This window comes from Ovis canadensis, chromosome 1 (assembly GCF_042477335.2).
Source record: "Ovis canadensis isolate MfBH-ARS-UI-01 breed Bighorn chromosome 1, ARS-UI_OviCan_v2, whole genome shotgun sequence".
Classification (NCBI taxonomy): domain Eukaryota; kingdom Metazoa; phylum Chordata; class Mammalia; order Artiodactyla; family Bovidae; genus Ovis; species Ovis canadensis.
In genome coordinates, this window is record NC_091245.1 from 196,068,202 (window position 1) to 196,211,220 (window position 143,019).

The window sequence follows — 143,019 nt, forward strand, 5'->3', positions numbered from 1 at the left end:
CTGAAAAAGTGTTCAGAATGCTCAGCTGGCCTGCCTTCACCCATGGTAACTGTGAGAGTCTGTTCCACTGGGGCTCAGAAGTGGAAGGAAAGAGAGTCTTTAAGTGCTAGCGTGCCCAGCCACAGACTGTCAGGTTGGTGGAGTAGAATGTTTGGCGTCCTTCCAAGCAGTATGTGCTAAGCTGCTTTCTTTCTATGAGAACTAACAAGGCAGCAAAATGGATGAATCATACCATGGGAAAGTCAAACTCCAGAACCAGGTCTCATGTAGAGTAGACACTTGAAGTAGGCCACTGGGACAGGAGAAGATGTATTATTTAAATTTCCATAGGTTGAAAGCAACAACAATAAAAAGACTCTGGCTAATTTAAGTAAAACAGAAAAGGGATTTGTTGGAAGGATACTGGGATCAAAGGGCTGTGTCAACTGCTGGGCTTGTTGCGCAATGTATAACTCAGGCAGGGTGGAATCATTCACATTGCCATCTATACAAAAGGTCCTTCCTAGAGTTGTGCAGTGTACTACCTACACAACTGTATGTGGCAGTCCTGCTGGAATACCTTATAGGACAGAGTTTCCCAAACCATCTGAGCTGAAGAGTTAGGTTTTTTACAATTGCTATTAAAATCCATTATAGATCAACACTTTAGTAACTAAGGAAATAAAATGCCACTTGCTATCTCAGCAATGTCAATTACTATAAAAGTTACTAACCACTCAGTTTCTGAATTTACCTCACCATGGACTGGTAACGCACGGTTTGGGAACCAGCACTGGTCCACAACCACACCTTGAGTGGAACTGACAGATGATCCAAACCACACACAAGTGGGAATGGAATGAGCAGTTCAGAACCAGAACCAAGGAATCAAATGCATCTGGACTCTCCATCTCCCATGCTTTTCTCTCTTCCTTTAGTACGATTAAACCCCACCACAGAATAGCTTTCTATATTTCTATAATTGAAAACACAACTAATAGCTCTTTACAGTTTATGTCTTATAGCCTCAGTCACCTGGGAAAGGATTATTGGTCCCAAATCCAAAGATTTCAGAAAAGGGGATGAGTGGCCCAGCCCAGGTCTAGTGCTCACTCCTACGGCTAGATGTGTTGCTTCTGGCCAAGAAAACACCCATCCCCGGGGACCATACGAATGGGACTGCAAGCAGTTCTTAAGAGAGGGGCATGATGTTACCAGAAACAATCCAGTATGGATGTACCGCACACAAAATAGTAGTAGGCTTGCAATTGTTAGGTCTATGTTTTCCTGTATCTATACTTCACTTAATACTTTTTCTGAAATATATCCTCCCCAAAAGGGTTTATGATCAAACAAATATGGGGAAATCTTATGATTGTATCACTCTCATAAAGCCTCATAAGGCATCTTAGTTATTAATGGCTCTGAGAAGAACTGTAAAAAGGAAACATTCAACTATGTTTACTGACCTCATCTTATCATTGTAACCTTTCCTAATGTAACATCCAGTAACACCCTATGGGATTACTATTCCAAGAACATATTTTGGGAAAACCTTCCAGGTGATAGATGTTCTCCAAAAAGATCCTCAAATCCTTTAAAACAGAAAATGAACAAAAAAAAATATTTTAAACAAACCAAACAGCTGGGTATTTACAGAAACTGGTAAATTATTTGCAGAGTCATTTTATAACATAAGCTTTATCACCATCAAAACTACCAGTTTCTAGGCTCAGAATTTTGTAAGTTCAATCGTGCTAAGATGGGATACATCTCTGGAACTCTAAACTTGCCCACTGTAGACCATTCCTTCCCCAGGAGACATTCACAGGTTGTCTGGAACTCCTTTCATTTGATGTCTGGTACCCTGCCCTCTTTGAAGTAAGGTGTATCTTTACACCATTTTGTGGTGGCCCACTGCAGTTTGCAAAACCAGCTTAATAGCACAGGGTATCTTGCTCTGTCCTGTGTTCATAGAAGGATGAGGCCCACTAGGGTGAGCAACACACTGGAGAGCAGTGTTAACAGAGCCCCACATCTGGGGAAGCTTAGAGGTGGGGCCGACATTAATAAGCAAAATGATAGCGTTCTCCCCTCTAATGAGAGATTAGAATCTTAAACCAGATCTGCCAACTGGATCACAGGCACAACTAAAGGACAGAGTATACTGCCTGGACAATCAGGATTAGAGGGCATAATATAGGTTGGCCACTAAGTTGGGCAACACAGGCACATATATAATAAATGGTTTATGGATATCACATTATAATGCATAATAAAATAATAGCTACGTTGCCAGACTTTGTGGCCATGCTGGAGCTAAAGCTAGGTTTACATCAAGCAGTCACTAAATTGTCAGGGGGCATTGTTCTAAATGTTTCACCTGAATTAGCTAATTTAACTACCACAATGTTCCTTTGAAGCTGGTACTGTCATCATTTCCACAGAAATAGGTATGGAGGCTGTGGCACAAAGGAATTGAGTATCTGGCTCCCGGTCACACTGTTGGTGAGAGGAGGAGTTGAGCTGTGAGCCCAGGAAGCCTCACCCCATCCTTGTACCCACCACACTGCAGCTCCCTCCCCTGGAGGCCTGAACCCCTCGGCTTTGTTGAAGAGCCAGCATGGATGCCAGCAAGGACTGATCCATAGCAAGGATGTAAGTTTCTCTTCTCTTACTTTTTGTTTTTAAACAAACATAGTTTAGGAATAAGCACCAGAACTAACATCTGTACTGTTCTTTGCAGCTTGGTCCTCATCACAGCCCATTAGAGCAAGCAAAGAAGGACCAATAGTCCCTCTTTTTAGATAAAGGAGGTTGAGTCTTTAATGGGATCCCTACCTTTCAGATGGCGGAACCGTGTCCTCTGACTTCGAGAGACTCCTGGCTTTAACTCATTTCCTGTGTTGGCTTCTCTGGTAACCAGCATCCAAGCTGGTCCCTGATGAGTCCTGCCTCTTGTGTCAGCCCCTCCCACGCTGAAGAAGACTCACTTACGAGGATACGATGGGCATGATGACGATGACTTCTGAAGCTAAGTCATAAAAGACGTTGGAGTTTCTGCCTCGATCTCCCTGGATTACTCACTCGGGAAGAATCAGCTCCTGTGTTGCGTGGATGCCCCAGCTGACCCACACAGAGGCCCGGGTGAGGAACTGCAGCTTCCTGCCCACACCAGCATGAAAGGGCCAGCTGTGTGAACTGCCATGCCAGCAGATCCTCCAGCCCCATCAGCAACTGCAGCCCCAGCCGACATCTCTAGGGTAATTTAATGAGAGACTCCCATGAGGCTTACAGCTTCCCAGGTGTTAAAGAATCCACCTGGCAATGCAGGAGACGCAGGAGACGTGGGTTCGATCCCTGGGTAGGGATGATCTCCTGGAGAAGGAAATGGCAACCCACTCCAGTATGCTTGCCTGGGAAAGCCCATGGACAGAGGAGCCTAGTGGACTGCAGTCCATGGGGCTGCAAAAGTCAGACATGACAGAACACACATGCACGCCCACACTGGTTAATTCCCTGTGGCAATTTGACGGGCCATGGGGCATCCAGATGAAACATGGTTTCTGGGTGTGTCTGTGTAGGCATTTCTGGAGGAGATTAGCATCTGGATCTGTAGACTCGGTATGGGTGATGGCTGTCCCCAGTGTGGGTGGGCATCATCCAGTCCCCTGAGGGCCTGAATAGAATGAATGTAGAGAAGGGGGAATTCATTCCTCTTCTTCCTGCCTCTCTGCTTGAGCTGTAATATCTTATCTCAGATTCTCCCGTTCTCAAACTTGGATTCACACCGTTGGCTCCCCTGACTCTCAGGCCTTTGAACTCAGACTGAATTACATCACCAGCTTCCCTAGACGCCAGGCTGTAGACAGAGCTTGGGGCTTCTTAGCACCTTTAGCATGTGAGCTAATTTCTGATAATAAAATTATGCATATTAACATATATTTTATGTATATGTTATATATATACTTATATAATTTATATATATTATACTAGTTTATATAATGTATAGTATATAAACTATTATATACTATACATTAATATAGTATGTAATATATAAATTATATAATATATATGATACATACTATCTAATATATATATAATGTATATAAAATTATCCTTTCTATTTCTCAGAAAGACCTTGACTAACACAGACCCCAAGCCAAATCCCCACAGCGAAATCACTCTTGAATTCCTGACTCAAAAAAACTTTGCAATAATAAATATTTATTGTTGTTTTGAGCCAGTTTTTTAACTGCTTTTTTAAAAGATGGGAGTGCTCTGCATCTATAGGTAACTAACACAACTTCCGTGTCTAAAGGGCTGATCCTGGTGAAGGTCATTAACTAGCTATGATCTTGAGAAAGTCTTTAGAACACTCTCTAGTGTTCCCCTGATAAAAATAATGCAGGAAAATTTCTGGGCCATTCTTAAGGTAATTCAAGAACCATTACCGCAGGATTTAGGGAGTGCTCTGTGTGTAGAGAAACTCCTGGCATAGATAGGCCAGTTCATGGAAAGCGTGCATCATGGACATGTAAGTATTTAAGAAACATTTTAGTGGTGCCTTTTCTCTACCGTTTCATAAAAATCTCCTTGAAGACTCTGCTAGCAGTTGCCCGCAGAAGGCCACCAAGCATTTCTTAAGCTCCCAGCTCTGTGCCGAGACACTCCAGAGGAAGAGGGGGAGGGGCTTTGTTCACACTGATTGTTCACAGAAAGTATCTTCCCTCACACCCTACCGACCAGAAAAAGCCCCTGCCCAAGGCTTATCTCAAATGCCCCTGAAACCTCCCTAGGCCACTTCTCCGACCCCGCCCTCCACATCACCCACAGCAGGAGAAACTCCTCAGCGGTGCAAATGTTCCTAAACATCTGGCTCTCTGAGGAGAAAGGTCTTGGTTCACAGACTTTTTTGATTTCTGTGGCCTTAATGCTTCTCTGGCCGTTGACTTAAATCTCCCAATAGGATGTTCCTGAGGTAGAGTTGGGAAAGGATGTACACAGCTGGTCCCCTGAGCCAGTGCCAGTGCCAGCCAGCTCCCCTGCACCTCACTCTCCCTCATTCTTATCCTCCTGATTATTCTGAAGTGTTCCTGCAAGCTGTTCCCCTCCCCCATACTCAGCATCTCCCCCTCAGCCCAGGTCTTCATCATCTCCTGCCAGGACTATTTTGAGAGCTTCTTCCTTGTTCCTGATGTGAAGAGCCAACTCATTGGGGAAAAAAAAAAAAAAACACTCTGATGCTGGGAAAGATTGAGGGCAGGAGGAGAAGGGGATGACAGAGGATGAGATGGTTGGATAGCATCACCAACTCAGTGGATATGAATCTGAGCAAACTCCAGGAGATAATGAAGGACAGGGAAGCCTAGTGTGCTGCAGTCCATGGGGGTCACAAAGGGCTGGACACGACTTAGTGACTAAACAACAACTTCCCTGTCCCCTCCCTCCTCACGCCTGCCCCTCCTCCCTCCCACCTCCTGCGCATCTTCTCTCAGCACCATGCTTCCCATCCTTCCCATCCTTCACACTCACAGTCTTCCATGGAAAGGTCAGAGTTGCTGGGTGTACAGGCTGCCTGTGACCAGTGATCCATCTTCTCACACACACACACACACACACACACACTGAATCCCAAGGCACTTCTCTGATGAATAACCATACTCTTCATGTCTCCCCTTGATATTCTTACACCCTACAACGCCCTGCTCCCAGTCACAGGCCCACTCCTCCTTCTGGGCACATCAGCATTGTCCTCTTCCTCCAGCTGCCCCCCTTGTATCCACATGGTATTTTAGGGAGAGCTCAGTGGGGGAACTTTGGGGAGTCATGGCTAGTTCTGTGTACCTCTGCTTTTCCTCCCCTCACCAAATCCACAAGCTCCTTGAGGGCAGGATCCTAGAGTGAGTCTCCTTGTCTTCAGCGCCCGGCGCTATGTCCTGTGTGATGGGAGAGTCTGGGTCTGGAGGAGGGAAGATGGTGCTGGGAGGTCAGCGGGGTGAGGCAGTGGGAATGTGCTGAGCTAAGGATTTCTCTGACCCCAGAGCTTAGCAAGGCTCCTGGCATACAGGGGTACAGGTTGCTTAGGGAGGTGGGGGATGTAGAGGGAGGGGAGTGAGGACCAAGAGCCCTTCCAGAACTTTCTATAGTGGCTGAAGCTCCCAAGACTCTGCCTCCATCTGTTTTCTCTATCCTTCTTCAAGGACCAAATAGGCCACTTGCATAATTAAAACCCCATCTCTTAGGTTCTGTGTCTGTTATGTGTTTTAAATTGAACAGTTATAGGCTCAAAACAACTAGTGGGCCACATGTTAGTGGCTCTGGTCCAGGCCCTGGCCCCAAGGCTGGAGGGCAGCCACTCCCCTTTCCCCAGTCACATTCAAGCTTAAGCCCCAAATCAATGGACAATGACTTGGATTTCAGGTAGTTTTCTTAAAATAATTGTCAGAAAACAACTTTGGCAAATTAGCTCTGCTTCTGTTACTAAGAGATTCAGCAAGTCTCTTCCCTCCAGCTGGCTTTTCCATCTGAAAAAAGAAAATCAGTGACCAGCTGATCACTAATATGTCTGACACTATGATTCTAAGCCAGTTCCCTCTCTGTGTACTTTAATCTCCTCCTGTGTGTGTGTGTGTGTGTGTGTGTGTGTGTATACACGCTTCGTTGTATCCAACTCTTTGTGACCCCATGGACTGTAGCTGCCATGCTCCTCTGTCCATGGAATTTTCCAGGCAAGAATACTGGAGTGAGTTGCCTACTCCAGGGCATCTTCCCAACCCAGGGGTCGAACCCACGTCTCCTGCATTGACAGGTGGATTCTTTACCACTGAGCCACCTGGGAAGACCCCATCTATAAAAAGGTCATAATATCTACCCATCTCAGAGGCCTAGTGAAGATCAAATGAGATAATGGATATAAAAATATTTCCGTATGCTATAGCTATAAAATATTAGTTATTATTTGTGAAATTTAATGTGTGCCAAATGTCTTTTATAAACATTACTGAATGACTTAAATAAAATTTTAACATGATGGTAGTCATCCTGTGACTATGAATTTAGTAGAACATGGAGAGTACATTCAAGGCAAGATCTCCTAAACGGAGACTCAGCATGTAGTCGGGCAAACTCATAAGTCAGACATCCCCTAGGTGAGCCATGGACAGTCAGAGGCCAGGCCTGTAGTCATCATTTTCATTATGGCTTTTTTATTCTGCAAGATCTACACAAAGGACTGGCCATTACAATCTGGGCAAGCTTGCTCATTCTAAGGCTTGCCCTGAATGTTCAATCAGTCTTTTAACAGATGTGCTGAAGAGAATTAAAGTAACTCATGCTTGTTTGCCTTTCCCAGATGGAACATAACTAGGTCACTATAGTATTTCAAAACATCTTCCATCTTTTTTTATTGTCATTATTGTTATTATTCAGCCCTTGAAAACCAAGGTCAAGTTTCAGAAGTAAGCCACGTCTTACTTTGATCTTCCAGATCATGGGCATACTCTGCCTAGCAGCCTACATCCCTATGTCTCTAAGCACAGTAAAAGTCTAATTAGGAAATCTTTGTAGTATCCTTTAGAATTGGGACTCCTGGAGGGATTGAAGCCAGGGTCGGCAAAAGAGGTCCATGCTGCTCCACAGTTTTTGCCTGAAAATGATGGCTGACCGCTTTTCTGAGCCACAAACCAAAGAATGTTCCTCTTCTTTTGCTCGATAGATTAGCCAAGAAGTGCTTGTTGATAAATACCTGTGGGTGTGAATAGCGACTAACCCAGCTTTCCTGCTGTCTTCCTGCTTGTGTCTCCCTCTCCCCCGGCCCTTCATCTGTAACCCCCACCTCACATGTGATGTTGGGAGTGCAGTTCCTGTTCAGTGGTTCCAAATGATGCTCAGAAAAAAAGGTTGACTCTAAGCAACTCACTTTTTCATCAATAAGCAGTTACCAGGTCTGCAAAGATGGATAGACACAAGTAGCCCATCCACAGATGACTGTCTGTCTTGCAACAATGTTAAAACTCTGTTGATGGAAGACACTGAGGAAGAAAGAAAAACTTGCTCTCCCCAATATCCAAAAAGCAAGTGTTAGGAAGGTTCCCTGTCCACTGACCAGCCAAACATAAACATCCTCTTGGTATCTGGAAAGCAGCCCATTAGAAAACAGGCATGAAAGCAAAGTCCAGGGACTTTGCTGGTGGTCTAGTGGCCGGGACTCCGTGCTCCTGGTGTGGGGGGTCCAGGTTCACTAGAACAGCTAGATCCCACGTGCCACAGCTGGGAGACCCCACACACCCCAGCAAGGATCAAAGATCCCACATGCCTCAACTGAGACCCGGCACAGCCAATAAATAAACAAATACAATGATTTTTTTTAAAAAAGAAAGAAAGCAAAGCCCAATGGTGTTATTGTGAAAGGATTAAATATTATTATTTGTAGTAAAATATTCTTATTACAAAACCTTTGATACTTGTTAATTTATAGATTTAAAAAAGTGCATAGGTGCTCGGTCACTAACTCATGTCTAACTCTTTGCAACCCCATGGACTGTAGCCCACTAGGCTCCTCTGTCCATGGGATTCTCTAGGCAAGAATACAGGGTGGATAGCCATTCCCTTCTCCAGGGGATCTTCCTGACCCAAGGACAGAACCCACATCTCCTGCCCTGGCAGGCAGATTCTTCACCACTGCACTACCTGATAAAAAAAAAGAACGTTTCTCATAATTGATATTCTGCTGGCTACAGACGTATGAGCAGTAAAACACTGAATTATTTCTCTTTAAGTAGAAAACCATTGACCCAAGCCTCTTTGTAGTAGCACTTCTTGAGTCACCCTGACCCTGGGCCCTTTCTCTGAACCCGCTCCCCCTCCACACACAGAAACCTGTCTAAGACCCAGCTCTCAAAGAGTTAGCACCTGGCCAAACAGAAACCTCTAAGACCCACACCAGGCCAATGCTACAGCCAGTGTCTGTTCAGAAGGGTGGGTGAACATGGTGAGCCCGTTGTTGGCTATTTTAATAACCTCTCTGCCTATCTGCACTGAGGACTTCACGCTGTTCCAGCCTGAAGTTTCCACCACTCTGCACCCCATGCTCTGCTCTCTGGCTCTGTGGCAGCCCCATTGTGGGAACACAAGTCAGGTGACTTCAGAAAGCCACAGGGTAAATGCCGTGTGCCTGGGCAGGCCCTTCCTGAACTGTGAGGGAGGAGCGGGAAACATCCTCAGTGACTAGTACGTAAATGTGGCTTCTTCCCTTCGGCTGCACCCCAGAACCCCAGGTTGAGTGCCTCTTAAAATCCAGAAATAATAACATATAACAGCCACATGAGCAAGTCCCCAACCTGCCATCTGCATCAATTTCCCTCTGTTCAATCCAATGGAGAGAGATAATAACCTATCTCAGGCTTAATTAACATCTGGGCCCTGCTGCTGGGAGAGTCCCAAACCCCTGTCTCCTTGTAATTGCAAACCTTTATTTATTGGGCACTTTGATGACAGCCACATAATGGAAACTATGGCCCAGACCCCACCCATAGCTTCATGCTCGCCAGTTGCCAACCTCCCCTCTTTACCCCCTCTGGCCCCTCCCTATTACTCTCCCTCCTGTCTACCCAGCCAGCCTCCAGTATCCTTTGCTCATAATCCCCCTGCCCCACATCAGTCTGTGCACGTAGAGTACTTAGAATCTGGAGACCTGGACCATAGTCTCAGATCTACCTGTTACTCACTCCACTACGATGAGAGGCACGCACTTGGTTTGCCCAGTCCTTTGCCTTGCATACAGTAGGTGCTAATCACTTGTGGTGGCCTTCCTTTCTGCTCCATTCCACTCTTTAGTCCCTCCCTAGGTCTCTGAGTGACTAAGCACACAGCTATTACATGTTTTCGTTTCTTCCACTGGATTACAATCTCCATGGGAGAAGGGATACCTTCTTGTCTCCCTAGGTCCACCCCAATCTCCTCCTCAGACTCACCCACCTCACGCCCACAACCAGAAGAGTGCTTGGCACACAGTAGGTGCATTATATAAATTTTTTTCAGTGAAGGAGAGAATGGGAATGAATGGATGAAGACACGCACAGGTTAAGGTCAAAATTATCTAGGTAATAGGTAGGGAAACGTATAATTTATCATCCAAACTAGGTCACTTTTGAAAGTGAAAGATGGCTCTACTATAATTACATGAAGACACTGGTGTCAATGGGAACTGTCTGAAGTGAACCAGTTCTCATGCCACAGTGAAGATCCCGCCAGCCGCAGCTAAGCCGTCCCAGTAGAGGCCTCCGTGGATCATGGGCCCCCAAGACACAGAGGCTTCCTCAAGGAAACTGGTGATTCCTCTTCACTTAAGGACCCTTTAAGATTAAAAGCAAACAAAAAAGAAGACTCAGAGTACAATGGAAAGGAAAGGGAGATGCGACTTGAAGTTTTTCTTGGCCAAACTCTGGGAGGATCAGCATAGCTCTCGCATTGTGCTATGAGTTTTCACTGATCATTCCCCATGACGCCAAGCACAACAGTTTGAGTTTACAGTACAGCTCGGCTATGCCCTAGAGCACGGTCCCAGGCATACCCACAGGAACATGCATGCATGCATGCACACACACACACACACACACCAGCTGCATTAGGGCAAGAGATCCTAAGCACCCCTGTGTATACTCTATTTATATAGCATGTCTCCCAAGAAACAACCTAGAGCTTCCACATTTCTAGAAAAGAGGACTCTGTCCATTTCAGGGCCATCTGTTAGAGAGGTCAATGACTGCAAATATTTTGGGGCGGTAGTGTGTATGCCTGTTGATCTGAGTATAGAACAGTAATCACACGAGAAATACTGATCTGGGCTGATGACCACATGAGACAAAACGACTCTCTTTACAGAGAACAAACAAAACTCCAGCCCGAGAACACAGACAGTTGCCATCTTTTCTGCCATAGCTGGTGGAAGAGTTTGGGCTGGAGATGGAGCCACTTGCTTAGGTGAGTATCTAGAACTTCAGATGGAAAATTAGCCCATAATATTTCCACAGAAAGCATGCCATTCAAACCCCCACCTACTGTTTCCTCTTCCTAACAGATTACTTCCTCATTTGCCTGTTTTCCCTCCTTGGGTTCTGGAACATGTTTCATGGAAAATGTCCCTGCCCAGGTACACATTTGTTCTTTGGGGGAGCCCCATGAATGCTCACTCATCCCAACTGCGTTATTTCAATCCAAATACTCCAGCAGACACCACTCCTTTCCTGCACTGCTCTTTATCAAGAGCACCAACTTGTTCAACATTTAGATTTGGAGCCTCAAAGCAACCTGAGAGATGGTTTGGTTAGCTGTCACTATCTCCATTGCACAAAAAGAACTGGCCCCCCAAAGGAAATTGCCCAAGGTCAAAGAGCTGATGTACGGGAAAATCAAGGCTAGAACCAAGCCTCAAGTCCACTTCTCTTTCAGCTATACCCACAGTCTCACTCACAGGAATACTGTGGCCACTCCATCTTAGCCCCCAGTCTCACACTTGTCAGTTAACACTGGACATCTTCTAAGACCTGGGTCAAAGGAAGGAAGTAGCAGAGATACGTAATACAAAAAACTAAAGTCTCTTTGGACTTCATCAACGTGAACACTTCCAAAAGGGTCTGACCAGCCATGGGCTCTGCGAACTTCCTTAATCAGCATTACTGATGTGAGAAGAGCCCCACACACCTTGGTGTGGCTCCATATCTCATTCGAACAAGCAGCATAAATAGGAGCACCTGATCGCATAGTGCTCCTTTAAAGAGATGAGCTCCTCTATTGGAAGCCAGGCAGTGTGAGCATTTTCCCTGGGAGTCAAGGACGCGGAGGATGAAATGTATTGGCCTGCAAGGACTAAGACAGGTTTACCTGCCAAGGAAACCTTGGGAGAGGACAGACAGCAGCTGTGGGCGAGGAACTGCAGTTCTTGGTCTTGTAGATCTTTAAATGGTGCCTGGGAATCATTTGCCAGCCCTGACTGAGTACACAGAACTGAGAGTAGGACCCAGGGGCCCTACTCACCCTCCCTCCTTGAACTCAGGTGATCTTGGAAACCTCGCTTTCTCTGTGTATGAGTTCAGCTTCAAAAGTGCAACCTTTAGGAACATGGCTTATTACCGCAGAACATCTGTGATGTTAGGAGAGTGCATCTGTGATGCACTAAAATATTTCTTCCTGCTCACTGTGGCCTCCTCCAACACAGTGCCTGAAATTCTATTATTCAGCCTTTTACATCTTAAAAGCTTTAAAATCCAAGAGACCCCTATTAAAATGTCAGTTTCCTGAAAAAGTGGCTTAGGAAAGAATTTGGGACTCACTGTTGGCTTTAGGAACAATAGCTTGAAAAGGTGAAGCATGAATGTGGGCACTTCTGGAAGGGAGGCGGGCCCTGCACTTCACACACACATCTTCAGCCCACGTCACTGAGGCAGAGAAGCCCCCTGTGTTCCTGTTGAGGACTTCTAAGAGGCAGTAGTATGGCATCTTGGAAAGAGATTGAGAGACATTAGAAGCCTGAGTTCTAATCATGGCTCTGCGATAAGCTACCCACGTCACTTGAACAAGTCCTTACCCCTCTCTGAGCTCAGTGTTCTCATCCATAAAAGGAAGGAACTGACTAGCTCGGTCTGGCCCTCAGACTCTCAGAAAGAGTAGATGATCTTGGGAGTGAGCTGGTGACCTCCTGAACCATTCATTGGTGGCTAATCCTGGGACAGAAGGGATGGGGAGTCCCCGACAGGCAGCAAAGAACAAATTCTCCTAGGACAGGGATCTGTGATTGGGATGGGTCCTGGAGCAGGGAAGAGCAAGGTGGTGAGGAAGATGCCCCAGGATGCCAATTCCCTCCTACTCCCAGACTTCCTCCAGTGCTTCGAGGTTCCCTCATGATCAGAGATCGAGGCTCTTTCCTCGAAGAGTAGCTGGGTTGCTTGCAAACTAACTTATCCCAATACAAAAAGATACAGGGGTATAGGGAGGGAGGTGGGAGAGGGGTTCAGGATTGGGAACTTATGTACACCTGTGGCGGATTCATGTTGATGTATGGCAAAACCAATACAGTAGTATAATAAAATTTAAAAAAAAAAAGATACAGGAGATGAGAGTGTAGGACTCTGAGTCAGGAGATCTGACTTCTGGCCCAGCTTGCTGAGTGATCTTGGACACATTGTTTTATGTCCCCTAACCTGGCTAGGTGGAGCAGTGGTAAAGAATTTGCTTGCCAATGCAGGAGACGCAAGAGACACGGGTTCAATCCCTGGGTTGGGAAGATCCCTTGGAGAAGGAAATGGGAAATCTGTCCAGTATTCTTGCCAGGAAAATTCCATGGACAGAGAAGCCTGGCAGATTACAGTCCTTCGGGGTCCCAAGGAGTCAGATAAGACTTAGCAACCAAGCACACACAACCTGGCCCTTAGGTAGAATATCAGTCTGCATTTTAGGACACAGCATGGCCTCCAAGTTTGGAGGTAATGAACGGGATGTCTGTCAGGCAACTCCTGCTCTGCCTTGGCCAAGAGGAACATCACTTCCAAATTAAACTGTGGTGATGGCCGAGGCCACAGTGAGACCTAAAGGTGTTCCCAAAGCTCCAAACAGTTTCTAGCCCACAGGCAGATGTTTCTTCTATTCTTACCTACTAGGAGATAGAGGAAAGCAGAAACACATTTAACTTTAACCTTTTCTCCTTTTTAACTCAGAACATTAGTTTTGCAATTATCAAACTGCAAGATCAAATCAGTCAATCCTAAAGGAAATCAACCCTGAATATTCACTGGAAGGACTGATGCTGAAGCTGAAGTTCTAATACTTTGGCCACCTGATGCAAAGAGTTAGCTCATCGGAAAAGACCCTGATACTGGCAAAGCTTGAAGGAAAAAGAAGGAGCAGCAGAGGATGAGAGGTTAGAAAGCATCACAGACTCAATGGACATGAATTTGAGCAAACTCCAGCAGAGAGTGAAAGACAGAGGAGCCTGGCATGCTGCAGTCCATGGGGTTACAAAGAGTTAGACATGACGTCGTGACTGAACAGCAGTGACACCCATCTATTTTATCTACAAGGATCCTGAGACTAGAGAGAGAAAATGACTTGACTGGCTCAGTGCAGCCAGAGTCCAGGTCACTTCAAGGCCTGGATTCAAGACTCTCCCTACAGACGTCTGCCATACCACATTATGTGAACCTTTACTTGGCTCAAGTTACAGGGAAAGATTTGGTCCATGATTCCATTCAAAGACAATTACAAGTAAACCACCCTTCTTTAACCAGAACCATCCTTCCCTTAGAAGATTAGGGAAGTTTCAAGGAAAAAGTTGAGAACTGAATCTAACTTATATAGAGTGAAGTCAACTGAATCCCAATCCTTCCCTCCTTTACTTAAAATATATATAAAATATAAATATAAAATATATAAATCCATATATCCTTAAAATCTTGACTCCTCCATCTGGGTGATGACCTTGAACTTTATCAGCCCTATTCTCCTATCCTGAAGTGGAATCACCCCTTTATTCCTTCCTTAGCATTTCCTGAGCACCTACTAAGTGTTGGGCTCTATGTTAAATCTGGTGGATCAGACAGGCCTAAAGTTACATGCCTGTCCTTGGAGAACTCAGCCAACCAGGAATGATACAGATGATCAATAAACATGGTACCATCGAAAGAGCGCCCCCACCCTCAGACTACACCTGCTCTTCTAGGGCAAGACCTTGCCAGACCAGATCTCAAAGGTAAAGCAAGTAGAGACCAGGTTCCTCTGGGGGCTGCCACTCTACCCCTGCAGCAGGGTCCTTGCCAGGAAGAGACACCTGGCCCCTCTCCCTCCAGCATCATGTGGCCAGTAGACACACATGCACACTTGGGGGGGAGAGTGGCCTGTTGATGAAGGGCACACATGTTATCCAGCATCTACCATGTGTAAAATGTAGGGACACATTAGAGAGAAACAGCCAGTTTCTGGATCCCAAAGCCAAAAACCTAGTTATGAGCCATTAAAACTGGAGGAATGTGAAAAGAGGAGTTTAGGAGTTTGGACCCCGTGGTCATGGTGTTTCCTTGTATGACCCTGGGCAGGACATCACCCCTGTGTGCCTCATTTCTTCATTTCTAAGTGGGGGCAGGGCCAGAGCATGCCCTGGGATTGCAGGACTGGTGCTGATGAATGACTGCTTGGCTTATTTTTCTTTTAAAGTTTGGGCTTTCCTTTCGTTTATGTGACTCAAGTCTGAACTAGGTTTGTGGAAAGGAAGAGAAATGAAGCCAGGGTCAGGTAGAAAGCTGGGTAATAGGTGACGCCTGAGGGGAATGATGTGTTACAGGAGGAACTGGGATTGGAGAGATGAAGAGGAGAAACCAGAAAGGAAGCAGTCACAAGGGCTCCTCTCCTTGGGGGTAGGAAACAGGGGCCTTTGCTGGTGTCACTGAACAGTCCTAGAAAAGTGATGGAATTAGTGCTAAGCTCCAGGGCCACCTAACCATTCAAACCACCAAAATGATGATTACTTAAGGCTGTTCAAATTAGGTCACTCCAGAGCTGGGGGCATGGGTGGCATATTGGGGTGGTCCCAGGCATTTTGTGAACATGGATAAGCCAACAGAAGCAGGAAAGGCTCCAGCTAACCATAAAGCCAGATCCAGATGTGCTGAGCACATGGAACATTCTCCCAAATAGATTGTGTGCTGGGTCACAAAGCCAGCCTTGGTAGATTTAAGAAAACTGAAATCACATCACGTGTCTTTTTTGACCACAACATTATGAGACTAGATATCAACTATAAGGGAAAAAAAAAAAACTGCAAAAAACACAAACATGTGGAGGCTAAACAATATGGTACTAAACAACCAACGGAAGAAATCAAAGAGGAAATCAAAAACTACCTCGAGACAGATGTGGCCAAGTATAGAAAAACTTGGTGCAGGGAATACAGAGTACCATGGCCCCAGGGGCCTGCCTGCATGCCTGAAGCCCTGAATAGTTTCCCACGTGTCAGATGGGGCTCCTAGCCCCAGCTGTCCGTGCACATTTCTAGCTCTGTTGTGCATCACTGACCAGCAAATATTCAGGCTACTGATGCATACTACACAGAGCAAAGTTCTGCTTATTCCATTACTAAATCCTGGTAGAAATGAGGGCAATGAGCTCGTAATAGAATTATGTTTCTCATGGTCCTTGGCAACTCCCATGAGGTTTTCTAATCTCCAGTGTGGTGCCAGGGGTGGATTCTATCAGCCAGATCTTTCTCCTTTCACAAGCTGAACTCTTAAAAGGAGCTCTGTCCCTGGGAGGGCATCACGCTTGCTTAGTATAACAGGACCTTTCTAATTTGTTTAAAATCTACTCTTCTGCTGACTATGAGGCAGTGTGAGAGAAGGTTTTCTTTAGCGGGGAGCATGTGTGTGTGTAGAGTGGGTGTTTTGTCTGACACTGTAATAGTGGAAAGGGTACATAAAACTATTGTTTCTTTTACACCATCCTGCTCCTCCCTCCTTCTGCCTCAACACACACAACAAACTGTGCAAATATGGGATGCTTGTGCTGAGGGAGGTGGAGGAACACCTCCTCTGTGGATGTACACGGCCACCCCTGCAGCCATCTCTCTTGCCACCAGAAGTCACTCATCTCATGCAGTCAATGCCTCCTTGTGGGACATGGAGGATTACTCACGCTGGCGAAGAATGCAGCAAGTGTCTCACTGCATTTAAAGTACCATCAGCTTGTAAAGGAGAAAGAGGAGCCTCACCTTGCAAGATAGAAAAGCTGTTTGACGAATAAACCAGACCTCAGGTGCGTTCCATAACGTGTAACTTGTATCTCCTCTGCCTCACTGTACTTATGCCACACCACTCTTTTCCCTCTGAGTGTTATGAGTAAATTGGTTTTCGGGTTTTTTTTTTTTTTTTCATTCAAAACATCTCTCCTTACGCTAGTGATATCATCCCTGGAAGACTGAGATGTAAGAAGAGGTGAATCATGTATCACCTTCCTATCGCATCTAGAATTACAACAGCCAGAGCCCTGGGGTGCAGTGGGGATAAAAGCCAAAAAGTAGAGGGGAGGAAAGAGGGGAGGGGAGGGCGCAGTGGGGTGGGTAGGGGAAGCTGACTCTTCTGCAGTCTGCTTATTTTCTTCTTCCTCCTTCCTCACCCTCTAAACACCCCTTCCCTATTTATAAATCAGAGAATAGGAAAAATCAGACTTTAAAGACATAGTTGCCTTATATTTATTGATGGTATTGGTGTTGAATGTCATTCGTCTGAATCTTCTGACCCATCATTGTAACCCCATTAATCACAGACAAAAGCCACCATGGCATTCTCTCTGGACTCAATTGGATTAAGAAGGATGACATGTAGACTCTGCCCCACCTCCAAGTATTTGTCAAATGATCTTCACCCTGATTAAGGCTCTCATCCGTTTCAAACAGCAGAGGAACCTGGCCGTGTATGGCAATAATTTGAAATGTGAGATTAAGCATGCAAACTAGTGATGGACCACACAGCTGACTTTCCTGACCTCTCTCTACCTGGGGGTTTGAAAACATCATTCAATAATGTGTATCTGAGGTATTCATGAAAAAGGATAGGGACTCTCAACCAAGTCAAAATATAATAAAAGATAAAGATGGACCTTGTTCTAAGGCCCTCAAGAAGTGACTCTGAATATTTTTCAAATTCCCACCCACCCACACTTGCTTTTCTAATAAGGATCACCTATTAACTTCTGTTAATTAGGAAAAAAAATCTCTTCTCCCCACCCCCTCCCCCAACCCCTCCTTCCTCTATGGTTTCAGTGAATTCTAGACTCCTTAAGGATCACTGGGTGTATCTGCTCCGAACACATTTACAATGAAAACAAAACCAAGGGCCTCAGGACAGCAGGGAAGGCCAAGAGAGCAATCAATTTCTACAACATAGGAAAAAAGGGCCCACAGGGGCAAAGGGAAAAAAACAATTTGCAGAAGGCACAGTTTTGGCAGCATCTTATTACAGCTTCCAGCTGATCGGGTGCAGCCAAACTCGAGACATCTGTTTGGAGTTTACAACAGAAACAAACACAGAGCAAGCATGAAAACGCTAAGACACACACACAGACTGAGCAGTCCTCCGCCTTGACCTCCAAACCACTCTCCCACTGGGTCAGGCTGGGTTGTAGAAGGAAAGAAAATGGGCTTTTCCACCTGCTCCCCACCCCACTCCACCTGCACTGTGACTCATTCAAGCCATGACTAGAACTTAACTTTCCTTTCTCCTTGCTTTTCCTTTCAGGAAAAACAGAGATGCTCCCACTCCTTAAGAGAACCTCATAGGGACTCCCATCCATTCTCTAATTCTCATCTTTACAGCTCCTTGAGCTGTTTGGGAAGGAAAAGGTGAACCACAGGAGGTGGTAAAACCCTAGAAGACCTTGAAAGTTACCCCTCCCTAAATCATCTCACAGGTCTGGCAGTGAGGACCCGGCATCTCCAAGAATTGCCTCAAAGAGGTCAAAACAGCTGATGCTTATAGAACTGAATAAGCGAAGAATCCGGACCTAGCTGCGGTACCCAGAGTTTCAGAGGACAAGAAAGGCCCCAGACTACGCAAAAAGCAGGTTCCCCCTTCTCAATCACCTCCAAGCCCTTCGAAGGACAAAGATGAGCCTCCCAACCCTATCCTAGTCATCGTCACACCCTCTCCCGCCCACCCCCATGGCCAAGCATGTTCTGAAGCAGCTTTGGATGCTCACCTGTTCTGTTCAATTTTCCTCTTTATTCTCTTCCCCACTGGCGTGCAAACAGAACCAGAGCACGGCTACTCTTAAAAAATAACAAAATGTTTTATACACATTTCTGTATATACAACTGAACAAAATTTTACATGTCCCTTTTGCACAGCAAAAGATATAAACATTGGACTCTGAGAACAGTTATGTACAAGGAAACCAAAAAGATGTCAAAAATACTTCACAACAGTGCAAAAATATTTTACACAGTATCACGGAGTGAGATCTTTTGAGCAGGAGCAAGGTGTGTGTGTTTCTTAAGGAAAACTTTTTCTAGGTATTGGATGTCAATAACTGTAAACAAAATGCGACTTTCTTTCACCCCTCTCCCTTCCCCACTAGTTATTTGAGGAATTTGGCAGAATTTCAAGGGTCTGAGTCTGAGGTAAACAACCCAGGCTCTCGCACCAAAAAGACTGGGTCCAAGGAGGTGGCATTAAAGCCTTAAACACTGTGAAAGCAATTAAAAAAAAAACACACACACACACACAAAAACTGCCATGTCAATGACAACGCTAGGCCCTCCCAGATGGCCGGTGGGGGAGGAAGTTAACCCCTCCTCCTCAGGCCCCAGCTGCCCCACAAACAGGAAACTTGCTAACACCAGCGGCCTTTCCCTTCCCCAGACCCCAGATGGCGACCTCTTTCCCCTTCCTTGTAGGGTTCCCCTCCCCCGTATCTCCACTTGCAATCTGAGCCCCGCTTCAAACACAGCCATTTGTATGGGTGTAGAGAGGGAGGGTCTGGGCCTCAAGTGTCCCATTTCCCCTTTCCTGGGCCAGGTCGGGAGGTAAGGAAGTGGTGGAGAGACGCGTCGGGGTCACGATCGGGCGCCAGGGGCGCGCACAGGACATTGCTGGGAGCTCAGCCCGAGTGGGGCTCGTCTGGGCTGGCGCAGTCCGCAGGGCCGGATGGGTCCCCGGCGGGGGCAGTGTTGGCATCCGGGCCCCCTCCTTCAATGGAGCTCTCGCTACCCGTGCTCTCGCCCGACAGCAGGCGCGTCACCCGCAAGTCCGCCTGCAGGCTGCGCACGTCGTTGCCAAAGCTGAGCTCGCCCAGGTCGTTAATAAGCTGCGAAAGCTCGGCCCTCATGTCGGAGGTGCTGCCCAGCAGCAGAGGCGACCCAGCCTCAAGGCCCGGCGAGACCCCGCCGCCCCCTAGCGCCTCCTCGTGGCCACTCTCCAGCGTGTCCAGCAAGTCCCCGCATTCGAAGTGCATGGCCACCACCAGCGCCCGCTTCGCTTCGGCCTCTGGCTCTGCCGGCTCTCCCTCCCCAGCTCGGTCCTCCTCCTCGGGGCAACCCTCCGCGTGCTCCTCTTCCTCTTCCTCCTGCAGCTCCTGCTCCTGCTGTTCGCCGAGCAGGTCCTCGGTGATGGAGCCGAGCTTGGGCGCACTTCGGCTGCGCTCCACCGGCGGTTTGTAGCAGCAGGGTCCGTGCAGGAGCAGCTTGCGCAGCGGCACTAGCGGGATGGTGTGAGCGCCAACCAGCTCCTGCTGCTGGTGACGCGCATCGTCCCGCCGCTTGAGCCGTTTAAATTCCGCCAGAGCATTGGCCGACGTCTGGTAGAGCAGCAGGGCCATGGCCTGCGCCTTCTCGGGCTTCGACACGAGTACCGCGTGACAGCGCAGCATGACCGCCTTGTGCTTGAGCTCGTGCCGGTACACCCAGGCGAAGACCTTGGGCAGTCGCGCGTCCGCCACACAGTAGGTAACGCGGTGCAGCAGGTACAGGTGGCCAGGACGCCGCAGCGCGCGCTCCTCGGCGTGCACCATGCGGATACCCTGCGCACTCACAGTCAGCTTCATCTTGGTGCCCTGACGGCCCGCCTCGCTCTTGCTCCAGATCTTGCCCACCGCTAGGTCGGTGCAGCCGTCGCCGCGCGCCTGGATGGTGGTGGCATTGCCCAGGTAGAGCACAGTATAAGTGGGGTCCTCGCTGGTGATGTGCAGTTTCTTGCGCTTGGAGCGGAACATGCTGCCCACCCGGCTGAGAGCGCCTTCGGGGCACGCCCTCGCTAGCGAGCTGAGCGCCGAGTAGTGCAGGCTCACCGCGTAGCCCTTGGGCTTGGACGCCTGCCGTGGCGGCGCCTCGGCCAGCAGCTCGAACTTGTGCTTCTTCCACGGCAGCATCTCCGGAGGGTGCCCCCGCGCAGCTGGGCGGCGGCGGCGGAGCGCCGGTTGAGAGCCCGGCTGAGCCACCCGCCCCGGCCGGGCTCGGCCCGGGCAAGACCGAAAAATAAAACTGCTGGGAGTGGCCCAATCAGGAGTGGGGGCGGGGGAATGGGGGTGTATAAGGCTCGAAAACCCAGCAAAAGAGGTAGGGGTCGAATTTCTTTCTTTTTTTTTTTAAGATTTAACTGCAAGGGGTAGGAGGGAAGGAGCACACAGATTTACCCCAGCCTGAGCAGGATCAGGGCAGAGTCTTAAGCAGGCAAAATGAGAGAAAGACAGCACAAGAGTGGGGCGGAAAACGTCTTTAGAAAAAAAGAGATGTGCGCGTGCAAATAAATGAGAAAGCCCCCAGAAAAAGCAGCCGGGGTGGTGCGAGAATACGCAGGAACTCCTCGGCGAAGGTGAATATGGGCCCCCCTCTCACACACACACACAGTCGCTAGGGCCAGAAACCGCGGAAACTCAACCGCGAGTGTACCCAGGGGTCGCTACTCCCCACCTCCAAGGGGTGCTGGAGGCAGAGAGCCCCTTGGTTGAGCGGGTCCCAGAAGCAGTTGCTTGCTCCAAGTGCGCTCGGATGGTGGGTCCGGATGGCCGCGGCGGGCCCCGCGCAGCAATCCCCCCGTGGCTCACTGCATCTTCCCACAGGCAGGACGCCGAGGACTTGGGCTCCGCGGCTCACTGTTAGGGCTGGCTCGGCGGGGGCAGCGCGGGGCTCCGAGGGCCAGGCGTGCGCATGGTCGGCTCCCGGGACGGTCGCTACCTCATTTCTTTTCTCCGGAGGGTGTCTGACTCGGCTCCCGGGATACCCTGGCTCGGCTGCCAGCCTTTGCAGCGCGCCCTCTCCGGTGCTACGAGCGGTAGCTGCCTCGCCAGCCTCACATCCTTGCCGTCCGAGAGGAAGATCTCGGGTAAATATAGGCCGGCACAAACCATTCGCCGCGCGGGGACAGGGGAGGAGCAGAGACAAGGATCTGTTTCAGGCTTGGACGCCTCGCGGTTTGCCAATCTCTTAAAGGGATCTGGTTGCAGCCATTGGTTGGGGGAAAGGGGAGACCGCTCCAGTCTGGCAATTTCATCCCAAATTTACCAATATCCCCTATATCTACAGAAATCTCCAAGACCTGGGGTTACCCCGCAGGAAAAGCAACTTGAATTCTGACACTCCACCCCCAGGCTGAATTGCAACTCACTAAATAAATGTATGTCTCCATCGAAACTTCTGGGGGAGGCGGTGGAAGGTGGGATTTACACTCTAATATGCAAAAAAGGTTGGGGAAATAGTAATTCTTTCTGTGTGTGAGAGCTTTCTGAGAATGACTGGGTGCTATTTTCTTCCGCAGAATTTTATTCTTTCAAAGAAAATAAAGAAGGGCAAAGAAAACATCTTTCACTTTCTTGGAGCCCTTTCTCCACAGGTGAAGAGCAGATAGTGAAAAGAGAGATGAGTGGTAATAAGATGGTTGGAGTGAACACTAAAGTATGTATTTGATAAATAAGCTCCTAACTCCCAGCAGTGGCCCTGCCTTCTGTCAGGGCCTAAGCGGGAGAGCACTTTTCTGAGATATATACAGTTTCTAAATAAACCTGGTGTGGGGTGAAGAACTCAGTTTACTTTGGCTTGCCAGTCATTTAGTTTTATTACATCACTATCACATTATGGATGAAAATTCCTAGTAAAAATTCAAATGACTTTTATTTGTTTCAAATAATGCCCACCCACCCTCCATGAGAATGATTAACATTAATCATTCTCTTGTGCCAGCTTGACACTGTCGCTTTAATCATCTGGCTGGCTTGACCCTTGGTTAGTAACTCATTTCTGGGCCCAGCTTTCCTCTACGGTCTACTCACTCAAAGCAAAACCCCTTGTAGCGGGAATGTGTAATAATTGTCCTGATAACCCTGCATGGAACACCCAAATTCATCCCACAGGAGAACAATAGACCCTCCCACTCTCCAGGCCCAGGCTTCTGGGGATCTGGATGTTTCTGGCTTCCGTGCCAGGTCCTGATCTCAGTACAACCATAATCCCTCCTGGGGATTCTCTGGCCCTCTATTTTTGCTAACTTTTAAGCTTTCTTTGAAAGTAAGTGAAATTCACTCAGTTGTGTCCAACTCTTTGCGACCTCATGCACTCACTGTATGTCCATGGAATTCTCCAGGCCAGAATACTGGAGTCGGTAGCCTTTTCCTTCTCCAGGGATCTTCCCAACCCAGGGATCGAACCCAGGTCTCCCGCATTGCAGGCAGATTCTTTACCAGCTGAGCCACGACTCAATTTGCTAGAGTCATGGGTACTGAATTTCAGTTTAACTAACTTTCCTGAGTACCTTTTGGTACCAGGCCCTGAACTGGGATCTTACAGACCTAATTCCTGTCTTCAAGAAACTCCCAGTCCAGTGAAGGATATAAACTTCACCCAACTCTGGGCTTCTGCTGGAACGTAAATTCTATGAGAGCACCCTGTCTGCCTCAGTGCCTGGCACCACTTAATTGTTGAATGAATGAATGGAACATGCATGTAAACAAGAAGACGGAGTGGATCAAATGCCCTGCGAAGATCCCAGAGTACTCTGAGAAGCTGGAGAAGAAAAGAGTCTTTGTGACTAGGAAAATCAAAGAAGGTTCCACAGAGGTGGTTATGTTTAGAATGAATGAGACATCCCCAAGCCGGAAAGAGTTAAAGGGCTTTCCAGATATAGCAAACATAGAACATAAAAATGCACATGTGCAGTTGAGGCTGGCATTTAATAACAATGAAACGGGAGAACTCTCCTGGTGGTTCAGTGGTTAAGAGTCCACCTGCCAATGCAGGGGACGTGGGTTCCACCCCTTGCCTAGGAAGATTCTACACGCCATGGGACAACTAAGCCCATGTACCACAACTAACGAGGCCCACGTGCCCTTCAGCCTGTGCTCTGCAACAAGAGAAGCCCTGGCAACGAGAAGATCACACTGCAACCACAGAACAGCCCCTGCTCTCCGCAACTAGAGAAAGCCTGCATCCAGCAGCAAAGACCCAGGGCAGCCAAAACAAAATAAATTAAATAGTTTCTTTGAGTGAAAGAGGAAAATTTCCTGATCAAACAAGGAATTCTCCTGATCATGCTTTCTGGGCTCTCCTAGTCTCTAAGAGAAGGAATGGCCTTTTCATGGCTGGCTGGGCCCAGAATGTCATTAGATCAGAGCTATAATGACTTAACCCTCAACTGCACTGATAGGTTAATGGAGGCAAGATGTTGGAAGGAGCTGGTTAGGACTGTAATAAGCCACTTAAACCAAGGTTAATTCCTCTTCTGCTTGCATTTCAGGAATATCTTATAGTGGCAATGAAGTAGAGAGAGTAAGTGGTCCAAACAAAAAAAATCCTAGAAAAAACACCAAATTAACTTGTGCTTCCCTGGTGGCTCAGAGGTTAAAGCGTCTGCCTCTAACGGGAGACCTGGGTTCGATCCCTGGGTCGGGAAGATCCACTGGAGAAGGAAATGGCAACCCACTCCAGTATCCTTGCCTGGAGAATCCCATGGACGAAGGAGCCTGGTGGGCTACAGTCCATGGGGTCGCAAAGAGTCAGACATGACTGAGTGACTTAAGTGACCTTTAGCTAGTCCATATCTCAAAGTCTAGACTCTACAAAAGCAGACATCATGTCCAAGCAGTTAACATTTCCAAATTACTCAGAGGTCCAAGGATTACGACAAGGCTGTATATTGTCACCCCGCTTATTTAACTTCTATGCAGAGTACATCATGAGAAACATTGGGCTGGAAGAAGCACAAGCTGCAATCAAGATTGCCAGGAGAAATATCATCTTCAGATATACAGATGATACCACATTGATGGCAGAAAGCAGAGAGGAACTAAAGAGCCTCTTGATGAGGACGAAAGAGGAGAGTGAAAAAACTGCCTTAAAACTCAACATTTGAAAACTAAGATCATGGCATCCAGTCCCATCACTTTATGGCAAATAGAACGGGAAAAAGTAGAAGCAGTGACAGATTTTATTTTCTTGGGCTCCAAAATCACTGTGGACGGTGACTGCAATCGTGAAAATTAAAAGACACTTGCTCATTGGAAGGAAAGCTATGGCAAACCTAGACAGCACATTAAAAAGCAGAGACGTCACTTTGCCGACAAAGGTCCATATAGTCAAAGCTATGGTTTTTCCAGTAGTCATGTACTGATGTGAGAATTGGACCATAAAGAAAGCTGAGTGCTGAAGAATTGATACTTTCAAATTGTGGTGCTGGAGAAGACTCTTGAAAGTCCCTTGGATTGCAAGGAGATCAAACCAGTCAATCCTAAAGGAAATCAACCCTGAATATTCTAATGAAGGATTGATGCTGAAGCTGATAGGCTCCAATACTTTGGCCATCTGATGCGAAAAGCCAACTCATTGGAAAACACCCTGATGCTGGGAAAGATGGAAGGCAAAAGGAGAAGGGGGCGGCAAGAGGATGAGATGATTAGATAGCATCACCGACCGACTGAATGGAAGTGAATTTGAGCAAACTCTGGGAGACAGTGAAGGACAGAGGAGCCTGGTATGCTATAGTCCGTGGAGTTCCAGAGTTGGACACGACTTCGTGACTGAACAAAAATGAACAACAACCAAGGATCAGAAGGGTTTAGGGAGGAAGTGGAGGCGCTGGTGATGGGAGCTAGGGCTTGTCTCAGCCTCCACAAGAGGCACCTCCTGGGCTTCCTGCAGTGGCAGAGAAACCAGTGGTACACAGCAACAGGGAGGACTCCACTGGCGGGCCAGGCTTTCCAGCAGACCCAATGTCCCAGACGCACAGGCTCACAGAGCTGCTCCTGGGCTATCTTCTTAGTAAGCTTATTTTCAACCTGGGAGGACAGAGAAGGTTTAGGCAAATATGAGCACTCCGATGTGTAAGACACACAGCGTGTAGACCTGAGATGTGGAACAGTTCCAGAATAGGCCTCAGCAAAGTCAGCTGGCAAGGGCTGACTGAAGCTGCATGGACCATAGGCTGCTTTTTATGACACTGCCCCATCTACTGGTGCCAGGCAAAAGTGACACTTGGTGAAACATTTTCTCACAGAACCAGATAAGACAGCAGTTGAATCAACACACAGCCAAGTAACAGCTGGAAAGAAACCCAGCCTCTAACATAACATCTAAGAGTAAGCCTTTTAGCTTGCACGAAGCTTTGGGGCTGGCTTTCTCCCACCTTATTTCTCGCATAATGCTCTTCCTGCTTGGTCCCCCTCCCCCTGTATCCCACTGAATGAACATTGGCTTCAGCCATGACAAATGACATACCTGGGATCTTCAAAGTCATTCAACAAATATTTGTTGAGAGTCCACTGTGGATGTGATGTCATTGCTGGGGATACTGCACCAAAGCAGACAGACAGGTCTTTGCCCTCATGGGATTTATATCCTGTGGCGAGGCAGATAACAAGCAAACGAACAACTGAGAAAATATCAGTTAGTGAAGAGTCTCTGAAGAAAAGAAAGCAATGTTAGGAGTAGGAAGTAGCTGGTTTAGACTGCATAGCCAGGGAAGGCCTCCCTGGGCAGAGACCTGGATGGGATGAAGCCAGCCAGACAAAGAAATGGAGAGAGAACATTCCAACCTGTGATGGCCAAAATGGTAGTAGTCATGGGCCAAATGCTGCTAATAAGCACCTGAAAAGTACTGGGTCCAAATTGAAATGTGATGCTAACATGAAATACACTCAATATTTTAAAGACCAGATGTATAGAACAGTCTTTTGGACTCTGTGGGAGAGGGAGAGGGTGGGATGATTTGGGAGAATGGCATTGAAACATGTATAATATCATATAAGAAACGAATCGCCAGTCTAGGTTTGATGCAGGATACAGGATGCTTGGGGCTGGTGCACTGGGATGACCCGGAGAGATAGTATGGGGAGGGAGGTGGGAAGGGGGTTCAGGATGGAGAACACGTGTACACCCGTGGCGGATTCATGTTGATGTATGGCAAAACCAATACAGTATTATAAAATAAAGTAAAATTTTAAAAAAATAATAGAGACCTAGATAGGAATGTAAAATATTCAATAATTTTATAGTAATTATATATTAAATGATAATATTTTGGCTTGTAGAGTTAGTAGAATATGCTATTAAAATTAATTTTTCCCATTTCCCTTTACTTCTTGAATGTGGCTGCTGGAACATTTAAAACCATGCATTTGGACAGCTCTGTGCTAGGCAGAGGGCACAGCCAGTGTGAAGACCCCAAGGTGGGAATGACTGCAGTGGGTCCAAGGACTCCCCAACTTCAAAATTTTACTGTGAGATTACAGCCTCTTACCCTTCCAGCCCTCTTCATTCCTGACTCCTATCACATCAGCATTCTTCACAGAGCAGACTCACCCCCTGGCTGTATCAGAATTCCGTGGAAAAATTCCTGGATCCCACCCATAAACCAGAATATCTGGAGTTAGAGGTTGGGAATATGTGTGCTTCAACTTCTCATGATCGAACAGATACTAAAGTGCAGGGAGCTCTGCTTTAGCCCTCTTCATTTTTCCCACCATCAGCCTATTCCTAACCTGTTATCCTTGCCCTCCTCCTCATCCAGGACCTTCTGGATGAGCATCAGGTTCACAATTTCTGTGCACTGTAACCACTCCTTCCCTGGATTACTACCACCGTCTCTGTGCCCTGCTCCTGGAGTCAGAACACTGAGTAGAATCCTCCAGTTGTTCAGACAGGGCCTCGACACATTCTGACCATCCTAACTAGACAGAGTGATCACCACCACCAACATAAAGAAGGCTGAGCACAAAGAATTGATGCTTTTCAACTGTGGTGTTGGAGAAGATTCTTGAGAGTCCCTTGGACTGCAAAGAGATCAAACAAGTCAGTCCTAAAGGAAATCAGTGTTGACTATTCATTGGAAGGACTGATGCTGAAGCTCCAATACTTTGGCCACCTGATTTTCAAAGAGTGAACTCATTAGAAAAGACCCTGATGCTGGAAAAGATTGAAGGCAGGAGGAGAAGGGGACGAAAGAGGATGAGATGGCTGGATGGCATCGCTGACTCCATGGACATGAGTTTGAACAAGTTCTAGGAGATGGCAAAGGACACCAGGGAAGCCTGGTGTGCTGCAGTCCATGGGGTTGCAAAGAGTCAGACACGACTGAGCGACTGAACATCAACCACAACCACCAACAGCAACCTCACCCCCACCACAGATGCCTATGTCCTAACCCCCAGAATCTGTGAATAAGTTACAGTACAAGGCAAAGGGAAAGGAAGATTGTAAATGGAATTAAGGTTGCCAACCAACTGGAAATAACCGGGGAAAATAGCTTGAGTTATCCAGATGGGCTCATTCTAATCACCATGGTCTGTGAAAGCGGAGATCTACAAGAGCATTGTGCTGAAGTGAAACCCTAATGACAGAACACAGGCTGGGGATTGCCAGGGGCTGGAGGGATGGAGGAACAGGAGCAAGTGCTTAATGTATGCAGGCTTTCCTTTGGGGTGATGAAAATGTCGTGAAGCTTGACAGAGGTGGTGGTTGCATAACATTTTGAATATACTAAATACCACTTAATTATTCCCTTTAACAGGGATAATTTTATGTTACATCAATTTTTAAAAATGAAAGCAGGATGTAAGAGAGTTAGAGTGGTGTCATATTTTAGATTCCACCTGTAAGGGATATCATATGGTATTTGTCCTTTTCTGACTTCAGTATGATAATCTATAGGTCCATCCATGTTGCTAGAAATGACTTTATTTCATTCTTTTTAAGGCTGTTCCATTGGATATGTGTACCACGTCTTCTTTATCCATTCATCTGTTAATAGTTTCCATGTCTTGGCTACTATGAATAGTGCTGCAAGGAACATAGAATTGCATGTATCTTTTTGAATTATAGTTTTGTCTGGACATAAGTGGAATTGTAGATCATATGCCAATTCTATTTTTAGTTTTTTGGAGGCAACTCCATACTGTTTTCCATAGTGGCTGCACCAATTCACATTCCCACCAACAATGTAGGAGTGTTCTTTTTTCTCCACACCATTTATTATTTGTAGGCTTCTTTGAAGATGGCCATTCTAATCAATGTGAGGTGGTATCTCATGGTAGTTTTGATCTGCATTTCTCTAATAATTGACAGTGTTGAGCATCTTCTCATGTGCCTGTTGGCCATCTGTATGTCTTCTTTGGAGAAATGTCTACTTAGATCTTCTTCCCATTTTTTCAATTGGATTTTGTTATTGTTGTCACTGAGTTGTATGAGCTGTTTGTATGAGCTATTTTGGAAATGAAGCCCTTGTAGGTCACATCATTTGCAAATATTTTTTCCCAGGCTATGCTCTTTGCATTGAGTCAGGTCAGGGACTGAGTCTGGAGGACCTTGAATAGCAGGTAGAGGCATCTTGCAAGCTGGGTGAGTCACTGGAGGCCTTTGAGTAGGGATATGCTGTGATCAGAGTCAGAGCTCAGACACCCATGTCCCAGCTCTGACTCATTGAGGGTCCCAGAGCAAGATGCTGCCTCTTCCTGGGCCCTCTCCTTCCTGCTTGTGAGCTGAGCAAATTCCCCTCTGGTTCTAAGATCATAAGAAGCTATGTTGGCTTTCGAATGCTGCCATAACAAATTACCATAAACAGAATGGCTGAAAATAATAGAGTTTTTTTTCTCTCATAGCTCCTGAGGCTAGTAGAAGATAGCATCCTTCCTTGCCTCTTCCTAGCTTCTGCAATCCCTGGCATTCCTTGGCTTGTAGACACATCACCCGTATCCCTGCCTTCCTCCTCTGATGATGTTCTCCCCTGATTTTGTATCTTTTCTGTGTGTGCCCAAATTTGTGTTTTCTTATAGAGACATCTGTCATTGCAGTAGGCCCCACTCTAGTCACATGTAACCCTGTCTTCACTTTAGTACATCTGCAAAGATCCTATTTTCAAATAATATCTTATCAGGTTAAGACTGGAATCTCTATTTTTGAAAGACAGCATTCAACTCAAAGCAAAGGCCATAGTAGGAAACTGCAAGGGTAAGAGAAGAAAATAGGCAGACTAGATGTCTATAAACTCTGGAGGTCATCCGGTGTCCTAAGGCCCCAAAAATGTTCTCACATTTTTTTGACTTTGCTTGCCTTGAAGCCCTGCGTTTCATGCACTGCTTGCTTGGAATGTTTACCACCTGGAGAAGGGCCTGGCAGAAATGCAAAGGCATAAGAAGGCAGTCAAGAGAAGTGAAACTATGAGTATTGCAAGTGAGCCTTCCTCATCAGCACCACCAGAGGCAAGGAATGAATGCCAGGTTTGTTCCCTCAAAAGGCAGAGAGAGGACAGAGAAACTGCTAGGCCTGCATGGTTATCTTTAAAACTGGAGCCTTCAATCTTCGCATTTTCATTTGTGCTAGTCAGTTCAGTTCAGTCGCTCAGTCACGTCTGACTCTTTGCAATCCCACGGACAGCAGCATGCCAGGCCTCCCTATCACCAACTTCCAGAGCTTGCTCAAACTCATGTCCATTGAGTTGGTGATACCATCCAACCATTTTCCTTCTGTCGCCCCCTTCTTGTCCCGCCTGCAATCTTTCCCAGCACCAGGGTCTTTTCTAATGAGTCAGCTGTTTGCATCAGGTGGCCAAAATATTGGAGCTTCGGCTTCATCATCAGTCCTTCCAATGAATAAGTGCTGGCAGTACTTGTAAATAATAATGACCACATTTGCTAGATTGTTGGCTCATGATGCCCTTGACCCTTACATGGCAAAGAGGGCAGGAGGTACTCTTCTTCCTGGGTTATATAGTGAAGGTACCATGCTGATATTGCCAGCCTAGGCACCTTCTCTGAGATCATCATTGTGCCAGTAGTATTTCAGATATTGGAGTGAAACAAAGGGTGGCATAAGCAGGAGGGGCAAGGAGTCTATTAGCTAAGAACCTTACCTAATCGAGCACCTTAGTGATTATCTATTCCAACACCCACTTTGAAGCATGAGCCTACTTGAGAACATCCTGATGCTTGATTATTTAGCATTTGCTTAAACACCTCCAGCGACAGAGAGCTCACTCCCTTTCAAAGCTGTCATTCCATCTTTGAACCACTTCAATTGTAAGAAGGCTTACACAGGTTGACATGGCAACTCTGTAGTTTCTCCCTATTTGTTCTAGTTCCACTTGCCTTGTCAGAACAATCCTCTCCTGTCCCTATGACAGTCCTTCAGATAAACAGAAACAGCCCTATGTATTTTCTCCTGACTCTATTCACACTTCCTCCAACTTTTTCTCATTTCCCTGCCATCCAAGTGTACCTGCTAACATTATCGATGTATCTATTAAAATGATTTAGGGGAGGGGCCACAGTTAGAGACAAACGGTGAAATCTCAGTGGTCAGAAGCCCCTCCCAGTGGATTAGGGTCTTACTTATAGTTCATCACTCCACCACTGACTTGAGCTATTTAACCTTGGATGAGTCCCTCTGTTGGACTGATGACCGCTAAAATATAAGCTCATGGGAGCAGGGAATTTGTCCATTGCTGAACCCCAAAGACTAGTAATGAATGAATGAATGAACAAATGAAAGAAACCTGGCACTTTCCATCTGACGATTTTAGAGTTGCTGATTATTCATTCTACTAGGAGCCTTCTTTATTTTGTATTACTTCACTGAACTTTACTGGATCTCAATTTCTACTGCCAAAAGTTCAGAAAACTGACAGTGCCCTTTCTTACTTGCTGTTGTGAGGGAAAAAATAATATTCATCTGTGAATAAAAAAAAACAACAGAAATTCCACATCTAACTCCAAGAGTTGGGAAAAATTCATGGGTTCAAATACAGTACACATAGGATCTTGTAGCCTGCCCACCAAAACGAGAGGTCTTTTACATGTTCCATTGAACACACAGTGACTCGCACAAGCGGGAAAGCAATGTTTGAAGTGACTCAAACTTTCCATTTGTAGTCACTGCTGAACTACTGAAACTTGTTTATGTGTAGGAATCCACCCATTTTCGACAGGGATAAATTGAGAATCGTAGATAATCGAAAGGCGTTTCCTACTGATTCAGTGACTCTGTAGAGACTGCCAGACTTCTATTTTCACAACTCTCAGGCTTATGCAAACTGCTTTAATGTCTTTGTGGAAGAAGTTGGTGTAGAGAATGGGAAAGAGGGAGGGCAAGGTTGCAAGCTTGCCTTGGGATCATTTTTCTGCCACTGACACATTGTTGGCCAAGGGGTGAAAACCAAAACAGAAACCCACCCACTCATCCCACTCCATCTCCAGAGAGAGGTGGAGCTCAGAAGCACAAGAGTGTGAAGCTGGAGAGCAGAAAGCTGCTCCAAGGTTTATTCCTGCATGTGGGTTTGGGGGACTTGGAATTGCATTTGTTGAATCACAGTAAATCAAGAATGAGGAACACCCCATATTGCTATTTGGAAACTGAACAGGAGGCTCCAAATCTCCAAATCAATGCAACATTCCCCAAGAGTCAGCTATTTAGGGAGTCTTGGCCTCAACAGGTCTCAGCTATATGGGGTATTAGAAAGATCTGACTAGTCTTCAAGACACAAACATTTCCACTGTCGTGACAAAGTGATGAAGGGAGTTTGGCTGGGTTGTGTTGTTCCCTGAAATGTGTGGGTGGAATGGCTTTTGTAGTTAGAGGGTAGGGACTGGGCTGATTCATCTTTGCAACTTCCTCACTCAGGAGCAGCAACCAACACCTTCTCCACCCTTGACCATCACCATCATCACTCCCTGTGTCCCCATTTCACTTTGTTCCTCTGAATCTAGATCCCACAATCGTGTCTCATCAGCATCCTCAATTCCCCTTCCTCCTTGCCCTCTCACTGAACTAGCCTCATAATCCTTCAGTATGAACCAATTATACATCTGGAATCTCACCGGCATTGTCCAGTTGTTGGGGGAAAAAAATTGTTCAGTTGTGAAAATGAACACAAAATACTAGGCAATGATCTTGCAGCATTATCTCATTTACTACCTCTGCAGGACAGAAATTATTATTATCTTCATTAACCAGATAAGAAAGCTGAGATTTAGTTCTTCGTCAGTGGTAGATTTGAGGAGTATCTCAGGGGGGGAGTAGACTTTTTTTAATGCCTTACTTGTCAGCTAAGAGTAGTTGTTGACATTTTACGATGCCAGTGTCTTTTTGATGCCCTATCTTGATTAAATTATCACTTTATTTGATCCAGATTTTTTGAAGCCTAGGAGAAGAATGACAATAGAGACCAAAAGTGTTTGTTTTCCTTAAATTGCTGAAGGTGACAAAATCTGGAAGAGGAAATGAAGGTGAAGTCCCAAGTTTCTAACTGAGCTCTAGGTGGCAGGTTTGTTTACATCCTCTCATTTTTATTGTCACTAGAATATAAAGTTCATTGAATCTTGCTTTATGAGTTAGTTTTGTCCCCTGAGCCCTGGTGGCTCAGAGGGTAAAGCGCCTGCCTGAAACGCAGTAAACCTGGGTTCAATCCCTGGGTCAGAAAGATCCCCTGGAGAAGGAAGTGGCAGCCCACCCCAGTACTCTTGCCCGGTAAATCCTATGGACGGAGGGGCCTGGTAGGCTACAATCCATGGGGTCGCAAAGAGTCGGACATGACTGAGCAAATTCATTTTCTTTCTTTCTTTCTTTATCCACTCAGCTCTAAGAGAATGCCAGAAACTCTCTCTTCCATCTTAGTTCTGGAGATGATGTTCAGGTTTGGCGGTTTTTTGTTTGTTTGTTTTAGTAATCCAATTTTATTGTATGTTATTGTGGCCATGCCTCAATGCATGTACGATCTTAGTTCCTGACCAGGGATCCAACCCATGCCCCCTGCAGTGGAAGGGTGGAGTCTTAATCAGTAGACTGCCACAGAAATTCCTCAGGTTTTTTTTAAAGATATGCTGTCTCTAAGTTGAGAGATGGGAGAAAGCACATTCTAATGCTTTCCTTCACTGATCTGTGAGCACCACCTTCCCGAAGCCATGCCGACTGCTACATGGTTTGTCAGCAATCCTTTGCGTGTTTCCCAAAGTGAAGTGAAGTTGCTCAGTCCTGTCCGACTCTTTGCGACCCCATGGACTGTAGCCTACCAGGCTTTTCAGTCCCTGAGATTTTCCAGGCAAGAATACTGGAGCGGGCTGCCATTACCGAAGTGAAGTGAAGTTGCTTAGTCGTGTCCGACTCTTTGTAACCCCATGGACTGTAGCCCACCAAACTCCTCTGTCCATGGAATTCTCCAGGCAAGAATACTGAAGTGGGTTGCCATTTCCTTCTCCAGGAGATCTTCCCGACCCAGGAATCGAACCCAGGTCTCCTGCATTGTAGGCAGATTCTTTACCAACTGAGCTATCTGGTGAAAGTGCACTCCAATTCAGTTAGAGTCAGCAGTGAGATACAGCCCACAGCAGGGCTTAGCAGGGAATGCAGACATGGGTGGGGGATATGGTTCCAGCTCTTCCTGACCCAAACTTGCTGTGACTGACTTCTAGCCAGTGCTCTTCAGGGTCTTCATCTGTACCAGCAGGAAATGGACTTCTCTTGCTCTTCAGAGTGGCCTGTGGGCCAGACCAACATCATCATCATCTCCTGGAAGGACCCAGTGCCGCCAGACCCTAGACCTTATCAGTCAGAATCAGCACGTTAGTAAGATTCCTAGAGGGTTCACATGCACATCAAAGTTGGGGAAGAACTAGGTTCTAAAATACACAATAACAACCGACATTTTCCCCTCTCATCCCCCCCAGGAACGGATAAAATATTGAGGAGACTTGGGTTTGATGCCTGACCGAATATATTTCAGCTATGATTTGGGCACGCTGCTTGCTCTCAGAGCATCACAACAATGAGGTGTTCTGATTAATGAGAATAGTTAAAACCCCCAACACCCTCATAACTCTAATCCAACTTCTCTAAAGATAAAGTGAGGAGCAAAAGGCCACAAAGAGTGGAGCGGGGTCACTGCTTTCACTTTATTTTAATTTATCGGAAAATTTAAATACAATTCTAGCTAGGAGTTTTAAATGCTTTTTAAAAAGCTATTTGGAAAAATAACCAAAAACGTTTAAGTCAGATTCCTTTGGCTTTCCTTGCAACCTTGTCAAGCTCTTTCCATTCCAAACTGCCATCCACGCAGGAACTCTTCTCACCAATTCACAGCTTAGGAAGACCAAGTAAACACAAAGCTGTTTAGTTGCCAGGCGTGACCGCGATGAAGCCACACCTTAAAACACTAGGCCGAAAATTAGCGCCAGGAAGCAACGCCACCTAGCGCTGCAGGAACACCCTTCACGCAGGTCTCCACCTCCTCCTGACGAAATTAAAAGGAGGCGTGGCTGCTACCGCAACTATGCCCGGCCACTTTTTTCCGAGTCTCCTAGTTGTACCCCGAACACTAAAAATCGACGCACAAATTTAGACGGTACCATTCGTTTAATCTAATCGCCTTATCCAACTTTGAGATATTCTTAGGAAAATATATTGAAAATTAAGCTCTAAAACCACCTTTTGCATTTACTTTCTATCGTAGTGGCAAATGTGAGATATATAAGTGGCGATTTGAGGCAAATTATTGTTTCCCTGCTACTTCGGGCCTTAACCACTTGGGCTCGCCTATACGTCACTTCCGGAGATCGCGCTCTTGAATACCCAGAAAACTGGTGTGACTCTTGCCTGCCGCTTTTCGTTCGTCTTCTGGACAAGCATGGGTCGGAGGAGAGCTCCAGAGGGTGGAACCCTTGGCCGGGCTCTTATCCGCCAGCAAGTTCAACGGAGCCGTAGCCACCGCCACCCTGACTCCTGGGTAAAAACCTTGTCTTTCTGCCTAGTTGTGAGTCTGAACGCTGCGAAATTTACGGTCAGAGTTCTCAGGAAAATATTCCAAAGCAAATGATGCCAAAGTAGGGTTTCTAGGGATGAATACAGTTGCCCCCGGTAACGGCGGGGATCCGTTCTAGACCCACCCCCAGACCCTCTCGGATACTGAAATGCGCAAATGCTCAAGACCGTTAGAATCGACCAGGCGGATAAACAGGCCCTCCTAGCAAGACACGGCCCAGAGGTGGAGGCTAATGTGATGAGGTCGGAGTGAGATCTTGAAAACCAGGGCAAAAGTTTGATATTTATCCTGTAGGCCGTGGAAGCATTTGGAAGTTTCTGCACAGGAATTACGCAAAAACGACTTCTTCTTGTATTCATTTTTCTAAAGAATTGATCCTCCAAGAGCCGCTGGTTGGTAGCAAAAGTACAAAATAATTCAGATTCGTGCTGCACTTTTTTTTATTCCCTAGTGGTGTTACTCAGAACTGGACAGCATTTCTCCAAAGTTTGGCGGGCCTAGTAGCTTCCTGGGCCTGGAAACGGCCATAGTTTTAGGATCCTTGAAGAGCGGATGAAGTGGTTTGATTGATTTGTAATTGTCATTTTGACATTTATTCCTCGAAGTGTTTGAGAATTCACGAAGTTCTCAGTAAAGAACTAGATTCTAATCCTTACCCTGACTTTTGCTGATTCTGTGGCCTTTGGGCAAACCACCTAGCCTTTTAGCCTTCAATTTTTTTATTTATTTGTACCTGTACAGAACATGTAGGTTAGGATGATGTTTATCTTATGAAACTGAGGTGTGTCTGGAATCAGATCAGTAAGTGGCAACTAGCCAAGCTTTTCACCCCACAGAATAAAACTCAAGAAAATACCACATTGTGTGTAATGTAATAAAGGTAACTTTCAGGATTCTTTTGTTTTCACTTTACTGAATGGTACACAGCATCTCACAGTATCTCACAGCATTTAAGTCACTACGTGAAGTGTATTTCTTACTGTGGGTGTCTGTCTAAAAAAGTTGACCGACAGTGGCTGCCAGAACCAGAGTATATGGTTTATGGGTTTAGATTCAAATACCTCTGCAACTTATTAGCTTATGACTGTAGGCAATTTATTCTATCCAGTTTAATCCTGATCGAGATATGAAGTTTATTTCAAAAGATTTTGAAAATTAAATAAGAAAGTAAACGGAAAATAATTATCACGAGGTAAGAAAGTGCTCATTTAAATGTTAACTGTTACTAGTGTTGACTAAAAGAGCTAACACCACCCTCAAGGCCATAGAATGTTTTTTTGGGAATCGCAGGGACAGGGGAGCCTGGTGGGCTGCCGTCTATGGGGTCACACAGAGTCGGACACGACTGAAGTGACTTAGCAGCAGCAGCAGCAGTGTTTATTTGGATGTGAAGAGCAGAAGAAAGCAGCTCTCTTACCCTCCTGTGTTTTACTCATAGCTGCACACAAGTGAGCTCAACGATGGCTATGATTGGGGTCGACTTAATCTTCAGTCCGTGACAGAACAGAGTTCCCTGGATGACTTCCTTGCCACTGCGGAACTTGCAGGAACAGAGTTTGTAGCTGGTGAGTTGTTGCTGAGTGCCTCCGGCACATTTCTGTCTTTGCTGACTAGATACAAGCAAGTCTACTGGGGGGTGTTTTGCCAGTCTTCCTAAACTCATAAGGGAGCTGCTTTTAACCCAAAGGCAGATATCTCAGGAGCAGTGCGGAAGGTTCAGTTGAATTCAACAGGGAAGTACAAAATGTGCCACAGTTGTAAAATTCAGCTCGAAAAAGCATCTGTGGTTACCTATCATTTCAAATTCGAGAAACTCAGTCTCTCATCAGGGAAGAGACCAGTTAACATTATGGTGAACAGTAACCAGCTTTTACCAGAAAATGTTTCCTGCTACCATTGTTAGAAGCAAAATCCTGAATTAAATTTAAGTACTTGTCACACGCTGGAGTGCATTTTTCCACGCATATAATTGTATTTTAGTCACTGCTTGCCCTTTTTTGTTGTTTTTGTTTGTGGTTTTTTGTATGTGTGTGTTTATGTGTGTTTTCTAAGCACTTAGCGAGCTACCTGGCACAGAGATACCCTCACAAACTACTGTTTCTATTGCCCTTCTGTTACTATAACTGCTGTTTAGCAGATTTGTTCAAAATGCTTTTATTGAACCCCAGTTACTTTCAGGTATTGTGTGCCTACTAAAAGTATAGTATTGAGTAAGAGAAATTTTTATTTCTACAGAATTTTATCTTAGGTGCTATAAAAGAAGTCTGTAGCAGAGTAATAAGAGATGGATAAAAGGTGTCCGTTTCTATCTGAAGGAAAACTGGGGCTGGTCAGGGAACTCTTTACCCAGGGTCTGAGCCTTAAAAGATGAGTTGATGTTAGCGGGACAGGTGAGATGATGCAGGAGGTTACATCATCATACATCATAATGGAGGAGCTAAGATCTGAGCAGCAGCCTGCTTTGTTCAGAAAATGGTTAGAAAAAATCTCATGGTTCTTAAAGTACATGGGTACAAGAGGCGATGAACAAACACTTAGGGAGGAAGGAAGGGCCAGGTCCAGGAATGAGGTCTTTAAAGGTGTTGGTTGTAAGCAAGTATATTTTTTGAAAGATCACCGATGGCTTTTGAACAAGAAAGACCAGTTAGGAGACTGTTGCTTTAGTCCAGCAAGCGAATCAGGCCAGGGCTGAAAGAGTAGTAAAGAGAAGAATGGAGAAAAGAACAGAAACAAAACTGTTCGTGGTTAGACTAAACCAGACTTTGTAGAGAGGCTGGAGTAAGTGAAAAGAGTGTCTTTTTTGCATGTTAATGAGTACTCCTAAATAGTTTCGGTATACGGGTTGGTCTTCTGAGCAATGTAATCGTAATTAGAAGGTTGGAATTTTCAGTCCCACTCAGGAGAAGGGGGGCAGGGGGGTGCTTCCTTGGGGGCTCAGTGGTAAAGAATTCACCTGCAATGCAGGAGATGTGGGTTCGATCACTGGCTTGGGAAGATCCCCTGGAGGAGGGCATGGCAACCCACTCCAGTATTCTTGCATAGAGAATCCCATGGACAAAGGAGCCTGGACAGAGGCTGCAGTCCATGGGGTCCCAAAGAGCTGGACACAACGGAAGACACTGAGCCTGAGCGTGAGGGAAAGAGGAATTGGAGACTAAGTAAATCACTAATGACCAATGACATACCTCCATAACGAGATTTCCATAAGCCTTTCAAAAAATCCATAAAAATCCCTCCTGGAAATTAATTCCCTTTCGCTTAGTAATGGAGAATTATTTAATGATAGGATTTTCCTCAATTCTCTGTGTCTTTCAGACAGCACTTGTCTTGTGGACACAAGGGGACAGGGATTCTTAACCTGAAGACTACAAGTTTCAGCTGTCCATGAACCCCTGAGATTGCAGGCAGAATCGTACGTGTGTGTGTCGTGTGTGTGTATACATGTACATAGTGCACTTTTGAATAGGGTGATGGTCCATGGTTTCTAAACTGGTTCTCGTGGATCCCTGACCTTAACAAAGGAGTGCAGAACAATGGAAAATGCTAAGTGTTCACTGGGAACTCTTCACTTTTAAAAGATGGCAAAGGCCACACTCAGCAAATAAGCAGAAGGTATGATATTGTGACATAAAAAGAAGTACGTTTATATTTGGTCTTCATTTCTGGTTCCTTGATACAAGCGTTTCTAAAACCCTGGTGATTTCTTGAGTGGTAGGGGCGAGAGGAGTGTCTTTTATTATTCATAATAAGCCCCTTTCAACATTACTAGGTTGGACTTCCCTGATACCTCAGTTGGTAAAGAATCCACCTGCAATGCAGGAGACCCTGGTTAGATTTCTGATCAGGAAGATCTGCTGGAGAAGGGTTAAGGCTACCCACTCGAGTATTCTTGGACTTCCCTTGTGGCTCAGCTGGTAAAGAATCCACCTGCAATGTGGGAGACCTGGGTTCAATCCTTAGGATGGGAAGATCCCCTGGAGAAGGGGATAGGCTACCCACTCCAGTATTCTGGCCTGGAGAATTCCATGGGATCGCAAAGAGTTGGACACAACTGAGCGACTTTCACTTTTCAACCTTACTAGAGTTTATGCTAATGAGGTGACCTGAGGTTGCTGTGAGAAGGATGGACAGTGCTTCTGCCTGGGAGCTGATTGCCACAGGAACCTACCCTGTGATTTGAGGGTTGGGACTTTTTGAAACTCCTCCCCGAACCCCTGGGGATGGGAGATGTCCTGGAGATTGAGTTAGTCATCGGTGCCCAACTATGTAACAGTGGCGCCCGTGTAATGAGGCCTCCATAAAAACCCATTCGCAGATTAGGCATCTGAAGTGGGGGCAGTCTCTTGATAGTGTCAGAACAGAACTGTAGGACACCCAGTTGGTGTCTGGAAAGTTGGAAAACTGGTTGTTGGCGTGAGAAAACCCATATATTTGGTGTCAGAAGTGTTGGTAGTGAAAGCAGTTCAGAGACAGGTGGCTGCATCATCCATCGTGTGCTTCCTGCTTATGGCTACTGAGATGAGAATAGGAATGGGTAGTTGACTCTCCCTAAGATTTGAGATTTGGGAGCAGCTGCAGTACACTAAGGAATTTGATGTTCAGTCAGAGTGTGGAATGGGTATACTCTGCGGTTTCAGCTAAATAGGGAAAAAAGTGAAGCTATAAGCTGGATGGCGGACTGGGAAAAGAGGAAAGAATCAAGGGGCTAGAGGGATTTACAGAGCTTGGACCAAGCAAAGTGGGAACATTGGAAGGAGAAATTAATGTCAGAAATGATCAGGTATGGGGTTGGAGGGGTGTGTGTTCTGGCTGGTGGTTAAGGATGACATGATGAGAATGGTGACTGAATTGGCTGTTTGTACACTGGGTGACTGGACCGTTCAGTATTGGTGGTCACATGAGGGTAGTGGATTGCCGTCTTTGCCTAAAGATCAAGAGAACCATTGCTGAAGATGACCTGTTATCCTTGAATAGGACCTCCTCTTGGCATTTTGGTAAGAAGCGTAGCTGGCTCCCAAGTGCTTATCTCACTGGAGTCATCTGCCCCGGAGACTAGGTGGCTGTGTGGAGAGGTGCAGTGGAGAGGCCTGGAGCAGCCTGGGGGGATAGAGCCTAGAGCAGAGGCCTCTGGTTATACATACACTGGGTGCTTTTTTATTCCTTTAAATTCTTGTACAGCTTAATTGTGAGTGTTTATAAATGTTCTCTGTAAATTCTAGCTTTGTAGTACCAGTTCTGACCGGAGTGCGTCTCCTTGCTGAACTTTGCTTTTCCCCTCAGTCCCTTTGGCTTACAATTATTCTCCATAGGTAAAATGAGGAGATTGGTTGTAATGAATATTCACTATCGCTTCCCACTCCTATTGTTTCTGGTTCCAAGAAATGCATTTAGTATATGGAGTTTTATAAAAATCAGCACTTGAAAAAAGTGGTTGACCTTTTGAAACATTTAGTAAAGATCTTTCCTTTTTTTTTAGGTTAGGGGAATCTATGTAAATCAAGAAAGCTTAAATTCTGTTTTAGGTGCTCATATTTTTAATATTCTAAGTAATGAATTCACTCTCTATACTGCCTCTTAAATAGCAGTACTTTTTTTTTCCCCCTATGGACAGAGAAGCTTAATATTAAATTTGTGCCTCCTGAGGCTAGAACTGGACTGCTATCTTTTGAGGAGAACCAGAGAATTAAGAAACTCCATGAAGAAAACAAACAGTTCCTGTGTATCCCAAGGAGGTGAGTTGAGTAAAAATGTAGGATATTAAAAGGCATAAATGAAGCCACTGAATGTAAAATTTTTTATTTGGTGTTCACTTTTTTCTGCTTTCTTTTCTCAACTGCCGTTATTAAATCCAGTTATCCTGTTCTATTTTGGTAACTCATGTGGGTTTTTTTTTTTTAATGATTGTTTCAGACCAAAGTGGAACCAAAAAACTAGCCCAGAAGAACTCAAACAGGCAGAGAAAGATAACTTTCTAGAATGGAGACGTCAGCTTGTCCGGTGAGTGTTCACCTCCATGAAGAATTTTCTTGAAATTTTGAGTTAGGCATGTTGGTGTGCTTGCATTGCTGTTTGTATTTTTAAGGCTTTGTTCTTTTAAAGAGGAATGGTAGATTTCATCATATAAGTGCAAATAGGTGTGTGTGCAAGCCACATTGCTTTGTGCATGTGTTTCCTTGCACAAAGGTTGTGAGTTCATTGCTGCATTCCTGGCCTTTTCTCCTTTCCATGTCCTTCTCCCGCCGTTTGTCACTCTGGAGTTGATCACTGCTCCCTGGAGTCTTCTTCCAACGTGATGTATAAACCTCTAGGACTTAAAAACTTAAGTAGAAAATTTAAATTATACAAACTCAACAGAAAGGATATAAAAATCATTTGACAATTAATATTTGTGTGCTTATTTTTTAATGCAATGAATTTGAGTATTTATATTACTTGAAACCTAACTATCAAAATCTAGCAGAAATATAAACTTCTCATTCTAAAACCAGGTTGGAAGAGGAACAAAACCTGATATTGACACCATTTGAAAGAAATTTGGACTTTTGGCGCCAACTCTGGAGGGTGATTGAGAGAAGGTAGATTACCATTTTCTTCTGGTGTAAGGAGGATGTGGTGGTGGTGGTGGTACATTAGATTTGCATGTTATATATGTTTGTGAGCCCAGGGAGGGGTTAAGGAAACAGGATCAAGCTATACAAAGGGCTACTGAGAATTATTATAAAAATTGGAACTGTGATCCTACATTTCTTTTAAAATATAAGGAGGGGGGTTGTTATTAATAAACACATTGATAAACTTAAAATAATGTTTATTGTTTTCTGTAAGATGAGTTGTGAAGCACCTATAGTTATTTCAGCAAATGTATACAAATTCATACTAGTAACATGGAAAATATAGGTGTGAAAAAGGATTGGTGTCTGCTTGCAGAGAGCAAATGTGTTTTGGGGAGAGGTCAAACACCAGGGACACACAGATAGATGAAATGCAATCCTTGCACTAAGTTGACGAAATACTAGTAAAATACAAGGTGGAGTGTGAGTCCTGCTGTGTTACAGATGGAAGGATCACGGGCCAAGTCAGAGCAGAAGGAACAGTTAGTAGTAATGGGGGAATTTAGGAGTGATTTGTTTCAGCTGGGATTTGAAAAGAAGAGAATGACTTTGATAAGTTGAGAATGGGAGATTTTTGATCATTGCCATGTCCTGATTGTTAGAAACTGATGAATCAACTTTCTTCAATCTCATTCTTTGTTATTGCTAAAGGGTTTTTATTTTTGTCAAAAGAGTGTATGAATTATTTATAAGGACCCCTTAAATTAACCTTATATTTGAAATGATGTTTTTAACAATAAGCCTTAAGGGGGCAGGGGTGTGTGTGTTTAATCTATAATATACACTCAGTAAGAATGTTAGGAAACAGGATGCTTTCACTGGGATTCTTGGGAAAGAATATTAGCACATTTAGCATTATTACCAAGAAAAAGGACTTGTATTAAATTTGTAAAAGTCACTTACATTTCTTTTTAGGGTGATGAAAATGCTCTGGAATTAGTGGTGATAGTTATACAATTTTGTGGCTTATTAAAAACCACTAAATTGTATACTTTTAAAAGGATGAATTTTATGATAACATGAATTATCTCTTTTTCTTTAAAGTCACTTACATGCCTCTAACCCGTCTTGCTCCCTTGGGTAGAGAGGGTCATTGGGCTGGGATGTGAGGAGGTGAGAATATTATGGCAAATCTCTAAGCCTGAAGGAAGGGGAAGGTTGCTGCTAATTGCCAGGCTCCATGCAGACCTCTTAGATTGACCTAGGTTTGAATGGGGCTTAGGAAGACCCATTATGGTTCTTTTGGGGACTGGCGTGGACTGATCTCTTCTTCCTGCAGTTAGGATGTATATTGCTGAAAATGCCCTTATTTCCAAAGAGAATTGGTAACAATGTGGAATATTGAAACTTCTACCTTGAAGGAATGCCCCTATCTGCACACTCTTAGTTTATTTTTTAATTCTAGATTTTCTCCTATTTCCTATTTTGTCTGTCTTTTTCCACATTTCTTTTTTTCCCTATTTATTCTGGTTTCTGACTTTTGTGTAAGAGGCTCTCCACAGGTATCAAGTGATGTTTGCCATCTGTTTGTATTTAAGAAAACAAAGTGTTACAAAGCTGATTGACAGGACTTCTGTTTGGGTGATTTTGCCACCAGGTGAACTTCTCTGTATGGTGACTGAGCAGAGATCAATTTTATTTTGTTGGGATACCCTAAGATGTTAGTATCTATGGGTGTTTTCCCTAGGATCAGTGAGTTTCTTAAAGAGAAGCACGATCGTCTGCCAGGAACGGGGTAAAGGTGATCATATACTACACGGCAGCTGGGCCTTTCCACCATTTGGGGTATATGTAGACTTACGTTAATCCTCCTCTCTTCAGTGTGACATCTCTTTCCCACCTTCTCCTATGCTTGATGTCTTAGCTCTGGAGCCTCTCAGGTTCGTCTTCTCCACAATAAAGCCTGGCCTCTGCCATTGGGATAGGGGGCTGAGGGGCTGTGGGGTGAGGTGTGGCTGCCTGGCTGAATGGAACAAGGGAATGGACCTAATCACTCTCTGTTCAGAGTGGTTTTAGCCCCACACCTTGCCCTTGTCTCAAAAGCTGCGTCTCATGCTTCTGATCCTGAGCTTTCTCGGAACTCTGGAGTGTGAACAGGCCTGCTTCTCATTGACTAACTTTCTGAGTTGCTCTTTTTGTCCTAATGAGTTCCAGCCTTTACTTTCATTTTTGTAGGTTTTAAGAGGGAACAAAGGTAACCATATGAATTCTTCCGTGTTTAACAGGAAGGCCCTTATTTTTTATGCCCCTAAATAAGCTGTTTGTTTCCCCAGAGTAAGCTTGGACCTGTTGAAACTTGTAGCTTCAACTGGATTACAGCATCACTTGTTCCGTTGCTGTATCACATGGAAGTGGATCTGAATTACATAAAAACACCAATAAAGTGACTCCTGCCCTGTCTCTTAACAGGAAACATTTATTGATATGTTCTGTAAAACAGCAGATGTCTCCTGTTTGATAACAGGCTAGCTATGTCATCTGCCTCTTTAAGTTCAAGAATAGTTATCAGAAAGGATTTGGTGTATGACATGTCAGTGAAATGCAGGAAACTGCTGAGGCACGGAGGGAAGCAGAATGCTGCTTCCAGTCAGACAGGGCGTTTCCATTGCGTTGCATCAACCCTTCCCAGCACATAACCGGCACTTTGCCCTGCATCTTAATTCAGTACACGAAGCAAGCCATCTTACACTTTGTCTTCTTACTGGTGTGTCTAAGCTGGTTATTCTTTCTGCCTGTTTGGCAGGTAGACATAATGTTTATGGACTTTGGTTCATTAGACTTTGTCCGTTTTTTGCAGTCATTTTTGCATTTACTGTTAAATCCTTACAGTTGGAAAGCAGTGGATATTACCTTAAAGAAGGAAATATTAGGACCCACTTAACTAGAGAACTTTTTAAGCATCTTGTCAGAAATTAGCAAGTCTATGAGTTCCTTTACTCACAAGATTATGCTGGAAATTTATTCTGAAGGAAAATGCAAACCCAGATTTGTCAAAAGCTCTGCCCTGATTGGTAGCCTTGATTTAACACATTTCCTTGGTGTTCAGCATGGTTTCATAGGAGTTACTTGAGGAAGAGCGAACCAGACATGGATTGGGAAGACTACTAGAAGGTGCTGGCACATGGCAGCTTGTTCCCTCCCAGCGGTGGTCACAGTGTCCTAGCCGCAGAGGCTGAGGGCAGGGAGGATCCTACCGGAGAAGGGCAGTATTTATTCATACAGTGCTGGCCTGCTGGTCCCCGCTACCTTTGTGAGGAATTTGAGGGACTTGCTGTCTGTGCAGAAAGTTTTTACATTGCTCCATCATCTTCTGTGTGATGAAGGGGGTTGGATTCATCATTTCCTGCTTCACTGTGGCAACTTAAGTTGATACTTCACTGTTTTGAATTTTTGGATTTAAGCACATTCTTGAAACTGGTGGATGATGATTTGCTAGACGTCAGAAGGGTTTCAGTGAGGTTTATAGTGGCAGCTGTGATCAGGTGATGTATTAGGGCTTTTTGAGGCCTTGCTTAACACAAGTGTAGACTGGGTGCTGAGTATACAGTAGACCTCACCTTGGGTTGAAGTCTTTGGAATAACTCTAATCTTTCCAGGAGAGATGACTAGAAGGTATAGTTTAAAATTACAGCATTTTGAGAGCAGGAAAATGTTACTATTACAGCATGATCTCTGGTCCAGAGTGCTTGAGTTCCCCTTCAAGCTCCATCACTTAGTACCTTGTGACTTTGAATGGACCACTTAGCTGTTCCAAGCTTGTTTCTTCACATATAAACTGGGGATAATTGTGCCCATTGAAAGTTAACTATATCAGTGCCTAACATATGGAGAATGTTTGCTCTCAATACTATTTCCTTTCACTTCACAATGATTGGCGTGTCTCACATTTGTTTTTCAGTGATATCGTGGTCCAGATAGTAGATGCTCGAAATCCGCTCCTGTTTAGGTGTGAGGATTTGGTAAGTAAAACGTGACAAGATTCAAACTTAAGAGGTCTTGGAGCAGCAGTGGGAGAGCAGTGTCACTGACAGCAGTGACTCTGGGCCAGCCTTTGCACCCTGTCAGGTCCCCGACTCCTTCCAAGGCCAGGAGCTTGCATAGTGGTACCCTTTAGACAGATGTTTTCTTCAGACAATTGTTTCCATCTGCAGGAACACACAAACACTCGAACTTTCTAGATTTTAGTTTAGAAGCCACTTTGTTCAGAGGCATTCGCCAATGTTTCTCATTTTTGAAGAGACAGTAAATGAAGTAGCATTTTGCTGATTTTGGCATATGCCTAGTCCCTTCATCCCACTAAGCTTTCTCTTCTCACACCATAGTTGCTACCTTCTGTGGTATTCAACAAATGATCTAAGTTTGTAAAATACTGCAGGGGTCATCATTAAGGTGTGAGGATCACTAGAAATGAGGCGATACAGGCTTTGAATTAATAAGACTGAACACACGTGAAGTATTCCAGCTTCCGTTTGAGGACCATAGTAGAACCATTGTTTTAAAATTTACTGGTGAATAGCAAAATTCAAAATAGGGAAACTCTTATTAATTCAGCTTTCAATATTTTTAGGGTATTTCCTAATGGAAAGCTATGCTTGGGAGTTAATTTAATCACTGAGTCTTATTTTCCTTTTAGACTTCAAAAATATTTTTTGTAATAAACGGTAAGATTATTATTGGCTGTCATCATTTGGCTTGAAAATAGTTCTTGCTGACTGACAAATCAGCAGTTCTTTATTTTTGCTTAAAAGAAACTGTATAAAGAAATGAGAACAGGGCAGGAAAGCATTTCTTTTTTACCCTTTAGTTTTTTATCTGAAGAGTTTGTAAGTATATGTGACCTAACTTCTTTTCAAAGCCTGCTGAAAGGATCCATAGAATGTACCATGATTAAAAATCTTTTATATTAGGACTGTTTTAAAACTGGGACAGTAAGACCTTTTAGTAATAGCTACTGGGGGAAGGGGGTCTTCAGTATAATTAGCCAAATTTTGCCCATTTGGAGAAATATCTGAGTATCTTTGTCTTTCCTAGGAATGTTATGTGAAAACCATTGATGACAATAAGGAGAATGTTATTCTAATAAATAAGGCAGACTTGTTGACTACGGAGCAGCGGAGTGCCTGGGCTGAATTCTTCGAAAAAGAAAATGTGAAGGTCATTTTCTGGTCAGCTTTGGCTGAAGCCATTCAACTGATGGATAACTCTAAGGTAACTGGGGATTTCTTCAGGTTGGGCTTCAGGGAGCAAGATTTCGGTTTATTAAGTGCACTTTGTTTTTTCTTATTGTTGATTTGTGGGGCTTTATTTATAGTAGGGTAGTCGGACACGACTGAGCGACTTCACTTTCACTTTCCTGCATTGGAGAAGGAAATGGCAACCCACTCCAGTGTTCTTGCCTGGAGAATCCCAGGGATGGAGAGGCCTGGTGGGCTGCCATCTATGGGGTTGCACAGAGTCAGACACGACTGAAGCGACTTAGCAGCAGCAGTAGGGTAGTATGATGACTTACAGACAAGTGAGTTGCAAAGTTGCTTTCTCTGAAGACACATAATTTTTTTAAATGTTAGGCAGAAAGTTGTATAGGACGTTTCCTAATGACTTTAACAGTTGCTTTTAAGAGAAGTCAAAACCAAAATTCAGATACAACTGAATGTAATAATTTCTCTGGACTCAACTAGAATCTCTTTTGACTTTGTTTTGAAAACAAAGAAATGAGGTAATAACTAAATTAAGATACACCATGTGTTTTAACCCAGTTTTGATAGAAACAGTTTAAGAGTTATTTTCTAATAAAAATTAATGATAACCAGCTATGGAAAGAACTTAGCAATAGCATCTTAGAGCTGAAAGAGACTTAAAGTCGTATCTTTTCCTGTCCACCTCCTTTTGTCTCACCTCTGTTTATCAGCCATTGCTGACTAGTTAGTGGTCTGAGCTGGGTGCTGTGAATACAGCCCCTTCTTGTTGGTGAGCTCACAAGTTAGTGAGCTCTATCTCTGTGAAGGACTTCTTCCCTCTACCCCGCTGGCAGACAGTCACATACTCTCTGGGGCCATACATACCAGATGTCTCATTCTTTTTCTCTCCAGGGTGAAAGTTCTTCATTCAGTCCAGTGAGGCTCAGCTCTCCTAACCTTGATCTAAGGCCTCTTACTTTCTCCCTGTGTTCTGTCTTCTGCAGAAGACACATTTTTCCGCTCTGCTGCTCCTTACAGACCTGTCCTCCAGTGCACTCCTCACCCTAGGGCCTCTCTGCCTCAGTCAGGAGAGCACCTAAAATGGGTGGCCACTGATCCAGTGTGGTCTTTCAGGTGTGGTTTGCCCAGGACATGTGTTCTTATTTCTTGTGGTCAGGATACTCCCAGGAATTGAGAGTTTTTGTTAATTCACCTCCTTTGAAAGGAGCTTATGCTTTTGGCTCGTTAAACCTATGTACAACCATATCCCTCAAATATTGGGTTGGCCAAAAGGTTTGTTCTGATTTTCCTGTACTACCTTAAAGGAAAAACCCATATGAACTTTTTGGCCAACTCAGTATTTAAAAGATAAGATTTTACCAAGCAGAGCTCATCTATCTTTACATGTGGGGGGGAAGTTTCTCACTTTATTTTTAGCTCAGCTTAGGACATGTTCCTTTTAAATATTAGTGGTTTGCGGACAAGGTAGAATTCATTTCGGATGTGTCATTTGCTTTTCTCTTCTTCCAGCGTTGAATCATCTGCAGATTTTGTGTTGGTCCTTCTGTTTATTCTTAATGTTCATGGATAACGCTGTTGAGTAGTCTGGGGCCGAGGACAGAGTTCGGCGACCTTTCGTGGACTTAATAAGCACAGGTGTACCAAGCATTTAAGATGTATTTGAAAGGCTATAAAAGTGGTTATTGTGCTATTACTGTTGTTAATAAAAGCTAATCCACAGAAAACCTGTTCTTAGCAGGCGCTGCTGTTCTGAGTGCTTGCTGTGTTTTATTTCATCTTCTCCAGAAAGAGTGTAACTGCTTGTAATCCTTGGGCAATCTGGCTTCATAGTCTGTCCCCTTCACCATGGCTTCTCTTGTTTCAAATCCTTCCTGGAAGTTGGTGTCTAGTTGTGGTGCTGAATAATTATTTATCAATATATCACTCAGCCCTGATGCACCAACCCAGTGGCCCTGTTGAAAGTGGGAAAAGGATCAGTTTTTACATCTGTGGTATTCCCTGAACTGACAATCAAGGAGTAGATTCCCAAGGGAAATGGGATTTGTTTGCAAGATCTGTTCTCAGGTAATCTTTGCTGCCTCCTGTTGCTGACTGTCAGCTAACTTGGGGAATTGTTTCCCTGTCAGACTGGATTACCAGTGCTTGGTTTATGGAAGATATTCTTTTTTCCTTTTTAAAAATTGAACCATATATATTTGGGCTCCAAAATCACTGCAGATGGTGACTGCAGCCATGAAATTAAAAGACGCTGGAGGAGAAGGGGACGACCCAGGATGGGATGGCTGGATGGCATCACTGACTCGATGGACGTGAGTCTGAGTGAACTCTGGGAGTTGGTGATGGACAGGGAGGCCTGGCGTGCTGCGATTCATGGGGGCGCAAAGAGTGGGACACAACTGAGCAACTGAAGTCTTCTGAAATCTCTGTTCGTGATCTTCCACGTTGTTACCAGCTGCTGTTGTGATATCGTATCTAATCACATCTGTCATTTGAATATCAAGCATGAACTTATTAAAAATAGATATTCACTATTTTTTAACCTACCTGAAGTTTAGTTCTTTCTCCATGGTTGTTTGGAGAAGGAAATGGCAACCCACTCCAGTATTCTTGCCTGGAGAATCCCAGGGACAGAGGAGCCCGGTGGGCTGCCGTCTATGGGGTCGCACAGAGTCAGACACGACTGAAGCGACTTAGCAGCAGCAGCAGCCGCCATGGTTGTTTAACCATTCTTCTTTTTTTTTTAATGGGACTTTTTTTTTAATTGAGTACTTTTGTTTTCTCTTGGCCATTTGTTAAATTGCACTGTGTTTCCCAAAAGATGGACTTTTCCCTTCTTTCTTTTTTTTTTTTTTTTTTTTGGTATGTGTGTAGCAGAGTTTTATTAAAGTGGAAAAGGGACAGATAAAGCTTCTGACATAGACATCAGAAGGGGGTGGAGAGTGCCTCACTCTAGTCTTAGCAAGGGAGCTATATATACTTTTTCAGTTGGTCCCTTCTTTCTTTTAATTTTTGATGTAACTACCGCAAAGTCCTTTTGTTGCCTGTATCATTTTTCCTGAACCTGAACTGCTTCAAGCCTTAGTTTTCCTAGTACATACCCACGTTCAGTTCACATTCTTGTGTTCTGCCTCTTTCATACTCTTAAGTGATTCGGAATAGCACATACTGACTTCTTGACATTCATTATAGAAATTGCTTCCAACTCCAAGTTTCTTTTTGAGTCGCCTGAAATGACAGTGAAATCATGCCTCTTCTCACTGACTGTTTCTCTTCCCTACAATGTAGGGTACCTTTTTAACTGAGTCCATCATGCCCTCTCCTGCAGATTATTTGGAAATGACAGGTTTGCATCATTTCTAAATCTAAATCAATTCACCCTTATTGATAAGAATTGGTAATACTGTAAATTGTTGTATTTCTGCTTTAGTGTCCATAAGAATTCAGAATGATTGTTGTTAAGTTGCCAAGTCATGTCCAATTCTTTGTGGTCCCATGGACTGCAGCACACCAGCCTTCTGTGTCCTTTAATATCTCCCGGACTTTGCTCAAATTCATGTCCATTGAGTCGATAATGCCATCTAACCGTCTCATCCTCTGTCGTCCCCTTCTCCTGCCTTCTATCTTTCCCAGCATCAAGGTCTTTTCCACTGTGTCAGTTCTTCATATCAGGTGGCCAAGGGGAGTTTTAGCTTCAGCATCAGTCCTTCCAATGAATATTTAGGACTGATTTCCTTGAGGATTGACTGGTTTGATCTTGCTGTCCAGCGGACTCTTAAGAGTCTTCTCCAACACCACAATTCGAAAGCGTCAGTTCTTTGATGCTCAGCCTTCTTTATGGTTTAACTCTCACATCCATACATGACTACTGGAAAAAAAACATAGCTTTGACTGTACAGACTTTTGTCGGCAAAGTAATGTCTCTGCTTTTTAATATGCTGTCTAGGTTGGTCATAGCTTTTCTCTCAAGGAGCAAGTATCTTTGAATTTTATGGCTGCAGTCACCGTCCACAGTTATTTTGGAACCCAGGAAAATAAAGTCTGTCGCTGTTTACATTTTTCCCTATCTATTTGCCATGAAGTGATGGGACGAGATCACATGATCTTAGTTTTTGAATGTTGAGTTTTAAGCCAGTTTTTTCACTCTTCTCTTTTACCCTCATCAAGAAGCTCTTCAGTTCCTCTTCACTTTCTGTGATTGAAGCGGTATGATGTGCATATTTGAGGTTGTTACTTCTCTTGGCAATCTTGACTCCAACTTGTAATTCATCCAGGAGTAATATACCCATGAATTGTAAATGATTTTTACCATTCTCTTTCCAAAAAAAAAAAATCATTGCTCGGTGAATAATTTCCATGCACGGTGTTGTTTTGTCGCTCTCATATTTCACACACAGGGACCTGTGCTCCATGGTGCTCTGATTTATTAAAGGCAGTTATAAAAGAATAGTTTTCTTAACTGTGAGAATCACTGTCTTTGAAAATGCAAATATATATTAATTATAAATTATACCCGTCTTGCTTTGTGCAGAGAAGAGAATGTTAACTGTTTTACTGTTAATGAGAATGTTTTTATTTTATTCTACAGCCCATTGCAAAAGTACTGCCAAGGAATTCAGCTTGACACAGGCTTTTCTAAATTCTTACTCTTTTTTTAATAGATAAAAGAGTTATCTATTAGACAAGATCAAGGTGTTCAGGGTAGTATGGCCTTAGACAAGAGTTATCTGTTAGAAAAAGAATAGATGTTATTTGTTCAAAGTTCAAGTAATATAAAAATGTGTGATGTGAAGGTCCACCTCTAGAGGGCACCACTGTTGATAGTTCAGTTATAGTCTCATGTTATCTCCTCCATCTATCACCTTTTCTCTTCTTCATGTTTTTTGTCCTCTGTTCATCTTAGATAACCACCTCTGAGTGTTTTCACCAGAGTGAAAAGTGCAGTTGTTACACGCTTCTGAACTTATGTGGTTTCTGTTATTTCATCAGGAAGAAGTAAACGGAGACCCTGGGGAAGCTATCACAGCCGAGTTTGAAAACTCCAGTTGTGACGAAGCTGAAATTCTACACAAAGAGACTGAACATCTTTCACTTGGTGAAGTTGCCAGTAGTGAAGAAGATGAGAGTGAGTATGAGGACTGTCAGGAGGAGGAGGAGGACTGGCAGACGTGTTTGGAAGACAGCAGCGGCCCTGATGAGGAAGCCTGTGGCCAGGACTGCAAGGAGGGCCATACTGTGGATTCTGAGGCTCAAGGAAGGAACGCCCCACAAAAGAGGCAAATACACAATTTTAGTCACTTGGTATCAAAGCAGGAATTGCTCAAGGTCTTTAAGCAGCTGCACTCTGGAAAGAAGGTGAAGGATGGACAGCTTACTGTTGGACTGGTAAGATGAGATATGTCATAACACTGATTCATGGGGGTCTGTATTCCCATGCACTGGAACCCCAGAGACCAGTCAGGCCCTGGTGTCACAGGGAACACTGAAGACTTCTTCTTGCCCATGGGCGTCGTGGGAGCAGGCCATGTGTGACAGGCAAAGCCCAACTCAAAGAATGAACTTTCTCAAGGCTTAAACTGGTTACACCCCTGTTCGTATTAGTTACCTTCTGCAGTCTCCCAGTTAATCCCTCCATGTTTCGTGACTTACAAGAGATACCAGAATGCAAACTTTTAAGGTTGTCTTCTGCCCTCCGGTCCAGTGTTCTTTCCTTTAGATAGGGTAGGCCTTTGGCATCCTGTGATGCAGGCTTTTTAGATAGGGTAGGCTTTTGGCATCCTGTGATGATTGCCAACCTTAACTGTAGACATTCCGTCTGACTCCTTTCTAGGTGGGCTATCCAAACGTTGGTAAGAGTTCAACAATCAACACCATCCTGGGCAACAAGAAGGTGTCTGTGTCTGCTACGCCTGGTCACACCAAGCATTTTCAGGTATTTGCACAGCATCAGCCTCACATTTACTCCTCAGACAGTTCCTCCCTCTGAGTGTTTTCTGAAGTTCTTTGCCACTCGTGTGCTGCTCTTCTCCCCTTCCTGTGCTGTGTGCCCAGCCTAACCGCCTTACTTGTCCTTCAGACTCTCTATGTAGAGCCTGGCCTCTGCTTGTGTGACTGCCCAGGCCTGGTGATGCCGTCCTTTGTCTCTACCAAAGCCGAGATGATTTGCAGTGGAATCCTCCCAATTGACCAGATGAGAGATCATGTCCCACCTGTATCACTGATATCCTTGGTGCTATGCCAAAATTGTGGTGGTTCTGTGTATATTGGAGCTTCAAAAAAATCTGGGTAATTAAACAGGGGAGGAAAAAATAATCCCTCCTTACATAATTGTAAGGATTAGAAACAAAGATTGTGTGATTTATCTCTGAATTAGGATTTTCTCACAAATCTGTAGTGTATTTAGGTAAAAATTTGTCATCTTGAAGTCTGTTTCAGAGATAATATTTTTAAAGGATACATTTGGAGGTAATCATTGGTGCATAAGGCTTTTTTTTAAAAGAGGGACTGAAAGTCTTTTAAAATTAAGAATAATCATACTACTTTGGAGAGGTGGAAAATTTTTTGGCACCATGGTACTGAAATACAGTGTTCTTAGAAGATGCCATGGGGAGGAGGAGGAGGGTCAGTTCAGGGAAGGAGATTCCTTGACAAGCTTATGTTTGCCAGAATATTCCAAGACATGTTTTAGAAGCTACATACGGCATTGACATCATAAAGCCTAGAGAGGATGAAGATCCCCAGCGACCTCCAACATCAGAAGAACTGCTGACGGCTTATGGATGTGAGTGGTGATTTATTTTAAAATGTGAACAAAAAATAACAATATAATTACTGACAGAAACAAATTCAGAATTTTCCCTTAGCATTTGTCGTCTTTCAGGGTTGATATTTTTGTGATCCTTTTTGTCTTTCCTGCAGAATAGCCTCCAGGTAGCTGACTTGGTAGTGGTTTTGGGGTCCAGCGGTAAAGGAGGGGGAGCCGGCTGCTGCCTGAGTGGTATTTTACTTCATGTTAGGTGCATTTTAGAGTCAGAGAAGGAGGTGTGCTGTGTGCCTTGCCTCTTCTCAGGTGTTCATCATAGAAATCAGTGCCTGGGAAACGTGTCTTCCCAGGCCTTTGTGGTCTCAGGCTTTTTCCTGTAGGAGGCCTTGGACCCAAGTGTAGACGTAGGGGTTCTGATCTGAGGCTCTGTTGGCTTTTCTTCATGGGAGTTCCATGTAGGAACTTTCCAGGTGGTGGTGGTGGTAAAGAACCTGCCTGCCAGTGCAAGAGACATGAGAGACGAGGATTTAGTCCCTGGGTTGGGAAGATCCACTGGAGGAGGGCATGGCAACCCACTCCAGTATTCTTGCCTGGAGAATCCCATGGGCAGAGGAGCCCAGCAGGTTGTAGTCCATAGGGTTGCACAGTCAGACATGACTAAAGCAACTTAGCATACACACACATGAGAATTATCTTTGTCATTTCTCCAGTTGACTGTGATTTACTATCTTAAACACAAACTTTAATCTGGAGAGACCTGTATCTACCTTAAGAAATATCAGTGTTAAAAAATTTCCATGTATATGTATCTTGCCTTTCAAGAAATTGCCCTCAGCTAGGAAAGAGTTCAGGTTATTGGAGTGCTTACTGGCAGAGAAAGGTGATTTGATATAAACCACAGTTAAATCAGACCTTGAATTTTTGCCTTAGTTGAGATATTTTAAAGAGGATGGATATTAAGCACTTGTGGTAAGACTAGTATAGTCACAAAATCATAGGACAAGAAGGGGTCTTAAAGATGCCCCCATCCCCCATCTCCCTTTCCTTACAGCAAGTAATCTGAGCTCCGAGCATGAAATGACTTGCCCAAGGCGGTGTCTGGTCCGTGGCATAGCCTCAGTGAGAACCTAGGTTTCTTTCCTAATCCATCTCTCCCTTGTGCTGGCCTGAAAGACTGGGAAAAGTAGACTTTGCTTCAGACTTTCCATCTGGTTTGATATCCAGAGAAAACTGAAAGTAATATGAGGCTTTTCAAATTTTTCATCTAATTCTCTCTGGTAAATCAAAAAGTGAGGACAAAGCCAGTTTGTAAAAACACATGCCTAAACATTCTTAAAATACTAGTACAGTTCATCATCTGTCCGTGTATTTGTTAACCATTTTATCTTCTAAGAATCACTTTTTTCTCTGCATCATTTGTGCCTTAATGATTTGTAGCAGTTCTTTGCCACCTATGTTTCAAATGTGTTTCCTGATGTATATTTTCTTCAGCTCTCTAGAAGTCAGTTTTGTTCGGTTTTTAATTTTGTTGGGTTTGGTGTTTTACTTGGGAAAAGCTGTTTTCCTATAATTTTTTTTTTTAATTTTTAGATTTTCATCGTCCTCCCAAAGGTATTTTTGTGTATATTTGTAACTACTTTCTTCTAAACTAAAGGACCCAACATAGGGCTGGTACGAGGAGCTGGGTTTTGAACCTGTCAGCTAAAGCCTGTGTTATTATCAGCTGTGCTCTGTGGTTCCCTTCTAATTGGATTAGTATTAAAGGGATCTTTGTTGTATGTTTGGAAAACTGAAAAAAGTGTAGGTATATCATTAAATAAGAAAACTTGATCTGTTGCTTTTGGTTTTGCTGATAATGACAACATAGCATTCTACAAGTAGCCTCCTTGAATCAGTGTTTAAAATCAAAGAGATCAAAGAAATAACTAGAGTAGAGAGAGACTGAACGTGTTTATCACAACATGTTGCTAGGTGTTTGTCAAAAGATCAAATGTACCGGTATAGCCGGTCCTGGATTATCAGATATATTTGTAATGCTAACCAAAATATTTCCTACGTTGTTAATTGATTTTTTTTTAAGGTAGCAAAAGAATGCAGTGTAGTAACAGAAAAGGCTAGATTTCCATTAACTTCAGGTTTCCTTGTTACAGTGCCTTCTAACTGAGGCTTTATGGAATTCATTTTTCCTCAAGGTATGCGAGGATTCATGACAGCACATGGACAGCCAGACCAGCCTCGATCTGCGCGCTACGTCCTGAAGGATTACGTCAGTGTAAGTGAGCCCTGCCTTTTGTTCCCTCTCGAATAAGTAAGGAGGTCTTTTTCCATTACATGTGTTTAGGGTAATGGCAACCAGCTGGGTTATAAAGGAGATATTTTCTTTTTGATACTGTTTTATAACTGGAATTATACTCTTGACCCAGGGGAGCCAGCGTCATATAAAACGTAGAAAGGACTGACATGATACGAGATAGATGAACATCCCTGAATATCTGTTATCAGTAAAGGTGATAAAGTATGTAAGCCTGTGAGCTATTATTTCCCTGTTACAGTGAAGACATGGTAAGTTTTGGGTTTTTCTCATCAGCAAACTAGGAGTTCATAGTACCTATCTCATGAGATTATTGTGGGAAATAAATGAGAATGGTGTATATGAGTTGGAGACAGACACCCCCATGTACACAAACACCACTTAGCTCTGTGCCTAGTGTAAAATTAGCCCCAGTAGTTTTTATTATTAGCAGTAGTAAGCTGCTGCTTTCCACAAAAGGTATTCTGGGAGGCTTGTAATAATTGGCTGTGAGGATGTCACTTGATTCCCTCCTTGTCTTAGTATGTCATCACTGGGGCTTTGAGAGCACAGAAATAAAAGAGGACAGCCGTGTTCTTTTTTTTTCAGTTTAGGAAGAAAATAGAGCACTTGTACGGATGAATTACTTATTAATTATTCTTTGCCATTTGTCAATCTGTGAAGGATAGAGGGGTGGTGATTGTTGTTCAGTCGCTCAGTCGTGTCCAACTCTCTGCAACACCATGGACTGCAGCACGCCAGGTTTCCCTTCCTTCACCATCTCCTGGAGCTTGCTCAAACTCATGTCCATTGAGTCTCTGATGGTATCTAACCATCTCATCCTCTTTCACCCCCTTTCACCGTCTTTTCCAGTGAGTCAGTTCTTTGCATCAAGTGACCAAAGTATTGGGGCTTCAACTCCAGTAACAGTCCTTCCAATGAATATTCAGGGTTGGTTTCCTTAAGGATTGACTGATTTGATCTCCCTGCTGTTCAAGGGACTCTTCAAGAGTCTTCTCTAGCACCACAGTTTGAATCTATCAGTTCTTCAGAGCTCAGCCTTCTTTATGATCCAGCTCTCACATCCATACACGACTACTGAAAAAACGATAGCTTTGACTAGACGGACCTTTGTCGACAAAGTGATGTCTCTGGTTTTTAATACGCTGTCTAGGTGGAGGATGGGGAAAATGAGTTTAAAAACAAGCACAGTCTTTAGAGTACACATGGGAGGAAGAGGAACCTTGGCACCCAGTGAGCAATGGCATCAGGCCCAGTGTCCCCACTAGTGCAGCCACACTGTCCACCTGCAGCCTGGCTTCTGTTGTGGAGAATGCATTAAGCACAGGGCTTCCCTGGTGAGACTCAGTCAGTGAAGAGCCCACCTACAGTGCAGGAGCCTGCCTGCAGTGCAGGAGGCCAGTTCAATCCCTGGGCCAGAAGATGCCCTGGAGAAGGAAATGGCAACCCACTCCAGTGTTCTTGCCTAGGAAATCCCCTGGACAGAGGATTCTGGTGGGCTGCAGTCCCTGGGGATGCAAAGAGTTGTTCACGACTGAGTGACTAAACCCCCAACTACCACATTAAGTTTTGGATTGGCCAAAAAGTTTGTTCAGGTTTTTATATAAGATGTTACAGAAAAACCCCAAACAGCTTTTTGGTCAACCCAATATAATCACGTACTTGTACTGAGGAGTACATTAAACAAGATAAAGAGGGGCACAGAGTAGAAAGACTACATTCTAACTTAGGACTATGGAAGGAGTGAGGCCTGTAGAACACTAAGGATAGTCGTCTGGGTGTTAGGACTGTCTGGTCGCAGTGACCAGAACTCATCTCGGCTATGAAAAGAACGAAAGTTCCATCAATGTGCCCTGGCGAGAGGCCACCGCTGTGAACTTCACACAGATGCTCTGAGGGTGTGCTGTTACCACATGTGTTATCTCTGCAGGGTAAACTCCTGTACTGTCATCCTCCTCCTGGCAGAGATCCTGTGACCTTTCAGTACCAACACCAGCGACTCCTGCAGAAAAAAGTGAATGGTGGGGAAATAAAACTGCAGGTGGTTAGAAATAAAAAGGCATATCAGATTGAAAATGTAGTGGACAAAGCTTTTTTCCATCAGGTGAGTTTTTTAAAGTTTTTTTTTTTTTAACTTCTGATCCAATACACTTTATTGAATAGCTTTATTGAAACAGCTTTATTTAGTAACAGCTTTATTGAAATGTCATTCGCATATCATTGAATTCACCCTTTTAAAATATATGATTTAATAGTTTATGGTATATTCACAGAGTTGTGTTAACCATCACCACCATCTAATTTAGAACATTTTATCACTCCAGAAGGAAACCTTGTACCCATTAGCATTCACTCCCCATTCCCCACTTCCCCTAGCCACTTCTAACCAGCCATCTACTTTCTCTATAAATAGATTGTTCTGGACATTTCATATAAATGGGATCATATACTGTATGATCCTTTGTGGCTGGCTTCTTTAGCTAAACCTAATAGCTTCAGGGTTCATTCACGTATCCATACTTCTTTTGCTTTCTATTGCCAAATAATATTTCATTAAATGGAATATACCACATTTTGTTTATTCACTTATCAGTTGATGGATATTTGGGTTGTTTACACATTTTGTATATTATAAATACAGCTGCTGTGTACATTCACATGAAGGTTTTTCTGTTCACATGTATTTCATTTCTCTTGGGTGCATACTTTGGAGTAAGATTGCTGGGTCATTGGAATTGCTGTATATTTAACCTTCTGAGTAGCTCCCAGACAGACATATTTTCCAAAGTGGCTACACCATTATACATTCCCACCAGCAATGTATGAGGGTTCTAATATCGCCACATCCTTGCCAAACTACAGAAAGGTAGAGATATTTAAGCTAGGGTTTGAGAAACAAATAAAAATGTGTCAGTGGGAAGAAGTGATGAAATTTCCAGGCAGAAGGAGTAGATGAACAGAGGCAAAAAGATATGGGAGTGTAGACTTTATCAGCACCAAACCCATGTTGCAGGTGACCCTGTGTGCTGTTGGAAGGAATATGGACTTGCTTCCCAGTCTGCAGGGGCCCTTCAGAGATCTGTGAGGACAGGACTTAGATACGGATTAGAGAACTCTGATGGAAGTGTGGACTCCGGACTCAAGGAGTCTTGCGGTGGCCCAGTAAAGGCCAGTGAACACCTGGGTTAAAGCAGTGGGGATGGAAAAGAGGGGAGGATGTACAAAGTTCTAGAGACTGGAGTCCACAGAACTCAGTGCCTAACTGTTGTGACAGATAAGATGGAGTGTGTCATCTTGGGGGCTGAGCAGGTTTTTATACCACTGGCCGAAATAAAGAATGTAGAGTCAGCTTCTAACTAACTGAGTTGCACAAGTAGAATTTTGATATCGAGAGAGATTTCCAGAAAATAGCTGGTATTATGAGTATTGATATAGATGGTGTTTGAAGCCATGGGACTAAACAAAAGTTGAAGGCAGAATGAATTGAAGACAAAACTCTGAGAAACTTATTTTGAGAATGGGGAGAGAAAGAAGAGCAGTGAGAGACGGAAGTCCACTGTCCTGGAGTTCTCCACAAACAGTTCTGTGCGTATCCTCTGAAGGAGACTGCTGACACCGCCGTTAATATCTTCCCTTATTTCCTAGGAAAACGTGAGAGCTCTGACCAAAGGAGTCCAGGCTGTGATGGGCTACAGGCCTGGGAGTGGCTTGATGACAGCAGCTGCTGTGAGCTCTGAGAGGGGGGCTGGGAAGCCCTGGAAAAAACACGGCAACAGAAACAAAAAAGAGAAAAGCCGCAGACTCTATAAGCACCTGGATACGTGAACTTGGACGCAGCAGAACTGGCACCTTTGCTGTGCATCTGTGGTGCTATGGGTGGGCCCTTGTGATGCACACACAGCAGCCGGTGTTAAGACCAAGGGGCTCCTTAGAGCACCAGCTCAGACTAGCAGTTGTCTCAGGTTCCCAGGACCCTGCTCCTGTGGAAGGCCGAGTTTAAGATGAGGGAATTTATGATGTATATTTGTGTAAATATATACACAAGTGCAGAGTAATTTATAAATTGGGAATTTGGGGGAAAGATTAAAGTTCAGCTGCTACTTGTGGGTTTTTTATTGGCTTCTATAGATTTATTGCTATTTGGACATTTCAGATTCTTTAAATGATTTTAACTTGCTAAAACATGGCTGGATTTTTTAGTACATGATTAAATTTGTGATACTCAGCCTCACACGCATACCCAACTTATGCCCCTGATATGGCAGAAGGCATATCAGATTTTGGAACAGGGATTGGCATGGATGAGTTTTAAAGCCTGTGGAGAGCATGACCTACTGAAGATTTGAGTGTCCACCTCAGAGCTGGGAGCATGTGTTTTTTTTGTGTCATAGATGGTTTTGGAAATTTAATGAAAGTTATGGACACTTTGTCCAGAAAAATGTGCATTACCACCTACGCAGATATGCAAAATGTATCTAGAGAGTCGTAAATCCCAAAGTTCATGAATTCACAGTTAAGAAGACTTGCCTTTAACGGACCGTAATATATTTGGTATATTTGAAAATGTGTTCTATCTGGGGAATTTAAAATTTTTTATTCACCAATTTAACAAATACTCATTGACCAACTTTTCTATTTTGATGAAGTCTAAATTTATCTTTTCTCTTTGGTTGCTTGTGCTTTGGTGTTAGAATCAAAGTATTGCCAAATGCAAGATTACTAAGATATACTCATTTTTCTTTTTCTGAAGAGTTTTAGGGTTTTAGCTCTTAAATTCAGGTCTCTGGACCAGAGTTCACTTTTGTACGTAGTGTGAGTTAGGAAATGGATCAGCTTAATTCTTTCACAGGCGCATATCCAGTAGACCCAGCACCATTTATTGAAAAGGCTCGTCTTCTCCCATTTAGTTGTTTGGGCACCTTTGTGGAAAATCAAGCATAAATGTGAGGGCATTTCTAGAGATGTACCTTTGACAAGTCAAACGTTCATGAGTGGATAACCACTGTCAATAGTATCAGACTCAGCTTTCTAGCAAGTATAACTTGTAAGAGATGGATGTCTCTGCAGATGCCCCCCCACACACATACACACTCCACATCCCTCAGTGTGAAATGGCATCCGCCTGCCTGCAGCCCAGTTCCTGTACAGGCCGACCGCTTGCCACAAGCCCTGAGTTCCCTGCTTTCCCACCTGAGGACTTTCCCTGCACCCCCAGGAGCTTGCTCAGCCTACACAAAGGGCAGCTTGGAAGGGCAGGAGGCTGAGCCCCCGCAGAGTAGCCCCCAGCCGGTAAGAAGTGGGGGCCGGCTGGTAAGTACCCCAGCTTCCTGTCACCCAGCACGAACATTCTAGTTTCTCACAAGATCCTTAGTGGAACTGAGCCCTATTTGCCCACGGTTAAACTGTCTTGTTAACTCACCTTTCCTTGCTCTTCTCCCTACCCTGTCTCGGTTTCGCTGCTTCCTCACTTCTGCTTCATGGAGTTGCCTCCCAAATAAACTAACTGAACCTTTGCTTAGAGTCTGAGGAATCCAAACTAGGACATCCTGAAAGAGAATTTCTGTTTTCACTTTTGCTTCTGCCTAGAATATGTCTTGTTAAGCAAACTTGAAATTTGTAAATAGTATGCCCACCCTTGTAGAGGTTAGTATTTGGAGATTTTTGAAGGGCAGTCATTATCACTATTGTTTTGAAGTTTTTTCCCATATTTTATTACAGGGGACATACCATCCTTTTAAAGCAGAATGTGCTATATATGTGTCGTCTGTTTACTTTGAGGAAATTAGAAGGAAGTAAAGTTTTGTCAAGAAACCAATAGCAATGTTTTCTTCGTGGATAAACAGGAAAAATTGGTAGCAGGCCAGAAATCCAAGTGCTCCCTTGTTTTATTAGCCCTTTCCCCTCTTCAGTCTTTGTGGAGAAGTGAGGAAAATTTAAGTTTCCACCATTTACAGCCATTTATTGTCTGTTGTGTTCAATGTACTGTATACTAGTTGAGGGTGAGAGGCCATACAGAAAGGAAAGATAGTGCTTTCAAAAGGCTCTTTACTAAAAGGTAACAACCACCATCTTGAGCAATTTAGAAACGACTTACCTGGTCCTGTGGTTAAGTCTCCGATTCCACTGCAGGGGCCGCGAGTTCAGTCCTTTGTGCGGCAACATCTCACGTGATGCATGGCATGCCAAGACAACAACAAAATGATTTCTTTTTCTTTTCAAGATGTGCAGTGTGTTGATGGCAAAGTTCTAAATAGAACTCAGGACCCTAACAATCCTATCACTTCAATCTCAACTCCAGTTTGTCCACAATGGGACTGCTTAAGATTTGGAACGGCCAGTATTTCAAAATGCATACTTTAGGGACTTCCTGAGACTCCACACTCCCAATGCTGGATCAGGGAACTAGATCCCACATGCCTCAACTAAAGACCCTGCATGCTGCCACAAAGATCAAAGATCTTGTGTGATGCAACTAAGACCTGGGGTAGCCAAGTAGGTAAACATACATTTTTTAAAAATGTATTATCTTAGAATTAATTTCTCTCTACATAGCAGGTGAATTAAATTGATGAACTTTTTTTGCTGCTGCTGCTAAGTCGCTTCAGTCATGTCTGACTCTCTGCGACCCCATAGATGGCAGAGGAGTAGCCACGAGCCCTTTCTCTTTATAATGCATTTTATAAGAACATTGACAGGAGACAGTGTGTCCTCAGAAGAGGAAAGCTGTTGAGCTGCTCAGCTGCCCACAGCCACCTCCCACCCTCTCACCCCAACCCCGCCCTTCTTCACAGGCAGCTGGGATTGGTCCAGTTGGCTGCCCGCTCCGGCAGGGCTAGTCAGCCTGCTGCAGCCCTTCCTTCTTTAGGACAATGCCAGTGGCTACAGTGCCTCTGCCAACAGGATGTGCTTACGAGCCGAGCCGTGCGAGGAGGACGTGTGTTATGGTTCCCTTGTTAAGTTTTCCTTTTTGTCAAACTCTGGACCATGGCCAGAAGACATTCACTCCTGGGCCTGGGAGGAGCCTGGTGAAGGAACTGAGTCACTTCCTGAGGATGGATCAAGTGGAGAGCCCTAAGGAAGGTACTGGAAAAATTTGGGAGGGAGGGAGGGAGTTGGTTAGAATTCATCATCCTAAGTGTCCCCTACAGGACAGAGTCCTGGCTCCCCTGGGACTGGACCGACCACCCCTCTCACCTGGCTCTACCTGCTGCAGCACCTCTGCTGCTGCCTGTGCCCACAGGCCAGCCCCCTCTGCCAGCACGAGCACCTGATCTCCAAAGCTCAGCTAATGTATTTCTTGAAAGCCTTCCCTAGCATACTCACACAGTACTAGGTATTGTTAGAGCATTTCCAGTATGTTCTTAAGTACATATCTCTCTGGCCTGTTTAAAAGTCAATATTTTCATTCCATATGTATTTTCCTTACCATGTGCCAAGCACTGAGTTGCGGAGACAGATAGGAACAAAACCATGGCAAGGCGCTCACAGCCTGGTAGAAAGACAACACTTAGCATGCTTGAAAGTCCCTAACAGAGGAGTAGCGCAGGCAATGGACCCCTCAGGACCAAGATGCCCGATCACCTGTAAGGGAAGACCACCCAGGTGGAGCAGCTTTGGAAAGGAAAATCATCCCGTTTCATTGTAGATGTGCTCAATTAAGCTATGCAAGACATGTCACAAAGGCAGTTGCTATGTGAGACTGAAGTGTGGGAGTTCTGAGCTGTGGATAATTCACTCCAGAGACCCAGGAGCAGAAGACGGATGCTCCTGGCACGTGGTAGGAAAGAGAACAAAGAACTAAGCTGTGTCTCCATTAGTTGATGTTCCTTTTCACATTTTCATTGAACCACATTTATACATAATATGTATATGTGTATGTAAAAGGTCTTGTAGGTCTTCATAAAACCGTTCAGCTTCTTCAGTGTTACTGGCTGGGGCATAGACTTGGATTACTGCGATATTGAATGGTTTGCCTTGGAGACAAACAGATCATTCTGTCGTTTTTGAAGTTGCATCCAAGTACTGCATTTCGGACTCTTCTGTTGACCATGATGGCTACTCCATTTCTTCTGAGGGATTCCTGCCAGCAGTAGTAGATATAATGGTCATCTGAGTTAAATTCACCCATTCCAGTCCATTTTAGTTCGCTGATTCCTAGAATGTCGACGTTCAGCCTTGCCATCTCTTGTTTGACCACTTCCAATTTGCCTTGATTCATGGACCTGACATTCCAGATTCCTATGCAATATTGCTCTTTACAGCATCGGACCTTGCTTCTATCACCAGTCACATCCACAGCTGGGTATTGTTTTTGCTTTGGCTCCATCCTTTCATTCCTTCTGGAGTTATTTCTCCACTGATCTCCAGTAGCATATTGGGCACCTACTGACCTGGGGAGTTCCTCTTTTGGTATCCTATCATTTTCATACTGTTCATGGGGTTCTCAAGGCAAGAATACTGAAGTGACTTGCCATTCCCTTCTCCAGTGGACCACATTCTGTCAGAACTCCACCATGACCCACCCGTCTTGGGTGGCCCCGCTGTCATGGCTTGGTTTCTTTGAGTTAGACAAGGCTGTGGTCCTAGTGCAAAAGTAGAAAGTCAAGAAACACCTGGAGTAACAGGCAAATTTGGCCTTGGAATGTGGAATGAAGCAGGGCAAAGACTAACAGAGTTTTGCCAAGAAAATGCACTGGTCATAGCAAACACCCTCTTCCAACAACACAAGAGAAGACTCTACACATGGACATCACCAGATGGTCAACACCAAAATGAGATTGATTATATTCTTTGCAGCCAAAGATGGAGAAGCTCTATACAGCCAACAAAAACAAGACCAGGAGCTGACTGTGGCTCAGATCATGAACTCCTTTTTACCAAATTCAGACTCAAATTGAAGAAAGTAGGGAAAACTGCCAGACCATTCAGGTGTGACCTAAATCAAATCCCTTATGATTATACAGTGGAAGTGAGAAATAGATTTAAGGGCCTAGATCTGATAGATAGAGTGCCTGATGAACTATGGAATGAGGTTCGTGACATTGTACAGGAGACAGGGATCAAGACCATCCCCATGGAAAAGAAATGCAAAAAAGCAAAATGGCTGTCTGGAGAGGGCTTACAAATAGCTGTGAAAAGAAGAGAGGTGAAAAGCAAAGGAGAAAAGGAAAGATATAAGCATCTGAATGCAGAGTTCCAAAGAATAGCAAGAAGAGATAAGAAAGCCTTCTTCAGCGATCAATGCAAAGAAATAGAGGAAAAGAACAGAATGGGAAAGACTAGAGATCTCTTCAAGAAAAGTAGAGATACCAAGGGAACATTTCATGCAAAGATAGGCTCGATTAAGGATAGAAATGGTATGGACCTAACAGAAGCAGATGATATTAAGAAGAGGTGGCAAGAATACACGGAAGACCTATACAAAAAAGATCTTCACGACCCAGATAATCATGATGATGTGATCACTAATCTAGAGCCAGATATCTTGGAATGTGAAGTCAAGTGGGCCTTAGAAAGCATCACTATGAACAAAGCTAGTGGAGGTGATGGAATTCCAGTTGAGCTGTTTCAAATCCTGAAAGATGATGCTGTGAAAGTGCTGCAGTCAATATACCAGCAAATTTGGAAAATTCAGCAGTGGCCAGGACTGGAAAGGTCAGTTTTCATTCCAATCCCAAAGAAAGGCAATGCAAAAGAATGCTCAAACTACCGCACAATTGCACTCATCTCACATGCTAGTAAAGTAATGCTCAAAATTTTCCAAGCCAGGCTTCAGCAATATGTGAACCGTGAACTCCCTGATGTTCAAGCTGGTTTCAGAAAAGGCAGAGGAAGCAGAGATCAAATTGCCAACATCCGCTGGATCATGGAAAAAGCAAGAGAGTTCCAGAAAAACATATATTTCTGCTTTATTGACTATGCCAACGCCTTTGACTGTGTGGATCACAAGAAACTGTGGAAAATTCTTCAAGAGATGGGGATACCAGACCACCTGACCTGCTTCTTGAGAAATCTGAATGCAGGTCAGGAAGCAACAGTTAGAACTGGACATGGAACAACAGACTGGTTACAAATAGGAAAAGGAGTACATCAAGGCTGTATATTTTCACCCTGCTTATTTAACTTATATGCAGAGTACATCATGAGAAATGCTGGACTGGAAGAAACACAAGCTGGAATCAAGATTGCTGGGAGAAATATCAATAACCTCAGATATGCAGATGACAGCACCCTTATGGCAGAAAGTGAAGAGGAACTAAAAAACCTCTTGATGAAAGTGAAAGAGGAGAGTGAAAAAGTTGGCTTAAAGCTCAACATTCAGAAAACAAAGATCATGGCATCTGGCCCCATCACTTCATGGGAAATAGATGGGGAAACAGTAGAAACAGTGTCAGACTTTATTTTGGGGGGCTCCAAAATCACTGCAGATGGTGACTGCAGCCATGAAATTAAAAGACGCTTACTCCTTGGAAGAAAAGTTATGACCAACCTAGATAGTATATTCAAAAGCAGAGACATTACTTTGCTGACTAAAGTCCGTCTAGTCAAGGCTATGGTTTTTCCTGTGGTCATGTATGGATGTGAGAGTTGGACTGTGAAAAAGGCTGAGTGCCGAAGAATTGATGCTTTTGAACTGTGGTGTTGGAGAAGACTCTTGAGAGTCCCTTGGACTGCAAGGAGATCCAACCAGTCCATTCTGAAGGAGATCAACCCTGGGATTTCTTTGGAAGGAATGATGCTAAAGCTGAAGCTCCAGTACTTTGGCCACCTCATGCGAAGAGTTGACTCATTGGAAAAGACTCTGATGCTTGGAGGGATTGGGGGCAGGAGGAGAAGGGGACGACCGAGGATGAGATGGCTGGATGGCATCACAGACTCGATGGACATGAGTCTGAGTGAACTCCGGGAGATGGTGATGGACAGGGAGGCCTGGCGTGCTGCGATTCATGGGGTCGCAAAGAGTCGGACATGACTGAGCAACTGAACTGAACTGAACTGATATGTATGTATGTATGTATTTAGCTGCATTGGGTCTTATTTGTGGTGCAATGAATCTTTAATTGCAGCATGTGGGACCTAGTCCCCAGACCAGAGCATAGAGCTCCAGCCACTGGACCACCAGTTAAGTCCTTCCACATTTGTTTTTAAGTAGATCTGAGGCTCTTCCTGGGAAAGACAGTAACAATTGCCACAACTGGCATGTGCCAGATGCTTTATCTGCAGGATTTCTAATAATCATAGTGACTCTATGGTAGGTACTCTTGTTATCAGTTTACAGGTAAGAATACTCCCGTGCAGAAAGGATCAGCGCTTTACCCAGTCATAGCTGCAAGGAGGCAGCATGTGAATTCCAGTAGAAGATTATCATAAACCCACACTTTCCTAATCCATTGTCCAATGTCCCCAGATATCCAGTGACTGGAAACAGCTCCCCACATTTTCTCCACCCCAAGCGAGGGCCATCTCATAACCCTGTTTCTCATAAGCCTCTCCAAGGAAGCTTGCATAAAACTGCAGTTAGTTGGCTGGATAATGGCCCCCAAAGATATCAAGTCCTGATCCTTGGAGCCTATAAATGTTACCTTGTAGGAAGAAAGGGTCTTTGCAGGTGTGGTTTAGTTAAGGATCTTAAGACAGGGAGATTATTGTGGATTATTTGAGGAGGCCGCAAACACAATGTCTTTATAAAAGAGAGACAGAGGGAGATTAAACATAGAAGAGGAAAAGGCAATATAGACCTGGAGACAGGAGGCAGAGACTGATCAGAGTGATGCAGCTGCAAGGCAGGGACTATTCACAGCCACCAGATGCTGGAAGAGAGGGGACAAGAAGGAGCTTCTCCCTTAAAGTGCCAGGGATTAGGGCAGGCACCAGATACCAGATACCACCAGGGGATAGAGCAGGCAGCCCAGGAAACACCTTGATTTTAGTCCTGTGACACTGATTGCAGACTTTGGGCCTCCAGGACTGTGAGGGAATGCATTTTTGTTGCTTTAAACCACGAAATTTGTGATTTGTTTCAGCAGATCCAGGACACTAATCATGTGGATTCCAAGGACACGCGCCCAGGGAGTTAGATTTAGTAGGTCTGCTTTTTGAAGGGCAACCAGAGCGATTCTGATACTGACAATCTGTGGGCCACACAGCCTCAACTGCTCAGGCAGGGCAACTGTAGGACTTAAACCCTTAAGTGCTGACCGCTGGACCACCAGGGAATTCCCTGAAACAACTAAATTAGGTCCATCTCCCCAGGATTTATGCTGAGGCTGAGGGAGAAGGAAACAAAAATAAAGACTGAATCAAGTTAAACAGTGGCAATTTCAGGTCTAAACAAAACTGATAGTATAAGGTGATCTTGGGCCTTGTGAAAGGGTGACACCAAACTGTGGACAGTCCTCACTTTAGCAAGACAGCTAGTGGGATAGATAGATGATTTTGGAATAGACCTGCCTCTGGGAGCTGTAGGCACCAGAGGAATCCAGGATCTAGATGGCCACCAGTCAGCACCCATGGGTAATTATATCAAGGCAGAGACAACCAGTTGTAAGCACAGAGGAAAACACCAGAAGAACCCACAAAAACCCAGAAGACAAAAACAAAAGGAAAAAAAAAAAGAACCAGAAGGCAGAAATTAGACTAAGAGTATATATTGTTTATGCTGCTGCTGCTGCTAAGTCGCTTCAGTCATGGCCGACTCTGTGCGACCCCATAGACGGCAGCCCACCAGGCTCCCCTGTCCCTGGGATTCTCCAGGCAAGAACACTGGAGGGGGTGGCCATTTCCTTCTCCAATGCATGAAAGTGAAAAGTGAAAGTGAAGTCGCTCAGTCATCTCTGACTCTTCGCGACCCCATGGACTGCAGCCTACCAGGCTCCTCTGTCCATGGGATTTTCCAGGCAAGAGTACTGGAGTGGGGTGCCATCGCCTTCTCTGATTTATTGTTTATAGACTATGAGAAACTTGGGTTACATATATTTTCCCTTTTAATTTACCCATCTAATCTTGTCTTGCATGTATGCGTGCTCAGTTGTATTCAACTTTGCAACCTCACGGACAGTAGCCTGCCATGTTCCTCTGTCCATGGGATTCTCCAGGCAAGAATACTGGAGTGGGTTATCATTTCCTCCTCCAGGCAATATTCCTGACCCAGGGATCAAACCTGCATCTCCTTCATTCACAGGTGAATTTTTTTACCACTGAACCAACTGTCTTAGTTGGCATTAATTTTATATCACTTCATCTTAATCATTTTACTATTTGAATTTTGGCCCGTTTTGTTTAATAATACACTTTAATTCAATCTCTATTTGCTCAATTGCCTGTTTAATATCTTTTTCTTCTACTGAACTGTAAAGGTAGGTGGAAACTATGTCTGTTTTTCTCAGCAGTGTGTCCCGAGCCCTTAGCACAAAGACTGACAGTGGTCGTCTCTCCTGTGAGTGCTCGTAGCTTTTAAAGATGAATGAACCTGTGAAATGGCACAGCCACTTTGGTTAAAAGTCCAGTAGTTCCTCACACCCAGGTATATGCCCAAGAGACTGAAGACCTATATCCACACAAAAACTTGTACACAAATGTTCATAATAGCATCATTCATAATGTCCCAATGTGGAAGCAACCCAACTGTCCATCAAATGATGAAAAGATAAATAAAATGTGGTACATCCATACAGTGGATTATTTTTTAGTCCTGAAAAGAAATGGGGACTTCTCTGGTGGTCCAGGTCCTACGACTCCAAACTCCCAATGTAGGGGACCCCACTTCAATCCCTGTCAGAGAACTAAATCCCTGCATGCCTCAATGAAGATGGAAGTTCCTGAGTTCCGCAACCACCGGAGCAGTCAAATAGATAGATAACAAAGAAATGACACCCTGATACATGCCACGGTATATGGATGAACCTTAAAAACATTATGCCAAGTGAAAGAAGTCGGTCACAAAAAGGTTACCTATTGGATGATCCCATTTATAAGGAATGTCCAGCATAGACAAATCCATAGAGACAGAAGCTGCCTAGGGCTGGGAGTGCTTGAGGGGGATGGAGAATAACTACATGCTAGTGGGTGCTAGGTTTTTTGCCAGGTAATGAAAATGTTCTAAAATTCGACAATGATGGTGGCTGCAGCAACTCGGCGGAAATGTTAAAAACCGCTGACTTGTACACTTTAAAAGGGTGAATCTTCTATGGTATATGAATGGGATCTCCATAGAGCTATCTTTAAAAATAAAAAAAGAAATGATACAACTTCTTCAAGTGATTAAAAATCAACAAGGAAAAATTTAAATTATAATAGTTTATTTTCAAGAAAAATAGTCCTATGTACTTGAGTGGCCGTGTCTGAATGGGAGGGGGCAGACTGCAAAAATCACGGGGCTCCCAGGCTGCGGGGGTCGCCGCCTAGGAGGACTTCACTTCTAGAGCCCCGCTTGGGCAAATGGTGGGGACGCAAGGTGCAGCCTCAGAAAAGAGGGTGAGAGAGGATGCCGGAGAGCGCGGGCGATTTCTCTTTCCTGGCCTCCCACCGCACCCTTTGTATCGTGCCATTTTAACGATCTCACACCTCTCGGGATCACCAGAGCCCAGGCGGCTCGCCGGGAGCGAAGTGTGCATTGTTTGGCTCAGGAAATGTGGGGTAATGAAGGTGCCTCCCACTGGGCTGGCAGGTCACTGTATTCCGCTCTGGCCTCCGGTTTGGGGGATGGGTGACAGCGAAGGGGCCCGCGGAGCCGCGCCGCCTGGGGGGCAGGGAGCGCAGCCTTTGTGCCGAGGCTGCTCCCGGCTCCGGACGCTGGGGGGCGGCCTCCCGCCCGCAGACCCCCGACAATAGCGGGAGGGGTGGGGAAGCCGCACGGTTCCGGAAACTTTTCCCTGGAGTCCTGACCGCCGCCGCCCGCCCCCGGGAGCGGAGCTGGGCGCGCCCATCTCCGGCCGGCCGACTGTGTGCTCGGGCTGGCCCGCTGCGGCGGAACCGCACAGAAGGGGGCGTGCGGGGCGGCAGCGCCGGGGCCGCGGGCAGCAAGGGAGGCTGCACGCGGGTCCCTGGCCACGCGAAGGCGCGGGCACCGGACTGGGCGGAATGGAGCCTGCCATGGGGGAGGCTCCCAGCCGCGCACCGGCGCCCGCGCTCTGGGACTGGGACTACCTGGACCGCTGCTTCGCCCGCCACCGTGTCTGCATCTCCTTCGCCCTGTGGATCTGCGCCTCTTCCTGCTGGATCGCCGTCCACGCGCTGTAATGGGGGCCGGGGCCGCCGCGGGGGGAACGGGGCGCTGGCCCTGCTGACTCGCTCTTGGGCACCTAGAAGGGTGAGGGCAGAAAGGGAGGATCCAAGAAGCAGGACAATTCCAGGGTCGAGAGGCGCATTTTGCTGTAGACTGAAATCAGAGCCTTCTTTCCGGATTCCACGAACGAGGAGGCTGGGCTGGGAGCCCACAGAAGGCTGGGTGGTATGGTGGGCGGGACCGTGGACTGGAAGCCGCCAGTCCTGGGTGTCTTGTCAGCCTTTCCCCACTGACTGGCCCTGTGAGCTGGGCGAGGTGTAAAGTCCCTGGGGCTCACTTTTCCTCACATAAATGGGGATGTTAGCGCATAGGACCGGCTGGGAGGATCCAATGAGTTAGTGCTGGTAGAGCTCTTCCTAAGTGCTCATTAAACAGCATTATTATTGCTCCTGCACTGCCATCCACCCTTGGCAGAGAACATGAGCCTGTCTCTCCATGTTCTGGCCTCAGTTTACCCAAGGCCCTCCTAGCTGAGAAGGGGAGAGGTAATTATATAACTCTGGCTACAAACTCGGCCCTGGTCTGTCCAACACCGGAAGTGATCTGGCCGAGTGATCACCGTAACCTGGGTTCTAAGGGTGATGTCTGGCTAAAGATGGTCTCTAGGTCTTCTGGCACCCTGTCCCAAGCTCTGGAGGATGGTGCCCCCATGTATTTCCTAGGTGGAGGGGGAGGGAGAGAAGAACCACCCCGGAGGCTGGCACCTGCTCACCCTCAGCACTCAATCCTGTTTACCTCAGGCCTGATGTTGTTGGAGAGAGTCTGCAGGCCATGAATAAGAAAACACTTGGAACATTTGCTGAGGGCCTAGTCCTGCCATCGTTAACTCACCAATCCCTGCCACCACCCCGTGAGTCAGGGACTGTCACTGACTCTGTTTAGATGAGGAAGCCTGAGGTTCTGACAAGTTAACTGACTTGCCTGAGTGAATGGGGAGAACTGAAACCCCAGGACCTACTGGAAGGGGCAGGCTTGGGAGGTGACTACCCAGATCAGAGGATGGGAACTAAGGGGGCAGTTTACCTGCATGGTCTCACATGCTCATCACCACCACCCTCTGAGATGGGTGTCATCAGACAGCTTACCCTCCATGAACTAAACTTGGAGAGGTTACGAGCGTCCGTGAGAATGCCCACTGGCTGGGCTGAGAGCAGAGCCTCTGCCTTTTCACCTTGCCTCAGCTGTGTAGGGGCTGGATCAGGGCCAACCCGGGGTCCCTGACCCCTGAGAGCTGGAGACGTGGCTGAAGAGCACCAGGGCACAGGCAGGGCCTCCACAGGTAAAGTGGAAGGCCTGCATTAACTCACCTTTCACCATAGACCTCAGTGTTCTCCTCTCTCAAATGGGAGGGTTGAAATAAATTATTTGTAACTTGGGTCCATCTCGGGGAGTCTCTAGTGTAGAGTCTTCACTCTCGGACCTTCAGTTTCAGGATTCAAAATTAACAGTTTACATTCCCATTGGGAGCTTTGGGCTTTGTCTGGCCAGTCAGGAATGTTTGGGAGCCCAGTCGTCTTCTGTCCGCATCAGTTTGTCCCAAGGGCTGATGCTCAGAACTGGCCAAATGGTCCTAATGATGTGGAGTAAGTCCTACCCTGTGGTTAAAGGAAATGAAACCAGAGCTGCAATTGTGCATCAGTTTCCCAGTAGAAATGTTGGCAGGGAAACATCTCAGACAAAGTATTTCCAAGATCCTACTGATGATGCTGACAAAGAGACGTCTGCCCGTTCCAGCTTGTCCTGCCTTCCTGCACTTATTCCTGGGTGAATGTGGGGGTAGAAAGTGAGCAGTAAGGGAGAGAAGCCAGCAGTGGCAACTCAAAGTGCCACGGCATCTTTTAGGAGTCTTCCCCGGTGTGTAAAGAACATGCACCCAAAATGAAAGCAACTCAGATGCAGCTGGCAGAAACCGAGCCATCTCACTGCACAGATGGATTAGAAGGATTTCATGTTAATTGCAAAGAAACAAGTTGCCTTTTTAATTTAGGCAATTAACTCTGCTCTACAGTAAAACTGCAATGATTGGATTACTTTTATAACTCTCCTGTTTCCTTTCTAAAAAAGAAAAGCTGACAGCTCGTTTGTCAGCACCGAGAGGTGGGTTGTGAATTTGAGGCAGCCAGATTGATAGGGGGAAAGAAACTCCTCCTTTTGTGAAGCCTGGCTCTTGCTTTGGGCTTGGTGGTCAGAGGCTCAGAGTCCTTTCCATCCTTTACTTTTTGCATCTGTAAACTAAGGTCAAAAACACCTGCTGAATATATGGGGAAGAAAATGATTCGTAAGGAAACCAAGTCACAGCTGCCTTTTTCAGACACCTGCTCTGGGAGCCCAACCTTACATCTTTGTATTCTGTCCACACTCCTGTCTGTCCCCACAGGCTTCTGTATCTGAGATGTGGGAGGAAATCTGGACGGGACCAGTCAGCATTATGGGCTGCGTGCTGCCTCCTGATCAGTCTGTGTGATACTATTGGGGCGATTCTGGCCAAACAACTCACCATTCAGGTGGGTTGGGACCACAGGTGACAGTGGCTTCTGTTTTGTTCCTTCCCCATGCAAAGCAGCTTTGCCCTAGGGTCTGTGCCCCTGCTGGCCTTTCTGGTCCTCCAATAACCACGTGAGTCACTGCTCACCTCCTTCAAGTCTTTGCTCAAAAATCTCCTCTCAATAAGACCTCCTGACCATCTGTTTAAAATTGTGCCCTGCGTCTCCCACAGCTGCTCCAGACCCCTCATCCTGCTCATTTCCCCCTCAATGTACCATCTGCTTTACTTTATTCATTATGTCTATTCTTTATTACATGTTAACCCTTACTAGCATGTCAGCTTCATAAGGGCAACAACTTTAATTCAGTGCCATCTCTCCAACACTTAAAACAGGAGCTGGCACATAGTAGATGTCCAATTTAAAAAAAAAAAAAGATGGGTGCTGTTACTGTTTTCTAGAGCCCAGGCACTGCCCCCACTCATGTCGGGGTATCTGAATCCTTTCCCAGGTGGTGATGTGGGCTTTGGAGCAAATGAGAAACATTTCAAGTTTTTCCAAAGTCTGGGACCTTAAACAAATCTGTGTAGAAAGGGGCCTATCTCAAAACACATATCCCAAGGAAGAAGGACCTGTGGGCCCCACTTTAGGGGGCTGGTCCTGGCCTTTTGCCACCCAGGGAGAGGTGAAGGAGGGCAGCCTGGCAGTTGGACACAGATTTGAAGAGTTCTAGACCCTGCTGTGTGCAGCATTCTATCAGAAACAAATCACCTTTCATTTTGGAGGCAATTCTCACTAGCTGATAAAAGATAATGAAGTTCAGCTCAAGTCCAATAATAGCTGATATTTATTAAATAGTAAGGGCTTTTCATATATTAATTCACTTAATCCTTAAATTATGGGTGCTCTCATCATCCCTGTTTTACACATGAGGTGTAAAAGAGGTGTGGAGAGGTGTAGAGAGGTTACATAACCCTGCTACAGGCATGCTCTTGTAAGTAGCAGTGTCAGGATTCAAACCCTAGAACACATGCTGTTAAGCACTAAATACAGTGGGCCCTCGAACAACATGGGTTTGAACTGTGTGCAATCACTTATAAGTGGATTTTTTTCAAATAATACACACTATGGCACCCCACGATCCATGGGTGGTTGAATCTATGGATGCAGAACAGAGGATACAGAGGACCTGCTGTAAAGTGACACTCAGAATTTCTGCTGCAAGGAAGTGAGCTGTTCAAGTGTCCACTATAGTGGCAGTAGCGAGTGCCAGTTTCGGCAGGCACATCTTACTTTCCTCCGATCACCAGCCTAAGCAACTTTCCATGTGTCGGCTCATATCATCGGCTTCACACTGAGAGAAGTGCTGTTATTATCTTTGCTTCACAGATGAGGAAACAGAGGTGCTGGGAAGGTCAGTGGCTGGGCCAGAGTTGCACAAGACTACGCCGTACAATGGAAAGTGTGGCGGGCTGGGATCTTGTCCCATCTCTATGATGCACGTTTTCATAATGGCTTTGGTCACTTGAGCAAAACCCCATTTCCTCAAATGGAGGTGATGACCAACCTCTGTGGCGTGGGAGGTATCCCTGGAAACCCTATTTCAGTGGAACATATGTAGTGGAGGAGATCCAGAACGAGAGGTACTACAGCTGTGGAAAGAGGTTTGAACACCAAGACCTTTCCTTTGCTCGCAGGTCTTCACTGGTGCCTACCTAGCAGCTGTCGACCTGGTGAACTTTGTGTCCATTCTTTTCCCAGTCTGTGGCTCCAAATTCAAGTCTAATTCGGGTGAGTGTGCTGCCACCTCTTCCTGACTTCATCATCCACTCATTTCATTCAGCAGCACCTCTCCCTGTTGTGCCTGAGCTGGGCCCCTGCCAGGTACAGATGAATGAGCGAGCTCCCCGGCCTCAGCCAGAGCAAGAGGTCCGGGCCCTAAAAGGTAGTCAGCGCTGCTAGTGAGGGGTGTGCGCACAGTGGGCAGCAGAGGAGGGGAGGGTCTGCAGGTGTCGGGAGAAGGTGACGTTGGAACTGGGGCCGCAGGAAAGGGCTTTCCAGATGAAAGAGCAGCCTGGGAAGAGGTCAGGAAGAAGGAGGGGGCAGGGCTTAGGGGACAGACAGTGATACTCAGTGTGCAAGTCCAGGGGCTCCAGGTGAAGCCCCACCGCTGCTGGAAATGGAGTCCAGGAAAGGACCTGCACAGCCTCAGGCAGAGCAGGGACTGGAGGTGGCTGAGATGGGATGAGTAGGCTGGGAGTGTGTGGGACCAGACGTTCCCGACAAGGGGCAGCAACACGCTCGGACCATCATCTTAAAAGGAAGTGCTTGCACCAGGGCGTAATGTAAGATACCCTTGGGCTCAATGCTGCCCAGAGGAGGAATGCTCTTTTTGGAGTTGTTCAGCGGAGGATCTGCCTTCTGTTTCAAGGGGTCTTTCAAAGACGATGCTTCTCCTGCTCACAGTTTTGATGCCTTGGCACCACTCTGCCCACTCATGGGGCATTCACCAAGCTTGTGCAGGCTCTGCTCAGTGCCGGGCTCTGCTCAGTGCCAGGCTCTGTGCAGACTCTAGAGCTGCCTAGGCACAGTGCCTGCGCTTAGGGGGCTCCAGTCTAGGATGAACAGCACCGTGTGCACGCAGATGTATGTGATAAAGGATAACGCTGACCTGCCTTGAAACATAAAACGACGTGAAAGGCTGAGGAAGGGGAAGAGCACCAGGCATGGGGGGTGGGGGGAATGAGAGGGCACCACCACAGGCCCTTCATGAGTGGGCAAGGTCTGGCCTGTGGGACAACGTGGGAGCACGTCCTGGCCTTGTGGCCGGGGTCAACACCAGTTCTTCCCACGCAGCTGTCTGTTGGGTTCCAGATCCCGGCAGCTGAGCAGGATCTTGGTGTCTGTTGCAGGACGGGGCTCCCGGGAGAGGAAGAGGAGGCAGCGGCTCCAGGCCAGCGTGTTTGCCCTGGTCCTGCCACTGAGCCTGGGCCCAGGCTGGGCTCTGTGGGCCACCATCCCATGGGCTTCAGGCCATGACCGAGGGCTGCAGAGGAGGCTGCTGGGCATCCTGGTGCAGGTGAGGCCAGGCCTGCTCGGGCTGAGGGAGAGGGGTATGATGTCGGGGAATACGGGTCCCTCCCCTCCACACAGTCCCAATCAGTGTCCTGGGGGTGGGGGCCAGGCCTAGGCCTTGCTGGGAATAACCACCTAAAAGCAGAAAAGGGTGGGCCCAGTGTGCCTGGGAGTCTCCCCTGGGTGCTGAGTGTATCACTGTTCCCACAGGACAATACAGAAATCCTCGGCTTCCTGCTGGGTGGCATCGCGGCCTTGGGCTCCTGGGTTTCCCGGATCCCCCCACTCTCCAGAATTGTGAGCCTGGGGCTGGGACTGTGGGGTCACCCCTGAAGGTCTTAGGGCATTTGGGACCATCCTCCCAGCTCCAGGTCACTGGGGTGGAGAGATGGTGTCCCCGTGTGCACAGCCGTGTGTGTATGTATGGGGGGGGGGGTGTTTGTGTATATGTGTGTGCGGGGCAGAGGGCAGCTGGCCCCAGGCTCCAGGGATCCTGAGGCTCACAGCGGGAGGGCTCTGTGTCCACTCTATTTCTTGTAGCAAATGACAAACAGGTTCTCAGGAAGGAGCCCCTGGGTTTGGATGAACAAGCATCCTATTAAGGAATGAAAAGGTTTGAGGTTTTAGAAGATAGGATTGTTCAGCTCCTGGGCTCTTTATATTCGAGAGTGTCTTGTTGGCAGATATTTTCCCGGTGTCTGGGGTAAAGGAAGCCCTATGTTGGCCACTCCCCTGGGGTAAACAGACATGACTTGAGATGCCCTGCTTGCCCTTGGCGAGCTCAGTCTCAAGAAGACAGAGAAATGGAAAACAAGGTGTTTGAATGCTCTAAGAGAGAGAATCAAATGTTTGGGGATTTAGAAAAGAGAGAGAGACACCTCTACGTTGTGCAAATGAATGAGGGTGGAAACTGTTGACACTGCTGGGTGCTGGGGGTGCCCAGATTGGCAGGAAGACAGGGTGGGGCCTGAGGAAGCAGAGGCGAGGGGAGGCAACAGGGGCAGAGGAGAGTGCAGGAAAGGCCACCAAGGCAAGAGGGCACCTGCAAGAGAACCACATATTACATGACCCCAGAAATGTGCCAGCCCATCATTTAGTCTTAAAACAGTCACTTGCCCAAGAGTACTGTGTTTTCTTTACATTAATTTATTTATTCAGCTGGGCCGGGTCTTAACTGCAGCACTCAGGATGTTTGATCTTTGTTGCGGCTCATGGGATCTTTAGTTGTGGCACGCAAGCCGTTAGTTGCAGCATGTGGGATCTAGTTCCCTGACCAGGGATCGAACTGGGGCCCACTGCACTGGGAGTGCAGAGTCTTAGCCACTGGACCACCAGGGAAGCCCCAGAGCTGTGATTTAATAGCAGTTCCAGGAGAACAGGATTTGGGGATGGCGGGGTCTTAGTTGAGCACTCTGAGAGCTGCAGCCTGAAACCTCCCAGGGCACTGGGCCTCCTCAGCAACGGTGCGATCTCCAGATCAACGGAGGTGAGTGTGGGGAGCACTGTGCTCAGTTCAGCCCCCCTGGGATGGGTCTTCAGGGTGGTGTGGGGCTGGGAAGCTGTGTCACACGACAGCCTTTGAAGGAATTGCTGCAGGGCCCTGGCCACCTGTATTGTAAAAGTTTCTTTCGCCTGCAGTAACAAAGTGTCACAGACTTGGAACAACAGAAATGTATTGTCTTTAAGTCTCAGTGGCCAGAGGCCCGACCCCAAAGTGTCAGGGCCACGCTCCCTCTGAAGGCCCTAGAGAGGGGTCTGTTTCAGGCTGTTCTCTGAGCTTCTGCTAGTTCCCTGACTGGTGGCAGCACAACTCCAGGATTTGTGTGGTGTTCTCCGAGTGTGTGTGTGCGTGCGCGCACGCGTGCGTGCACACCCACCAATGCATGTAGTCTTCCCGTGGCCTTTCCTCCGTACGTTCCTGTACCTGACTTTCCCCTTTTCATAAGGAATAGTCATCTTGGATCAGGGCTCATCCTAACAACCTCAGCTTAGCTTGGTCATCTACATAGACCCTACTTCTAAATAAGGCTACATTTACTAGCTCTGGGAGTTGGACTCCAGTGTCTTTTTAGGGAAACTCAATCCAACCCATAACACCAGCCCCCCTAAAATACCCCAGGCCAGCCCCACCCCTGGGTTCCTCCCTCTGCTTCATTTTCTTGATCACACTTATCACAGCCTGAAATTAGCTCCTTTAGTTATTTGCCAAGTGGCTGCCTGGTTCCCCAGCAGAGAGTTGGCACCGTGAGAGCAGTCACCCTTTCTGTTTTACTTCTCGCTGTGTGCCAGACATTTGGGGTCTGCCCAGGGTAGTGCCAGGAGACATTTCTTACTGAGAGACTATATCTGGCCTAGAAAATAGGGAGTTCATGGATACAGCAAATGGAGAGCTGTCTTGGGGCAGAAAGAGTAGCCTTGTTCTCTGCAGTCTTAGTGATAAGAACCAAGACCAGAACCAATAACCAGGAGGTTACTGGGAGGGCCACATCCCATTCAGTGAAAAAAAAAAGACTCCATGGGTTAGACACTTTGCCCAGTGGCTGGCATGTTGAGAGCAATCGGTATTGTTATTTATTCCTGCTTTAGTAGGTAGTGAGCTCCTCATCACTAGAGGCATTCAAGCCGGATGACCCCCACCTTGGCAGGAAGATAGAGGGAGATTACATTGGAACTGAGCTGGGTAATCTAGGAGAGACTGCCAGCCCTGAGTGTGTCTGGTCCAGTGAACAAAAGCCCAGAGCTAGGGTTCCCTCATTAGGAAGAAAGCCAGCAAGACTGGGGTGCAATGGAAGCTGAGCCAGCATGGCCTCAGACCCTGGATCCCCCAGAAGCTGCTTCTAACTTACCCTTGGTGGGGGCACTGAGCAGTCTGGCTGGGTAGCTTTGGTGGGAGAAGATGCCATTTTTCCAGGGGCAAGTCCTTGAATGGGACAAGGAGTGTGAACGTGCTCTGATCAGTAGAGCCCTGTGCTGACAACATGGGGAATCACTGCTGCTGCAGGAGCAGCTGAGGCATGGCCCACTTCCGACCCCCAGCACAGATTTGCCAGGCAACCACCAGACGGGTTGTCCCCTCAACCATCAGTCCTGAACTGTTAGGCAGGCCCGAGTGTGCTGGAGAAGCTCCCGCCACATCTTGAGTCACCAAGCCAGTTCCAGTCTTCAAGCAGCGATGCTTGAGGCACCTGCTGTGTGCCCAGCGCCACAGGCAAACAGCCCTCTAGCCCTCCAGAGCCCTAGTACCAACACTGACAAGAGCTTGAGTGTTGAGTCAGATGGTACTGGGCATGAGTTGGCACCAGAGTGAGAGCAGAGGGCTCCCCCGCTGAGCCCCTCTCTGCACGTCACTGCCCCTCTGGCCATCAATGTCTCCTGTAAAATGGGGTGGGTGGGCTGGAGGACCCCAAGGGTTTCTTGGTATAGTGATGCTGCCTGCGTTGTGTGAGGTAAGAAGAGCCAAGGGAAGGGGTGTCACTCTACCTACAGCCTCTGGGGCTAGCGGTTCGGGAGTCACCCTCCCCAGCTAGGTGCTGTCTGTTTAGGGGTGTTGTGGTGGTGGTTTAGTTGTTAAGTCCTGTCTGACTCTGCAACCCCATAGACTGTAGCCCTCCAGGCTCCTCTGTCCATGAGATTTCCCAGGCAAGAATACTGGAATGAGTTGCCATTTCCATCTCCAGGGTATTTTCCCAACCCAGGGATTAAACCCACATCTGCATCTCCTGTGCTGGCAGTGGATTTTTTACACTAAGCCACCACCAGTAGGTAGTGGCGGTGGGAGGAAGGAATTACTTGCTCCCCTTAGGGTGGAGGTGGTAAGGGATGGTTTCCCAGAGTTGAAACAGGGAAGCCTGGGAACAAAGTTGGAAGAGACGCAGAGGGAGACCTAACACTCCTGAGGAATCTTTTTTTTGTTTCCTTTTCCTTGGCTGCTCTGCATGGCTTGTGAGATCCTAATTCTCTGATCAGGGATTGAACCCAGGCCCTTGGCAGTGAAAGTGCAGAGTTCCAACCACTGGGAATTCAGTCCTTTTGAGGATTAAAATTAAAATGGGGAAAATCGACCAAAACATGCTTTTTCTCTTGAATTGTGTCCATTCCTTAGGCAAGGCCTGCATGTCTCCAAATACAGTCATCTAATGAGCAGGCTAAGTTTATGTATATATATATGTAAACACACGTGTATATATACATATATATTATGTATGTATGTAAACACACATGTGTATATATATGTAAACACGTGTGTATATATATACACACATATACATGTATATGTATTCTGTGTTAATTTAAATGCCTATGTAACTGTATGACTTGGAAATACATATGTGTTTATATACTTAATGTGTATAGAAAGTGACTTTATACCTGTAAATGGTACTTACATATAGATATTGCATATGTTTCCTTTTAAAAAAACCAATATGCATGACTCATTCTCCAAAAATATCCCCTTGGCTTCAAAAATTACCAGAATGTTATCTCTAATTTCCCTGACTTTCCCATCTGGGCTAGTTCGGAGTTGGTGGTCCCAAGAAGAGAAGGGTCAGGGCTTGGCTCTCCATAATTCTATCTCCCTTATGTTCTCTCCACTGAAATTCACGGGCTCCTGCCCAGTGCTGGGTTCCAGGGCACTGGTGAGGCCCTCAGCCCTGCTCTGAGGAGCCCTCTGTCTACTGAGAAGACAGATGTGTAAAGAGCTAAGTCATGACCAGCGTGAAAGGCACTCTAGTAGAGGGGTATGTCAGGTGTGAGGGACACAGAAGAAGGAATTACTTGCTCCCCTTAGAGTGGAGGCATAAGAGATGGTTTCCCAGAGTTGATTTTAAGCCAGGTTCTGAGGAATGAATAGGAGTTCACCAGACAAAGGGGGCAACTTTTTTTTTTTTTTTTTTGGCCTTGGCTCATGGCTTGTGGGATCCTAGGTCCCTGACCAGGGATCGAACCTGTGTCCCCTGCCGTGAAAGCGTGCAGTCCACCAGACTGCCAGGGAATTCCTGGAAGCAGCTTGAAGCCCAATGCAAACAACTCCTCTGGGGGCTGGCCTTGGCCAGAGGGCTTGCCCTCCAACCTCTCACATCAAGGGGTCTGGGTCTTAGAATCAACCGAAGGGAGCTGGGCGAGGCGGCAGTCCTCCCTCCAGCGCAGCCCCTTCCTCTCTCTGCCCAGTGCCGGGGTAGGACATTTCCCTCCATCCACCTGTGGACCCGGCTCCTGTCAGCCCTGGCTGGTCTCCTCTACGCCTCGGCCATCGTGGCCCACGACCAGCGGCCTGAGTACCTGCTGCGGGCCACGCCCTGGTTCCTGACGTCGCTCGGCCGTGCAGCGCTGGACCTGTCTGTATCCACCCCAGGTCCCGGGGCTGGACTGCCTGTGTCTCGTCTCCCCTCTGCCCCACCACGCCCTCCTACCCACTTGGTAGACAGAATTCTTTCTCAGTGGCCAGGGTGGTGGTTTGAAGCCTAGGGCAGGCAGACACAATTGCAGCGTGAAATTCTGTGTTTTGTTCCTTTTTTTTTTTTTTTTTAATAAGCAGAAGGATCTCTTGACTGGAGCTCTATGAAACGGCAGAGGGAGTGTGAACTTCTTGGCCCTGGGCTCAGAGAAGAGCCAGCTCCTGTCTCCATGCTGCTCCCCGCTGCGTCGGCCCCACCCTCCATGAATCTGTTTTCTCACCTTTGCCTTGTCTTTCTCGTGGGCCGGGAAGGGCTTTGCGAGCTGACTTGGCCTGCACAGCTGATCCTGCGCTTCCTGTCCTATTTGGTGCTGGAGCCTGGGGTGGGGAAGCAGGGAGAAAAGCTGTCCCCCTTTCTTGTCCCCAAGGGGTTGTTGCCCGATGTGCTGACACCCCAGTGACCTTGGTGTGAGGGCCTCAAGGGCAGGCTAAGCTCAGACAGTGGCGGGTGGAGATGCTGACAGTGGATAAGCCTCTGCTGGGGAGGGAGTGTGTGAAAAAACCTTGTGGATTTAGCATAAATAGTTCCGAAAAAGATTTTCTCACTTACTGTTTGAGTCTCCCAAGGTTGCCATAACACATTGCCACAAACTCGATGGTTTAAGCCAAAGGAATTTATTCTCTCAGCTTTGGAGACCAGAAGCCCCAAGTCCAGACAGGGCCACACTCTCTCCAAAGGTTCCAAGAGAGAGTCTTGCCCTGCCTTTTCCGGCTTCAGGTGGGCTCCTGGGGTGCCTTGGTTCCGGGCAGCATAACTCCCATTTCTGCCTCTATCGTCACGTGGCCCTTTTCCTTTTGTGTATCTCTGCCTATCTTCTCTTCCTCTGAAGTTCCTGTTGTGGGACTTACCTTATCCACCCTAGTCCACTGCTAACCTCATCTTAACTAATTCTTGATATCAGCAAAGACCCTGTTTCCAAATAAAGTCACATTCTGAGGTTATGGGTGGATATGAATCTGGAGAGACGCTGTTCCACCCACTACATGTACCGTCCCTCCTAAGCCAAGGAAGATGGTTTTCACAATCCTTTGGTTTAACAAGTATTCACCAAGTGCTTGTTAGAGCACCTGGCTGGGTGGTGGGCCCCAGGGGGACAGAGAGAGTTGGACCTGGCTCTGTCCTTAGATTGTCTTGTGTCTGCTCTGGGGCATCCCCTGGCAGGATGATTCTGGGGAGTGAGGGCGTCACTCCAGGGTGGAGCCCTCGGGGTGAAGGCAGCGTCAGGCAACTGAAGTTCTCTGCTTCCTTGAACCTTAACATCCACTTCTCAGATCATTTTCCTTTCCTGCGTGATGAAGAGCAAGATGAGGCAGGTCTTGGGATTTGCCTCTGAAGCGGGAGAGAACCCCGACACCCAAGCCCTTCTGACCTGTGCAGAGAAGGAGGAAGAAAACCAGGAGGCAATGACTGAGGCAAGGTCTCCCAGCTGGATGGGGCTAACCGGTGTCTGTGCCCAGCGTAGGCAGAGGTGGAGAGCCTCGCCAGGGCCCAGCCTGGGAATCTGGGGGTCCCTCCAGTGTGGGTTATGCCCAATGCTGAGTGCCCTGAGAAAATAGGATCCTCTGTTTTTCCAAATACAAAAATTTTTTAAGTTTTCTTTTTTTTGATCACTGCATAAACTTGAACATTTTTTAGCAATGTCGATAAAACAGTCAAATGTCCACTTATGCTATTTGGTAATTTATACATATATTGAAGTTCACTTACTATATAAATTAATACTTGAGTTTAGAAGTAATGTGCTTTTTGCCCACGTTCAGTAAAAACTTATGTTCCTACTTTTGCATACATTTGACATCCACAGCATCACCACCAATAACACAATTTTTTAAAAAGCTGATATTGCTAAAAAGCTAATTTTTAAAGTGTTGTTTACAATAAGATCCACCCTTGGCAATTATGTCATATCTGTAAATGTGTCTGTCTCTGTCTTTACTGATTTAATCAGGTGACCCCTGTAAGTAAGGAGAACTATGCTAACTGAGGGAGTTTGTCTTTGTCAGAAGTCCTTGGCTGCAAATAATTGAACAAGTGCCTCATGATAATAAGAGAGCTTGTAAAGGCTTGAACAGAAAGCAGCTCCCTCTTTTCTAAGATAATTTTTTCAGGAAAAAAAAATCTAGTCTCCTGTGAAGACTCTTCACTATTCTCATTTCTTTCAGAGTGGAAATGAGACTCCCTGTGAGTGAGCCAGGTCCACTCCTCCAAATGTTCTAGCTTTAACAGCATAATCTGACTGAGTTAATGAAATAGGAGATGGTGTGTAGGTATGGCCAAGCTAAAAGGGGCGATACAGGTTCTTGGACCAAAGATCCAAGTTCCCAGGAAGGCTCTAATGGGATGTTATTTTCATTCCATTCTAGAATCTGTTATGAAATTATATTCCAAAAGGGAGCTAAAATATTTCAAGAGAGCCTCATGTGTTTAGTGTTCTGAAGAGAGTAAGTAGAGCCTTCAGCATCTCTTCAGCAGTCTTTACAGCTCTGGTTCTCAAAGTGTGGTCCTTGGACTAGCATCGCCCAAGAACTTGTTAGAAATGCAAATTCTAGGGTCCACCAAGCTCTACCAAAACACAGCTCAGTTGTTTTAATAAGTCCTCTTGGTGCTTCTGATGCACAGTAAAGTTCGAGAACCACTTCTTCTAAAAGCATTTGTTTAGCACCCACCTAAGTAGTCTCCCAGCTTTGTCAAACTTTACAATTATCTGGGGAGCTTTTAAACTCTCCAGGTCACTTCCACACTGGTGGAAGAATGTCTGGGGTTAAAAGCTAAACATTAGCTGTTTTTTAAGAAGCCCAGGTAGTTCCACTGTGCAGCAAAGTTTTGGACCCACCCACCTTCTGTGACATCAAAGAGACAGATAAGATACGTCTTACAGGAAGTAGAAAGTGAGATGTGCCATAAAAGAACAGAAAAAATAAAAGAAAGAAAAAAGAACAGAATCCCTACAGGATTCTGCTGAAGAAAATGGAATCCTGTTTTTAGAAAGTGTCTCCTTCTTCCTTTTTGTCTTCCTGCCTCCTTTGAAAGAACTCGGATTGGGTGCCGCTCACCACACTCCCACACTGCAAGCCGCTCAAGAGGATGGCAGCCATCAGTCGCTACATGGAGCTGACCATTGAACCGGTGCAGCAGGTAAATGGCCGTGAGCCGCAGCTGGGTGCCCAGAAGGGTGGGGGGTAGTCACGGGAGGCTTCTTGGAGGTGACACTTTAGCTGTAGGAGGTGCAGAATGAGTCAGGAAAGCATGCAAACAAGGGCTTTTGAAGGCCTTGGTAGGGAGGAGGTGGTCAGATGAAGTGGAGCTGGAAAGATGAAAAGGTGGCGAAGAGGCAAGGTCACAGTGTGGAAGCTGACCGTCATCCTGAGGACGATGGGCGTCCAGGAGACTTCCGGATGAGAGACTCAGGGTCAGCCATGCCTTCCAGGGCCATCACTCAGCCTGTGTCGGGGGCAGATTAGAGAGAGGAGCCTGGAGATAAGGGGGTCAGTGAGGCACGGCTGCGAGTCCAGGAAAGAGGTGGTGTGGCCTGAACCAAGGCCAGAGCTGATGCGGATGCAGAGCTTCAGTGGAGTCAGCGGGTACAGCAGTGGGAGCTGTGAGGGTATGGGGTGACTCCCGGGGCTCCGGCCTGTCTGAGGGGTCCTCAGGAGGAGGAGGGTTGGAGAAAAGACTGGAAAAGGTGGTGAGACATCCACTTCACGTCCCATACCCCACTAGGATGTTCCTGTCGAGGCTACAGTGGCCTCCCTACCGCTAAATCCTGGGGTAATTTCTGTCCTAGTCGAGATTCAACTCATTCAGCCACCCGCGTCTTCCAGTTTCTGGGGCCCTCCTTGGCCTAGTTTTTCTGACTCCCTCCCTCCTGGCGGCTTCTCCCGGTGAGCCTGACTTCAAGGTTGCAGTACCCCAACTCCGCCTCAGGAGGGCTCCCTTCTCTGATCCCATAGCCCCACCTGCCAGCCCTTGAGATCTCCCCTGCCTGTGTCTCCATCCTTTCCAGTTCGGGCTGCTCTGCTTCCTCTTCATTATCAGCACATGGCATCTCACACATGCCGTGTCCAATACGGAATTCTGGATTTCCACGCCCAGACGGCTCCTGCTCCTCTCCCTATCTTCCTCATGTCAGTGCAATACGGAATTCTGGATTTCCACGCCCAGACGGCTCCTGCTCCTCTCCCTATCTTCCTCATGTCAGTGCAGTGAGGCAAACCCAGATCCCCCTCTTCTCATACGCGCTTGTGCCCATCTCATCCGTGGGCGAGTCTTGTAAATACTTCATTTAAAGTCGATCCAGAAACTTCCCTAGTGGTCCAATGGTTAAGACTCTGAGCTTCCAATGCAGGGAACATGGGTGTTGATCCCTGTTTGGGGAACTGAGATCCCACATGGCACGGGCACAAACAAAAAACGAATAAATAAAAATAAAGTAGATCTAACCTGGAGATTACCATATAAGTGAAGTAAGGAAGACAAGTGTTATGTGATGTCACTTTTATGTGGAATCTAAAAAATACTACAAATGAACTTATTTACAAAACGGAAATAGACGCACAGATATAGAAAACACACTTATGGTTACCAAAGTGGAAGGGTAGGGGAAGGGATAAATTGGGAGCATGGGATTAACAGATGCACACAACTATGTATAAAGTAGATAAATGACAAGATTTTGCTACATAGTACAGGGAACTATATTCAATATCTTGTAATAAACTATAGGGCTTCCCTGGTGGCTCAGATGGTAAAGAATCCACCTGCAATGTGGGAGACCTGGGTTCGATCCCTGGGTCGGGAAGATCCTATGGAGAAGGAAATGGCAACCCACTCCAGTATTCTTGCCTGGGAAATCCCATGGACAGAGGAGTCCGGCAGCTATAATGAGAAAGAATTGAAAAAAAGAATATAGGCATATACAGGTAAATATGTATAACTGAATCACTTTGCTGTACACCTAAAGCTAACATAACATTGTAAATCAACTTTACTTCAATTTAATAAGTGGGAAACAAGTAGATCCAGGAGCCTTGTCACTGGTTTGCCACTGCTATTTTTGTACTGTCCGCTCCATTTACACGGAGAAGGCAATGGCACCCCACTCCAGTACTCTTGCCTGGAAAATCCTATGGACGGAGGAGCCTGCTGGGCTGCAGTCCATGGGGTCGCTAGGAGTTGGACACGACTGAGCAACTTCACTTTCACTTTTCACTTTCATGCATTGGAGAAGGAAATGGCAACCCACTCCAGTGTTCTTGCCTGGAGAATCCCAGGGACAGGGGAGCCTGGTGGGCTGCCATCTATGGGGTCACACAGAGTCGGACACGACTGAAGCGACTTAGCAGCAGCAGCAACTCCATTTACAACCAGTAACCCGAAGAGTCTGCTTAGAATGTAAATTATATCTTGCTACTCTTTGCTTTAAAGCACTCCTCTGGCTTCCCTTGTGGCTCGGCTGGTAAAGAATCCTCCTGCAATGCAGGAGACCTGGGTTCAATCCCCGGGTTGGGAAGATCCCCTGGAGAAGGGAAAGGCTACCCATTCCAGTATTCTGGCCTAGAGAACTCCACGGACTGCATAGTCCATGGAGTTGCAAAGAGTTGAACACGACTGAGCGAATTTTACTTCACTTCACTTCTGGCTTCCCATTTCACACAGAATAAAATCTAATCTCCTAACACAGACCTGTTAGACCCTCCAAGACCCGTGCTTGCCCATCCCTGACTGCCTCCTCTTCTACCCCGCTTCACTCCTCTCTGGCTACACAGAATATCTCTTCATTCCTCTGCCTACATGCTCTTCCTCCTGATTTTTTTACGTCTGCTTTTTTTCTTGTCTTTCTGTTCAGTAAAAACGTCACTTTCTCCGAAGGCCTTCTTCCCCCACCACCCAGTCAAATGGGCGTATTGCCTCTTCTGCTGTATTACTTGCCGTTCAGCTCAGTCGCTCAGTCGTGTCTGACTCTTTGTGACCCCATGAATCGCAGCACACCAGGCCTCCCTGTCCATCACCAACTCCCAGAGTCTACCCAAACTCATGTCCATTGAGTTGGTGATGCCATCCAACCATCTCATCCTCTGTCGTCCCCTTCTCCTCCTGCCTTCAATCTTTCCCAGCATCGGGGTCTTTTCAAATGAGTCAGCTCTTCGCATGAGGTGGCCAAAGTATTGGAGTTTCAGCTTTAGCATCAGTCCTTCCAATGAACATTCAGGACTCATCTCCTTTAGGATGGACTGGTTGGATATCCTTGCAGTCCAAGGGACTCTCAAGAGTCTTCTCCAACACCACAGTTCAAAAGCATCAATTCTTTGGCACTCAACTTTCTTCACAGTCCAACTCTCACATCCATACATGACCACTAGAAAAACCATAGCCTTGACTAGATGGACCTTTGTTGGCAAAGTAATGTGTCTGCTTTTTAATATGCTGTCTAGGTTGGTCATAACTTCCCTTCCAAGGAGTAGGCGTCTTTTAATTTCATGGCTGCAGTCGCCATCTGTATTACTTTATTACCTTTTAAAATGCTCTGCAAAGCACATTTCACGATCTTTTACTTTTGTTTGTTTTCTGTTTCTTGCTGGGATATAAACTTTGTCCGCTTCTGTCTCATCTGCCTCAACCCTGGTGCATCGAGTCACAGGTTCTTGGCACAGGTGTGTTGGAACGAAGAGTTCAGTAGTAGGGGCCCCACTGAGCTGACCTTGGGACATGCTGACACTCAGAGTTTGGTCCTGATAGGGAGGTTTTACTTATTGTTCCTTGGGATGTGGGTGCAAATAGACTGTGTGGGATGTAAGTGAAGTTCAGGGAGGTTCGGAGCACGTTTTCGCAATTAAGAGCCTTTTTTTTTTTTTTTGCAGAAGATATTTTATTATAGGTTATTATAAGATAATACATATAATTCCCTATGCTATACAGTCTATCTTTGTTGCTTATCTATTTTATAAATAGCAGTTTGAGTCTTTTGTCTTTCTCAAACTATTCCAAAAAACTGAAGTGAAAGCAATACTCCCAAATTCTTTATATGTTTGGTAGAATTCCCCTGTGAAGCTGTCTGGTCCTGGACTTTTGTTTGCTGGGATTTTTTTTTTAATACTTTTAAAAAATTACAAATTTAATTTCACTTCTGATCCATCTGTTCAAATTGTCTATTTCTTGTTGACTCAGTCTTTGCATACGGTGTTTCTAGGGATTTGTTTATTTCTCCTAGGTTGTCTGATTTGTTGGCATGAGACAGTTCACAGTATTCTCTCATGATTTTTTTTAATACTTTTGTGATATTAATTGTTATTTATCCTATTTCATTTCTTATTTTGTTTATTTGGGTCCCTTCTCTTTTCTTCTTGGTGAGTCTGGCTAAAGGTTTATCAATTTTGTTTATCTTTTCAAAAAGCCAGTTCTTAGTTTCATTGATCCTTTTTATTGTTGTTTTATCTCTGTTTTATAAAGGAGCCTATTTTGGCCATTAAGCTCTTTTTCCATCGGGAGACTGGCTGGGTAGGTGGGTGATCGGAAGCTCTGGGGAAACCACGGGGAGCCCTGGCATCTGGCCAGCGCTTTACATTAGAAATTTTGAAATCATGGAATTTCTGAAAAATAATAATGCAAAATAAAACAGAATGGTGCAAAGTAAAAAACAAAAATTCAAAAGCTGTGTTCACTTAAACGCAAGACCCCCTGTACCTGAGTCTTGAGAGGATGCCTGCTGGGAAATAGGCTCTTTGGGACAAGACTGTGTTCTCTTGTTCTCTTCCTTCTGTGTCCACCAGAGGGCGAGCGTTGTCTTGATGACGGCTCCCAGCGGGGAGCCTGGAGCCCTGCCTCTAGCCTGGGCAGAAGAGTCATCATTCCTGCGGTGGTCTGTTTATTCAGGCTCTGAGTAATCGATACCAACCAGCCCTTCTGATGATAACTGTACTGGTCATAGTGCTTAGAGCGCTGGTTATAGTGCTTAGAGTACTGTGCTTTACATAGATTACATCATTTAACCCAAACACCCAACCCTTGAGGTTACCATGCTCATTTTACAGAGAAAGAAAAGAGGCCGGTTGAGGTTAAGCAGCTTGCTCAAGGTCACACGATCTGTTGGTGTTAGAACCAGGATTTGTACCTGTCTCTACGCAGATCTGTGCCTTTCCTTACAGAGTTAGGCAGCTTCTTACTTGGCAAAATGGCTGACACCCAGTACATGCTTGATAAATGTTTTTTAAAATTATCATCAACACAAATTCTTATAACAACTTGAAGTAGATACAAATGTTATTTCTATTGTTATAGAAATTGTTGACTTATTATTATGCTAAATTATTATATTTAATACTTTTATTATTATTTTTGAATGATGCACAGAGAGGGTTAACTCACTTGCCCAAGATCCCATAGTTAGAAAAATCTCAAAAATAGGTTTCAGACTAAGCATGTCTGATTCCGGGCCCTAAGCTTTTATGGAAAAGACATGATTTTTATGCCGCCATTTCATGCCTGCTATGTTAGCAGATTTTTTTTTTTTTTTTTTAATGAGAATGTCCTGATGGGCATGTTGTGGTTTGGTACCGTGATGCCGCGTGCTTTAATACACATCCTGTTTGGACTACCCTGTGAAACGGACAAACAAGCCAGTGAGGTGCCCACTCTTCCGAATATCCCCTCCTGAACACTGGTCTAATGAGAGATTTCCCAAGAGGCGCAGCTGGGGCCAGCCTGGGCCTGAGGGGCTGAGGACGTGGGGTCCTAGGAGTCCACAACTCACAGAATTTGGAACTCCGTTTTATCTGTTGACTCAGGTGTGGTCAGGCCTGGGGAATTTATAGATTCTTTCATTGCTGTGGCTGGGAGGCCTCTGCTCCCCACCCCCCATGTCTCTGCCTGTGTCTCCTTGGTGGATTTTCCTCCCTTCCAGCCAACTCTCACAGGAATCTGTGCCTTGGACCTGTCTAGGGTTGCAGCCCTGCGTGATTTGGGGACCCATATGAGCAGCTGTTCTTCTCATGTGTCCAGGGCATTTACTAAATCTTATCCTCGTGACACCACTTAAGAGGAGGGCAGGCAGGGGCTGCCAGCCCTGTCTATAGGTTAGGAAAGTGACGCTCAGGAGGATGAGGTTTTTTGCCAAGGTAAGGCAGTTAGCTGGTGGACGCGTGGCCTGGAAGGCAGGTTGCTCCCCCTGTGCTCTATCAGTGTGATGACTGCCTGGCTCTGAAACCCCAGCCCACAGCCTCGAGGATCTTGCGGAAATCTGTGTGCCCTGTGGACGGAAGCTCTCTTCTGAGATGTACAGAGAGATAAATGATAGATAGATTGATGATGACAGGTAGATATGCATGCTCTGAAACCCCATCCCACAGCCTCGAGGATCTCTGTGGAAACCCATGTGCCCTGTGAGGGGAAGCTGTCTTCTGAGACGGACAGAGAGACCAGTTCAATTCAGTTCAGTTGGTCAGTCATGTCCGACTCTCTCCAACTCCATGGACTGCAGCACACCAGGCCTCCCTGTCCATCACCAAATCCTGGAGTTTACTCAAACTCACGTCCATTGAGTCGGTGATGCCATCTGACCATCTCATCCTCTGTCGTCCCCTTCTCCTCCTGCCTTCAATCTTTCCTAGCATCAGAGTCTTTTCCAGTGAGTCAGCTCTTTGCATCAGATGGCCAAAGTAGTGGAGTTTCAGCTTCAACATCAGTCCTTCCAGTGAATATTCACGACTGATTTCCTTTAGAATGGACTGGTTGGATCTCCTTGCAGTCCAAGAGACTCTTAAGAGTCTTCTCCAACACCACAGTTCAAAAGCATCAATTCTTCGGCGCTCAGCTTTCTTTATAATCCAATTCTCACATCCATACATGACTACTGGAAAAACCATAGCCTTGACTAGGCGGACCTTTGTTGGTAAAGTAATGTGTCTGCCTTTTAATATGCTGTCTAGGTTGGTCATAACTTTCCTTCCAAGGAGCAAGTGTCTTTTAATTTCATGGCTGCAGTCACCATTTACAGTGATTTTGGAGCCCCAAAAAATAAAGTCTCTCACTGTTTCCTTATCTATTTGCCATGAAGTGATGGGACCAGATACCATGATCTTAGTTTTCTGAATGTTGAGTTTTAAGCCAACTTTTTAACTCTCTTCTGTCACTTTCATCAAGAGGCACTTTAGTTCCTTTTCACTTTCTGCCATAAGGGTGGTGTCATCTGCATATCTGAGATTATTGATATTTCTCCCGGCAATCTTGATTCCAGCTTGAGCTTCATCCAGCCTGGCATTTTACATGATGTACTCTGCGTGTAAGTTAAATAAGCAGGGTGACAATATCCAGCCTTGATGTACTCCTTTTCCGATTTGGAACCAGTCTGTTGTTCCATGTCCAGTTCTAACTGTTGCTTCCTGACCTGCATACAGATTTCTCAAGAGGCAGGTCAGGTGGTCTGGTCTCCCATCTCTTGAAGAATTTTCCACAGTTTGTTGTGACCCACACAGTCAAAGGCTTTGACATAGTCAATAAAACAGAAGTAGATATTTTCTGGAACTCTCTTGCTTTTTTGATGATCCAACAGATGTTGGCAATTTGATCTCTGTTTCCTCTGCCATTTTTAAATCCAGCTTGAACATGTGGAAGTTCACGGTTCATGTACTGTTGAAGCCTGGCTTGGAGAATTTTGAGCATTACTTTGCTATCGTGTGAGATGAGTACAATTGTTCGGTAGTTTGAGCATTCTTTGGCATTGCCTTTCTTTGGGATTGGAATGAAAACTGACCTTTTCCAGTCCTGTGGCCACTGCTGAGTCTTCCAAATTTGCGGGCATATTGAGTGCAGCACTTTCACAGCATCATGTTTTAGGATTTGAAATAGCAAGATGGTAGGAGGGGCGGAATTGTGTTTAGAATCAAACCCCATAGAGGGCTCACACAAACCTTGTGCACACCAGGACCCAGAGACCCCACAGAGACTGAGACAGAACTGTGTTTGAGTGTCTCTTGTGGAGGTACCAGTCAGCAGTGGAGTGCCCCAGGGGCAGGGGCTCTGGGTGCAGCAGACCTGGGTGTGGCATAGCCTTCTTGGAGGAGGTCGCCATTAACCCCAGCATAGAGCCGCCAGAACTTACACAGGACTGGGGAAACAGATTATTGGAAGGCACAAACAGCACCTTGTGAGTACCAGGACCCAGGAGAAAGGAGCAGGGACCCCACAAGAGACTGACCCAGACTTGCCTGTGAGTGTCCAGGAGTCTCGGGCAGAGGCGTGGGTCGGCGGGGGCCTGATGCAGGGTTGGGGGCAGTGAGTATAGCAGTGAGTGCATGGGGCATTTTGAAGGAGGTTGCCATTGTCTTCATTACCTCCACCGCAGTTTGAAAGAGAAGGTTGCTCAGTCGTGTCCGACTCTTTGCGACCCCATGGACTGCAGCACACCAGGCCTCCCTGTCCATCACCAACTCCCGGAGTTTACTCAAACTCATGTCCATCAAGTCAGTGATGCCATCCAACCATCTCATCCTCTGTCATCCCCTTCTCCTCCCACCTTCAATCTTTCCCAGCATCAGGGTCTTTTCAAATGAGTCAGTTCTAGTTTGGCCCCAGGTAGCTCAGTGGGTAAATCATCTGCCTGCAATGCAGGAGACCCAGGTTCGATTCCTGGGTCAGGAAGATCCCCTGGAGAAGGAAATGGCAGCCCATTCCAGAATTCTTGTCTGTAGAATCCATGAACAAAGGAGCCTGGCAAGCTACAGTCCACAGGATCTCGAGAGTCGGACACGACTTATCGACTAAACCAACCAAATAACAGGAAGGGAACACAGCTCCACCCATCTTCAGAAAATTGGATTAAAGATTTACTGAGCATGTCCCTGCCCATCAGAACAAGACCCAGTTTCCCCTTCAGTCAGTCTCTCAGGAAGCTTCCATAAGGCTCTTATCCTTCTCCATCAGAGGGCAGACAGACTGAAAACCACAGTCACAGAAAACTAACCAATCTGATCACATGGACCACAACCTTGTCTAACTCAGTGAAACTATGAGCCATGCCATGTAGGGCCACCCAAGATATATGGGTCATGGTGGAGAGTTCTGACAGAATGAGGTCCACTGGAAAAGGGAGTGGCAAACCACTTCAGTATTCTTGCCTTGAGAACCCCATGAAGAGTATGAAAAGGCAAAATGATAGGACACTGAAAGAGGAACTCCCCAAGTTGGTAGGTGCCCAATATGCTACTGGAAATCAGTGGAGAAGTAACTCCAGAAAGAATGAAGGGATGGAGCCTAAGCAACAACAACATCCAGTTGTGGATGTGACTGGTGATGGAAGTAAAGTCCTATGCTATAAAAAGCAATATTGTATGGGAACCTGGAATGTTAGGTCCATGAATCAAGGCAAATTGAAAGTGGTCAAACAAGAGATGGCATCAACATTTTAGGAATCAGTGAACTAAAATGGACTGGAATGTGTGAATTTAACTCAGATGACCATTATATCTACTACTGTGGGCAAGAATCACTTAGAAGAAATGGAGTAGCCATCGTAGTCAACAAAAGAGTCTGAAATGCAGTACTTGGCTGCAATCTCAAAAACGACAGAATGATACCTGTTCATTTCCAAAGCAAACCACTCAGTATCACAGTAATCCAAGTCTATGCCCCAACCAGTAACGCTGAAGAAGTTGAAGTTGAACAGTTCTATGAAGACCTAAAAGACCTTCTAGAACTAACACCCCAAAACGATATCCTTTTCATCATAGGGGACTAGAATGCAAAAGTAGGAAGTCAAGAGATACCTGGAGTAACAGACAAATTTGGCCTTGGACTGTAGAATGAAGCAGGGAAAAGGCTAATAGAGTTTTGCCAAGAGCACGCACAGGTCATAGCAAACACCCTTTTCCAACAACACAAGAGAAGACTCTACACATGGACATCACCAGATGGTCAATACAGAAATCAGATTGCTTATATTCTTTGCAGCCAAAGATGGAGACGCTCTATACAGTCAGCAAAAACAAGCCCAGGAGCTGACTGTGACTCAGATCATGAACTCCTTATTGCCAAATTCAGACTGAAATTGAAGAAAGTAGGGAAAACCATTAGGCCATTCAGGTATGACCTAAATCAAATCCCTTATGATTATACAGTGGAAGTGAGAAATAGATTTAAGGGACTAGATCTGATAGATAGAGTGCTGATGAACTATGGACCAAGGTTGGTGACATTGTGCAGGAGATAGTGATCAAGACCATCCCCAAGAAAAAGAAATGCAAAAAGGCAAAATGGTTGTCTGAGGAGGACTTACAAATAGCTGTGAAAACAAGAGAAGCAAAAAGCAAAGGAGAAAAGGAAAAACATACCAATTCGAATGCAGAGTTCCAAAGAATAGCAAGGAGAGATAAGAAAGCCTTCCTCAGTGATCAATGCAAAGAAATAGAGGAAAACAATAGAATGGAAAAGACTAGAGATCTCTTCAAGAAAATTAGAGATGCCAAGGAAACATTTCATGCAAAGATGGGCTCAATAAAGGACAGAAATGGTATGGACCTAACAGAAGCAGAAGATAGTAAGAAGAGGTGGCAGGAATACAAAAAAGATCTTAACAACCCAGATAATCACGATGGTGTCACCGCTCACCTAGAGCCAGACATCTGGAATGTGAAGTCAAGTGGGTCTTAGGAAGCATCACTACAAACAAAGCTGGTGGAGGTGATAGAATTGCAGTTGAGCTATTTCAAATCCTACAAGATGATGCTATGAAAGTGCTACACTCAGTATGCCAGCAATTTTGGAAAACTCAGCAGTGGCCACAGCACTGGAAAAGGTCTGTTTTCATTCCAGTCCCAAAGGCAATGCCAAAGAATGCTCAAACTACCACATAGTTGCCCTCATCTCACACTCTAGCAAAGTAATGCTCAAAATTCTCCAGGCCAGGCTTCAACAGTACATGAACCGTGAACTTCCAGATGTTCAAGCTGGATTTAGAAAAGGCAGAGGAAACAGATCAAATTGCTAACATCTGTTAGATCGTTGAAAAAGCAAGAGAGTTCCAGAAAAAAATCTACTTCTGTTTTATTGACTATGTCAAAGCCTTTGACTGTGTGGGTCACAACAAACTGTGGAAAATTCTTCAAGAGAAGGGAGACCAGACCACCTGACCTGCCTCTTGAGAAATCTGTATGCAGGTCAGGAAGCAACAGTTAGAACTGGACATGGAACAACAGACTGATTCCAAATCGGAAAAGAAGTACATCAAGGCTGGATATTGTCACCCTGCTTATTTAACTTATATGCAGAGTACATCATGAGAAACACTGGGCTGGATGAAGCTCAAGCTGGAATCAAGATTGCTGGGAGAAATATCAATAACCTCAGATATGCAGATGACACCACCCTTATGGCAGAAAGCAAAGAAGAACAAAAGAGCCTCTTGATGAAGGAGAGTGAAAAAGTTGGCTTAAAATTCAACATTCAGAAAACTATGGGACCTTGGCATCTGGTCCCATCACTTCATGGCAAATAGATGGGGAAGCAAGGGAAACAGTGACAGACTTTATTTTTGGGGGCTCCAAAATCACTGTAAATGGTGACTTCAGCCATGAAATTAAAAGATACTCCTTGGGAGAAAAGTTGTGACCGACCTAGACAGTATATTAAAAAGCAGAGACATTACTTTGCCAATAAATGTCCATCAAAGCTATGGTTTTTCCAGCAGTCATGTATAGATGTGAGAGTTGGACTGCAAAGAAAGCTGAGCACCGAAGAATTGATGCTTTTAAACTGTGGTGTTGGAAAAGACTCTTGAGAAGAGGATTGCAAGGAGGTCCAACCATTTCCATCCTGAAGGAAATCAGTCCTGAATATTCACTGTAAGAACTGATGCTGAAGCTGAAACTCCAATACTCTGGCCATCTGATGTGAAGAACTGACTCATTTGAAGAGACCCTTATGCCAGGAAAGATTGAAGGCAGGAGGAGAAGGGGACAACAGAGGATGAGATGGTTGGATGGCATCACTGACTCGATGGACATGAGTTTGAGTAAACTCCAGGAGTTGGTGATGGACAGGGAAGCCTGGTGCTACACTCAGTATGCCAGCTCAGTATGCCTGGTGCTACAGTCCATGGGGTCGCAAAGAGCTGGACACAACTGAGTGACTGAACTGAACTGAAACCCCCGCCCATAGCCTCGAGGATCCCTGTGGGAAACTTGTGTGCCCTGTGGGAGGAAGATCTCTTCTGAGGTGGACAGAGAGATAGGTGATAGGTAGATAGATATGGGTGCTTGCTAAGTCGCTTCAGTCATGTCCAACTCTTTGAGAATCTATGGACTGTAGCCTGCCAGGCTTCTCTGTCCATGGGATTCTTCAGGACGGAATACTGGAGTAGGTTGCTGTTTCCTCCTCCTGGGGATCTTCCCCAACCAGGGATCGAGCCTGTGTCTCATGTCTCCTGCATTGGCGGGGCCACCTGGGAAGTCTAGCTAGATAGATATAGATAGATGGTAGTTAGCTAGATAATCTGACAAGTTTCTTCCTCCCTTAACCCTTCCCAAGGCACTCTCATAGGCTGCTGACAGGTGTGCTGGTTAAGCCTCTATGGAGTGCGCTTTTGCCAAGTGGAAGTAAGAATGAAAGTTGCTCAGTCATTTCCAACTCTGCAACCACATCAACTATACAGTCCGTGGAATTCCCCAGGCCCGAATACTGGAGTGGGTAGCCATTCCCTTCTCCAGGGGATCTTTCCAATGCATGGATCAAACCCAGGTCTCACGTATTGCAGGAGGATTCTTTACCACTGAGCCACAAGGGAAGCCCTACTTTTGCCAAGAGCTATCCAGATGACAAGTGTGCATACCCTCTGACTCAGCAGTTCCACTTCTAAGAATTTATCCTGTATATCCTGAAATTGTGAATGTAAGATATAATTTACCACAGTCAGTAATGATTGTAAAAGCAAGAGGTTGGGAATACCCTAAAACATCCATCAGCAGGGGATTGGTTAAACAGATTGTGAACACCTATACAATGCTACAAAAACAGAGCTGCTGCAGTACTATTTCTAAAGCATGTTGTTAAGTGGAAAAGGAAGGAAGATGTATAGGAGGCTACAGAGTGTACTACTGTTAGTGGAAATGGGGGGAATATGTCCATGCATTTGCTCGCGTGTGCGCAGAAAGTTTGGAAGGACACACAAACGAGGGCTGGCTGCCGCTAGGGGGAGCTCGGTGGCTTCGGGAGGATGGTGGAGGCCGCCGCACGCTACATCCCTTCCTACCTTTGGAATCCTGAAGGACACGAACGCCCTGACAGTGCAAAAAATAAAGATGCTAAGTCTCTGCCTGCCCTTCCCCACACACCTTGCAGGTGAGCTGCAGTGCCAGCAGGCTGCCTGGCGACGGACAGAGAGACACAGGAGCCACGTCCCTGCAGGAGCCCCCCTCCTACCCTCCGGTTCAGGTCATCCAGGCCCGCGTGTCCTCCAGCAGCTCCTCCCAGGTTTCTTCCATCAACTCGGACCTCGAGGTACGTGCTGGGTCTGCTGGTGGGTGTGCGCGTCCTCCTTCACCTGGGCTTGCCCGTGCCTCCCTGGTACCTGCATCTCTCCGCTCCTCCACACCAACCTCGTGCCTGCTGAATAGTGAATAAGCATCTTCCGAGGACTTTCCTGCACAGTCCGTGCTGGGGAGGACTTTCTGTGGTTAGATGAGTCGGGGAAGCACTGCACACTGAGTCAATGGAAACAGTCATGATTTAGAGAAATAAATGCTGAATGACAAACTTTTTAAAGAGGCTCCGTGGTTCCCAAACCCATTTGACCAGGGAAGCCTTTCTTCCCCCAAAGGAGCACCAGCTGCTCCCTGTGGTGCTATCATGTTGATACACGGAGGCCCTTGGTGGGCATCCTGCCTGGCACTTTCATAAGCTTTGCCTCATTGTGAATTTTTGGATCTGTGAAGAAGACACATCACATTCTGTGATACAGAAATGGGTATAACTCTCAGGTCTGTGGTCCTGTCCCTCTCAGCCCCACAAGCTGTGGCTCCCAGCCCTGGTCAGAAGGAAGTTTCCCTTTGCAGCCAGTGAGAACAAGGAGAGCATCGTGGACAGGTGGTGTCAGTGGGGGGCACCTTCGTTCTGGGTTGGTTGGGTTCTCCCACTCTTTTGATGTTTAAATACCTTTTTATGACTTGATGATAATAGGAAGTGGTTAGTTGGTGCTGAGGTTTTGGTTTTGGTCGTAGTGGCCTTACTTGGCAAAGTAATGAGCCGGAGGTCCTGAGTCAGTCCCCCATACTTGCTGAACTCACAGTGAACCTTGAAATCTGAAAGACTTAGAGCCTGTGATTTTCAGGGGTTAAGTCCTGATCCTGTGGCGTGGGCTCCAGGCCGTGCACACCTGCCTGGGCCTTGTGCCCTTCCTTGCCCTAACCTACATGTCCTCCCTGGCCATGGACTGCTCCCTCGTCCCCAGGATTCTGGGTCTTTCTTCCTGGGTCTTCTCTGGCCCAGTTTCCACGTGTCAGAATCATACCCAGATGCCACCTACTCACACCCCCCGCCCCCAGGGATTAGAGCCTCCTTCTCTGGGGTGCCCACAGCGCATACATCTCTTATATCCCTGCTGTTGTGTGCCGTGTGGCCTGGGGGGCTGCAGGGACCTGCCTCCCCCGCCAGGCTGTGCACTAGCTTTTAGGTCTGGAGGGCTGGGCTGCCCTCATCTTTATCTCTCAGTCCTGGAACAAACACAGCTGGTCCCTGAGAGCTTGAGTTTTGAGGGAGAGATTCTATTTCAGACCAGGGACCATTCAGGGTCTGTGTATCCCAAAGTCCTGCATTCGATGCTGTTTGTTTCTTGGGTTTGATCTCAGAATGGGCAAGACACCCAAGGTGCCTGGCTTGGCGGCTGGAAGCCAGCAGTCCAGGCTGAGTCCAAGGCTCCAAGGGGAGAGGAGCCTGAGTACAGAGTGTGTTCAGTGAGGGGAAGGGACAGCGGGGTTGGTGAGACGGGGAGGTGGAGGAGGGAGGGAGAGGGTAGGAAGCTACACTCACTCTCACTCTGTGGAAACCCTAACTGAGGTCAGGATTGGACCGTGACCTTGAAAAGTTTAGAAGTTTGTCTCTGTGACTGTTTTGGGCCATTTCTGTGTTTTCCAGCCCTTTTCCTTCCTCTCCTCTATTCTCTCTCTTTTTAGACTTTTATTTGCTTAACTACGTAAATCCCAAGGGGATGGGATTACACTCATAAGTGAGGCAAGTGGAAATGAGTACCTTTGCCCTTGTTAAATAAGAAATATATTTTTAGAAGCTCAGCTGCCCCACCCTCCTGAACCCCTGCCTTCCCCCAGCGCAGTCCTCCTACTTCATTACCTGAAACGCCCATACACGACACATGGCGAAGTGCTGAATAGCTGGGAGGATCACTAGGCATAGACACTGCGGGCCAGACGGGATTATGAATCTCCCAGGACAGGCTGCTGAATATGCGAGCAGGGGACAGGGTAGCTTGTCAGATGTGTGACCCTTTGGGTCTTCCGGTAATCTGTATGCTCTCTTCTTAAAAGTAAGATGTGTTTATTGTAGAAATTTTGAAAGATGTTCAGTTCAGTTCGGGCACTCACTCGTGTCCGATTCTTTGCGACCACATGGACTGCAGCACTGCAGGCCTCCCTGTCCATCACGAACTCCCGGAGCTTACTCAAACTCATGTCCATGGAGTCAGTGATGCCATCCAGCCATCTGATCCTCTGTCGTCCTCTTCTCGTCCTGCCTTCACTCTTTCCTGGCATAAGGGTCTCTTCAAATGAGTCAGTTCTTCGCATCAGATGGCCAAAGTATTGGAGTTGCAGCTTCCATATCAGTCCTTGAACACCCAGGACTGATCTCCTTTAGAATGGACTGGTTGGATCTCCTTGCAGTCCAAGGGACTCTCGAGAGTCTTCTCCAACACCACAGTTCAAAAGCATCAATTCTTCAGCGCTCAGCTTTCTTTATAGTCCAACTCTCACATCCATACATGACTACTGGAAAAACCGTAGGTTTGACTAGATGGACCTTTGTTGACAAAGTAATGTTTCTACTTTTTAATGTTTCTGCTTTTTAATATGCTATCTAAGTTGGTCATAGCTTTTCTTCCAAGGAGCAAGTGTCTTAATTTCATGGCTGCAGTCACCATTTGCAGTGATTTTGAAGCCCCCCAAAATAAAGTCTGCCACTGTTTCCACTGTTTCCCCATCTATTGGCCATAAAGTGATGGGACCGGATGCCATGATCTTAGTTTTCTGAATGTTGAGTTTTAAGCCAACTTTTTCACTCTCCTCTGTCACTTTCATCAAGAGGCTCTTTAGTTCTTCTTTGCTTTCTGCCATAAAGGTGGTGTCATCTGCATATCTGAGGTTATTGATATTTCTCCCGACAGTCTTGATTCCAGCCTGTGCCTCATCCAGCCCAGCGTTTCTCATGATGTGCTCTGCAAATACGTTAAATAACCAGAGTAACAAACGATACACAGCCTTGACGTACTCCTTTTCTAATTTGGAACCAGTCTATTGTTCCATGTCCAGTTCTATCAGTTGCTTCTTGACCTGCATACAGATTTCTCAGGAGACAGGTAAGGTGGTCTGGTCTCCCATCTCTTGAAGAATTTTCCACAGTTTGTTGTGACCCACACAGTCAAAGGCTTTGGCATAGTCAGTAAAACAGAAGTAGATGTTTTTCTGGAACTCTCTTGCTTTTTTGATGATCCAACAGATGTTGTCAATTTGATCTCTGTTTCCTCTGCCTTTTCTAAATCCAGCTTGAACATCTGGAAGTTCACGGTTCATGTACTGCTGAAGCCTGGCTTGGAGAATTTTGAGCATTACTTTGCTAGCGTGTGAGATGAGTACAATTGTGTGATAGTTTGTGCATTCTTTGGCATTGCCTTTCTTTGGGATTGGAATGAAAACAGACCTTTTCCAGTCCTGTGGCCGCTGCTGAGTTTTCCAAATTTGGAAGGTGTAATGATGAAAATTAAGCTGTAAGCCTTTCAATCAAACAGCAGCAGCTCAGCGTGGTGGGACAGGGTGGTCTCCTTGGCTTTTCAGAGCAGTATTTCTTAAAGATCCTGGATCCTTGATGGTGAAGGGGAGCAAGAGGGTGTTTTACTTGATGAGTGTGATGCCGCATTCACCCACCTGTTCCGTCACTCACTCGTTCAGCAAGCATGTTCTGAGGGGGGCGGGATTTGAAAGCAAACCTTCTGAGGACAGGTGAGCCGGCCTGCCCCACCTCACCGGTTGGGGGCCCTTGGTAGATTGGCCACAGCCTGACTGTGACCTTGCTCCTCCAGACCACACACCAAAGGGACTGAGGCCTGCGGTCAGATGCTGGGCCCCAGGTCACCACTTCCTCTGGTTTGCAGCCTCTCTTGCTCCCGGCATTGCACAGTTCAAATGTTTTGTAATGCTGGGCTGCAGCACCCGGGGCATCTGTCTCTACTCTCTGGCCACAGTGGGCATCCGCTGCCTTGACCTCCTCTTATTGTCTTTGTCTATTGCCAACCAGCTGGGCTTCCGCCTCCCGTACAGAAAGGAGCATTTGCGCACTCCCAGCTAAGGTGATGTGTTTACCTCCTGTGTGGGCTTTGGCCTTTACAGTTTTGTGACTTAACTCTCAGAGGGTGGCTTTGTGGCTTTGGGGCACACACTGAGGGATTTGAAGACCCACTTCCTGCCATACTGGGGGAGGTAGAGAGAAGAATGGCCCCTCAATACAACATACACTGTATCCACATCACTCAGCTCACGAAGCATTTTAAGACCATTGCTCACAGTGACTGAGGTTGTGTCATGAGCCACACATGGTGTGTTCTCTACTTCACAAACACTGTTTGGTATAATCCTTCTAACAGCCCGAGGCAAAGACCTTTAAATATTTGTTTCCCAGAAGAGAAAACTGAGATTAAGTGAGTTTAAGTAACATGCCCAAGAAAACATCATCACCATCATCACAGTTATAATTCACAGACCTGGGAATCTGAACCTGGCTCAGAAGTCTGGCTCAGAAACCCTGTCGTTACCCACTACACCCCGCTGCCTCAGCAGGAGCTCCCCAGGGAGGGAGGCAGGACTCTCCACAGGACTCCTCCGCTCACCTGTGCTCTGCCTTTGTTCTCAGGCAAGGCCCTGTCTAGCAGACAGGATAAAACATTGGGATTTATAAGGAATTTCAGTGATGCAGAACACACAAGAGAAGGGAGGGATCAGACAGATAAGATGTGGAAACTTGCCTGAAGGGAGAACTGGGTTATTTTCACTGATCCTCAAAGTGTGCACCAGCTGGGCTGGTCAAAAGTGTGCACCAGCTGGGCTGGTCAGGGCACTGGATGAGTGTGACTCGTGACTCTGTGGAGAGGTCATTTGTGTGGGCTGCCTGGATTTCTGCATGTCTCCCGAAGAGAGGGCACATTCCACAGGGACGGTGCCCACTCACTCCCTCGGCCATTAAACCCGAGGTAGCCCTACTCCTAGCACAGCTGTCCGAGGGCATCCTGCGCACCTGTGGAGGAGGGGTCAGCAGCCGCAGTGGTGGGGGGCTGGGCCCACAGGGAGCAGGACTTTGCAGCCAGCCTCCTCACTTGCCAGGACAGTGGCCAGCCCCTGCTTCATGAGTGCAGGGTCGCCCTCGTGTTGAGACTCCTCTTGTGCCTTTAAAGGCTTTCCCCCGCTAGCCTCTGGGATGCAAGAAAGGACTGAATCGCTCTTGGTGAGGAAGGAGCACTTAGTCATTTTTTTCCCTTCTGTGCTTCCGAGCAATGCTGTCGACCTGGTGTAAGAAGCTTTGGAGGAATTCTGCGGAGGAATTCTGCAGCGGATTTCTGTAGGAATTCTGTTTCTGTCAATGAAAGAAAGTCTGCATGTTGAGAATGACTGGCTGGAGCTGGCACAGTGTGTGTGTGTGTGTGTGTGTGTGTGTGTGTGTCTGTGTCTGTGTGTCTGTGTCTGTGTGTGTCTGTGTGTGTGTACAGAGCCAACACCAGATATCAGATTGCTGTCTGAAGAGGCTCCAGTCCCAGCCCCTGTGTCTTGCTAATTCTGTGCCTGAGGCTCTTGACAACCTTGACAACAAGCACTGCTTGTTCCAGACCCTGCTTCCAGCACCCGCAGGTCAGGACAGAGGCCTCTGATATTTGTCCTTCTTAAAGCCACATCATTCTTCTAAGGAAAAAACAATTAGTTAAAAAAAAGAATACACACACATCATCCCTGGTGGCTCAGACAGTAAAGAATCTGGCTGCAGTGTGGGAGACCTGGGTTCGACCCCCAGGTTGGGAAGATCCTCTGGAGAAGGGCATGACAACCCCCTGCAGTATTCTTGCCTGGAGAATCCCATGGACAGAGGAGCCTGGCAGGCTACAGTCCATGGGTTCATAAAGAGTCAAATACAACTGAGAGACTAACACGCCCACATACACTAACTCTAAAAGTCCTAGTTTCAAAAGAAAATACATATAAGTATGAAGAAAGAGGCCAGAACATTCCAATAGGCCCCAAAGGCTAGAAATCAAGTTTCAGGGTGTGGTATCTGCCCTGCCCAGATCTGTGTGCTCCTATGTGCCCTGTAGCCAAGAGAGATGGTATGTCTGGAAGTGTGTGTAGAGTCAGCCAGTTCCCCTGGGGATGAGGAGAGACTCTCTACTGGGCCCCGAGGGCAGCAGGGCTGAGCAGAAGAGAGGGCGCTGAGCAGGGACGGGACTTGTTAGGCTCTCACCTGCCTGGTGGCCATACTTTTCTGCACTGGACTCCTTGGGTTTGAGTTTCTCCCTTTGTAAACAGGAATCAGGAGACCTGCCCTGCCTACGTGACAGAGATTGTGAGGATCAAATGGGGGTGCTGCTGGGGCTCTGCAAACCTGTTGATGGTTCTAGATGCAGTGCGGTGGACAGCAGGCTGCAGGTGGGCTGGACACCCACGCTGGCCCTGGGTCCCTGCGCCAGGCAGTGCTGTTCGTTTTTCTGAACTTGCTCTGTAAGTGAAGATAATGAGTTCAGGGAGCTGGTGAGGCTGACAAAGCACCGTTCCCACAGATACTCAGCTGTGGACCAGGTTATCTTTCAGGCCCCATTTAGCAAGTGACTCTAGGTGTGAAGGTGTATGGCTGGGGGAGGCAGGCGGAGGTTAGTCACACTGAGTCAGTCCTTTGGTTCTGAGCAGCACATGAATAGCAAAATTTCTTCCAAAACCCCCACAAATATACAATGTTATATGTCAGCTATATCTCATATTTTAAAGAGTAAAAAAAAAATTTTAAAGAATCAGGAATAGGAACCAAGGTTGCTAGGGCCAAGGTTGCCTGGTGGTCCTAGAGTTTGGCTTAAATACAGTATTTGTAAATCCCTGTGACTGGAGTAGAAAGGGCCCTTTTCCCAACCCCTGCTGCCCACCGTTGTGATACATATGGCTTCTCCATCTCGACCCTTTATGCCAACCTTGGCATGTCCCTGCATTGAAACTGTCATCTTTATTAAGGAAACCAGCCCTCCGTGGGTCAGAACTCCTCCTTCACTGGTCCAGGTCACCAGGGGCCTTGCACATAGCACTCCATGGCTTGTGACCCATTTTGCTATCTCACATCCCATTTTACTCACTACAGACCATGAAGGAAGAGCCGAGTAAAAAGTTTGAGCTGGTCAGTTCAGTCGTTCAGTCATGTCTGACTCTTTGCAACGCCAGGCTTCCCTGTACATCACCAACTCCCAGAGCTTGCTCAAACTCATGTCCATTGAGTCGGTGATGCCATCCAACCATCTCATCCTCTGTTGTCCCCTTCTCCTCCTGCCTTCAATCTTTCCCAGTATCAGAGTCTTTTCCAGTGAGTCAGTTCTTCTCATGAGGTGGCCAAAATATTAGAGTTTCAGCTTCAATATCAGTCCTTCCAATGAATATTCAGGACTGATTTCCTTTAGGATGGATGGACTGGTTGGATCTTCTTGCAGTCCAAGGGACTCTCAAGAGTCTTCTCCAACACCACAGTTTAAAAGCATCAATTCTACTGCGCTCAGCTTTCTTTATAGTCCAACTCTCACATCCATGCATGACCACTGGAAAAACCATAGCTTTGACTAGATGGATCTTTGTTGACAAAGTAATGTGTCTGCTTTTTAATATGCTGTCTAGGTTGGTCATAGCTTTTCTTCCAAGGAGCAAGTGTCTTAATTTCACGGCTGAAGTCACCACCTGCAGTGATTTTGGAACCCCCCAGAATAAAGTCTGTCACTGTTTCCACTGTTTCCCCATCTATTTTCCATGAAGTGATGGGACCAGATGCCATGATCTTAGTTTTCTGAATGTTGAGTTTTAAGCCAACTTTTTCACTCTCCTTCATCAAGAGGCTCTTTTGTTCTTCTTTGCTTTCTTCCATAAGGGTGGTGTCATCTGTATATCTGAAGTTATTGATATTTCTCCCGGCAGTCTTGATTCCAGCTTGACCTTCATCCAGCCCAGCGTTTCTCATGATGTACTCTGCCTATAAGTTACATAAGCAGGGTGACAATACACAGCCTTGACATACTCCTTCCCTAATTTGGAACCCATTTGTTGTTCCATGTCCAGTTCTAAATGTTGCTTCCTGATCTGCATACAGATTTCTCAGGAGGCAGGTCAGGTGGTCTGGTCTTCCCATCTCTTGAAGAATTTTCTACAGTTTGTTGTGATCCACGCAGTCAAAGGCTTTGACATAGTCAGTAAAACAGAAGTAGATGTTTTTCTGGAACTCTCTTGCTTTTTTGATGATCTAACAGATGTTGTCAATTTGATCTCTGGTTTCTCTGCCTTTTCTAAATCCAGCTTGAACATGTGGAAGTTCATGGTTCATGTACTGTTGAAGCCTGACTTAGAGAAATTTGAGCATTACTTTGCTAGTGCGTGAGATGAGTGCAATTGGGCAGTAGTTTGAGCATTCTTTGACACTGCCTTTCTTTGGGATTGAAATGAAAATTGACCTTTTTCAGTCCTGTGGCCACTGCTGAGTTTTCCCAATCTGCTGGCATATTAAGTGCAGCACTTTCACAGCATCATCTTTTAGGATTTGAAATAGCTCAACTGGAATTCCATCACCTCACCAGCTTTGTTCGTAGTGATGCTTCCTAAGACACACTTGACATTGCATTCCAGGATGTCTGACTCTAGGTGAGTGATCACACCATCGTGATTATCTGGGTCATGAAGATCTTTTTTGTACAGTTCTTCTGTGTATTCTTGCCACCTCTTCTTAATATCTTCTGCTTCTGTTAGGTCCATACCATATCTGTCCTTTATTGTGCCCATCATTACATGAAATGTTCCCTTGGTATCTCTAGTTTTCTTGAAGAGATCTCTAATTTTTCCCATTCTATTGTTTTCCTCTATTTCTTTGCATTGATCACCAAGGAAGGCTTTCTTATCTCTCCTTGCTATTCGTTGGAACTCTGCATTCAAATGGGTATAATTTTCCTTTTCTCCTTTACCTTTCGTTTCTCTTCTTTTCTCAGGTGTTTGTAAGGCCTCCTCAGGCAGCCATTTTTGCCTTTTTGCATTTCTTTTTCTTGGAGGTGGTCTTGATCACTCCACAGTGTCACGAACCTCCATCCATAGTTCTTCAGACACTCTATCTACCAGAGCTAATCCCTTGAGTCTGTTTGTCACTTCCGCTGTATAACCATAAGGCAGAGAGGTAGAGAGCTGGTAGAGATAGGGAAAGAATGTATGAGAGCGGAAACCATGTTTGATCCCAAGTTAAGTGCTACAGAACTGCTTAATTAACTAAAAAAAATAGGAAGGATGAGATACTGAAGTGCACGGTGGAAATCTACTTAATGAAATCTAAGACTGAACTGTAGCTGGTGTGTATCTGGCCAGTCTCAAAACTTTATGTTCAGAAAAACAAAAAAAGCCTTTATAACGGGTCCTGAGCCCAGCAGCATCTCACCACCCGAGTCCTGGGGAGGTCTCTTCTCCCTAAATATAAGGAGGGTGTTGTACAGATGGCCTCTGGGGGCCCATTCAGCTGCCAGTCTGGAAAGTGACTCTCTTCAGTGGCAGAGATACGCCTCAGAGTCTTCAGGAACAAAGAAGTTAGCGCATGACTTGGGGGCAGGTTTCAGAACACCAAAAGTGTACTTTTAGCAATGAGGTGAATTGAAATACTGTGTGCTGTGGTTCACGAAAGTGATGGAATTGTGGTCCTAAAGACAATTTAAGGGTGTATAGAAATGCTTATTCTGTGTTAAGAGAGAAAAGCAATTTGCATAATTTGATTTTTGCGTGTGTGTTTCAGAGGGCTGTTCCTTCATTAAATCATAAAGGCTCTCTTTCAGGGATAGAATTACATGCAGTCTTCAGTTTGGTTGTTTAAAAAGTTTCTATACAAAAATGAACAAATGTTGCTCCTGAAACAGGGAAAAGACTACAAAAATGTTAGTTATTTTCGCTTTTTTTCCTAAGGGGTGGAGAGAGACCTCAGTTACAAAGATTTGGATTAATCATATTTCTTAGGGACAGTCTCATCTACTACTTCCACTAGAGGGCACTCTTCTGAAATTTTAGGTTGCTGAAGATTTTGGAAAGGCGGTTTCAGGGTTTCATTTCAAACCTAGTTGGAGGACTCCAGCTTCTTTATTTGTTTGCTTACTTGTTTGCTTGTCTTTAAATACACTTTTTCTTTGGGAATAATTTTAGATTTACAGAAAAGTTACAAAGGTAGTGCAGAGCGTTCTTATTTACCTTCACTCAATTCCTCCTAAGATTAACACATTGCAGCACCATGCTACATGTGTCAGAACTGAGAAATTAACATTATTCCGGTAGTACATTGCTGTTACCTAAAGTACAGACTTTATTTGAATTACACCAGTTTTTCCATTAAAATGCTTATTCTGTTCCAGAATATAATCCAGTATATCACACTGAATTTAGTAATTTTTTTAAAACAAACTACAAAACTCACTGTGGCAATCACACATCACCAATTATACTTTACATGAACATGTGTATTTTCTAAAGAAAGATGAAGGTTACCATTCTTTCTTTCACCTCTCGTTTTATTTCCATTACGTTTGCAGAAGTTATGTAACTTTTTCAATCCCTATGTTGTCATCAACATTTCCGTCCTTTGCACTGTATGAGGAACCATCATTTTTAGTAATTTCGTATCTTCTCCAATTAATCTTTTTTTTTTTTTCAGTTTATGTTCCCTCCAGTAGGATGTCATTAAAAAATCAATGCTGTGGAATTATAACAACTTTGTTAGGTGTAATAATGGCATTGTGCTTAGGATTTTTTTAAAGTCCTTATCTATAAGATAATACTGAAGTATTTACAGATGACATTATTTACTTTAAAATACTTAAGCCAATGAAAGCTTGGCGGAGCAAGAACAAATGAAGGAGGGTGTGTCCATGGGTGTTATTGTTTTACTTTTGTGTATGATTGAAAATCTTATAATTAAAGAGTTGTTCAAAAGAAAAAGGCGTGGCACAGCTGAAGTCAGCGGTGACTCAAGTTTTTGAAGTACATTCTGTCCTCCTGCAAAAAACGGGAAGGGCTTCATGGGGGAGGATGGGAAGGCGGGAGAAGAGGGAGGAACTGGGGAGAAGACTGTCAGGCTTCCTTTTGCCTCACCCACCCCATATTCTGCCCTCTCTCCTGCTGGGGCCACCACATCCTGCCCAGGGAGGGACAGGGAGCTTGTGTGGGGGCACGGACCAAGAACCCAGCTTTGGTGCCCCTTCTCTGCCCTCCTCAGAGTCAAGATGGGGTCTCTGCCCTTTGCCCCGGGGCCTACCAGGTGCCCTGGGTGTGAGCTTGAGGCAGAGCTCTGCCAGCACAGCCTGGGCCACCTCTCTGCCTGCTCCGCCCCTTCCTCCACCTCTGGCCCAGAGTGGAACTCCACCCGCAACCCCCCACCCCCACACACACATAGCTGAGCCCCATCTCTGGGCTAGCAGTTATCAGCAGACAAATAGAGGGGTTCAATAAAGTTTTTATAATCTTAATTCAGATAACACAGCTACACACACACACACACACACACACAAACACACATGTCCTGGGCACTGCAGGAGGTGCCAGAGGAATGAGAGCAGATGGCAAAGTTACCCTTTAAGAACCTGAATCAGATATATTTGAGGTTTGGGGTGGAACCAACTGTACAGTAAAGGCTGATTAAAAATGAATCTTGGGTGGTAGCAAATACCCTGGAGTTTCAAAGTGAAGATTTTATTTGCATCTCTTTTTCTTAGTTTTATGGTTTCGAGTTGACTCATCTCAGCCATGTGGTTAATAAATGGAATCTTCATTGTTATGTCTAATAATAATAAATCCTAATAATAGTAATTTAAAATCTGTATAGATGATAATCTTTTTCAAGCCCTTCATAATTATCACAATTATCCTAGTGACCATTTAACTAAATTGGAGCCGCTAGTAGCTGCTGCCTTCTTGCTTGCTGAAGTCAGCTGTTCCTTTGCCTCCAGCCCAATGCAGGGCCAGGCTTCTGGCTCAAGGAGCTGATGGGCTGGCGCTGATCTCTGCTCTGCTCCGTGATGGTGGCAAACTCTATTCAACACTTTTTTTCTTTATCTCTTTTTATTCTGCAGCAGAAGTATTGGGAAGCCCTAATCTTGGAGCAGGTATGGACAATTGTGCTCTCTCTTTACTCCAGAAGGGACTTCCTGTGGCTTGATTTCAGTTCCTGTTTTTGTGAGCCCCTCTTAGATGGCTGGGCCCCTGCCAAATTCCTCTAGGGGAAAAAAATCTGAAAATAAGAGGAGAGTCTGAAAGTTGAGGTTCTTTCCAGGCTCTTTCAGTTCAGAGTTCTTTCTGCTTTGTCCAAACCATCTAGTGGGGATTCAGAGAAGATGCATGACCCAAGGAAGAAATGTGCTTGGAACAAAAGTCTCTGAACAGGAGGAAGCCCAGCAGCTCCCTAGTGGCAATGGTGCTGGGAGTGACTGAGAGAGCATAGATCAACATTCCCCCATGTTGTCACTTGGAGACCTTGGCCAGCTGGCTCCTGTCTCCCTGCCATCCTCAACTCCAAGTGACAAACGAGCACATGATTCATGACAGCCACCTGTGCCTGTCACCTCCCAGGATTTTTTTTGTTTTTATGATCAGAGAGTAGATTATCTTCTGCTCAAATTCTCTGCATGCCTGGATTCCAGCGATGTTTTTATTACTTAAAATGACATTTAAAAACACATTATTTGGGGAATTCAGAAGGAAGAGATTTAAAACATTTTTGAAGGTTTTAACCCAGTTTAAAGAGTGCCTCATCAGAGTTTCTGTTTCCTGGCAGCTGAACTGGTCAGGAGTAGCAAGGATAACTCTTAAGAAGACATTTTAGGAGCTGGAGCAGTGGTTCTGATACATCAGGGTGGCTAAGAATCACCCTAGGAGCTTGTTCAAATGCCAAGCCTTAGATCCCAAGCTACAGATGGGGTCAAGGGAGCCTTTTTGATAAGCACCCTGGGCCCTCCTGGTGAGGCTGGTCCAAAACCAGATCTAGCACTTGGGTCTCCGCTTGAAAATTGAATTCACCCAGAAACGCACTGTCCAGTCTCAGAGAACGGACCAGGCCCCTGCTTCCACTGCTAGGCAACTGGGCCTTGGAGGCTGAGGGGCCAGGGAACTCTTTTACTTGACATTTCTGATAATGTCTGGAAGGGATTTGCTTAGAGGTATCCCCCCAAGTCTGCAACCACAGGCAGATGAGAAACCGGCACCAGAAGGGCCTGACACAGCCCCAGACATGGACGAGGGGCTGAGCCGCCCCGAGCAGATCAGCTCGGGCCCTCACCAGCAGGGTGACTGGGACATGAGGCGGCCATTTTAACGCAATGCTATTTCTCATGACCAAGTAGTAGGATCAATTCAGTTATTATCAGTAAATCACGAATTAAATTGGACTCTTTCTGTTCAGAGCTACAATTTGTGTTTTATAACTGGCAGGCTGCAGGCATTGTCTGTCAAGTGACTCAGGGAGCCTTGAGGACCTTGTCCTGACCTTCTAAGGACTGGATTGTTTGATTCATGTTTGAGCAGCTGGAGGAGCATTTTTCTTGAGTGCACATCTACGCCTAGCTCTATTTTCTTGCCCAAATAGATTGTCTAGCCTGGGCTGACACATCCTACATGGCCTTTGCTTGTTGTTTCCTGGGTCTTTTGATACCTCAAATGCAGCCTTGTGACTCAGAATCACCAGTCATAGAAACTCAGAAATGAGAGCTCATGTTATCTAGTTCCTGATTCAGACTCCCAGTTCACACAAGGAGAAATTAAGACCCACAGAAGAGAATTGAGCCTGACCCCCACATACCTCTGTGGCTGGAATCAGTAAGGATTCCCTTGCTTTTGGCCCGCATACAGAGCTTTCTCTCTTATCCATCCTATTAGAACAATAGGAAGACTTTGGTACCGCATCATCAGTACCTGTGTGCTCACCTTTTTTTTTTTTTTTAACCTTTTACCCCTACTCCTGCAAATTTCGGTTTCCCATACTTGTCTGAGTCAGTGATGAAATATTCCCTGGCACTGACCACCACTCTGGATTAGGTTTTAAGTGTTTGTTTTTGATGAGTTAGCTGACCTCAAGTTCAGAAGAAGCACCATATGGGGGGCGGGGGGCAAGGGTAGACTAGTGCCCTACTCTTAAGGGGCTCTGTTATCTACCTGAGGACAAGGTAGACACTCAGGCAAGGGGCAGGACCTCCCATGATCAGCCGCAAACCAGTGATACAAGCAGTACAGAGAAGAGGGTAAGAGCTCAGTGGGTGTCGTGGTAGGCATCTAGGAGGAGGAGAAACTTACCCAGGCCATAAAGAATAGGTTGAGTTTTCCTGGTCTTTTCTGGGAATGAGTCTCGCATAGAGATAGAAATTCTCTGGATAAAGGGAACATGCCTCAGGCTCACTGGAGAAGGACTTGGTGAAGGCAGGGGGAACAGAGAACGGGAGGGGAAGTAGGGCTATCTATTCAGGGTAGCTGTCCATTAATTCCTTGATTTAGAGTTATACTTGCCCTGTTAATCACAGGCCTGGTTAACCTGTCCTTATCTGTTTGTTCTTGTCTGTGCCTGGGCCTTGAGAACCAGGACTGGAGCTGTTGTTGGGGGAACTGTAAGAGATAGGACGGGTCTCGTCCACCAAGGTACCTCTTGTGTCTTCTTTCCACAGTGGGATCCTGAAGATGTAAACCTTGGAGGGAACAAAGACAGCATGGAGACACTCAGATCACAGGCACACAGGTGGTCTGTGAAGCCAGTGGACTTGCCCTCTGATGAGTAACACTTTCTGGAGCCAACTCAGCAGCTCAGAGCCCAAGGTCAAGCATTTGTCAGGAACTGAGCAGGGATCAACCTGCAGGGACAGCCTTGGTAGGAATTAAGCTTCTGCCGAGGCTGCCCATAAAAGTGAGGAACCAGAAGCTGTCATGGAGCTTGGCTGGTCTGCACCACAGCTCAGAATGGAGCTAAGACTTTGGGCCCAGTGGACAGACTTGAACATGCCCAAAGTTTGTTCTAAAGATTTGCAGTTTGTCACAAACCACTCGTGCTTTGATATATAATCTAAAGGACTTTGGGCCCTCTTTTCCTTTTCCCTTTGGAGTCAACCATACTCTGAATATCTGCTGTGAATGAGTTCATCTAACAAGCAGCTAATATGTTTGGATCTCAGCAAAGCCCCATTATGCAAGACTTGGCTAAGCCTAGCGAGCGGTGGGCCCACATTCTGGGTGTCTAGGACACAATGACAAGTTCTGATGGGACCTGGCTACTGCCTTCCAGTAACCCAGTAGAGTTTTCTGCTGAAAGTTGAGAGAGGACTGTTTGATCAACCAAGTGTTTACAAGATCACTGGTATTGCAAAGGCAAGCAAAGCAAATTGCTCTAGGTACGAGGACTTGCTCCAGTGTGGCAAAGTGTGTGCTGGAGCAAGGTCTGCAGGTGAAGGGGACTGTCTGCTTTAGAAGGTAGCTGAAAGCATGCAAAGGATAGAGGCATGGCTGGAGGTGTTAAATTCAAGCACCGAGATCCCCTTGCAGGTTTATTTTGGAGCTAAGGTGGGAGGAACACTAGAATGAATAAATCCTGACTGAGAGAACTATGGTATTTCACCATGGAGCTCAGGGATACATCTGAATCCCAGCACAGCCTCCAAAGTCAGCCACGAGGGGATCTGGGAGAAATGCCAAGAAACGCAGCTCTGCTCTTGGCTGGCCCCTGGCAGCCTGTGTGATTCAGCTGCAGCTGCCCAGCCGCTCCTAAAGGGTAGTGCAAGTCCCACCAGCATGAAAGAGGGGGTGCCTCTGGGAAGCAGTTCGGTTCCACAGGTCTCTGCAGAGATTCTAATCAATTCCCTATGTGACCTGTGAACTAGAAGTGAACCTAAAGCCACCCTATTTATCCAGTTGCTTTGGACCCTGGTTGTCTTATAACGGAGTTTGCTAAAGTTGGTTTTACTTTGTGATCTTAATCACTGAAGCTGTACGTTGATGGAAGATGAAACTTTGAGTTGGGGGCAGAGGTGGGGGCTTAGGAGAACATTCCAGAAGATGAAACCACACAGAAAATTGGAAGCAGAGAAGGGGAGAATGTAGCCAAGGAAAGAAGACTCTGATGTAGCCAGAATGGAAGTAGAGAGAGGGTGAAGAGGCTAGAGAGGAACTGGGAGTTGGTACTTAATTCTATAGCTGACTGGTAGCTACTGGAAGGTAGAATAGGAAGCTGACTGGCATGCCTCAGATCAATCACAGCTGATTGGTCAGTTTTACATCCCTACAGCCTCAACTTTTCAGGAAGCAGAAATGTACAGTCATGGATAGAGTACCAACTTGGGGAGTGTGTTTAATCTGATTGGTGACAGCAGGGAAGAAAAAGCGTTTATCTTTGGAAAGGTAAAAGGCATGGGATTAGGATGACATCCTTGGAGTTTGCCCTCCCTCCAAGGGGAGACTGGCTTGGACCCAGAAATTGGTTGGATCCTGATTGGAATGTCCATTCATTCAAGAACATCAAGTGATCTTGCTGGCTTTGACCAGCACAAATTGCTTCAGCTGTAGATGTTGACCATCTCTTTAGATCCCATTGTCCCAGTCTCTTTCTTCACAAACCATTTCTTATTATCATTGTCCGAGCTTGTCTCAAAACAGACTCTCAAGTCTCTTCATCCAGAATGAACCTTTAAACTGAGAATTTTGGAAGCAAAGCTTGGTCTCATTGTTTAATGAGAACCTGCCTGTTATTCGAAGCTCTGTAACTCTGGAGCCTTTGTGAAGAAGTGCCAGCCAAAATGCCTTCCTCCTAGTAAGAGGATTCTTGCCCTGGGCCTCTGTTGCAATGCCATCCCTAACTGTCAGTCAGACCAGGATGATAATGGGAGTTAATTGCCCTGAAGAGTTACACATAGCAGTGCAAGGAGGTTACCTACACTAGGGAGAAGCTGGGAGCCAATTGTGTAATCCTCCTCTCCTGCCCATTCATCTGAACATAAGAGATGGTGTAATAGTAGTTGTGCTGCCTATTATCTGCATGGCTTGGAGCCTGTTACTTAAACTTGGTGAACTCTTGGGGTAGACTGAGAATAACAGCTATCTAGAAAGCATGTTGTGAAGAGTAAGTAATATATATGGAATGCATAACACTACTAACACTAGGTGACTCAAAGTAGACATTGAAGAAGGATTAGTTTCCTTCCTCCCTATAATTCCTGGCCACATATGTCCGGAAAGCCAGCTGGTAACCAAAGAATCACACCGTCAGATGGAAGAAACTTCAGAGGCGTGAAGAGCCTGACAACAACTCCAATAAGTGATTAAGTGGTGGTTATCCGACCCCTGCTTAAGCTACTAAAAAAAAAAAAAAAAAAAAATTCACCCATTTTAACCTTCCAAAGAAAGAAATCTGTGATTTAGGGAGAACTGTATCAGTAAAATTTTCTTAAAATCTGTCTAGACCCTGAAGAACCAATCCCCTTATCTCCCCCAGTACTTCAGTATGATGAAGAGATGTATCACATGTTATTGTTACAATGGGGTATGAGCTCCCCCAGAGCCAGGAGAGGCAAGAAGCATGGCTGGGCTCCAGTTCTTAGGTCTGCTTCAGTGAGATCCTTGTCAAGTCATTTCCCTTTCTGGTTACAGTCTCCTCGTCTGTAAAATGAAAGGGCGAATCTCTGTGCCTTTTTCCCTTTTATGAACATGCCAGTGATTCTTTCCTACAGAAGACTAACATGCTTGTAAACTCTCAAGAAAGAGGCACTATCAAGAGAAATTTTAGATGCACTTTAAGAATAGGTTTCATTATATAATGTGCACTTCTCTCTGTTTGGATTTTACTATCCGTTTACGATAAAATCCCCCTTATGAGGAGTCCCAAGTTTTGCTGTAATAAGAGATCACAGCATATGACATTAAAAATGTCTGCAGTTTCCTTCCAATACTGAAAAGTCTTAAGTATGAGATATGAATAATATTTTCCACAGTGACAGAAAAAGAACTCTGTATCAATCATTAAGAAAAAGAAAAGCTTTTCTCATGTGATTGCAGCAGGGCTAAGTCCCTATCCTGGGTCAGGGGCACTCGCCCCATTCTCACCCTCCACACTGCCTTAGTGGGGCAGCAAGTGGCCTCTACAAGTTGTGACGGAGAGGGAGGCCCCTAGGGGCACCATGAGAAGTGAATCCCAGCTGCTACTTGCCACCTTTCCCTCTGGGATTCTGCCAAACTGCGGCAGCCTGCGATCCATTCAAACCACCGCCCGCCGACTTCCGGGAAGAGAGGGCCTGTGCGGGTTCGGCGCGTGCGCACTGTGCAGCCACCGCCTCACGCGAGTCGCGAATCCTGCACGTGCCGGCCCCTCAGTCCCCGCTGCGTGCGCTTTCCTACCTCACCGCCCCCGCGCCCGGGCCTCGGGGGAACTGCAGAGGACGGCTCCTGGGATGCATTTCACACTGCTTGTTTTGTAACGGGGTAATCACTAGATTACCCTTCTCAAAGTATTTGAGATTGTTCAGCATCCTTTAGGGTGTACTGCAGAGCAGACTCTGTTTTTAAATATATTTAAAATACGTTTTAGGCTTTTTTTTTTTTTTAATAGAGCAGGTACACGGTTTTAAAAAAGAGAATCAGATTGTAACAAAAAGCTTGTAAAGGAAAACATCAGTGCCCTGCTCCTCCCCTCTGCCCTCAGTGGTCCGCCGATCCACTCTTTTTTTTTTTTTTTTTAAGACTGCTTTGTTTGTTCTAGCAGTTTTCTCCTTTAGGTTTGATTTCAAACGTGCTTTCCAGCCGTAAGTTTCCAAGATTATACTGTTTTTGTTTTGTTTTTCTTGGCTAGATTCTCTCCAACTTCCAGTAAGTACAAGCTAATGAGACACCACGGTGTGTTGAGAACTGTTTGTCAAAACTGTCTTTACATCCTGCTTGTTGCTGTGGAATCCTTCGTGCCAGGGCCCTTTCCTCTTGCTGTTTTTCCTGATCTAGCTTTCAGCTTCTAAGTCCTGCCCACAACAGGTTGCATCTGCTCTCAGAGCAGCCTAGCTAGGCCTGTCTCTGCTCTGGACTTGACCTTGACCATCCTTTTATCTCTGCTGCAGGTGTCCTAGTACTTGGAGCATCACCAGTGCAAGTCTCAGAGATTTTCTAAACCCACAACCGGAAAAAGGGCTCTCCTACACTGCAGCTGCCACTGTCTTACCCAAGGACAGCCTGACCATGTGTGAGAAGAGCTGTACCATAGGCCTTTCCTTCTGACCAGCAAGTGCACTATGGAATATGTATGTCCTAAAGCTCTGATGTGTGTGGTATCTGTTCAAATAATAGGCTCTTAGGCTCCACCCTACTGATGTCCTAGGTCTGGACAGGGCCTGGGAATCTTTGGGGGCTTGTTTTTTGTTCATTTGTTTTTGTTTGCTTGTTTGCAGCACTGAGGTATGCAGGATCTTAGTTCTACCAGACATGGAGCCCCTGCATGGAGGTACAGAGTCTTAACCACTGGACCACCAGGGAAGTCCCAGGGTCTGGGAATCTTTAACAAGCTCCTCAAGTGATCCTTTGAGAACATTGCCCTAAGGAAATTACTTTTAAAGCCTTTCTGTTTGTGTGAGATGTTTTCATAAATGTATTTAGAACAGGTGCAAAAGTGATAAAGCCTCAAAACCCCACTTGTTTGGAAAGATTAAACATTATACTTTCATGAACAAATGCTATTTGGGTATTAGACCTAGAAGACCACAGAGGAACAGATCTGAATTACTGAAGAAAGTTATGAATACCTATATGCTCCCCCAAATAACATTCATGTAAACATTAGAAGAGGGGAAGCTTATAAGTAACCATGTATTGTGCATGTATTTTCATTTTGCTCTCTGTGTGGATGTAGAAATTATATTTTCATTATACTTTTCAGTATTTTATACCTTTTTCATAATGAGCATTTTTGGGGGGTTAAAACAAAGTGATCCATCATAATAATATTTGACAGGTAAGGACCTCAATAATTGCTAAGAATTCATGAGAAGATATTCACAGGGTCACAAAGTACCTCTTGTGTATGAAAATTTAGTTAACTATCAACCTAAGAAGAAAAAAAAGGAATTTTATTTGAACCAAACTGAAGATTATAACCCAGGAAACATTCTCAGAAAGCTCTGAGAGCTATTCTGTTAGAAGTCATTCTTTTTTTTATTTTTTTTATTTTCAAGAAGTTTAATCCCAAACTTGAACCCCCCTCCCACCTCCCTCCCCATAACATCTCCCTGGGTCATCACCGTGCACCAGCCCCAAGCATGCTGTATCCTGCGTCGGACATAGACTGGCGATTCAATTCTTACATGATAGTATACCTGTTACAATGCCATTCTCCCAAATCATCCCACCCAGAAGTCATTCTTAAGACAAAGGACAGTAAATACATCGAAATGACATACTAGTGTTTTACATAAAGTTCACCAAGGTTATGTAGTCCAGGTAAACGTGTGCAAAGTGGGCTTAAAGTCAGCACGACCCACTACAGAATTGGGAAAAAGTGCTAATCTTCAAGGAATTTACATGACTAGTGTTGGAAACAAGGGTAAAAGTGACCTTTACAGTTAAGAGGCACTCCTATCACTGAGAAGTTCTGGTGTATGTGTATTGCAGATACTCACTGCCCATTAAGGAGAGGGAGGAGTTGCAACTGGATGCAGAGAGAGGATTTTATGTTTAAGTTTTCTTGTCCTGTCTTAAAAGATAGATTTTATTTCATCACACCCTGCTAATTACTTTATTACTTACAAATGGAAATAGATTCCTGTACAATGATGAAATCTGCATATTACTGTGGGGGTGATGTGAGGATATCACCTTAACCAAGATATGAAGTTCACATTACCAAGATCGAGGACATTGGAGTGTGTGCTGCATATTAGCTAACATTATTATTTCATTTTCTTGGGAGTGATAATAGTATTATGGTTGTGTAGGAGAACCCCCTATTCTTCAGATAGACATGCCAGCTATTTAGGAGAGAAGCATCATAATTTGGCCACTTTGAAATGGTCAGACAAAAAGAAGTATGTATTGTTCAGCTATATATGAAAGCTAAAACAAACGTGATGAAATGGGGTCAACTGATGAATCCAGGTGAATAGTATAAGCATGTGCATCATATCATTCTTGCAACTTTTCTGTAGGTTGGAAGTTTTTCAGAGTAAAATTTGAGGGTGGAAGTGCAGGAGTGAAGACTCTCACAGTCAGCTTCACCAAGAAGTGGCTCTCCATCACCCTTGCCTGTAGAGGACCCTGACATTCTAGGGCTCTGTGAAGGAAACTGCTGGATTACTAGGGACTGCTGTTCAAGCAGCTTCCCTGTGCAGCTGGCTTCTGAGCTAGCTGATTGTGGGATGATATCAGGCCATAAAGGGGGAACAGATTCCAGTTTATCTGGTACTGAGAGAAAAATAGGCCCTGTATCTTAGACAGCCCTGATAAGGCACCTCCATGGATATGAGTAATTGTCAGACCCAGGGGATGAACCAGGGCTGAGAAAGCTGAACAATGGAAAGCCGGGAGCACGGTGACAAGGAAATTCTTCCCCTGAATTGCCTTTTCCTATTGAGATAAGATAGTATGCAATAAAGCGCCAGACTCAGAAGTGCTGCCACCAGTCCCAGTGGGAGTGGCTGGCACTGAGCCTGAGCGGCAGCACGTGTGAGCCTGGTTCTTTCAGCACCTGGGTGGTCCCTCAAGGGCTTGCTCTGGCCTGCTGCGAAGTCAGTGACCTCAGACCCAGAAGGCCTGGGGGCAAGTCCTGATTCCACCACTCGCCAGCTCAGGAACCGATTCTCTTATTCTTGTTTGCACACACAGACACAGAAATATTTCCTTTTCTCCCGTCTGCCTTACTGATAGGTTGCAAAACCCAAGAACAAACCATGAAAGGGTTTTTCAACTCCCAAAGGCCATCAAACTGTCAGTCATTATCATGACTCCTAAGCATGAAGCAGTTAGTTTTGTAGCTTTCCCTCCTCTTCAGGCCAAACTCACCTGGATGTCTTATTGTGCTGGTTTCCACTGTCCAACAATGTGAATCAGTCATATTCATATATTCCCCTCCCTCCTGAGCCTCCTTCCCACCCTTGAGTACATTTTTATTATGAGATTGTATGAGTAAAACCTTTCAAACTTCTAAGGAGGCAGGATGGAGATGCTTTGAGATGCTCTTAACTTCTCCTGAACAGGCAGAGTGGCTGAGGATGTTGCCCCTTTGATATACCGTAACTGGGAAATAAATCCCCATGGGCAAGCTGTGACTCATCCACATTGTTCCGGCAGAGTCGCTGTCACAGCTGAGCGAGCATGGGCGGCCCTCTCTCAGAGTGCCACACAGGAGGGCCTCTACTCAGTCCTGGATGTCAGCCTTGGCATCTCAGGGGCAGCAGAGCAGTGGACAGAGTGGAAAGGGAGCCGTGCCTTTGGCTGATCTTCAGGAGGAGAGGATTGAGCTGGTGCAAGGAAGAACTTGCCTTTGGTTCTGTCCCAGCTGCAGTGGAGGCCAGGAGTTCCCTGGTACTAAAGTTATCCCGCACAGCTCCATCACCCCTTCTCTGAAGTGTTTTGGGGAAGGGGCATTACTGACTAGAGATTGATCAGATGATATTCCAGGGCTCTTCCAACTTTAAGAATCTAAGCTACTTTTGACTAGCAAGGAATTTGGATTATACCATCCTCTGCTTATTGGTCATGTGACCTTGAACATATTAATTAACTTTCTTTCCCTTTTTTTGTTGTTGCGCCATGTGGCATGCAGGATCTCAGTTCTCCAACCAGGGATTGAACTCTGGTCCCCTGCATTGAAAGTGCAAAATCCTAACCAGTGGACCTTCAGGGAAATTCCTGTTTTTTAGTTTCCTGATCCTTCATTGCCTCAGATGTAAAATTAGGTTATTAAGATCTACCCTAGTTATCTCCTAGGGTTAGTAGAAGCATCCACACAAGTAAGTCATGCTTCTTGGTGCAATCATAAAATTTGTCCCAGCTCTCTTGACTCTCTGCCCACAGTTCCTGGGTGGCCAGGAGACAGCCTGGACTGGCATATTCCATGGGTCCAAACAGAGGTCACAAATGCTCAAGGGGTCAGCACTAAATACAGTTTCACTGGCCAGCCTCCGTCCTTGCTCAGCACCTGGCCCCTTCTGGCTTCCCCATCCTTCTGTTGTCACCCTTCCCTTCCTCCTTTCTCTTCTGCTCAGTCAGCTAGCACTTCTGAGAGAGGACTATGTCCAGACAACCTGCTGGGCCAGGGAGCATGTGAAAATTACCCAGTCCTGCCAGCATGTCTTGCCTGGTGTAGGGGGAACTCAGAAGGAGGGTTGTGCTGGGGCTCCCAGGGTGCAAGCCTTTGTGGGAGCAAGGCCAGGAGGGCCAGCTGGACAGGAGAAGTGGTCACCAAGAATAAGACATTTGAGACTGTCTTTCAACAGACTGGTTTCCAAGCACAGAAGGACAGCAGAGGGCATGAGCGCAGAGCACGTGGTTGTGAGCGTTGGACCTTCTTGGCTTGGCTTCTCTGCCCCCAGTCTTTAGCCAGCTCCTTCCCTCTAGTCAGCTCCCACCTGCAGCTTCCTTCTAAGCAAGAGGATTTGGAAACTAGAAGCAGTTCCTGGAAACACTGCTGCTGGGTCATTGAGGGTGTAAAATACTGCTGTGAAATAAAGGCAGTAATTCTCAGCCCTGACTGCACGCCAGCATCACCTGTGGTTTGTTTTTGGTTTTGTTTTCAATTCACATTTCCTGGCTCCACCCTGTACCTACTCTCATTCAGTAAATCTGGGGCAGGATTCCTGAAATACCTCCTCCTGCTTGGAGGTAGAAATATTGTCTCACTTTTGTTTTTCCAGTTCCCCTCTAAAGACTCCACTTGTTTTATTGCAGGAGGCCTAGGATCCCCTAATGAAGAGTCTCACTTAACTACAGTTTTCTAAGAATCCTAAAGGCTCAGAAGTTCCAAAAAACAGAGGAACCATGGTGAGATTAGGTGGGATTAGTCTGGCCTTCATTCCCAGAGTGGGAGAGAATAATGATGAGCAGTCCACTAATAAATCTTCTGTGAAAGGGGAATAAAACCAGCTCCTACCTCATAAGATAGTGGTGAGCACAGAGAAGATAATAGCATGTAGTAGGCACTCGGGAAACAGTGGCTGCTGTTACGGAGGCAGCGAGGCCTGTCTGGGAGTTAAGGATGTGAGCTCTGGAGCCAGACTGCCTGGTTCACAGCCTGCTGGCTACACTCATATAACCTCCGTGCCTCAATTTCCTTTTCTTTACAAAAGGGTGATAACTCCCTCACAGAGTTGTTATTAAAGGAATGAATAAGGGCTTGGCACTTAGATCGGTGCTGGTCTAACCAACCAAAGGAATATTAGCGTATATCACGACTTGTGCTGTGACTGCTAGCGGCCTCATGGTGTCACTATTGGACACTGGTCCTGCCGCCTCTTCAGCTGGTGCCTGCAATGCTCTCTGCAGCTTTGCAGGCCCAGCCCTAGCCCTCGGAGAAGGAACCACTGCCCACCACCCACCGCCCCACCCACCACCCCCCACTAACTGTGCTCTCCTAATACAGCAGTTGGCCTCCACAGCCTCCTCGCAGGACACCAGCTGGCTCCACAATGCTGAGTCAGACCTGGTTCCAAATTGCCCTATCTCCTTCCCTGCAATGATCTATCCGAGGGTTCGAGGCTTCTTTGACCATCTTGGAACCTAAAGCATCTGAGCACATCCCTTTCCCTAAGAAGGCTAGTCTTAAGTCATCTGGGCAAGTCATGGGGTTCCCATGCCCCTCTTTGCTCAGAAGGCTGTCTGTCCTCTGTGGCTCCAAATGACTGGTCCTCATTAGGGAGATTCCCGAACAGATTAGCAGGTACTAACACGTAACCTTCTGATGAAACCACTGCCAGGGTTTATAAAGCCCTTTTCTTGTTTTTTAGAGAAGAGAGGAGAATCTCCCCCTGACATACACACATCTACCCTCTGCTTAGAAATCATATGTAATTGTTTTAAAACTCTACACATGATTCTGATCTGCTGTCAGGGTTAAGAATCACTAAAGTAAGAAGACAGAGACCTAATGATTGTTAGAACTCACCTGTGCCAGTGGGAGGCTGGGGGCTTACTCCCTGAAGCCTGCCACCCCACAGAACATTTCAATCCGAGAATGCCAGAGCTAAATCTGTCCCCAAGGTCAGCTGGCTGAATGATTCCCAAACTTAGTGCAGCAGAATCACCAGGGCGTGCCCATCACACAGATCCTCAAGTTTTAAAATTCAGGAGATCTGGGGGTGGGAGGGGGAAAGGAGTCTCAAATCCTCGTGAGATGCCCAGGAAGGGATCTATGGGGAGGGTGTGAGCAAAGAGGGTAGAAGGCTGCCCACACAGTGGTGCCTAGGCAGGGGCTTATGTGAGGCAAGGGGGCTTCTCAGGAAGGCTGAGACAGGAAGGAGTTGTCATCTGTGCACTTCTCAGCGTTAAAACTCAAATCTCTTGCCAAATAATATAGCCCCTATCTGGCTATCAGGGCATATTTTTCAGATGAAAGAAAATATATGTCCAAAGCAGGAATACCAGTATCAGAACCCTCCGTGGGAGCGGAGGTGAACCCCTGGGAACACAAGCTGGGAAGACAATTGCTGCCACTGGTCAGTGAGGAAAGCCTCGAACTCCGATGACCTCATGGCTCTTTTCTGTCGCCGGTGACTGGACACACCCTTCCCCTCTGCCCACCTCCACCCACAAGCATATCAGACAGATGACCGCATGAGCCCAGGGGAAAAGTGTTCCCGTCGATAACACGACATTCTCATGTGCTGCTGCCGCCACTGGCCTCATCTCCCAAATGTCCCATGATGTCAAGCTGAGCAAGCCTGGCTGAGGTCAACAAGAGCGCTCTTTCTCCCCGGAGACGCAGGAATGTTTGAAAAGTTGTCTAAGGGCAAATGCCTGGTTGTGCCTTGATTTTTTTCCTGCAAAAACTTTAGCTCTGACAATTCGAGTCACTTTTGCCCCCTGGCTCACTGTGCCTGGTTTTGTTTCTCTGAGCAGTGCTCATTGTGAGAAGTAAAATTGCTCCAGAGGCGTCAGGGAGGCAGCCTGTCCAGCCGTGAGGTAAGTGATTGCCCAATCAAATGAGGCTCACATGCTCATGGCCTCTGGATTCCACCCCTCCCAAGGAATCTTTCCCTCTCTCTCCGAATGCTGTAAGTGATCCCAAGGTGTCACCCTAACCCCAAAGAACTCAGTTAGTGATAAAGAAGTCAGGGGGCCAGAGCCTCCTGGGTATCACTATTTCCATCAAAATACCAGAGGATCTCCCCAAAAAAGTCCTTTCCCCACATTATCAAGCTCTCAAACCTCTCTGAGGGCTCCCCAGCCCTCCCCAGCCTCCTACTTGGCTAAATATTTGGGAGCTGAAACAATAGCCTCACTGAAGCAGTGGTGGGCAATTACTGGAAAGTCATGTGATTGCCAGAATTCAACCAATTTGTCAAAGACCATTTTCCTTTCACTCATCACCTCCCCCACGATAAGATAGGGTCCCCAGAGCACAATAATCCTTTCCTGAGATACAATGTAGAGGCTCCTGAGAAAAGAAACAAAAGCGAGACTAATTTTGGCTTTTCTGGGACTAAAGAAAAGCAGGCAGACAGGCAAGCAGGCCTGGTTCAGCTCAAGGAAGTTGCTCCTTGTTGCCTGCTCCACGGTGTCTGCTTAGGTCACCAGGGAATTTGGAGAACAATGCAGGGGCGGGTGGTGGTGGTGGTGGTGGTGGTGGTGGTGGTGGTGGTGGTGGTGGTGGTGGGATGGAAACTGAGGCCTGGCCCTGGCCACCAGGACAGAAGCCTCGTCCAGGCTCTGAAGAGGTCTGTAGAATGGCAGCCCATGGCTGCAGACTTGGATATTTTTTTAAATTATAAACTCCTTGCTACTCTTCCTCTACTAAATTATTCATGAATTAAGGCTTGGGGATTCCTTACAGACCCAGCCAGTGGTCTTTAGGCTCTTCAGGGCTGTGTGAAAGCCCTAAAGTTGCAGGTGAATGTTGGTCATCATGGGCCCTTTTTTCTGGGACGAGGACCCTTGGCTTTCCTCTGATTCTCAGAGGGATCTGCTGTCCCCAAATGGCGTATCTTTCTTGGCAGGGTGTTCCCCTTTCTCCCACTCCACCCGCAGGCAGAACTCCAGTTCTTTGTGGCAGGGGTGGTCAAATTTCCATGGGCATTAAAATGACCTGGGTATCAAGTTAACATGTAAATTCAAATTCCATAGGTCTGGGTGGGACTCAAGAGTCTGCATTGTTGACAAGCTCTAGGTGATGCGGAGGCTACTGGTCCTGACGCCACACTTTCTAGTCAAAAGAGCCTGGGGGCAAGCCGTCTTTCTTCTTCCAAGACTGGGTCATGGTTGCGGCCTCCTAACTGATCTCCTGTCTACCTTCCCGCTGGCCACAGGAGTGACCTTGATGCACGTTTCTTTCTTTCTTTCTTTTTTTTAACTTTTATTGAAGTGTAGTTGCTTAACAATGTTGTGTGTGTTTCAGGTGTACAGCAAAGTGATTCAGTTCTACAAATACATATGTCCTCTCTTTCAAAGCACATTTCTAGTCATCTTCCTCCCCTTCCTGAAAGCCTCTGTGCCCTCCATCTCTGTTAAATAAAATGCCTCAGAATCCATAAACAAGATGTTGATGATCTTCATTCTATCCTTTCTCCCACTGTATCATCCTCAGTTCAGTTCAGTTCAGTCGCTCAGTCGTCTCCGACTCTTTGCAACCCCATGAATCGCAGCACGCCAGCTAATTCCATCCATGCTGGAATCCCTAAGAGCAAAGACTTGGGAGATGGGGGTGTCATTATTCCTGCCATTTTGTGACCATCTGGTCTCCAGTTTCTTCATGTGTAGAATGGGAATAAAAATACCTACCTCAGGAACTTGCTGGTGGCCCAGTGTCTAAGACCCCATGCTCCCAATGTAGGGAGCCTGGGTTTGATCCCTGCTCAGGAAACTAGATTCCACATTCTGAAACTAATAGTTCACATGCTAAGATTCCACATGCTGCAAAAAAAATCAAAGATCTAGAGTGCCGCAACTAACACCCGGTGAGTGTGTGTGTGTGTGTGTGTGTGTGTGTGTGTGTGTGTGTGGTTAGTCACTTCAGTAGTGTCTGACTCTTTGCAACCCCATGGACTAGTCCTCCAGGCTCCTCTGTCTATGGGATTTTCCAGGTAAGCATACTGGAGTGGGTTGCTATGTCCTCTTCCAGGGGATCTTTCCCATGTAGGAATCAAACCCATGTCTCTTGGATCTCCTGCACTGGCAGGCAAATTCTTTACCACTGAGCCACTTGGGAAGTCCCCTGAAGCCAAATAAGTAAATATTTTTAAAATACCCACTTCATAGAGTTACTATGAGGAACAAATAAGATAGTGTATATAAAACACTTCGCACAGTGCCTACATAGCAAACGCAGTGACTGTTGTGACTTAATCATAATATGTCCAGAGTTTCATTCATCACGTGATTCTCTGCTTGGATTATCCCCCCAGTTCCCCTTTTTTGCCCACATCAAATGCCACCTCTTCCTTAAATCCTTCCTGACACTTCCCCCTCATCACCATTCAATCCTTCATCCAGTTATAACTCTATGGGTGATTTCTTTCTGCCTACTGCAACGCCCAGCCTGGTTTGGGGCCCATATTAATAACAGTCATTTTTAAAAACAGTAAAGTTTTATGAAATTGAATTGTGCTCTAATTTCGTTTTGTTGTCTATGTATAATACATACCTGTAATACTTATTCCTTAGCTACAATAGATAGTCTGTATTATCTTATAACTGGAGAGATTTATTTGGTTATTTCTTCCCCATCCCCCGCAATTAATTTGATCTTCAGTAGTATCCATCACTTCTGTCCTGAAAAGTTGCAGATCTTAAAAGAGTATAGGATTAGCATGGGTCATTACCTTCTGTTGGAATCAATTCACTTAACCAACATTTACTGGCATCTGCCAGTAAATAAATTCTTGTCATGAAGCTGATTGCAACAACAGAAGTGCCTGTAGCCTTCCTTACAGAGGTGTTGGCTCTGGGACAGCTTCTGCCACTCAGGAGAGGACAGGGTCTATGCTGAGACCTCCCTCTGTAAGGGGGAGGACACCCACTGTATGCTTTCAGGGAGCCCATAAATGCAGAGACGCTCCGCAATAGACCCCTTAGGTAAGGACTTCTTGAAGCTCTTTCCCAACCCCCAAATGATTTGGGCTAATTCACTGAAAAATCCGTCCTTTTGAGTATTTGTATGCCCATCCAAGTCTCGATTCCCTAATTATAAAGGTCCTCATTCACACAGTCTTTACAGTTTTCAAAGGTCTTTCACATAACACTAATGAGATTGATCTCTGTCACAGCTCTGAGAGGTAAGCAAGGTTTGTTTCTAGATTCCCGTTCTGAAGTTGCGGGACCAGAAAGCTCAGAGGAATCAACGGATCAACCCAAGGTCTTGTGGCAAGTACTTGAAACTCTCAATACCCATATCCAGACTGATGACTAGAGGCCCAGAAATTCCTTTTATTGTGACGGGATCCCAGGTCTCATAGCTAGGGAAAGTTGGAGCAGGAGAGCAATGCTTAGAGTGCATTTCTTGAAAGAGAGGAGGGGGCCAGGTGAAGTCTCAAGGCCATGGGAGTGTGGGAGACTTCGGGCTAGAGGGAGGGTAGCCCTTCCAGGTGTCAATTACCAGGAGAGAAGACAGCCCTTCAACTGTCCCCCAGACTTTCTCCCTTGCTCTGAACTTTACAGACCACTATTGAACCTGATGGAACCTTCTGGTCTGCTGGGAAAGAGAACGGCCTCAGCCACATGGGCCTAGGCAGGGAGACAACCAACAGGCATCCCTCTTGAAACCAAGCAGAACCCTTCAGGGCCCCTCTAGGTACAAAAGCCCCTCCACTTCCCCTGTTTCTTGTCTGTGGCAAAAGGCTTCAGTCTCCTAGGCTTTCCCTGAATTCAGAAGAGCAGACACAAGCAGTTAGTAATTAGGGTAGCGGAATGCGGAAACAAAGGAGAAGGAGTCAAATGAGAAAAGTAAAGACAATTGTTGCTCCAGAAAACAGAGTCTGAGCTCTTCCTCAAGGGATATACAGAACAATCTGACGTGCATCTTTGAGCTGTTCTACAGGCTCCAACGGCCCCCACCCTGTCAGACAAAGTATGATGGACTACAAACTGAGCATATCGACCCCAGACTGGGTGGAACCAGAAGACTGATGAGTAAGATTCCCCAAGCCACACTGTCACCACCAACCAACCAGAACAAGTCATGGCCCCTGTATCCCTCAGCCCAAATGCTGTCTTTAAAAATCCTCCCCAGACTTCCCTGCTGGTCCTGTGGATAAGACCCCTTAGTTCCTCTGCAGGGAGCATGGGTTCAGTCCCTGGTTGGGATATTCTAGATGCTGCATGGTGTGGCCAAAAAAAAAAAAAAAAAGCAAGGAGTCAAAAACAGTTCCATAAAATAAAGATTTTGGGTCTTTTGAGCCTGAGCCACCCATGCTGCTTGCTTGGGGCCCTGTAAATAAATGCTGTATGTTCCTTCACCACAACCCCATGTCAATAGATTGGCTTTGCTGCATGGTAGGCAAGTGGACCCAAGTTTGGTTTGGTAAAACTTTCAGAAGATATGTGAGTGAAAGTGGGAACAGAGTTTCTTGGTACATGTGACTTTCTATGGCTACTTCCCATCAGTTGTCCCTCAGCATTTTAGCAAAGCTGGATCTAGTTGGGAGTGAGGGGTCCTCTCTCCAGCTTGGTAGCAGCACCTGTGATCAGTGAGTCCATCCAGGGGAAGGTAACTGTTGGTCACTCTCAGTGCAGGGCCCAACTGCCCTCCCATGTGGATAGGGATGCGCCTCCATGGATATTTTTAGAATTGGGTGTGATTTTTATTGAGGAAACCCAAGACTTTCTATACATGGGGAAGGGAGCAATTTTTGTAAATCACTTCTAGGTACTTTTCAAGGATTAGGGGTTCCAAGCTTTGAGGTCCAGTCCTGACTCTGCTGCCAACTAACAGGGTGTCTGGGTCACCACTGGACCTGAGCTTCTCTCCTCTAAGAGCTCTAAATCATGAAAGGTTAAATGCTTCGGCCTTCAAAACACATTGGAATCACCTGTGGAGTTTTTTTAAAAAACAAAAAAAGCTAAACAGGGCCTCATCCTCAGATTCTTATTCATTTGGTTTGGTGACACAGGGAAGTGGTATATATATATATATATATTTTTTTTTTTACAAGTTCCCTCAGGTGACCTATTGCATAGTGACAGTAAAGAAATAGAATGTGTTAATTTCTGAGCTGCTGGGAAGAGCTGGGCAAGAACCTGAGTTCTTGTATCCATCTGGTCAACTTTCCACCATGTATTGCACCAGGTGGCGTTCCAACTTTAGACTCAAGGCTATGAAAGACCAGAGTAGGCAGTACTATACAGAGACCCCCTGGGGAGCATGTGTTCCAGGTACACAGCAAGGCAGAGTGCACAGGTGTGTGAACACACAGGTGTTCAAGCATCCAGCCTCCAAGTCAGTGACCCTGTATTACTGCCACACACCGCTGGTAGAAGCCAGGGGGATTATTGGAGAGAAAGCAAAGTTCTCCCTGTCCCCGTAAGGCTTTCACCTAAGGGTGTTTTGGAGTTCAGTGAGTATTTCCTCATTCCTCCTGCACTTGATAAACAAAGTGGTTCAAGCCCCAGAGAAGCAGTTTGTTACTACCCACAGATGACAAAACTACAGGTGGAAAAGTCGAGACTTGCCCTGGTCACACAGCACAGTAACAGCTGGAGCTGCATCCTAGAAACAGAAGCTCTTATTGTCCTGGAGGAAAATCTCTTCCTTTTTATCATGACCTGGCTGTTGAGAAACAGCAGGTCTTAGCAGGGCAGCTCCATGGAGAACAGAAACACTCCTGCCTGAGGGACTCCCACCCTCTCAAGTCCCAACAAGAAGAGAAAGCATGCCCCAGTCTTCGCTGGGGCTTCAGCTTCAGTGGAGCTGGCAGCTCAGCTCTGCGGCTGTGTTTTGGCACCTCGATATCTCTCACATGTTTATCAAGCCCTTTCACATCTTGTCCACTGGTTTTTCCCGCCCTTCTGTTCAGGCACAAACTCTCTCAGCTGTCCCCAGAGGTTCCCTCTGCATCATTCCATCCGGAAAGACAAAATGACAGGAAAGCACCCATCAGGGGGTGGCGAGGTGATGAGAAGGAAAAACATTAAACTTTCAATTTTCCTGTGGTCAGTCGAACAACCGCTGAGGTGCTCCGGTGTGAAACCATGCTGTGCTGAAGTGGAAACTCTGCTGGCCCCTGCAGAGTGCTGCCCGCCCGTCACCACGCGTGCAGATATGGCGTTCTGTTGACCAAGAGTGAGAAGACCGTTGTAATCCAAATCCAGTATGCCACGAGATTTCTTTTTAGCTCTGCTCAGTGGAGAATCATTTTCGAAGCCCTGCTGTTGTTTCCCTACCCCTTCCCATTTGGCTCTAAATCCATTAGCAGCCGAAGACAACGCGCATCAGGAAACTGGGCAACACAGACATGTAGCCAACAAAGAGTCTGCAGCAAAGCGGCTTTGTGTGCCTTGGCTTTGATGTTCCCAGCTGATGCTTCCCTTTAGGGAAACTTTAAACTCTTTTCCTTTGGAAGGTTATTTGGGCTGATGGGAAATCGGACAGACCAACAACACCATCCACAAAGCCCTGGGCTACAGTGGCCAACACAGTGACGCATCTCTCTCAGTTACCTGCCCTTTAGCTTTCTGTCAGCACTGTTCCTATCTGGCTTTACCTGACCTCACCAAGCCCGGTGTGGTAGCCACCCTCCCAGATGACCCCTAATACCTTCATCTCTTAGTATTCACAACTGTGTAGTCCCCTCACATAATGAAGAGGGCTGATCTATGAGACCAATAAGATTGCAGACCTGATGGGGTGGGGCTTCCCAAAGTGAAGTGTTAATCATTCAGTTGTATCCAATTCTTTGTGATACCATGGACTGTAGCCCACCGGGATCCTCTGTCCATGGGATTCTCCAGGCAAGAATACTGGAGTGGGTAGCCATTCCCTTCTCCAGGGGATCTTCCTGACCCAGGGATTGAATGTGGGTCTCCAGCATTGCAGGTGGATTCTTTACTGTCTGAGCCCTGGGGCTTCCCAAACAAGACTATTAATAAACATTTCAGCTTCCAATTTGGGCCCTTGACTTGCTCACTTGGAGAAGCCAATTGCCACATCATTAAGGACCTTCAAGCAACACCATGGAAAGACCAAGTTGGGATGAACAAACCTCCAGCAAGAACTTGCCAGGCACTTGAATGAACATAGCCTGGAAGCAGATTCTTTAGTTCCCTTAAGCCTTCAGATTCCAGCTTCTCAGCATTTGAGTCTTCAGCAAAGACCCCAGGCAACAGAGATAAGTTGTCTCTGCTGTGTCCTGTCTGAATTCCGGGCCCACAAAAATAATGGAATAATAAGTCATCGCTGTTGTTTTCTAACAGGAAGGTATAGGGGTGATTTGTAAAATCCCTCTCAGCAAAGATTCTGAACTCCGTGTTTTAGGTTGAGGGGAGCCTCAGATCCTTGAAGAGCTCTGTGGGCACTTTTCTCTGTAGGTCAAACACTGCAGTAGGAGCTACAGCCACCACACTGGTGTCCCTAATGCAATGGGGATGATAGGATGCCCAGGGTGGCAGATACCAAGTGACAGTTTCATCACAGAAGATGGGTGTGCTTACCACAATGGACAACTGAGCCGAGGCAGTATTCGCAGCAGTCTGAGTCACAGAGAACTACGACATTTGGCTAGCAAATCATGGTCTCTTTTGGAGAAGAATGAGAGAAAGATTAGCTGTGTAAAACTTTGCACCAGAGCCCTTCTCAAGGGACCTGGCCTCCACTTCATTCAAGAGTTCCTTGGCCTGTAAACTGGCTCAAGTCTGGGAATTGAGTGAAGGTTCATCATGGCTCTGTTTTGGTGGTCTAAGATAAACTACTATTCACTCAATGTAGAATTCCTATGCTTATCCATAGGCAAGGGTCTACGTGGATCCACAGGGTGTGAGCAGTGGTTGGGCTGAATGGGTAAGAACCTGAGAGGTAGGGACAAGAAGGTCCCAGCAAGAAGTCAGTGTATAGCCATCTCTGAATGGGCAAAAGCTGTGAAGATATTTGTAATCCATGTGAACGCTCACCAAAGGGTAACCTCCGCAGAGGTGAGAGTTGGATGGAAGCCCCAGGGCTCAGACAGTAAAGAATCCAGTGGATGGGGTAACACATTCTGTGGCTGCCAGTCAACTTCTTTCTTCAGTCAGTCCTGTCATTGCCTATCAGGTTCATAAACAACGCGGGAATGGTGGCAGGGATGGAGATTATGCATGGACTCAGCTTCTCCTCACCAATACTGACCTGGCTATGACCATTGCTGAGTGCCCAAATTGTCAGCAGCAGAGACCAGTACTGAGATCCTGTTATGATTCTGGAGAGATCAGAGAGCTACTTGGTGACAAACTGATTACACTGGACTGTTTCCATAATGGAAATGCCAGCACTTTGTTCTTATTCAATAGCCACTTAATCTAGACATGGATTTGCCTTCCTGACACACAATGCTTCTGCCCAAATGACCATATGGGGATGTACAGAATAATTTACTCACCATCTCATTACCCCACACCACACTGCTTCTGATCAGGACGTTTACTTTATAGCTCATGAAGTATAGCAATGGGCCTCTGCTCATGGAATTCATTAGCCTTACCATACTCCCCATCATTCTGCATCTGCTGGCTTGATAGAATGTGGGCTGATCTTCTGAAGACTTATCCATAGCACCAGCCGGGTGGCAGTATCTCATGAGGTTGGCGCAGTGTCCTCCAGCAGGCTGTGTAGTCTCTAAATCAGTATCCAATATATGGTACTGTTTCTCCCAGAGCCAGGATTTCTGGGTTCAGGAGTCAGGGGATGGAAACAGGAGTGGCTCCAGTTTCTGACTCCTAATGATCCACTAGCAAAATGTCTGTTGTCTTCCCTTGTGACCTTAGGCTCTACTGGTCTAGAGGGTCTTAGTTCCAAAGGAAGGAAACACAGCAATGATTTGAGCATATTTCACTTTTTCTTGGAACTTCCAAGATTTGAAGATAGGTATTTGAGAGACAAGATGGTCTCCATTATGTATCAACTTGTCTAATTATAGTCCCCAATTATTCAGTCAAGCATTGATCCAGATGTTGCTGTGAAGGTATTTTACAGATATGTTTAAAGTCCATAATCAGTTGACTTTAAGTAAGGGAGATAAGGGTTTCCCTGGTGGCTCAGATGGTAAAGAGTCTACCTGCAATGCAGGAGACCCAGGTTCAGTTCCTGGGTTGGGAAGGTCCCCTGGAGAAGGAAATGTCTACGCACTCCAGTAATCTTGCCTGGACAATCCCATGGACAGAGGAGCCTGGTGAGCTACAGTCCATGGGGTCACAAAGACTCAGACGCAACTGAACAAGTAATCCTTAAGGGAGTTTAACCTAGGTAATCAGTTGGTTTGATCAGTTGAAAGGTCATAAGAACTTCTTCCTTAGAGAATCTGCCCGAGAGTTCAACCTACCTTCCCAGATTGTCTGCAATACGGATTTCAGCTTTGCCCAGCCAGCCCCGACAATTGCATAAGCCAATTCCTTGCAATGAATCTCTTAATATATTAATATACGTCACCTACTTGTTCTTCTCTACTCAAATCCTGGTAGAGACATTAGAAAGCCCTCTCTCCAAAGCCCCTCCCATTCCCCACTTCCCATTCACAGGAGAAACCTAAGAATTAGAATAGTGTGGACTCATTTTCACTTAATGGAAAGGATATTAAAATGAAAATTATAATGAAAATGTAAACCCAAGAAGGCAAAGGGACCTTTGTTCCTCTAGAAAGTGAAAGATTAAAATCATGTTGACCAAAGGAATGTAATATAGACCCATTGAAGCTGAACTGATCATCTAGAAAGTGAAAGCAATGGCAACCCATTCCAGTACTCTTGCCTGGAAAATCCCATGGATGGAGGAGCCTGGTGGCCTGCAGTCCATGGAGTCGTGAAAAGTCGGACATGACTGAGTGACTTCACTTTCACTTTTCACTTTCCACTTTCATGCATTGGAAAAGGAAATGGCAACCCACTCCAGTGTTCTTGCCTGGAGAATCCCAGGGACGACAAAGCCTGGTGGGCTGCCGTCTGTGGGGTTGCACAGAGTCGGACACGACTGAAGCGACTTAGCAGCAGCAGCAGAAAGTGAAAGATTAAAATCACGTTGACCAAAGGAATCTAATGTAGACCCATTGAAGCTTAACTGATCCTTTTGTTTCTGGGTTTTTTTCTTTTTTAATTGAGATACAATTGACACATAACATTGTGTAAGTTTGAGTTGTACAGGTGTTGATTTGATGCATTGATGTGTTGCACTATGACTACCACCTTGGTATCAGTTAACACCTCCATCAAGTCACATAATTACTTTTTTTTTTGTAGCGAGAACAATGAAGATCTGGTCTCTTAGCAACTTTGAAGTTTATAACACAGCATTGTTGACTATAATTACTATGTTGTGCATTAGATCTCCAGGAGAAGGCAATGGCAACCCACTCCAGTACTCTTGCCTGGAAAATCCCATGGACAGAGGAGCCTGGTGGGCTGCAGTCCATGGGGTCGCAAAGAGTCGGACACGACTGAGCAACTTTACTTTCACTTTTTACTTTCATGCATTGGAGAAGGACATGGCAACCCACTCCAGTGTTCTTGCCTGGAGAATCTCAGGGACGGTGGAGCCTGGTGGGCTGTCGTCTATGGGGTCACACAGAGTTGGACACGACTAAAGTGACTTAGCAGCAGCAGCAGCATTAGATCTCCAGGTCATATTTATCTACTAGTTGCAAATTTGTAATCCTTGAGGTCCAAGACGCCTCTGATTTTTTCGTTTGTTTTCCTAACCTGTTTGGAGGAAAGCAAACTGCACTCTGAAATGGGAATCCTCTTTGTTCTGGAAATCCTTCATTTTCATCGCTGGTGCCACCTCTTCTCCATACCCAGAGGCAGAAAGTGGAGAGAAGACAGAGACATGCTGGAGCTATCCAGTTTAGACAGAAGAGGTGACTTGAACACAGGTATTTGACTGAATGGTGGTAATTCAAGAAAATGAGGTTGGGAGATGCAGGGCCTCCGGGGCTTTAAAAAGGAAAGAGGGAATATGAGAAGGGAGAGAAGGCTGATGTTAGGAGAGGAAGGGTCATCCAATCCACACGGTTGTAGGGCAAGGCAGTGAGGCTCCAGACTTCTGTCTGGGGCAAAAGGACAACATTTGAGAAAAGAGATTCAGTGCCAGACTTTCCAAACTTTACATCCATCAGTGGAACTTTGAGTAAAGGACTGCAAAACTGCTCACCCTTGTTGAGATTCTGGTGTCTAAAACAGGAAGCGAGAGAACCACCCCCAACCCCACCTCCAAGATCAGCATCAGAAATTAGAAACACCTGCACTGAGGCTCTCGAAGGGGCAGTGACGGGGACAAAGCATAGTGCCTTTCACATTGCCCTTTGCAGAACCCTGGGTGGAAGGCACAGGGTGGCATAATTCAGTTCTGCCAAAAAATACCTTTTAAGTGCTCTTTCTGAATAAAGGGAAATGGTCTGCCTTGGAAGGAAGGGAGCTTCTTGCTTCTAACGGTATTAGTAGATACAGATGACCACCTAATATGGGTGGTGTGGAAGAGAACTCTGCTGGATTATATTTAACAGTATAATTCTACCGTTATTGAATGATGCAGACAATGAGATATAAGAATATTTGGGACCAGCATAAGGAGATTTTTTTTTAATAATCCCAGAGTTAAAACTCATCACAGAGTATCAGAGATGGACAGGATCTTTAAAATCATCTTATCCAACTCTTCACCGTTTATCTAAATGGAAAAAAGTAAGGCCCAGAGACAAGTGACAAGCTCAGGGTCACATAGCTAAAAAGTAGATGATCTGGACTAGAACTTTCAGCATGTTTCATCTCTCAGCATTTTTGCTGGTCTCATTATCAAATCTGCCCAGCAATATCTGGAAACTTGCCAGGAAAAAAAAATTGGAAACAATTAAACCTTGACAAATGACAGCTTCTTCAGATGTCATTTAAACACAAAGAAATATAAGGAACCCAACTGCTGAAACTCCTTGATAACATCAAGGAAAAGGAGTCATTTCACATAAATCTCAGAGATGATGTCATCCAAACACACTAGCAGTTAGCGGAAGTTCCAACTCATTATGAAGGAAATGATTCTTATAAATAGTTTTGATCTGGAGATACTGTTTGGCGTCTTCAAATCATAGACTCTCGAAATAGGAAGACCTACGAAGAGGTCATCTAATCCAGGGCACACTGGTCCTGCAAATAATGGGCAGGGTTCACACTGCTCTCAGCTTTGTGTCTCGTGGTACCTTGTACCAGCAACTACTCTACCATTTTGCTGGAGTACACAAAACTGAATAAAAGTTTTTTCTTCCAAATTGAAAATAGTGTTTTTCCCCTAATAAAATAAACATACTTTTTGTAAAATTTTAAATAATACAGAGACGTATAAAACAAAGTAAGAAGAAAAAAAAGCTTTCCAGAAATCTCACCACTCAGAGATAACCATGGTTAGCATTTTGATATCATTTAATTATTTCTCCACGAATATATGTTTCCACTTGCACATCTATATTTTTGTAAAATTGGGGCTGATTTTAAGTGACAGTTTTGTCGCATTCTTCTCTCTGTATAATCTGCATCTTCATTTTAATGGCTGTATGATACACCTTAATGTGGTGAGTCAGATGCTGACTGATGGATTAGTTGTTCTCAGTTTTCTTACTAACATGGGGGATTATTTCCTGCTTCAGGAAAAGAGGTCATCTCGGTCACCCTTGGAAGGGTGTATCATCTCTGCACACTGAAAGAAACTGGCTGCTACAAAGTGGTGATGAGGGTGATTGCAGGGCTAAGGCTCCCTGGAATGTGAGTGGGTGGAAGGAGGGCTCTATATTCTCCGCTGGGAACGGGAGTTTAAAGAAGCCTCTGGTTTGCTGGAGAAGCTACCATACTCCAGAGGAAAGACTCCAGGAGTAGCCAGTGACTGGAAACCATCTGACCTTGGCTGACTTCCCAATCAGCTTGCAAAACTGCTTCTGCCCTGTCCACAGCAGCAGCCAGAATTGAGGACTCAACAAACCTCTGGTCCAGAACTCAAATCACTCAGGTCAGTCGCTACTCTGTGACAAGGACTGCACTCCTGGAGCTTGAGACACAGCTGCCTAATTCCCTGGTCACTAGATGCGGCCAAAAGTTCATTCACTTCCCAGCTTTGGGTATAGATTACTTAACCAACTCTGCTGTCATGAACACTTTCCCTCACAATCATAATAAATGACACAACCATCAGTTAATTCCCAGGGGTGCTATAGGAAGTGGGGAATAGAGGAGTCTAGGACCCAGCCACATTCTGGGAACAACATAGGATACAAAAGTACCCCCCCACCACTTCCAGCTGAGGAAGAGAGAAGATGACGATGCACTTTTCTACATCTCTACATATTTATCCAGATATCTCTTTAATATGGGTTTTCCTGGTGGCTCAAACAGTAAAGAATCTGCCTTCAATTCAAGAGACTGGAATTCAGTCCCTAGGTTGGGAAGATCCCCCTGGAGAAGGGAATTGCTACCCACTCCAACATTCTTGCCTCGATAATTCTATGGACAGAGGAGCTTCATGAGTTACTGTCCATGGGGTCACAAGAGTCATTTCTCTAAGTGGAGTTGCTGGGTTTGTGGGAAAGTGCTAAACAAATCCTTCAGTGATGTCGCATGGTGCCTGGGAAGGACCAGTTGGCCACCTGCTATGAACCTTCACAGAGCAGCAACATATTATAGAAGCAGCCACTGTTCAGGGTCTGGCTTTGAAGGTTCAGAAACTTGACTCCGTTGGGTACCAAAGTTAATCAGTCTCAGAAAGCTGAGTCACTCAGAGGAGACTGAAGGGGATAAAGCAGAATGCCAAGTGATTAATTTATAATGAGACATGTACATGACAGGTGAAGCGGGCATTTGGGTCAGCCTGAGCAGCCTGTTCTTTCTCGTTGTGGCAGTCAGTGTGGGCAGTCCAATCACAGTCAAAAGCTAGTGGTGTCCCTAGAACAGGGGAAGGAGAGTTAGTGTGGTGGGATCTGAATGGTGGCCTGATGTATACACTTCTCCACCGGGGCGAGGGTAATATACACTCACCACGTGACAGTGGCTGCAAAGGAGAGTCCAGTGAGTTGTAAGAACAGAAATTGCTCTGGGGCTAAGGTGGGCCGCAAGCCATTCTCTCTGCAGACTCCTTTCTTCCATCCAGCAGTCTTTAGGGTCTCGGAGACTCACAGCTTTTTTTGTTGATAGAGAGGGTACAGAAGGGTTGAATGATGCCATAGGGACTCCTTTTCTTTAAAAACAGTGTAACCACTTTTCACTTTTCTATTCATCTCTTTCTTTGCACATTCAGCAAATGATGGTTGGACATCGGTCAGGTCCTGGGAAGATAGCAGTGGGTGAAATAGACCAAATGTTTGCTCTTGTGGAGCTCACAGGCCAGAGGAGGAGAAAGACAATAGACAGATAACTGAATCAATAGACAATAATTTTTAAAAAACCACTTAATAAATAAGACAATTGTTTTTTTAATAAATAAGACAATTGTTAACTGCAAAAATCTTTATGCAAGATGTTAGATGTCAAGATTTGCTATGAATGAAAATTAAGCAGAGTAAGAGATTAAAGAGTAATAGATGAAAATGGGGAATATTTTTAGAGGGTGATCAGAGAAGTTCTTTCTGATAAGGTTACATTTGAACAAAGACCAAACTACAGCAGGAGGCGGGTGGGACAGTATTCCAAGTGGAGGGAACAGCACATTCAAAGGCTTTGGGGCAAGAGTATGGATGGAACAGCAAAGAGATCCAGCTGGAATATATATAAGCAAGGGGAAGAAGAGGTAGAGGAAGGTGCCGTAGAAGTGATGAATCGGAATCAGATCATGTGGGGCTTTGTAGTTCCACATTGTGAAAAGTGGATATTATTCTGAATGATATGAGAAACCACCAAAGGGTCAAACTCACCTTTTATAAGGAGTCTGGCTGCTGAGAGGTGAATAAACTGATTATTCTAATTTGTTAAGAATTGAGCCATTGAATATTAGCAAAGGGAACTTGGAGACCAAGACTCCTGCTATACAAAGTGTGGCTATGGACCAGAAGAATGACCCACTCACTCCAGTATTCTTGCCTGGAGAATCCTGTGGACAGAGGAGCCTGGGTCACATAGAGTCAGACACGACTGAAGCGACTTAGCATGCATGCATGCATTGGAGAAGGAAATGGCAACCCACTCCAGTATTCTTGCCTGGAGAATCCTGTGGACAGAGGAGCCTGGGTCACACAGAGTCAGACACGACTGAAGTGACTTAGCATGCATGCACGCATTGGAGAAGGAAATGGCAACCCACTCCAGTATTCTTGTCTGGAGAATCCTAGGGACAGAGGAGCCTGGGTCACACAGAGTCAGACACGACTGAAGTGACTTAGCAGCAGCAGCAGCAGCAGCAGCAGCAGCAGCAGCAGCAGCAGCAGCAGCAGCAGCAGCAGCAGCAGAAGCTTATTAAACATGAAGAATCTTACAACACCACCCCAGACCTCCTAAATCAGAGTTTGCATTTAACAAGATCCCCTGATGAGATGGAGGTATGAGAAGCACTGGTCTAGTCCAAGGCCTTCATTTTACAAGCGATGAAACCAAGTATCAGTGTGCGGAAGTGACTTGCTTACAATCACGTGGTTAGGTTCATAACTGGGTCAAGGCTAGGGCCCGGGTCTCCTGACTGTGGCAAGCCCACTTTCCATGGCTCTCAGGTCATGAGATTATAAATTCATTCATTTAGTCACTCACTTACTCACTCATCACTAAGGCCATTCCATAATCAGACACGATCATCTCACTAAAGATTTTTACCTTTTAAGAATGCAAGATCTAGTCAAGAGAATCGGATAACAGACTAATGTAACTCAATTGACCACCTACCCTGATTTAAAAAAAAAAAACAAAACAACTGACCATGAGTGCTATCAGCCTTAGTTTCAGTATTTCTCCCAAACTATCTCATCCTCTGCTGAGATTTGCTGGAAATGCCCAGGATGTTTAGGTGTGGTGTCCCCTGAAACATTTTTTCCTTTTTTTGTGGGAAAAAGCACAGATGTCATTGTCTTCTCAGCAGAAAAGTCCCCTCTGGCCTCAAGCAATTAAAAAAAAAATCTGTATGTGGGTACCACCCCAGAATCTTGGAGATTAAACATAGAAACCCAGGTCATGTCCCAAAAGGGAAGAGTCAAGATAGGAAGGACTCTATTTTAAGAGATGGCTAGGGTGAATGGCTGGAAGCTTGTACAATGGGAAAAAAAAAGGCAGGTTATCATCTCTGTCATTGCTATTATTGTAGTTATTATCAAAAACTTGTAAATAGTGCTCTTAATTTATTGTCCCTTTGAAACAATAAAGGAGATAATGGAGACTTCTGCATGCATTTGCTATTCATCAGCAGCTTTGCTGTCAAAAAAGTGGCCCAGTAATGACTGTGGGGATGCAGGCAATTGCAAGAGCAGGACTGGAGAGGATAAGCAGGCCCTTCAAGAAGTGGTTCTGGCGGACTGTGAAGGGCACTTCCAATGGAAGAAGACCCACTCTCTAGGTGGGTCTGTTTAAGCTGATCAGGAGATAAGTGGCAGGAGAGAGGGAAAAGAAAGGCAGGGTGGGGAAAATGGGATACACTGCAGAGACACCTGGGCAGAAAGGGGGGCTCCCAGATGTCTTTGAAAGATCAAGCCTGAAGGATTTGGGGGATTGGTGGGTCACCTGTAAATTTCCTCAATTTCTCTGTTAAACAGGGTAGTTACCTCTAGCTGCTAATCATCTTCCTCTACCCTTCCTATGTGAGGACAAAGGCTTATTTATGTATTTATTAAATACTTTTTTTTGTTATTTATTTATTTGACTGTCCTGGGTTTTGGTTGAAGCATGCAAACTCTTAATTGTATGTAGCATGGGGGATCTGGTTTCCTGACCAGGTATAGACCTTGGCCTGACTGCATTGGGGGCATGGAGTCTCAGCCACAGGACCACCAGGGAAGTCCCAACAAAGGCTTGTTTATGTCTCATTCCTATAGTCTGCTGTGGGGTCTTCCAGGGACACAGGCATCCTGGTTGAGCCCATCTGGTACTTGCACCATCTTAGAATCCTTCGTGTCCAGCCAGATGGGCAGAAGAGAAAGTAAAGCTTTTTCTTCACTGCCATGAATGGGAGTTGACCCATAGCTTTCACTTTCTTCTCTTGGTGAGGATTAGTCATGGGGCCCCACCTCACCTCCAGGGACTAGGAAACCTAGTCCAGCCATGGGCCCAGGAAGTAAGCCTGGCTGGGGAGCACAGCCAACCCTCTACTGCAGGCCTGACCCACAAAGTAGGGGA

The 143,019-nt window shown here is 45.8% G+C and overlaps 3 protein-coding genes across 10 annotated transcripts; 2 read left to right on the plus strand and 1 right to left on the minus strand.

Moving 5' to 3' along the window:
- Positions 1–17,194: 17,194 nt before the first annotated feature.
- FAM43A (family with sequence similarity 43 member A) lies at positions 17,195–21,870 on the minus strand. The gene has a single exon (XM_069557351.1). It carries the CDS (start codon positions 20,881–20,883, stop codon positions 19,618–19,620), a length of 1,266 nt encoding a protein of 421 aa, XP_069413452.1. The 5' UTR covers positions 20,884–21,870; the 3' UTR covers positions 17,195–19,617.
- Positions 21,871–35,326: 13,456 nt separating this feature from the next.
- LSG1 (large 60S subunit nuclear export GTPase 1) lies at positions 35,327–60,721 on the plus strand. Its single transcript, XM_069557254.1, has 14 exons — positions 35,327–35,705; positions 37,180–37,306; positions 41,353–41,473; positions 41,652–41,738; positions 42,230–42,316; positions 46,251–46,311; positions 47,384–47,560; positions 52,537–52,932; positions 53,378–53,479; positions 53,624–53,776; positions 54,214–54,328; positions 56,503–56,582; positions 58,552–58,725; positions 60,267–60,721. Exons 1-14 carry the CDS (start codon positions 35,607–35,609, stop codon positions 60,444–60,446), a joined length of 1,959 nt encoding a protein of 652 aa, XP_069413355.1. The 5' UTR covers positions 35,327–35,606; the 3' UTR covers positions 60,447–60,721.
- Positions 60,722–71,311: 10,590 nt separating this feature from the next.
- On the plus strand, positions 71,312–119,303 carry TMEM44 (transmembrane protein 44). 8 transcript variants are annotated; one of them, XM_069557286.1, is made up of 11 exons: positions 71,324–71,854; positions 74,282–74,408; positions 76,085–76,178; positions 77,300–77,466; positions 77,673–77,759; positions 82,632–82,802; positions 84,190–84,330; positions 85,949–86,053; positions 99,242–99,400; positions 111,489–111,521; positions 114,066–114,466. In XM_069557286.1, exons 1-11 carry the CDS (start codon positions 71,700–71,702, stop codon positions 114,174–114,176), a joined length of 1,350 nt encoding a protein of 449 aa, XP_069413387.1. In that variant the 5' UTR covers positions 71,324–71,699; the 3' UTR covers positions 114,177–114,466. The 8 variants fall into 8 exon arrangements, 6 of the variants coding, with proteins under 6 accessions (XP_069413418.1, XP_069413433.1, XP_069413394.1 ...); XR_011249868.1 differs by lacking the exons at positions 111,489–111,521; positions 114,066–114,466 and adding exons at positions 118,485–118,664; positions 118,812–119,303 and having other exon boundaries at positions 71,361–71,854; XM_069557317.1 differs by lacking the exons at positions 111,489–111,521; positions 114,066–114,466 and adding an exon at positions 118,485–119,303 and having other exon boundaries at positions 71,312–71,854.
- The last annotated feature ends 23,716 nt before the right edge of the window (positions 119,304–143,019 follow it).

What these genes read in the sequence shown, in the direction of transcription:
- FAM43A (XM_069557351.1), bottom strand. Translation starts at nt 20,883, where the DNA reads ATGCTGCCGTGGAAGAAGCACAAGTTCGAGCTGCTGGCCGAGGCGCCG.
- LSG1 (XM_069557254.1), top strand. Translation starts at nt 35,607, where the DNA reads ATGGGTCGGAGGAGAGCTCCAGAGGGTGGAACCCTTGGCCGGGCTCTT. An exon ending in ACTGCTGACGGCTTATGGAT is followed by an intron (nt 54,329 to 56,502) that starts GTGAGTGGTGAT and finishes TTTTTCCTCAAG; the next exon opens with GTATGCGAGGATTCATGACA. An exon ending in ACAAAGCTTTTTTCCATCAG is followed by an intron (nt 58,726 to 60,266) that starts GTGAGTTTTTTA and finishes CTTATTTCCTAG; the next exon opens with GAAAACGTGAGAGCTCTGAC.
- TMEM44 (XM_069557286.1), top strand. Translation starts at nt 71,700, where the DNA reads ATGGAGCCTGCCATGGGGGAGGCTCCCAGCCGCGCACCGGCGCCCGCG. An exon ending in CCAAACAACTCACCATTCAG is followed by an intron (nt 74,409 to 76,084) that starts GTGGGTTGGGAC and finishes CTTTGCTCGCAG; the next exon opens with GTCTTCACTGGTGCCTACCT. An exon ending in ACCAGGAGGCAATGACTGAG is followed by an intron (nt 84,331 to 85,948) that starts GCAAGGTCTCCC and finishes CTCCTTTGAAAG; the next exon opens with AACTCGGATTGGGTGCCGCT.